This window comes from Malaclemys terrapin, chromosome 5, assembly GCF_027887155.1.
Source record: "Malaclemys terrapin pileata isolate rMalTer1 chromosome 5, rMalTer1.hap1, whole genome shotgun sequence".
In the NCBI taxonomy this organism is placed as follows: domain Eukaryota; kingdom Metazoa; phylum Chordata; order Testudines; family Emydidae; genus Malaclemys; species Malaclemys terrapin.
Genome location: NC_071509.1, coordinates 98,045,660 through 98,175,579, shown reverse-complemented (window position 1 = coordinate 98,175,579; position 129,920 = coordinate 98,045,660). Strand labels below are relative to the sequence as shown.

Genomic DNA, 129,920 nt, shown 5'->3' with positions numbered 1-129,920 from the left:
ACAAGCGCGATTTCAGCTTTACACGGTCGGCAAAAAGAGAAAAATAACAATTTTAATACTGTACCTGTAGTGCGGGTGATTCCGCCCGCCATTGAACTCAATGTAATTTTGAGTATACGCGGTTTTCGCTTTACGCGCTGACCGCGGAACGTAACCCCAGCGTAAGATGAGACAGACCTATAGCACAAAGACTGTTGATTCTATGTATTGTTTAAAGCACCTTATATTCTGCTGTAGAATTAAGACAATCAATGTTTCAGATACGTGGACAGTCCTTTTTTTAAAGTGTAATCAGCACATGGCTACAAACATACCTTTCTTTTTACAACATGTTAGAGTTACACAGACTACATTACAGAAGATGGCAGTTTAGATCTTCTGTAATCTCTCCTAATTTTACAATAATAAGTTTTTTTAATTGGATGAAAGTACAATATTTAGGATTCTGAGCATGTTTAAAGAATTAATAAAAGTTGTATTCTCATACAAGACATGAAACTTAATTTAGTAAACTAATAACACATCCATAGTTTAAAAGTAGTTATCCATTAAATACTTTGGCAGTACTATTTAAAAGTAATAGATTGGGGAAGGAAGCTACAGTTGAAGCAAGTTTTTTAGCATTGTTTTGATATAGAAGATGACTGGGAATTACAAATTTTTTTTTTCAGTTCAGTGTAATAGTATTGGATATGTGCCTTTCACCTTTCAAGCAGAGCATTTTACTTCATTAAGTTTAAATGTTGAAATTTCTACTTTACATATAAAGGACATGGAGCAAATAAAATTTTGCTTGTACAAACACACTCTTGAAAAAAAATAATCTTGCAAATGAGGACTGTAAATGGGACCAGATATGTCTATCTGTAAACTGGATAACAAGTCCAGGAAAAACTGAAACACACATTTGTAGTAATTAAATTTATTTCGAGATCCAAATGTACTGAAACTCTGCCATAGTACTTTTCTTTTAATTGAAATGTTTAAAATGGAATTTGTTACCTTGATGCAGTGTTTGATAGAAAATGTACACCTCTACCCCGATATAACGCTCTCCTCGAGAGCCAAAAAAATCTTACCACGTTATAGGTGAAACCGCGTTATATCGAACTTGCTTTGATCCCCTGGAGCGTCGACACCTCCCCCCCACCCACCCACCCAGAGCGCTGCTTTACCGCGTTATATCTGAACTCGTGTTATATCGGGTCGCGTTATATTGGGGTAGAGGTGTATAATATTGTGAGCAAGTGATAAGCTTCATCCAGTGACTAAAACATTTGTGATATTAAAATACTGAATGTTTATAATTTAGAAAATGCAAGTTTTCAAAAGCAAATACAGGTAAGATTAATTTTTAAATTAAAGATGGGAGTACGGGACTAAAATGCATACAAATAACCTGATACACATCTTGTTCTTTACTTTTGTTAACTAGGATATCTTACAAAAGAAAGTTGTTTAAAATTAGCTAATAATTGACAAAATCTAGACAGATGGCCACATTCTGAACTTGTTTGTTTCTGTACATTACTGTGTTTATGCCATGTTCCTCTTGCAGCTATAAATGGGGGAAATCTGTGGCAAGGGACAGGCTTGAGTGCCTGGAAGAGCAAAGACAAAAATTTGATGGGTGTCTTAAATTAACTGGTTTCTAGACTACAAACTATAACCTGCCAAAGTAATTATTTCTAGAGAGCTCAATACTAGGAATTACAGATCTAATGGAAAATAGACATCCCATGGCATCAGATGGTTGCACTAGTAAGATTTTACTCTCAAAAAAATATTTACTGTACCTTGTGTTAAGCAAACTTGTTTTAACATAACTTCTCTTTGTAGAGGCAGAAATACTGGGATAAGTAGTGATGGTAGTGACTCTTAACAAGAGCCAATAACTATACTCAATTCATAACAGTGAAGAACGTTGCCAAATGAATATCCGAGTGAGTGCCAAGGAGAAGTATTTGCTATTTTTCTTAGGTTAGAAACAAAGATTTATAATAAGGATGTTTGTATGCCAGTCTTTTATGTCTGAGGACTGGCTGAGGTAACCTGTTGTTTGTTTGGTATGTGCAGATAATTAAATTGGGCTTGGATGCTTAAATATGTTTAGCCTGTTTGTAGAAGTCAGGTTTTCAATTTGCATGGTTAAGTGGGGGGAGGGATAGCTCAGTGGTTTGGGCATTGGCCTGCTAAACCCAGGATTGTTAGTTCAATCCTTGAGGGGGCCATTTAGGGAACTGGGGTAAAAATCTGTCTGGGGATTGGTCCTGCTTTGAGGAAGGGGTTGGACTAAGTGACCTCCTGAGGTCCCTTCCAACCCTGATATTCAATGATTCTATGAAGCGTTAGTAACAAATTATGAATATGTAATTCTAATATAACAATTAAATGAGAACAAAAAAATACTGTATGCCTATATTGCAAGTGAAGGTGTGATGGTAGCACCGGCAGGCATACCCATGCTAGCTTCAAGCTACCTAGTATGGATAACAATAATATTGAAGAGTTAGCCTGAGCTGAAGCCCATGCTGCCATCTGTCCAAGTACATGCCCACTGGGGACCCTGGGTACATACTTAAGTTGCTAGCCCATGCTGAAATCTGTGCCCCCACATCTTCATTGTTGTTTGTGCTAGCTAGACTAAAGGTAGCATGTAGATAGGCATATCCATGCTAAAGTCCCATTTTCATTTACTGTGCAGACATACTGAGCAGCAGTGGGCAAACGTTTTGGCCCGAGGGCCACATGGGGGTTGCAAAACTGTATGGAGGGCCAGGTAGGGAAAGCTGTGCCTCCCCAAACAGCTTGACCCCCGCCCCTCCCACTTCCTGTCCCCTGACTGCCCCCTTCAAAACCCCCGACCCATCCAACCCTCCCTACTCCTTGTCCCTTGACCTTCCCCTCCTGGAACCCCCTGACCCTAAGTGCTCCCCCAGGACCCCAACCCCTGTCTCTCTGTCCCGTGACTGCCCCGCCCCCTATCCACACCCCCGCCCCCTGACAGGCCCCCCCGGGACTCCCATGCTTATCCTACACCCCCCCATTCCCGTCCCCTGACTGCCCCCCCAGAACCTCCGCCCCATCCAACCCCCCCACTCCCGTCCCCTGACTGCCCCCCAGGACCTCCTGCCCCTTATCCAACCCCCCGGCCCTCTTACTATGCCGCTCAGAGCAGCATGTCTGGCAGTCGCGCCGCTCGGCCGGAGCCAGACACACTGCTGCGCTGCCCTGCAGGAGCGCAGCCCTGCTGCCCAGAGTACTGCCCATGCGGCAGCGTGCCTGTGGGGGAGGGAGGCTAGGTACAGCTTGCCCTGAACCATAACAATTACTTTATTTTAGAAGTATGTGTGACAGACTGACAATTTCCTGCAATATCCTAAATGAAATTTATTGAACTAAGTTAAACCTTATTGAATTAATTTTACCATCTTTAGAGTTCATTGTATTAAAAATGCAACGTGTGTATGTGTTGTGGAATTGTATGTATTTTTGTAAGAAGGGTAAATAGGAGAACAGAAAGTTGACTAGGCAAATTCACTCAAATTGTAACATTCCCAGAGAAGCCACTCACTTGGAAAGGTATGCATATGCTAGTACAAACTGATTCACCAAGGATCAGTAGACAAAGGATTTTTGGATTAAAAAGCCATTTTAAACTGGCTCATGGTCTCCTGTCTGATCCAGCAGAAACCCTGCTCCATGGAGGACCCCAATCCTGAGGGTAGAGTTGGAAGGATGGAGGCTGCCAGAATGCATTTTAAGGTTGAGGTTAATTCTGGCAAGCTTATTAGCATGTGTGTGGGTTTTTATTGTTTTGTTTTTAGTATGTTTTTTTCTGTAATGCTCTTTTACCTTAAGAATAAAGTAAGCTTGTGTAGGAAGTGCTGCATGGTAACTTACAATTGTTGACAATCACTCTGTTATCAGTCTCTGAAGACAAAGCAAGCAGGTGCCCTTTGGCAATCTGTCTGTGCTGAGAAATACACAGTGAAGGCAGAAAACTGTGCAGCCTGGAAATACCCCTGTCAGAAAAGAGAGGGACATGTGACTCCACCCAAGAGAGGCAACAGCTGGGTAGCTGGAAGCCAAAAGTGGGTGTCCTTGCTGAACCACTGAGGGGAAATACAGTTGCAGTTGTCCTGAGCTGTGATAGTATGGAATACATTGTTACTATATGCAAAGTTTGCTGATTTTTTTTATTAATCTTTTCATTTTTTTGATAAACATTTCCTTACGATTAAATAGGTTGGGATCTTGCTTCCTTGGAAGCGATTTATGGAACTTTCCCTCTCTAGTGATCAAAGATTAACTGGTTATTAAAGTTATAATCCTGCAAGCTGGACTGGATGGGTGGACAGTTCATAGCCATGGGAACTATGGGTCTGGAAGGTGCTCTTGCACCCCCAGCTTTCACTGTGAAAAGTTTGCTGGTGCTGTAAGCTAATAGTATTTCATTATTCTTGAGAATCCCAGAGCTATGCTGCACACATGTGGTGTGAGCAGGAATTGTGCTTTTTTCACCTTACTTTTGAACATACATGGTTTACTGTTTCATTAGCTGGCTTTCAACACTCCCCCCCCCCCCCCCTAATAAAAAGTGTTCTAGTGTCACTGAGACAGTTATGTCTCTGTACAGTGAAATCAGAGGGGCTCCACACAGGTGCAGGGAATCCATCAGCACAGATCAAATTGTAGACTGGAGCCATCAGGTGTAAATTTATCATGGGGAATAAAGGCATCTGACTTTCATGTTTGTTTAAATTACTAATTAAATCCATTGAGAATTTAAAAAAAAAAAAAGCTGTGGGACAGCAGTTGATGTTCAGAATTACCTGCAATGCAAGCAGCTAATGCACAGTTCTATTTTTTGCAGTAAAATATCAAAAATGGAAACGTTATATTAAAAAAAAATCTGTAACATATTTTGTATTTCTTAGTCTTTTGCAATTTCCTAAAAGTTGCTGTGATAAAACAGATATAATCATTCTGTAAGATACAAGTTTTGTAGATTTTTTTTCTCTGTACAATCAAATCAAGATTTGGATATGTAACTAAAAACAGCCACTTCCATTCTTTAATAAAAGGAAAATTGTACTGTGTTTTACATTAATCTTACAGAATCAGTATTTAAACCACAGAGGAGTGGTGACTTCTTGAATTAATAAGATCTTACTGTTATTCCACTAAAATGGTTTATTGCCCTCACAGCCTATCATCATTTTGAAAGATTAGTGTATAAAGTTAAAATTGTGTTGGTCTATTAAACTACTTTGACTTAATACCATGGCATTACAATCACTTTAACGGCCTTTGTCCACCCACTAAACTCAGCACTTCTTTTGGGTTTTCTTTTTTAAAACAGATTAATTATTTACAGTTAGTACAAACTGATCGTGGCAGGGCTCTATTTTATTTTAAATTTTGCAGGTTCTGTCAGCTTGAACTGGAAAGGAGGTTTATATATTCTCTAGCTATGTAATCACATGCATAAGTGATTGTCAGAAATATGAATAAAATGCCACTATCATGTAATACTGCCATGACCCACTATAATGTATGGATTGCCACGAGCACAGAGGGGTGAAAGAAAATGCAGGCCTGTTATTTACCAGGCTGCACGTGGCAATAGACTATATTGGTAAGAGATGCAAGGAGAGTATGGGTCACTATGCAAGCTGCAGACACACACACACAACTAAAATGAATCAATTTAAAGTTTTATTGGGGATAATTACAAGGGGTAAGGGAGCAGCGTTTGATTAGCTAATAGAGTTAACGAAACTTAACACACTGACTAAAATATCTACTAATAATATTTATAAACAAAGATGCAGCAATTAGTAATAACTGATACTTACAAATACAAACCAACGCATAACGACCGGCAAATGTAGACACTCTGTTTGAAACACGTGAGCTGAGAGAGAGGCTTCGAGGTGATCAGGCTCGGTTACGGGTGTACACAGGATACACAGGATTCGTTTTTCTTTCTCCTCTCCCTGCCTGCACATGGCAGGCAGCCCATAAAGTACCAACTATGACATCATAGAAGTGTCATAGGGGACGGGGCCCAAAACCTGTTTGTGTTCGTTTGATTGGCACAAGCAAAGTTTACACCAAGTAGGGGAGCAGGTGCCTCAAAGTCTGGCTTCGCCCCCAAAAGGTGAGGAAATGCATATTGCTATAGAATGCGTGCAACACTGAATGACAAAAGAAGAGGCCAGGGACATACCGGTATGGGCAAGTTTTACAGGATGCAGACCGGAACTCATCTCAACATAATGGTGGTCTGAGATCATTGTATAATGTGCTCTGTTCTCACTTCCCACTGGTACACACCAAATTTAGAAAAATAACTTAGATTCTAAAATAAAAATGTATAATGAAATAACTTACTTTACTATATTATTTAGATTGCAGTAGTGCACATACTGTTGGTTGCTTTCATTAACAACAAGGAGTCTGGTGGCACCTTAAAGACTAACAGATTTATTTGGGCATAAGCTTTCGTGAGTAAAAACCTCACTTCTTCGGATGCATAGAGTGAAAGTTACAGATGCAGGCATTATGTACTGACACATGGAGAGCAGGGAGTTACTTCACAAGTGGAGAACCAGTGTTGACAGAGCCAATTCAATCAGGGTGGATGTAGTCCACTCCCAATAATAGATGAGGTGTCAATTCCAGGAGAGGAAAAGCTGCTTCTGTAGTGAGCCAGCCACTCCCAGTCCCTATTCAAGCCCAGATTAATGGTGTTGAATTTGCAAATGAATTTTAGTTCTGCTGTTTCTCTTTGAAGTCTGTTTCTGAAGCTTTTTTGTTCAATGATGGTGACTTTTAAATCTGTAATAGAATGACCAGGGAGATTGAAGTGTTCACTTACTGGCTTATGTATGTTACCATTCCTGATGTCCGATTTGTGTCCATTTATTCTTTTGCGGAGGGACTGTCCGGTTTGGCCAATGTACATGGCAGAGGGGCATTGCTGGCACATGATGGCATATATGACATTAGTGGATGTGCAGGTGAATGAGCCCCTGATGGTGTGGCTGATGTGGTTGGGTCCTGTGATGCTGTTTCCAGAGTAGATATGGGGACAGAGTAGGCAACGAGGTTTGTTACAGGGATAGGTTCCTGGGTTGATGTTTCTGTGGTGTGGTGTGTAGTTGCTGGTGAGTATTTGCTTCAGGTTGGGGGGTTGTCTGTAAGCGAGGACTGGGCTGCCTCCCAAGGTCTGAGAGTGAGGGATCATTTTCTAGGATAGGTTGTAGATCGTGGATAATGCGCTGGAGAGGTTTTAGCTGGGGGCTGTATGTGATGGCCAGTGGTGTTCTGTTATTGTCCTTGTTGGGCCTGTCCTGCAGTAGGTGATTTCTGGGTACCCATCTAGCTCTGTCAATCTGTTTCCTCACTTCCCCAGGTGGGTATTGTAGTTTTACGAATGCTTGATAAAGATCTTGTAGGTGTTTGTCTCTGTCTGAGGGGTTGGAGCAAATTCGGTTGTATCTTAGGGCTTGGCTGTAGACAATGGATCGTGTGATGTGTCTTGGATGGAAGCTGGAGGCATGTAGGTACGTATAGCGGTCAGTAGGTTTCCGGTATAGGGTGGTGTTTGTGACCATCAATTATTTGTATTGTAGTGTCCAGGAAGTGGATCTCTTGTGTGGACTGGTCCAGGCTGAGGTTGATGGTGGGGTGGAAATTGTTGAAGTCCAGGTGGAATTCTTCAAGGGCCTCCTTTCCGTGGGTCCATATGATGAAGATGTCATCAATATAGCGCAAGTAGAGGAGGGGCATTAGGGGACGAGAGCTGAGGAAGCGTTGTTCTAAGTCAGCCATAAAAATGTTGGCATACTGTGGGGCCATGCGAGTACCCATAGCAGTGCCACTGACTTGAAGGTATAAGTTGTCCCCAAATCTGAAGTGGTTGTGGGTGAGGACAAAGTCACAAAGCTCAGCCACCAGGCTTGCTGTGGCCTCATCAGGGATACTGTTCCTGACAGCTTGTAGTCCATCCTCATGTGGAATATTGGTGTAAAGTGCTTCTACATCCATGGTGGCCAGGATGGTGTTTTCAGGAAGAACATCAATGCATTGTAGTTTCCTCAGGAAGTCGGTGGTGTCTCGAAGATAGCTGGGAGTGCTGGTAGCATAGGGTCTGAGGAGAGAGTCCAAATAGCCAGATAATCCTGCTGTCAGAGTGCCAATGCCTGAGATGATGGGGCGTCCAGGGAAACTCCCAGCTACAGTACGGGAACAAATCTACATGGACACACCTGCAGAACCCCGACCAGGGGTATTCTATCTGCTACCCAAGATCCATAAACCCGGAAACCCTGGATGCCCCATCATCTCAGGCATTGGCACTCTGACAGCAACTACACACCACACCACAGAAAGATCAACCCAGGAACCTATCCCTGTAGCAAACCTCGTTGCCTACTCTGTCCCCATATCTACTCTGGAAACAGCATCACAGGACCCAACCACATCAGCCACACCATCAGGGGCTCATTCACCTGCACATCCACTAATGTCATATATGCCATCATGTGCCAGCAATGCCCCTCTGCCATGTACATTGGCCAAACCGGACAGTCCCTCCGCAAAAGAATAAATGGACACAAATCGGACATCAGGAATGGTAACATACATAAGCCAGTAAGTGAACACTTCAATCTCCCTGCTCATTCTATTACAGATTTAAAAGTCACCATCATTGAACAAAAAAACTTCAGAAACAGACTTCAAAGAGAAACAGCAGAACTAAAATTCATTTGCAAATTCAACACCATTAATCTGGGCTTGAATAGGGACTGGGAGTGGCTGGCTCACTACAGAAGCAGCTTTTCCTCTCCTGAAATTGACACCTCCTCATCTATTATTGGGAGTGGACTACATCCACCCTGATTGAATTGGCTCTGTCAACACTGGTTCTCCACTTGTGAAGTAACTCCCTGCTCTCCATGTGTCTGTATATAATGCCTGCATCTGTAACTTTCACTCTATGCAGCCGAAGAAGTGAGGTTTTTACTCACGAAAGCTTATGCCCAAATAAATCTGTTAGTCTTTAAGGTGCCACCAGACTCCTTGTTGTTTTTGTAGATACAGACTAACACGGCTACCCACTGATACTTGACACCTTGCTTTCATTAAGGAAGTGTAGACAGCATATAATCTAAAAAATAATACTCAATTATATTCTCTTAAGCATTTTCCTACTTCCTTTCCGGTTCTATTCAGGTTCTTATACCATGTTGTTCCTTAACAGTCTACGGCTTTACTTCCTTATCTCCACATAGCCCTTGTGGGAGGGGAGGAGGAAACTGAGCTAAAGCTAACTCCCTGCTTGACAGTTAATAGACAGGGCCTCTGCACCTCACAGTTCCCTGAAACTGTTATTCAGCTACATTTCTGAGCTACAGCACCCAGTCTACTCCAGTTTTGAGATGCTTCAGACTCCTACATCCCAGATTAGATTGTGCCGCCCCCCCCCCCATAGGTGCTGTCTGTAATTAACTTTCTCTGGTCCAATCTTGTGATTCAGTACAAGTTGCAAGAAGCTATCACTGTGGTAAGTCTGATGTTTCCTCATCAGTGATAGCAGTGATGTGTCCAGTTGAGCTGTTTCAGTAGTAAAGCCAGGTGTAGCAAGAAAAATAAGGAAATCTGATACAGAACTAGGGTTGAAAGCAAGGAAGGAGGTGGAGAAGATCAACCACGAGGAGGAGATTTGGGAGCTATTGTTGCCATGGTCCTATGTTGAAATAGAGAGAGTAGCTAGTCTACTGCCCCTTTCTTACTGTAAATTGTCTGTCCACCCATATTTCCCTACTTCAAGAAGACTTGTCATTACAATATGCCAACGAGTATGTCTGCCTTGTGGGTGGCTAGTTACTAGAGAAAATGAGTGATGAAAAATTACCAACCTAGTAACTGACTGGTAGCATTTAATGAAGAACTAAGATCTACACTTTCCTGCCAGCTTTTAAAATGTACTCTTATATATGCATTATGAAGGCAAGGAAAATAAATGGGGAATTAGGTATTCCAAGCATAAGGGGCTCAGAGTATGACAATTACTGCCTCTAAGGTACATGCAGTCCCAGTGGTGGGGGATCTGTTAGAGACTATTCCAAAGTGAGGGAAACTATTATTGATAAATCTTTGTCATCTACTCTTCCCTACTACCTTCTTGAGTTTACCTTTTAGTAATAACTTTATTATTGGGGGAAAATTTCTTAGTAAGTTTAATACCAAGGGAAAAAGAGTGGGAAAACCCTTATTAAGTAGGTATCAAGCATCATGGTAAATGGAAACATTTATATTAACTTATTTATATTACTGTAGAGCTCCCATCTGAGACTGGACCCTCTTTTGTTAGGTAACATAAGAGGCAGGTCTTTTCTTAAAAAGCTGACAGTCTAAATAGACCTGGCAAAGCCTAGAAGCAAGTATTATTATAAAGATAGGAAACTAAGGTACAAAGTAATTAAATGACAGGAAGTCTGTGGAAGAACTGGAAAATAAATCCAGATCTCTGAAATGTCAATCCAGTACCTTAACCATAATATCCATTATCTTCTAACAGCATGATGTAAGGCCAGGGCTTCTTAACCTTTATCCTTCTGAGGCCCAACTAGTATGCTATAAAAATTCCATGGCCCACCCATGCCACAGCTGTTTTTCAGTAGCTTAAAAGCCAGGTCTGATGAAGTAGTAAGCAGAGCAATTACCCAGAGCCAGCAATAGTGGAGCCCCTTATGCCTGAGGCCCCAGGCAAACCAGAGCGGGCTGAGAGCAGCCTCCCGGACTGTGTCCCCACCCTGCAGGCCTTCTGCCCAGGCCAGGTGGAGGGTTTGTGGCTCCCCACAGCTCTCTGCGTGGCCCTCTCCAACCCCGCTATGGCTGGAGGACAGGGCTTTGGAGCCACACCCTGGCCATGGTAAGAGCTGGGGAGCTGCAACACGAACCCTCCACCTGCCCTGGGCTAGGGGCTGCTGTCAGCCCCACCCTCTGGAGGTGGAGGGTCCGCAGCACAGCATCACATGCTGCCCAGGCTCCCCAGCCAGGCTCCAGCTGCCAGCCTGGGTGGGCATGACAGAGAGGCCCCGTGGCCCATCCCATTCTGGTGCCCTTGGCCAGGGCCTCACGCCCCATCAGGCCCACGAAGCTAAGCTACTCAGGCTTCAGCTTCAGCCCCGAGCAGCAGGGCTCAGGATTCGGCTTTCTGCCCTGGTCCCCAGTAGGTCTAATTCTGGCCATGCTCTCTGGTTTATTTTGGCGGCCCCCCTGAAACCTGCTTGAGAACCACTGTTCTAAGGGACAGTAAATAACTGACTACGAGTAATCTTTCTTTATTTTTTCCAGGAATAAGTCTCTCACTTTCTTAAATTCAATAGTAGTAAAAAAGTTATGTAAAGATTGTTATGAAATAAAGTTAGCTTAAGTTTGGTTAAGAGACTAATATCTGTTTTATGGTTTGGGGTTAGTATGGAAAAGGTGCTAATCAGCAAGTAAAAGAAGACCATCAGAATAATAGGTAATATGTACAGTGTGGGAAAGATGTACAGTTCAAAAAGTACTTGATAAAATGAAAAGCTAGAATAGTAAGACAAAGGAAAACTGTCTTAAAAGATACAAGCATACATAAACTTTGACTGTTCTCCTGGTAAGCAAGGAGGGGGGAGGAGGTAAGAAAGGAAGGTCTTGGAGGAAGGAAAGTGACAAGGATATCTGCTTCAAACCTGGATTTTTGCTAAAATCAGGAAGTTAGCTGAAGTGTATAAAGAGAGCCAGGAATCAAAAGGTTGTCAGACACTACCTGATCGTGTTGGAACATGCCATGATGAGAGGGTTTTCCCTAGGTCTGGCCTATTTGTAAGTATATTGATCACATGCTTATGAATACTTTGTCAACAAACTCAAACTCTAGCAAAGCAATGCAAGAAACTTCACAGTCCAAGAACCACTTGTTGAAAACATCCTGCCTAAAAAAGAGTCTGCATCAATGGGAGCAAAGAACAGCAAAGAAGCTTGGAGAAAACAGGAACTACCCCTCATCAGTGGTGAGATAAAACGGTAGGAACAATGGTTCCTGCAGGATCTGGGACTGATCCATGTATTGTAGTATATGAAAGTGCATTTTGAATTCAGAAGCCTGTAACAATTGGATCAGTTAGATCAGGGTAGCCAAACTAGGGCCCTGGAGCCCCTGCCGGGGAGCGGGGTCCAGGGTTTGCCCTGCTCCGCATATCCCCCCATCCAACTCCTACACATAGGGTCAGTCAGGGGTCATTGCACACTGTCCCCACCCCAAGCACGGCCCCCACAACTCCATTGGCCAGGAACCACAGCCAATGGGAGCTGCAGTGGCAGCACCTGGAGATGAAGCAATACACAGAGCCACCTGGCAATGAGGTATGCACTGCCTGGGGCCTACATCCCTGTCCCACTCCCAGGCCCCAACCCCCTGCCCTAGTCCTCCAAACTGTGGTCCCAGCCTGGAGCACCTTCCTGCACCCCCAACCCCCAGTCCCACCCCAGACCCCTCACCCCAACTGCCTGCCCCAGCTCAGAGCCCCTCTTACACCCTGAACTCATTTCATGCCCCACCCCAGAGCCCACTCCCCGAGCTGGAATCCTCACCCTCTCCCACACTCCAACCCCCAATTTCATTAGCATTCATGGCCTGCCATACAATTTCCATACCCAGATGTGGCTCTCAGGCCAAAAAGTTTGCCCACCCCTGAGTTAGATTAACCTTTGCAGAAATTGCAAACTTTAGTAATTAGATTTCTTAACTGGAGGCCAAGGCTAAAATATATATTTACGGGCTTCCAGCAGAACATCAATTCCAATCAACAACCTATATCAATGTACTTGGATACATTGATTAATGTGAAAGGATATTTTTAATCACTTTATCTGGTCTAAATACCAGCATTGCCTACAGCTGATGTGGAAATTGGTGTGATTTTTATATTCACTTAAAACAGTGTAAAGTGGACGGTTCTTTCAGCACTCAAACTGACATCTGTATAGTGTTATGCACTCCCGGTTCATACTATCAAACAATGGAAAATATAGTTCAAGCTGCTGAAGCTACCATCCAAGATTACAGAGAAATATGACAATTTAGTTGGTTGGAGACAAATTAAAAAATGGGAATTTCTCACTGCAATCATCTTAAGTGTCGGACAGGGATCTTAGGCATCTTTTTTTAAACCTGGGTGCAAAAGTCATACCTAACAGTCTTAACAATTGTGGAAATTTAAAAATGCTCCTGAAACTACTGTTTGTCACCACTTGGTCACTGACAGGAAAAGATACAAAAAAAAAATACTGATAGCACTAATCTTATAAAAGCAATTGAAGGAGATTTTAGAGGGACTGCATGGCTTAATAGCTTGATGGGGGTACTGTTGCAATATTACTTAAATTAGGGCATAACCTAAACTAGCACCACAGAAGGACAAAGTGAAAACTTAACAGAAAGGTACAGAATATTTCCATTATATAGCTGTTGTAGCTGATACTAAATATACAGGTCATATGATGGGGCTCAGAGATAAAATGATACAATGTAATCTTGCTTGCCTTCCTTATTTTCTACCTACCATATAACACAAGATGCAGATTTCTAATATCAAGCTGTTTGCAAAGAAGCCCGGTAACAGTCTTGCATCAAAATGGTGGAAAGCTCTGAAAGTGAAAATAGGAAAGCTGAAATCAGAATTGGATTCATTTTTAAAGCCCTGCCCTACGGCCGAGCTCACTGCGTATCAGTCCAGCATGGTTTTAGCACAGCCTTTGGATAAGTTTAGTCAAAACTTCCCGAGGAGGCGAGGTGCTGACAAAGCAAATAGGGCCCTGCTGTCGGAGCTAGGACGGCAGATGCAGGCGACCCCAGGAACTTCTATCGACTTCAGTGGGACTCAAAAGAAAAAAGCCAAAGGGCGCTCCCCTGTGAATCGCTTTGCAGACTTGGGGCTTAAATGGGGGAAGCCCAGCGTCTCGGTGCCTCTGAAGACACAACCATTAGTTTAGCTCCTCTCCTGTCAGCGCTGAGTAGGCAAAGTCTTAGTGGGTCGGTCTAACGTCGTAACAAACGGACACGTCAGTGCGCTCAGCTTAACACCACCAAGCGCCTCTCGCTGGGTTGGCGAAAGGAACCTAGTAGCGGGGGAACAGATCTGTTCCTGGAGCGAAGCGAGCCTTGTTTGCATGCCGCGGTGGGTATTCCAGGAAGTGTTTGGTGCTTTCAGGAGCGAGCGTATGGCCCTCCTTACTCCTCTGCGGAGCGCCGCTCCCATGAATCACGGGGTACGGAAGGATCAGGGCAGGCCCGTCCTCTGGCACTGCCGGGCAGGGGCTCGCCGGGCACAGACTGCACCCTACACCTACCGCAGCAACACGCCTCAGAGGAGACGGGATGGGGCTCAATCCCTCCCCTCCCGAAGATGACGCGAGACGCGGCCCGCTGTTTATCTTATCACAGCTGTAGAGCGGGCGGACCCTTGCAACCCGAACGCTATCGGGGGCCGCTACTGGCTGCTCCGCCCTAGAGCGCCGGAAGCACGCGCGGGCCGAAGACGAGGCACGCGCTGCCGGGCTCCGGCGCCGGCCGTTGTGAGGTCATAACGCACTGGAGTGGCCGGAGGCTCCGCCCTACCCTAGCGTTGGTGTTACAGAGGCTGCCTGCCGCTCTCATCCCCCTCCTCGTCCCCGCCGCTGTCTCCGCCCCCCCACAGGCGAGGCAGGGGCCGGGCAGGCCGCGGCGGCTCTGTAAGGGAACAGCCGGGCCGGGAGGAGGGAGCGGCAGAGACGCCCCCCGCCCCGCGGTTCGGTATCAGGCGGGGAGCGGAGCGTGGCAGTTGAACCATCCGCGGTGAATGAGCGACGCCAGCCGCGGGCCGGGCTGGGGGGACGGGGAAGGCTGACAGCGATCCCTTCCCACCCCGGGGGACCTGACGGGGCCGGCGGGCGGCGCCGAGCGGAGAAGACGGCTCCCCAGCGCAGTCGGTCCGTCACCACGCCTGAGCCGCGCAGCTACCGCCTCATCCCCGTTGGAGCCTGGGGGGCCGGCAGCGGCCCGGCCCCTCGGCATGTCCGCAGCCGCCCGAGTGTCCGTAGCGCCCCCGGAGCAGCAGGTTGGCGGGGGCTCGGGACAGACTCGCTCCCGGGAGTTGGTGGAGACGGGACAGGAGCTGCCGGAGCCCAGCCAGGTGCTGCCGCAGGTGGATGAAACCGGGGAGAGCAGCGGTAGCCGAGAGGCGGATCCCCCAGGGCAGGACGAGAAACGGCGGCAGGTGGTGGAGGCCCCCCTGCCTAAGGAAAACCCCTGGATCAGGAGAAAACCTATCCCCAACAGCCCGTCCCCGGCAGCAGCGGACACCCAGCTCGTCCTGCAGGACTCAGGTGTGGGGCGAGGGGAAGGGAGTCGGGCGGGGTTGGGGAGGACGAGCTGGGAGAGCCGCTCCCAGAGTCCGACGGGAAAATAGTTTCGCTGCCGCTGGCTGAATCTGTCCGGGTTGGGAACTGGTTTTTTTTAAACACACTGTCCCTTTGCTGTACAACGTAGCAGCGGTTGCCTTAAATCGCCGGCGCCTCGGCGTGTGTCAGGCCAAGGTATTTGTTTCCAAGAGTCGTCGACGCGTTCACACACACTCATTTTACATGCATGGACAGATTAGGAAAATGAGCGTGGAGAGGTGTGGTCTGTCCCCGTCCTTTTACTCTGGGCAGGGAGGGAGGTGGGCTTAAGAGAGTGGATTTGTAGTCGTATTACAGTTTGCTGGGCCGAACAACCAAATTGAGGTTTAAAACAGGATGATGTCTTTTTATTCCTGAGTTTATGCAAACCATGTGGGTGACTGCGTGAGTGAACTCAAGTGGTTTGCCCGTAATTTAATCCTGTTCTGATTGTTTGAAACCTTTAATATTTAATTTCTTCGCGCTTTAGTTTCTCTTTTGCAAATTCCCAAACTCTGGAGGCTCTTTGTTTAGAAATTTTAGTGGTTCCAAAGTCAGTGCTAAGTATTTTCAACGAAATAAGTTTGGAAGGATATTACCCATAATTCCTTGTAACCCATAAATTTCTTAATACATTTAGATTTTAAACTAGACACCCGATATTTACTCTGGTTATTAAGTATTTTTGCAGTGAATGAAAAGTTACTTAGTTAGAAAAGAGTTACTCTCAAAGTTAATCATGGTATGGAGCTGATGGTAGTAGATTCAGTACTACTGTTTACACTGAGTAAATACTTTTTGTGAATTTCAGGTAGCTCCTCCTTTACCAGCTAGGAGATAGATTATGCTACAGCTTTTAAAGTGCTAGTTGCAAGATTTGGGGATTTCTGAGATGTAGCAGTAGCAAAATAAATATTGTAATGTTTTTACTTCATTTCTCTTTTGCCTCTCAGAGTTGGTAAGACAACTCCCACCTGTTTATGCTCTCTGTATGTGTGTATATATATCTCCTCATTATATGTTCCATTCTATATGCATCCGAAGAAGTGGGCTGTAGTCCACGAAAGCTTATGCTCTAATAAATTTGTTAGTCTCTAAGGTGCCACAAGTACTCCTGTTCTTCTTTTTTTAACAAATAGTAACCCAATTGACTTTTGTAGATCATTTTTATATAATTACGTGATAAAGCACCTGATAAAATCCATGGTTCAAGTTTAAAGTTTTAAAAATTAGTTTTAAATGTAAATATTAATGAAAGCAATTGACTCGGTAGTTTTGGGGATTTCAACTGTTCATTGGTAGCACAGTGTATCGTGCAGACGGTTGCAATGCAAGTTTCCTGATAGATGTGCCTATTTCTTTAAGGTGTAGGGGCTCCCTGTCTGTAGATATAAAGTTATTTCAGTCTTAGTCACTATAGAGTATTTGATTTCTGTGTGCAGATTGCTAGCAGGGGAACTGGATTGAAATGACAAACTTGTTTACCATAAACTGCCATCTTTCAGAGGATAGGAGTTTTCAGTCAGTATCCTCTTGGGCCAGATGCAAACCACTGACATTAAACAGATCTCTATTTCAACTTGAAATTTTTGACACTGGACTGATTTCAGGTACAGCGCTTGTCCCTGAATCCCCCTGCCAATTTTTTGTTGTCTTACAACTGCAATTTAAGTTTTTTGTTTTTTTAAAATAAGTGTGTTCTCCATTTCTGCTGTGTGAAAAAAGATGAAAAAGGGGACTGTACAAACATTGTGGTCAAATACACATATAGGGAGAAGCTGTTTCTGAACCTAACAGTGGACTAATTAGCAAATATCTTTGGTATCAAAAACTGAAACCTTTGCCCAAGTTTAAACATCAAACTTGTAGGCACTCATTGAAGATTGTTGGACATAATTTCTTCTCTGCCTTTTAGTCTGTTCTTTCTTTTATGCAGATTCCCAATTTTTCCTATTTATGTACAGCTTGCAACCTTACAAATATGCGCCACACACACATACATCACCCCCCCCCCCCCCCCCCCCCGGGATATTGGTTGGCCATGAGCACCGGTGTGTACTTGTCGCGTTTCACCTGTCCCTAATGCCTATCCCTTCTGTGGTGTGAGGGAGACCCTGGTGCACGTTTATCTGGAGTGTGGTAGGTTACAGCTCCTATTCCGGCTCCTCAATCTTTTATTAAGTTTTTGGCTGCACTTTTCTCCCCCATCTTCTCATTTACGCACACCCTATCCGTGGCCACACGAAATCGCGGGGCCTCCTCGTCAGCCTCCTCCTGGCTGTGGCCATCTATAACACCAGGGAGAGAAGGTTGGCTGAGGGGGTTCTTTGCGACTGGGAGGCCTATTTCCAGTCCTCCCTCCGTTCACGCATCTGGGTGGAGTTCCTCTGGGTGGCATCCGCTGGCTCCCTTGACACCTTCAAGGAGCAGTGGGCGCTGTCTGGGGTTCTCTGCTCGGTGTCCCCTTTAGGTTCTCTCTTTTTGACCTATGACCTTCACACATGCCCTTGTTTTCTTTTTTGTTGTCCCCCGTAATCAGTTGAGTTCCTGGGCTCAGTGGATCCTCCCCAAAGGCTGGGGGAGGGTCTTTTAGCCGTGGGTGGGCTTACACCTGCCCACTTCCCCTGGAATTTTCAATAGGGGACACACACTGGAGGGAACCTGTCAGTCACTCAATTTCCTCACTGGCTTCGTCAGTAACAATACTGGTACGGCACCAAGGAAACGTCTTATTTTTATTGTGGTAGTGCTCTAGGGCCCTAGTTAGAATTGGGGTACTGTTGAGGTAGATTCTGTACAAAAACAAAAAATTTTGTTTCCATGAAGTGTTTACTTTCCCATTTAAAATAATATGCAAAAATAAAATAATTAAAGTGTAACATCACTGCCCCTCAAATTAATGTCATTCTGAGTTGCAGGTTTGGAACAGCTTTTCCAGTGTATAGCTTATTTAATATAGGGAATACTATAGTAACGTTTACTTGCAAAAGCAAATGTGAAGACTTCACAGGATGCCACTGTATATTGCTATGTGTAAATCTCACTTCATCCACCATTAATCCCCTTGTAAGATTAAAATCAGCAGTACCATACAGCAATTTAGGTCAAGAAACTAATTTCTTTTCCAGTTGCAACTACAGATGTAACTTTTATGTGGGCAGAATGTAATTAGCCAAATCAAGCTTATTTATTTTAAAATTGTCACTGATGTTAAGGATTAGGGTGAGATGCGAAACAATAACCAGAAGCAATCTGATAAAATATAAAACGGTCTCCCATCAAAGTAATAGTCTGGCCCAACCTTGTTTACCTAGTACATCTTGGCCAAAAGTTGTATAGATACAGATGGTTGAAAAGTTACCTTATCTTTGCAATGATAATTACATCAGAAAGTGAAAAGATGTTGGACCAGATTCAGTTCTGGAAATTAAATGGCATGGCATCTATTTGTGTCAGGGCTGAATTTGACCCAATGCTATTGAAATAGGAACATGTTTGGGGAGTCTAGGGAAAGGAAGTTTGTCTGCTACTACAAGAAAATAAATGCTAAGAAAGCTGAAGTTTTATTTTCAAGTAAGATATTGATCCTGTCATAACAGGTAAAAAATAATTGTAATAGCATAACATATATATCAGTTATCCGTAATTTCACATTAAACCATTCTTGTATGATGATCCCTTAGTTGTAAAAATTAATTTGTGACTCTCTCATGGCATGTTCTTAATGGGAGTTTGTTTAATGTCTTGGAGGAAAATTGACATTAAAAAAAAAAAAAGCTATTGGAATTATTCACTATAGTGATTTTTGGAAATTCAGGTATCTTAGGCCTTGATCTGCAGTTTGTTCCGTATTGCTAGATTCTTGCCCTCACCTGGAGCCACAGCAAGCTTCTGCTTGACACGAAGTTCTGTCAACACATGAATGGCGCTATAGAAAATAATCTTGAACATTTTAGTTTGTTACAATGTCAGCTATGGCAGTGACGAAAATAGCTTCTCTTGTGTTATCTAGTTTAATATAGTCATTGGTAATATAGTTATTGCAATAATTGGTTTTATGTCTGGAGATTTTGGTGATCCATAGAACATCTAAAAATCTAATGCAACCCTTATAAAATGGTTGCAGTGACTTATTGTTTTCTACCATGGAATTTATTACATAAAACTACTCCCACTTCGTGCTCATAGAAAACCACTAAAACTTTTCAATAGGATATTTCCTCTTCTGTAAATTTGGCATGAAGGAAGACATCCAGCTGATAAGTTCTGACTGTTCAAAAGTTTTGTATAACTGCCTGGGTCACCAATGATTCACTGGTTAATTGTTTGAAAATAGCTTATGAAAGCAGTAAAAACACTTCACAAAGTAACTATATTGAATATCTGTGCTTCTCAAGTGGTTTAAAAGGTTTTGGCTTTGTGCTTCATAGAGTGCTTGAAGCATAGAGTTAACTTGTATTATGGAACACTTCATTCTGTTTTATGTTGTATTGTATTTGTCTTACTGCTATGCATTTCTGAATAACTCATTTGATTGTTTCTGTAGCAGAACCAGTTCACTGTAATTACTTTTGAATAGCTATGTTCTTAATTGTTATAAAGTGGGTTTTGTGTTTCTCATGCAAGTGAGCACTTTATAAAAGTAATTTCTTAAAAACTATATTGTGCTCGAGCAATATTGAGTTTTCTGGCTGTATTTAGTAAATGAGGGTCTGTCTAGCAATCTGATTAGCTTGCACTTGTTCCACTGGTATAACTAATACAAGACACTTCTGTTGGCATGAACCCTTGAGTTCATTGGGTGTTAGAACAACTTAGCGTTAGTTTATGGTTTTTAAACTCCAGAGTTATCAGGGGACATCACCTTGACAGTTTCCCAACCTTAAAGGGATTTAAAATAGTCCCAGGATTTACCTATTCTCAGGTACAGGTTTCAGTTCTTCAACATATAGTTTTGTGTGCTGTTGTTTTTGTTGACTTCTGATTTGTGACTCTGATACAGTAGGCAGGGTGGATAAAAATTGATCTTAAAATATCAAAAATCTGATTTTTTTTTAATTTAAATAGGATTTTTTTGTTTAACTTATATACAGGTTTAGTTTTTGAATATAAACAGTTGAAAACTAAATTTGAAATTGACAAGATATGTTAAAGCCTAAACTCTCTCTAATTTATCAAAATAGTTTAAATTAAATTTAAAAAATATTAGTACGTGTTTGCTGCCAATTTTTAAAGAGAGTCCAGCCACTAAGCTGGTGGAAGTTACTGGCTAAGCACCTAGAACCTGAGTTTGTTGAAGTGCTGAACCAGCATTTGATAACAGTACCCTCTTTTTCAGGTTCAGAGACAATATTTTCTTTTCTATTTTTTTAGTGACTAGTTCATTCAAAGTTGAGAGATGAAAAAAGTAAGAAAACTTGTGTTCTTTCAGTCTCAAAATAAAAACTGAGGACACGTCTTCCCTGGTGGCAGCACTTTAACCTGGCTTGTGTAGTCACCGCATAGCACTGGGAGAGAGCTCTCCCAGCGCTATAAAAAAACCCCACCCCCACGAGGGGAGTAGCTACTAGTGCTGGGGCAATGGCTACACTGGCACTTTACAGCGCTGAAACTTGCAGCTGTTTTTTCACTCCCCTGAGTGAGAAAGTTGCAGCGCTGTAAAGTGCCAGTGTAGACAAACCCTAAGTATGAGAACCTTTCTCGTTCTAAAAACTTGAAGGACATGGTGACCAGAAACTATCAGTTCAGTTAATTAACTACATATATATGTAATAAGTTGAATGGCTTATGTGGCAGTGCAGGAAATGGTTGAGCTGCAGAGGGCTCCCTGGGCTGTTGAAGGGCTCATGACACCTGATCCTTGCAGGTGCAAGATTAAGGGAAGACTGCAATCCTCCTGACAAGGCAGAGTTCCGTCCAGGGATCTTTGCTCTGCTCCACATCTTGCCCCTTCTGGGGTTGGGTGTCACTGGCTCTGTGCAGTGTGAAGAAGTCCTCTGCAGCCTCACTGTCATGGGAGTGAGTGAGCTGGCAGATCAGAGATCCTGTGGCCAGGACTATGAGGAGGAGGACAGGACCCCCAGCTGTGGGGGAGGCCACTCTGTTGCTGAATGGCTCCTGCCTTCTCCAAATCTGAACTCCCTGTTATCCAAATACAATCTTTCTCTCTCTCTCATGCTATTCAGATAATCAGGAGTATACTGTACAGTCTTTGTTTAATTTTACTCCGTTTTAAAAACAAAACATAGTTTGATAAACTTTTTTCTTATGTATTCATCACTTTTAAGATACCGTTATTTAATAAAGTTTGACTGTTTTTGTGCACTTCAATGGAATTTGAATTCCCATCCAAATAGAGCTAGAGACAAATCACCAGTTTAAAAAAAAAAAAAAAAAAAAAAAAAGACACATAAGCTAGGTGAGGTAACAACTTTTATTGGACTAACTGCTGTGGGTGTAAGGGACAAGCTTCAAGCTTCACAGAAATCTTCAGTTCACCTGAGGAAGAGCTCTGTGTAGGCTAGCCCAAAAGCTTGTCCCTTCCACCCACAGCAGTTGGCCCAATAAAAGTTACCACCTCACCTATCTTGTCTCTCTCATATCTTGGGACCAGCATGGCTACAATACTGTAAACAGTAAACAAAAAAGAAAAAAAAAAAACTAGGAAATAAGAGACATCATTCACCATTTTATAGCATAATAAAAATAAAAAAAATTGCATGCTCTTAGTTGTCCTCAAGCTGCTTACATTGTGAAACACACTGGGTGACAGTTTTTGGATGTTGACCCTAAGGGCAGATAGTCACACTGAAGGAAATAGTAGGTAACTGAAGTAGTAGGTAACGGCAGGCAGCGATCGATCCGGGGGGGGGTCGATTTTATCGCGTCTAGTCTAGACGCGATAAATCGACTCCCAAGCGCTCTCCCATCAACTCCTGTACTCCACTGCCGCGAGAGGCACAGACTGAGTTGACAGGGGAGCAGCAGCAGTCGACTCACCGCAGTGAAGACAGCGCGGTTAGTAGGTCTAAGTACATCTACTTAGTTGTGTAATGTAGATTGATTTTTCTCCCTCCTCCCCCCACCCATGGTGAGCTGTTGTAGGCTTGTGGCAGCCCCAGGACATGCTGCAACTGTTATTTGGAAAAGATGCTGAATTAGATAACTGTTCTGCTGTTATTTCCCAGAATGGTAGGGTCTGATTTTAGCCCTTACTTTAATCTTTTTAAAATTCTATGGTCTTGTTAAAATTCTTTTGAAGCATTTTTTGTCACTTTGAAAATTTCTTTCATCTAAATGTTTATAAAAATCTAATCCACCTTGCTATAAAGATGGGTTGGATAATGAAATTTAAGATTAAAGGTGCAGAGACAATCTTCCATATAATCTACTGAAGTCATTAAGATCTACAATATTGCCTGTGGGCATTTGTCATAGAATTGTCACTTTGAGGCACATTTTTGTAAAAATGCTATTGGTGTTTGTGGCATATCTTATTTCCTACAGTAAGACAATATTTCACTTAGTTTAGAAAACATTTATTTTTATTCAAACATCAATAAAATACTGTATTAAATATAGTTGTATCAAAACTGAAATTTTCTACGTTCCTTCTGTTATCAGGGAATAAAAGTCCCCTTAACACAAATGGAGACAGGAAAAAACAAACCTATAGTAGCATCATCTTCCCCTCTCCACCCAGTTGGAATAATGTTTTTTTAAAAAAAAAAAAAGCTTCAAACAAATAACCCCTCAAAATAACTTTCTTTTCCACAAACATTGCTTATAGTCTTCTGTATGTTATTGAACAATGTAGCCAACTTTCTGGGCAAAACTTGTATGTACATGTCAGTCATGATTTTCTGATACTCATTCTTTGTGCTCTCCTCGCCTTTGCCTCTCAATTACTCCACACTAAATCTAACCGGAAGGTCTCCCGGAAAGAGTCAGTTGCACTAAAAATAACTTTTTAAAAAACAAGCAGTAATTTACTTTGCTATTATTTCAGTAAGTAAAGTACAAGTTTGAAAAGGTCATATGTTGTAGTACTTGTACCCAAGACCATACCTGCCTTTCAAGTGCACATGAAGGTGCACAGCTTGAGTAAAATCTATACAGTATTGTTGCCACTTCCTTTTAAATACTCTAAATCCAGAATGTTTGTCTAACCAACTCAGTAGGGTTCCTAGTATGGATAAATGAAATGAAGAAGATGTGCTGAAATTATATTTTTAGCACTAGTGTGCCAGGTATCCATCAGTGGTATTGTTACCAGCATATGTTAGTTCCATGATCTTTTTCAATATATCTTTGTCATGTGCAGTGGTTTCCTCTGTGTTGTCAAATGTTCCTATATTGGTAGTAGCAGCTCTTCTCTGCTGGAAGATGAACAATTTTTCCATACCCAGTAGCTTTTCTGGCATTCTAGGAGTTTGTCTCATTACTACAAAACCTGTCATTAGGTAAACACAAGAGTGAACTTGTTCCTATTCAGATTAATCTACTTGGAGTCCTGTTCAATACCAGCCTTCTTATCAGCAGGTTCTAACAGCTGTTGATTTAGCGAGCCAGCTGTTGATTTAGCAAGCCAGCTGTTACCATCCCAGTCTATATCAGCTGAAGTGGTTCTAGTTTTTGTTGGCACGATTAATAAAATTGATTAAACTTTTTAATTGGTTCAGGGTCTGAGACAATTTCTCTTGCTGTAGGGAGGGTCCTGTGTATGTGAGCAGTTGTACCCTATTAAAAATTCCCCTAAAACGCTGACACTATAAAACTTAACTTAAAAGGGATTTTGTAAAGACATGGAAAAATTAAAGGCAACATCTCTCTTGTCATTGCCTATCTTACTGGGTTCAAGCTGGGAAACAAGCCTTCATGAAATTAAAGGTATGCAAAGCCTAAAACTGGTTTTAAAATTTTGGATAGCTTTCAGGACATGTTAGAAGTCTTAAATAAAAGAACATAGGTCTGATCTGGTACGTTAATTCCTGTGTTCCATCTAGTCCAGTATCCTGTCTGCAACAGTGGCCAACACAAGCTGATTCAGAGGAAGGTATAATAAGAAAAAACCCTCAATGAAGATCTTTAGTCAGTGTTCAGCAGTAATTAAAAAAGCAAATAAGGTGTCCAGATGCACAAGGAACGGTATGAAGAATACAAGAATTGTCATTGTCTAAATCAGTGGCCTTTCTCTGAAACCCTTCTGATTCTGTAATATCCTTTTTGAGATGATCAGTACTGCACACACTGTTCCACATGAGGGCGTACCATTGACTTATTGTGTGCTACTGAAATTTATTATTCATCTGTATTTATATACACACAGTAATTTTAAAAAGTGAGGAATTTGTAAATTCTCTTCTTTCAGAATTTGTGGCTTCATGTTTGTGTTGACTGAGATCCATTTTCCAGCTAGCTGTGCTAGGAGTGTGGATCATTGGGGTAGACGTCTGCATGAATATTTTGCTGAGGCCAGAAGTAGCCTAAAAGACCTGGGTCTTTCATCAACTGTATTGCTTCTGGCTAAAGTAATGTAAAGATATCTGTTCAGATTTCAATACCAGAGTAAACCATAACTTTGGCAGTATGGAAAAAATTGTGGCTATGGAAACTAATTTGGATAGCCTGGAAATTAGCTGAATTAACTGGAATCTGTTTTAATTAACTTCTTTAATTTAGACTTTACCCAGTATTCAGGAATTTAATTGTTGGGTAATTCACTATTGTGTTCCCACTTTAACTTTGATTTTGTTCGGTGGTTTTGAGTAACAGACTGAATTGAGTACTTCCCAGTTAAGAGCACTTGCATGCTGTTTGTTTATTAAATAACACCCTCCGCCCCCCCCCCCCCCAAAGTTTAGAAAGTGGGAGAGGATATAGGATATTGAATAAGAAGTTTTTAGGTAAGCCCTTAATTTTTTTAAGAGTACAATATATATTTGCATACTTTATAATTCCATTATAAGCTTCCTCTAAACTGTCATGTACCTTGATAACACAAAATTCTTGATGTGTATTTTAAAAAAATTCCCTTTAAGAAAGGGGTTGTTTAAAGCTAGATACAGTTTATGGATAAGGCTCCATATTTGTCATGTTTCAGAGTAGCAGCCGTGTTAGTCTGTATCCACAAAAAGAAGAACAGGAGTACTTGTGGCACCTTAGAGACTAACAAATTTATTAGAGCATAAGCTTTCGTGGACTACAGCCCACTTCTTTTCGTGGACTACAGCCCACTTCTTCGGATCCGAAGAAGTGGGCTGTAGTCCACGAAAGCTTATGCTCTAATAAATTTGTTAGTCTCTAAGGTGCCACAAGTACTCCTGTTCTTCTTTTTGCATATTTGTCATGGATTTCGTGACTTTCCGTGACTTCTGGAGCAGCCCATGCGGCTGGCCCGGAAGCTGCCTGAGCAGCTTGGACAGCCCCTGGGCCAGTCGCACCGGCTGCTGTTGGGGCAGTCTCAGGCCCCTCTACCCCCAGCAGCAGGCGTTTGGGGCGGGGGGGGGTCAGGACTGGGGATTGGGGTGTGGGGTGGTGCTTACCTGGGGGGGTTCCCTGGAAGGGTGACATGAACTCCCCTCCTTAAGCTCCTAGCTCCATGTGCTGCCACGGCCCTCGCAGCTTCGATTGGCCGCAGTTCCCAGCCAATGCAAGCTGCAGAACTGGGGCTTGGGGTGGAGCAGAGGCAGTATGTGGAGCTAGGAGCTGGAGATCGCTGCTTCCCAGGAGCTGGGTAGGGAACCTGCCCCAGCTCCACTAACCCCAGTCCTCCCCTTCCCTCCTTCCCCCCCCTCCTTCCCCCGAGCACGCGCTGTGCCGTCAGGGCCACCCCCCCCCACGTTTTAGTCAGGGGTATATATTAAAAGTCATGGACTGGTCTCTGGCAATGAATTTTTGTTTACTGCCTGTTACCTGTCCATGACTCTTACTAAAAATATCCGTGACTAAAACATAGCCTTATTTATGGATAATGGCATCAAGAGAACTTGATTTGTATTCTAGCTAAGTATTGTGCCTTTAGGAGTTCATGCTTTTTGCCTTGGAAATATATCATTTTGGGAACTGAAACATGGCTGTAATTAGCAATTACCTCCTTTTGCTATAGGAAATATTAAGTTACTCTTTTTCAGAATGTACTCCACACATGCCTTTTTGAGTCAAAAATGAAAATACTCTCCGCTGGCTTTATAGGAGAGCCTGCCCTAGCACCTATCCCAAGCACATCATCAATTGCTGTAAGGAGAGCAGGAGTTCAGCTGAGATGACCTTACCCTGATCAACAACAACCTCTAGCTATTTTTTGCTTCTCTCAACTAGGCGACTATTTCTCCAATTTCATCCTCCATCGATGAGCTTAGGGTGTGTGCGCCACGTGCACAGTCATGGGGAAGTTTTTCCCCTAACAGCACCCATCAGGTTGGCTGTGGAGCCCCCTGGAAAGGCACCTCCATGGCGCTCAATATATGACTCTGCCAACATAGCACCTCCTCAGTTCCTTCTTACCACCCGTGATGGTCGCTGAAACTGCGGTTTGCTTGCGCAGGTGCTCCCCTCGTTCTTGTATGACTCCAGCTGCATAGCCTTAAAGACTCTAGGACTATGCTGAAGTTGCTAGGGGTGCATACCCCAGCCAGTCAGCAGAAACACTTCAAACGTCAGCCCTCACAGCACCCCTACCAGCCATGCCCTAGACAGGACTTAGCTAGGAAGTGTGGCAGGAATGGCAGGCGCAAGCTGTCCCAGTGCTCGTCTAACCAGGACCAGGTGCGCGCTTCCTTGGGCTCTAAGCAGGCCTTTTGAAGGTGTGCCTGGGGACACCGTACCAGCCAATGGGCCAGATCCTCATCCCTGCTTCCTGAACCGTCTATCTCACTTTTACCGTGCTTGCTCCCAAATAACATCATCTGGGTTCTTCTCACAGTAGAAGTGGGATATTCTCTGCAATTCTGCTCCTCCCCTCCCTCCCACCCCCCCATTCCCATCCCACTTCAGGGACCCTTCTCACAAGCATCTCTTCATGCAGGAGTTGCAGACGCTTCTTGCCGGAGGGGCAGTGGAGGTGGTTCCTCAGGAGCTAAGGGGCAAGGGATTCTACTCCTGTTATTTCCTAATCCCCAAAGCCAAGGGAGGTCTCATTCTAGACCTGCGAGGCCTCAACGTACTCATAAGAAAGTTGAAGTTTTGCATGGTCTCCCTGAACTCCATTATCCCTTCTCTGGATCCGGGAGACTGATATACCGCCCTCGACCTCAAGGATGCATACTTCCACATATCTATACGTCCTGCTCACAGTCGGTTCCTCAGGTTTGTGGTCAACCACAACCATTACCAATTCACTGTCCTTCCATTTGGCCTGTTGACAGCCCCCCGAGTATTCACCAAGTGTATATCGGTTGTGGTAGTCTTCCTTCATCGAAGGCAGGAGCACTCCAGGGATCAGGTGGATGCCATTGACAGGCTGGGCCTTCTCAATGAGAGCAAGTCAACCCTGGTGCCAACGCAAAGGATAGAGTTTATCAGGACAGTGATGGACTCTGGTCAGGCCAGGACGTTCCTGTTGGAGGCCAGTTTCCAAACAATGTCTGAGATCATACAAGGCCTCAGACTGTATCCCAACATCACGGCCCGGGCTGCCCGAGGCTTCAGTCATTTGGCATTGTGCGCATGCGTGGTTCAGCATGCCAGGTTGCACCTCAGACTTCTCCAGGCTTGGCTTGTGTCAGCCATTGCCTTGGGGTGCAACAGTCTGGACTTAATGGTCCCCCTTCTGGCGCAGGTCCTCCAGTCTCTCGGCTGGTGGCTCAACCTGCAGGACGTGTGCAAAGGAGTCCCCTTCCACAGGCCCCAGTCCTCCCCATACCTGGTAATGGGCGCATCAGCATTGGGGTGGGGCGCACAGCTGGGGGACCTTCAGACACAGGGCCTCTGGTCCCAGCACGAGCTCTCGCTCTACATCAGCATCAAGGAGTTGAGGGCTGTACGGCTAGCGTGCCAAACCTTCCAGGCTCACCTGCAGGGTTAGTGCGTGGGAGTCATGACAGACAACACAACTGCAATGTTTTATATAAACAAGCAAGGTGGGACCCGTTCCTCTCGCCTGTGTCAGGAATCCCTCCAGCTGTGGGAGTTCTGCATAGCCCACTCCATTCACCTGGAGGTGACATACCTCCCAGGCTCACAGAACAAGCTAGTGGACTACCTCAGCAGATCCTTCTACAACCACGAGTGGTCCATCCAGCTGGATGTCATTCACGCCATTTTCCAGAGGTGGGGAACTCCTCACTTCGGCCTGTTCGCTACTCGGAGCAACAGGAAGTGCCCAGAGTTCTGCTCCTTTCAAAACCACAGCCAGGGCTCCCTTGCGGACGCTTTTCTCCTCCCTGATCAGATCAGTTGCTGTATGCATTCCCGCCATTTCTGCTTGTGCACAAGGACCTGCTCAAAATCCGCAGGGAGATGGCGACGGTAATAATGCTGACACCAGGATGGCCCTTCCCGCATTGGTACACCATGCTCCTGGAAATTTCATTGGACGCCCTGATCAGGTTGCTGCTACTTTCAGACTTGATTAGCCAGGACCACAGTTGCCTTCGTCACCCAGACCTCCAGTCTCTTCACCTCACAGCCTGGAATCTTCATGACTTAAACCCCACGGAACTCATGTGCTCGGAGTCTGTTATGGAAGTCCTGCTTGGTAGCAGGAAGCCCTCCACTAGGGCCACCTATCTGGCTAAGTCAAAAAGGTTTGCAATCTAGTGCTCTCAGAGCTGTGCTCTGCCGTTGCAGGCCTCTAAGCAGCTATCTTTGCATTCCACCCGGGAATGGCAGGGTGCTCTGTCTTCACCAACCCCATGGTTGTTCGCTTCCTCAAAGATCTGGAGTGTCTGTACCCACAGATTTGGCAGCCGATCCCCAGGTGGGACCTCAACCTGGTTCTTTCCAAACTGATGGGGCCCCCATTTGAGCCGCTGGCAACTTGTTCACTTCTGTACTTGTCATGGAAGGTTGCCTTTCTAGTCGCCATTACTTGGCAAGGAGGGTCTCAGAACTTAAGGCCCTCATCTCTGACCCTCCCTACACGGTTTTCTTTAAGGGCAAGGTGCAGCTTAGACTTCACCCTGCTTTCATTCCAAAAGTTGTGTCCCAGTTTCACTCCAACCAGGACATTTTCCTGCCTGTTTTTTATCCTAAACTTCATGTGAGCAGCTGGGAACAAAGACTCACTCACTGGACGTTCGGGCACTTTCCTTTTACATCGAATGCACAAAGCCATTCGCCATGAATAGCTGGTCCGATTTTCGGATGGCAGACTGCATGAAAGGTCTTGCGGTTTCATCGCAGAGGATCTCATTGTGGACCACCTCCTGCATCCGCACCTGCTACGAATTGGCCAACGTGCCAGCTCTCAGCCCATTCCACAAGGGCGCAGGCCTCCTCGACGGTGCTGATCCAAGAGATCTGCAGGGCTGTGATGTGGTCCTCCATGCACACTTTTTCCAGCCTGCTAGAGACTATGTGGCATTCGGCAGACCAGTGCTCCAGTCTGTGATTCCATAACTCCAACCCCACCAGCGAGGTAAGGCTTGGGAGTCACCTAACTGGAATCTATGAGCAAGCACTTGAAGAAGAAAAAATGGTTACTGATCTTCTCGTAACTGTTGTTCTTAGAGATGTGTTGCTCATATCCATTCCAAAACCACCCGCCTTCCCCTCTGTTGGAGTAGCCGGCAAGAAGGAACTGAGGAGGCGCTGGGTCAGCAGGGTCTTATATTGAGCACCATGGAGGTGCCACTGCAGGGGGCTCCACAGGCAACCTGACGGGTGCTGCTAGGGGAAAAACTTTCTGACGATTGTGCACGTGGCGCACAGACACCTAATTGGAATGGATATGAGTAACACATCATGAAGAACAACAGTTACAAGAAGGTGAGTAACCATTTTTTTCAAGACCTGATAAGGTGGTTAACTGGATATCCAATGTTTCCACTAATGTTTTTCTTGTATTATGAGTTAAATATTCTGCGCCTTTGTCAGGAAGAATGGCTTTACCCTTCAATGAAGGCCCTTTGGAAATGGAAAAGACGATTATGCCACATTCTTGCATCTACCTGTGTGACCTCCAGTTGAGCAGATAGGAGATACCAGGTGCTGTGTAAGGGATACGAATACTACTTTTAACCCCCCAAGCCTTTCACGAGAAATCAAAGCAACAGCATAAACCTTTCTCCTGAGAGAGAAATTCCAAGTTGAACATTTTAGGTTGAAAAGTATACTCCTCAGTCTCAATCTAAGAGTTGCTAATTATCAGGCACTTATTTTGAAGTATGCCTTTTTATTATGGGACAAGTTGTCGACCATAGTAGACAAGTTCCCCAAGGAATATTAGGAAGAGCTAAAATCTCAGACCAGAAGGCCAGTTTACCGCTATAGAAGTACTCCAAACAGTGCTGGATGTATCAGATACAACAAAGATCATGGCTATGGCCATGATAAAAAGGAGGTCATCCTGTCTGTAAGTGTCTGGCATCCCACGTGATCATATAGGGCTTACCCTTTCAGAGCAACAAACCACTTAATAGTGTCACGAAGAAGGCCCTGTGCTCATTAAAAGATGCAGAAGTTGACCCTTTGTTTGCTGGAGTTGTATTTGACAGCTTCTACACAAATGAGAGCAATAGCAATTGTTATATAGACACAAGGCACAGCAACACTCTTCAGAGCCACCAAGGAAGAGAACAGTTTTATCAACCACATCCCTTGGCCTCTTCCGCAGCTGTCCTGCAGAAGAAAGAATGGTTACTTTACGCTAATGGTGGTTCTTTGAGATGTGCTGTCCACACAGATTCCACAGCTTGCTCTCTGTCCTTGCTAATTTGGAGTTTTGTCATATGGGGTTTCTTACCAGCAGCGAAACAGAGGCAGTTGAGGCACCTCTACTCTTACAATCTCAGCTATGGTAGTTACAAGGGCTTCCAGGTCAGACATGGCTCCAAAAGAGACTGCTGTTCAAAAATATGAGCTTACACACATCCAGTGCATGCACACCAAGCTGGAATTTGTGGCCAAAACATCTTGAACCTAGCTACTGTATGATAAGTAACTGTTCTTTCCCTAGCCTTGCTCTCAAAAATGGCTGAATTTTTTGGCAGAAATTTTCAAAAACAAATAAATCAGCCTGAGGCAGACGCCTAGGTTGGAAAAGTTTGGCAAAGTTATAAGCAAGTGAAAACGGTCTTATAGTGGCAAGTATTAGGCAACCGTAGTAATACGCAGTGCTACCAGCTGCACCTATATAAATAGTGCTTTAAGGGGATCAGTTTTCCAAAGGCAAAAATGTTCTGTTCATTATAATTAATTAAATGAATTGGTAGCAGCAAACATTGTAACGGAAACAGGAGTGCGAACAAAAATTGGGAGTTGATTTAAAAGCATCTACTGGATGCACAAAAAGCCACTGTATGTCAGACATGGGAAAATGGTATTTTCAAGTTTAGTTCAAAAAATAAAATGAAACAGGCTTCCTGATTAAGAGGGGAGAAATTTAGCAGCAATTTAAAAATACAGAGAACATTGAGGAGAGGGTAGTTGGCAATGAATAGGGGTTAGAAAGTAAGAACCAGGCAATTAATAAAGGAAGCTTAATATATCAACAAAATATCTGTGGTTAGTAGAGAGAGAGGCCAATATGTAGGTATTTTTAAAATGTCACAGCATTGCTTAGGCGGTCTGGGCTCTGGCTTGCCACTGCCTCAGTTTCCCCCTCTTTAGCACCTCAGTAATTCCACATAGACATTGTGTGTCTCATAATACCCTTCTTGAAGTTGAGATTATTAAGAGTTTGAAAGGAAACAAAACTCCCTCCTGAGGCTTTTCCTTCAGCCAGTTTGATTTCTACAGTAATCCCAGGCTTCTGTGGCATGTAGCCCTGGAAAACCTGATATAGTCACATGACCTGCCAGTCATGTGACATTATTCTTTTCACCTATGGGGGTGAGTTGTGTGTCACAGGTAGGGAGGCCATTCATCCAGTTTAAAGCCAGACCTAATTTTGTGGAGCACTGTCCCTGTTCGGTAGGGACTTAGCACCGGACATCGAGGAGGAGAAAAAACTGTGGGTGCAGGAGAATGCCAGTGGGAGCAGTAGTGGCACCTCTGTGTGGAGTGATGCAGGCAGTGGTAGACCCATGCTCCATGCTGTTCTGCCATTCATTCCCTGCAGCTGGGCCAGCTGCAGCCACTGCATGCCAGCCAGCCAGCTGTTAGCCTTTGTCAGGGCTAACAGCTGGTTAGACTCTGCTGCAGGGGGCTCTGCTGTAGCCTGTCAGGGAAGCCAGTGAAAAAGGATATTACAGTAATTAAAATATGAGATGAGCGACAAGACTTTTTTGCAGGGTGTACAGAATGATAAAGGTCAGATTTTTAGAAACAATAGAAAGAAAAACACAGCTTGATGTGGGGGCATGGGAGAAAGAAGAATCAAAGACTACTCACAAGTTAACAGACTGAGTTATTGACAGGGAAGATGTTTAAACAGTGAAGGAAAATGCAGGAAGGGCTTGAGAGGAAAGGAGTTAAATTTTTCATGTTAAATTTAAGATAAAGGAAGACAACCAGGAGTGGATGTCAGAGAGAGAGAGGGTGAGGCTGAAATACAAGATTTCCATTGAATGGTTGGAGACAAATCAGAAATAGAAAGGTAACTGTGAACCAAAGCCAAGGACAAGGTCCTAGTGGCTGAGAGGGAGGCTGACAAGGTGTTAGAACTGTAGATCTTCTCAACCGGGGGCCTGATATTAAAAGTAATCTCAGGTCTAGCAGGAACCCAGGTCTTTCAGTCCCTGATGCTGCACCAATAAACTCTGTGAACAAAACAGTAACAGACTGTGTGCTTAGACTCTTTGATCCAGACTCCAGAGCCTGCCACACTTGACTCTCCTAAGCAGAACATGTGGCTCCATCATCATTGTATCACTGCCTTTTGTTTATCAAAGACATTAGTAATGCTGATTTCTGGTCTGGATAAGCAGCCAACAATGAAACAGTCTTTCACTAACAGTGCACTGGGTGCTGGTCTGAAAATGGTGGGAGAGATCCCTTTCTAGCAGAACTTTTTGCTCATGATGTCAGCACTTGTATGGCACCACTGCCTCTGCAGCTAGGCAGAGCACTGGTGGAAGCTGTATTTCTGAATAACCTGTTTACTTTAATTGCATATTACTGGGGCCACTCAAAAATAGCTGCAATATTTGGCTCATGTTATGATCACCTCAATGGGCCCCACCTGTAGCTTCATTGCAGAAAAAAATAGCAAATAACAACATAACCAAGATTCAGGCATGCTAGGTTTGCTATCATCAGAGGGTCAGATTCAGGTGTAAACTTCACTGGAGACAGTATTTTGTACAAGAGTCAAAAAGAAAATTCTTCATTGTGTTCTGCTGATGCTTTTGGTATTGCTCTGTTTGGGTTCTTATACTGTACCTGCCCAATCATCATAGTACAGAAACACCTGTCAGTGTATCTGAACCATGGAGAAATCTGAGTCTTTAATTTTTCACCAGGTATCAGGATTTTATAATCTCTGTGGTCAGGATGACTGCATTGCTCATACAGAGAGGTTGTTTTCTCAAACACTGATTCATGGATCAGGTCACTGCTGTGGTAAATAAAGTCAACATTGTTTATCATCACCATGCTTCAGATAAGGGAGCAACAAAGTGTTTTTCATGAGTCTTAAGGTATTTCAGTTTTGAAGAAGGGATTCTGCACTCTCTCCTGGATTTTTACAGTGATTGGAAATGGCAGAGGCCATTGCTGCAGAAATATTTGGAAAACTCAAGGCTTTTGATTTCAGTTTGGAGAAGCTGTCATCGTATGCAGTTGATAATGCTAGTGTAAATTATGGGAAGCATAATGGCTTTTATTAAAAACTGAAAAATGCCAAAGAAGACATTATAGCAGCCACCTGCTTAGTGCACATTCTTCATAACGCAACACAATACACCGTGGGAAAGCTTGACATCAGTGTAGAACATTTAATTCTGAAGTTTATTCCCACTTTAGTATTTCTGCGATCGGAACAGAACAATTAAAGGAGATTTGTGACTGTTGAGGTGGAAGAGTGCAATTTATTCAGACACATCAGGTGACTATCTCTTTTGCCAGCAATCAGTAGATTACTGAAGTGCTGGAAATCACTAACTAGCTATTTCCAGAGTTTAGGAGAGGAGGGTCCCAAAGTAAATTGGAACTGCTTTGGGAATGAGGGGACTACCAATGAGGTTGCTGAACTATGTTTTCTCCTCCTGAGCCATACTCTGAAGCTATTTATGACTATTGAGGCTTTTGAAGCCAAGTGTTCTTTCACTGTGTGAGCTCATCAGTGGACTGAACATGAAACTGGAGAGAAGGATTATGGACAAGTTATTTGGCTATGCAGTGAATTCTGAGCTCAAGAAACTTAAGATATTGCTGGAAGGTTTAAAAAGGACTTTATGACCTTCTGTGAAAGACTGAAGAATTTTCGGAAGCTGTGCTGGTGGCATGAAAGAAGTGGACATGGATGAGCTCTGTGAAGAATTTGGTGTTTAGGTTTTTTACATTTCTTCTCCTGAGTTAAAGGATTGTCTGACTAGTGAGGGAGAGGTACTTGAAAATTTTCACCAAAACACAGGACAACTTCAAGAACTTGAAGAAAATCAGCTCTTTTATATCTCTCCCCCCACCCCCCAATACTGTGCAGGAATGCTCTCATGAAGAGGGTTTTCTCTCTGATGACCCCAGCTTGAAAAAATGAAAAGAGTAGGCTGGATGTAAAAAGCATGAAAGTGGAGCTTCAGAAATCTGTCCATTTAACAGGGAAATGCAAGAATATGTACTTTGAGTTCCTCAAGAACAAAGAACTTCTGAAGGAGGCCTATGATGGGCAAAAGTGCCAACACAAATAAAGGGTTATAGTACTCTGTGAATTAGGCACACCACTGAATCCACTTTTCGCTAGCAAGTCTAACTGTATTTACATTGTCACATTGTTCCCTATATACACGAACACTATTTTATTGAAGAAGTTCTCAGTTGTGCTGTAATTTTTATTCTGTTTTGTGTAATCGTACACAACTGAATGCAGGTTCTTGATTTGCATTAAACTAAACTAGCCAAAAATCAGAATTGGTCTTTTAGTATGATAGGAGTGAGCTGGGCATTTTAAATGTGGCAGTGTTTTTTTGATACAGGTTTTATTAGCTCTCATCTCTTGTATGTTGGGACTTGCCAGCGAGGGTGGGAACATTGTGTATTCTGTGGATCCATCGGTGGCCACTCTAGTCATGGGGGGACTGCAACCTATTTCCCCTTTAAGGGGCCAGTCAGCCTGTGACAATGTGGAACAAAATAAATCCTAACGCTGATATAGTTCATTAGTAGATGCAGATTGTTAAATTGTCAATTATGCAGGGAAGAAAATGTTAAATAGTTGATCTGTAATTAAACTGGACAACACATCCATCTCATAATCATGAAATACTTTCTATTCCATCCTTAACTGAAGATGTTAATCAGAATCTATAAAGGCTGTACATTTCAAAATCAACAAGTCAAAAAAACTTGTGCCATGAATTTTGGGTTGGCTAAGGGGCACTCTGGAATGCTAATAACTTTTAAATAATTTTTGGAAAACTGGGGAAACTTCTGAAGAAGCTAATTATGTGCCAGTATTTAAAAACATCCTGAGTAATTAAGGGTGTTTAGCCTCATAGTATTCCTAGGCAAAACAATGGAACAACTGATGATGAGACTTCATTCTGAAAAATCAGAGTACAAATATAATGGGTCTTGCCAAATGAACTGGTTATAAGTCTGCTTGATAAAGATAACTGATGTACTATATTTGGATTGCCCTAAGGCACTGATTTACTAACAAATGATATTTGTAATTAAGAAAATTAACCCTACACAAAATCAGGATGACATGTTAGTTTTTCATTTAACTGAAAGATCTCACAACCTAATTGTTAATGGGGAATCAACAATGAGAGGGGATATTTTAGTGGAGTCCCACAGGAATCAGTTTTCAGCTTAGTGTTATTCATTATTGTTGTCAATGATCTGTCGACCTAAAGAGCTTTTAAAATCGACTTCTGTATTCCTCCCCTGTGAGGGGAGTAGCACTAAAATTGACTTTGCTGGGTCGAATTTGGGGTAGTGCGGACGCAAATCGATAGTATTGGCCTCTGGGAGCTATCCCAAAGTGCTCCATTGTGACCGCTCTGGACAGCACTTTGAACTCTGATGCACTAGCCAGGTACACAGGAAAAGCCCCAGGAACTTTTGAATTTCATTTCCTGTTTGGTCAGCGTGGCGAACTCAGCAGCACAGGTGACCATGCAGTCCCCCTAGAATCATAGAGCGTAGAATGTTTCTACGCTCCACCTATCATCTCGATCCCCGAGGTTATCGCAGATTAGAAGGCAAAAAAAATGCACTCGGAAGGACATGTTTTCCGAGCTCATGCAGTCCTCCCGCACTGATAGGGCACAGCTTAATGCATGGAGGCATTCAGTGGCAGAGGCCAGGAAAGAATTAAGTGAGCGCGAAGAGTGGAGGCAGGACACGATGCTGAGGCTAATGGGGGAGCAAATGGACATGATGAAGCATCTGTTGGAGTTGCAGGAAAGCCAGCAAGAGCACAGACGCCCGCTGCATCCACTGTATAACCACCTACCCTCCTCCCTATGTTCCATAGCCTCCTCACCTAGACGCCCAAGAACGTGGGGGGCGGGAGGCTCTAGGCACCCAGCCACTCCACTCCAGAGGATGGCCCAAGCAACAGAAGGCTGTCATTCAAACAGTTTGATTTTTAGTGTGGCTACAATAAGCAATGTGGCCTTGTCCTTCCCTCCTCCCCCACCACACCCAGGCTACCTTGTCCGTTACCTTTTTTTTTTTTAAATTAATAAAGAATGCATGGTTTCAAAACAATAGTTACTTTATTTCGAAGGGGGGAGGGTGGTTGGCTTACAAGGAATTTAAAATCAACAAAGGCGGTGGGTTTGCATCAACGAGAAACACACACAACTGTCACACCGAAGCCTGGTCAGTCATGAAACTGGTTTTCAAAGCCTCTCTGATGCGCAGCGTGCCTTGCTGTGCTCTTCTAATCGCCCTGATGTCTGGCTGCTCAAAATCGGATGCCAGGTGATTTGCCTCAACCTCCCACCCTGCCATAAACGTCTCCCCCTTACTCTCTCAGATATTATGGCGCACACAGCAGTAACAGTGGGAATGTTGGTTGCGCTGAGGTCTGACCAACAGCTCCAGCGAGCTTTTAAATGTCCAAAGACACATTGTACCACCATCTGCACTTGCTCAGCCTATAGTTGAACTGCTCTTTACTACTGACCAGGCTTCCTGAACAGATCCCCCGAGCTCATCGCTGGGGAGCAGGAGAGCAGAGTTGCAGTGGAATCGGTGGATGACGACGGTTAGCAGTCCTACTGCACTGTCTGCTGTGAAGGCAAGGAGCTGCTGCTGTGTAGCAATGCCAGCTGCTGCAGGTGCTTGTGTCTCAAATGCTTGGAGGTCTGGGTAGGGCAAGATACCTCAGCCAAGGCAAAAGAGCAAGAGCCCTGGAGCTGTTACATGTGTCAACCACAGAAGTGCTATGTAGTGTTACAGTGCCGACCGGACTGGAATGTAGGGCTGTAAGACTTCTTCACCAGCAACAAAGGACAGGAATATGATGCATCTAAAATCTAAAAAGGCCCACTCATTTCCCAGAGTCACTACCCTTGATAACAGAACGTCAATGATTGCATTGGCTGCTTGGTCATAGCAGCCCCCACAGTAGACATGCCCACAACAGCAGCGGTGACGGTGAGCTGAGCGGGCTCCATGCTTGCAGTGGTATGGTGTCTACATGGGTAACCCAGGAAAAAAGGTGCAAAACCATTGTCTGCCGTTGCTTTCATGGAGGGAGGGGCGACTGATGACGTACCCCAAACCACCCGCGACAATGTTTTTGCCCCATCAGGCATTGGGAGCTGAACCCAGAATTCCAATAGGCGGCAGAGACTGCAGGAACTGTGGGTATAGCTACCACAGTGCACTGCTCCAAAAGTCGATGCTAGCCACGGTAGTGAGGATGCATTCCAACTTAATGCGCTTAGTGTGGACATACGCAATCATCTGTATAAAATCGATTTCTAAAAATTGACTTTTATAAAATCGACCTATTTCATAGTGTAGACATCCCAGAGTGGGTCAGCCACACATTATTGGTCCTCATGATGTTCTTCTGGATATTAAGGAAAATAATTCCCTTCATTACAGGCATTACTGGATGAAACTTTGACCTGTGTTATGCAGGCGATTGTATATTTTGACATATGCTGTTGACAATTATCTGATCAAAGTAAACAGCCTTAAATCAAACTAATAAGATCTCAAGCAGCATTTTTCTTTCCCTTCCTATCTGAAATTTGACACATGTATGTGTGTATGGAGAAATCGACATTTGCTGACAAAAATCTAATCCTTCCAAGCCTGGATATAAAGTAGCAGTGTTGAATGGGTTTCACTCTTGCTTTTCTCAGCTTTTTTTATTTACTTTGCTGACTGTGGCTTGGTTATGAGCAACAGTTGTTTTCTGGACAGAATGTTTTTTTGCAGTCATCAATGCTTGAAATAGGTATTTCTGTGTAAATGGGCAAACTTCTGTTTAATATGCAGTTTGTGTGTGTGTATCTTTTTCTTTCTTGTTTTCTATGTTCCAGGCAATGTTCTCTAGTAAAACTAGCATATGAGTTATTGGTGCAAAAAAGATTACTAAGGATTTATGAATTTGTAATAAGTTCTTTATCATGTGCATTTACACAATTGTAGATATGAAAGAATTCGATCTTTAAAATATTATAGCTTTTGATAAGATATGTTGTTTTGCAGATTTTGCTCATTTTTAAATCAGCCTTTTTTAGATTTAGGTCCAGACTTTTAAAGGTAACACTTAAGTGATGTAAGAGCCTAAATCTCATTTTTTTTTCCAGAAGGAGGAAATCCCATAGACTCCAAAATCCCTTTTGAAAATGAGATTTAGGCTCATAAATCAATTAGGCGTCGCAATGCTGAGTGCTGAAATGCCTAAATACCTTTAAAAATCTGGGCCTAAGATCCCAATATTTTATGATGCAGACAATTGTCAAAGATTTTATTTTCATAGTATAATTTACCTAATATTGAAATCCCTCAAATCTGTAGAAACTTGTAAATATTTATGAAAATAAATTATATAGCTCCCAGTCTAGCACAGCACTTAAACATGTGCTTAACTTTAAGCACATGAATAGTCTCAATTATTTAAAAATACACTGACTAGAGTGGAACTACTTACCTGCTTGGCTGTATTGGGCCACAGAAAAGAGCTTTAGCATTGTATTAAGGATTAGGGAGCAAAATTTTTGAATATACTCTTCCACACTTGGTTTTTCTAATATAAAAGCATCATCAAAATGTAATTTCTTACCTGGAAATGTTTTTTCCTTCTTCCCTTTAGAACTGCCAAATTCCACTAAAGTTATAAAAGCAGGGAAACCGAAGACCAGGAAACCCAGCAAGGTTTGTATTTGCCGGAAAAGCAGTTTAACCTGTGAATATCAGGTCTGATTAGATTGAGACCATATAATAGAATCTATTGATTTGAACTAACATTTTAACTGCACTGTTGATATGATAAGAAATGTAAATTGTCAATAGAGAAATATTTTTTTCTAAATATTTTATCTGTATAAGTAGCTGGTATTGTTCAAGTAAATTTTAGTCTGCTGGGAAATGTTTAAGGTTGCACCCTAAAGATGTGTTATGATCTCCCTGGCTGATGGGTTAATTCAAGTGATAGTTGAGGGGGGGGTTTCAAAAAAGGGGACAAGATCAAAAATTTAGAAAGAGCTGAAGACTGTAGCATCGGAAGCAGCAAAGAAAGATTTTTGGATTCCATCTGCCCACACTTGTGTGCCTGGTGCAGAGAAGCAGGTCTGGCTCTTGCCCTGTGTCAGGGTTGGGTGCAGCCTCACTGCCAAGTCCCTGTCTCAGAGAAGAGGTGGTGCTTTAGGGTGATCTTCCACCTCCATGCAACCAGTGGCCTTCACTCCCAACTGCCATGCTGGAGCCTCTACATTTATTTATTGACAAATAAAACTTGAATTTTAAAATATTGTATGCAGAATTTTTATTTTTGGGGGGCAGAATTTTAAAGATTTTTGGCATGGAGTTCCCTCAGGAGTAATCTTTGGAGCCTGATGATTAGTGTTGTCTTAGGTTTCTTGTGTTGTTTTCCAATTTTATAGTAAGAATAAAATGAATTTGTATATTACGTTGTGTATATGTTTCAGATTTCTGTCGTCTGATTTCTAAGAGTAGATGGCTTATCTGACTCCAAGTGTACAAAGTAATTTGAACTTTTAAACATGAAGTAGCAGTTATGTATGTAATCTAATGTTGGAGAAGAATTTCCAATGGTTTTAAAATATTTTTGACTAAAAATGTCTGAATTTTATTTAGGGTCAATTGTATTTCATTTTTATAATTAGATGATTCTGAAGCTTCAGAATAATGTCTGGTGATGTTGACCTTAGGAGCAATAACAGATTGCTTCCAGTGAAAATTTGTCAACATTCTAAACATTTCTTGTTTTTCAAAAAAGGCTATTGTTAGGGCTGTTTTAGCATCAAATGCTTTTTTTAATTGAAAGCCTAAGATTCTTAAATTTTATGAGTTCTTCTTTGAATGATTGCATGTGTCCATTGTAGATGTTGCATGGCTCATGCAACCGTGCAGAGTTTTCCCTAGCAGTATCTGAAGGGATGGCCACGCATGCACCCTGGTTTCTCTCATGCCCCTCCTTTCCTTCAGTTCCTTTTAACTGTCGGGTGGCTGGAGCATATTACTGTGCTTTGGTACAGTCCCTCATTCCTCTATGAACACACAAAGATTGTATATAGTTATAATAAATTCTTAATTAGTAGTACTCATTTTTTTGTCCATTTGGGTCTTTATTTTAATTTATTTGCTCTAGGTCAGTAGGCTTCTCCAAGCTTTGGTTGGTACTGGGGGAGGCTATGCCAAGGCCCCTGGCTTTATGCCTTGCTCCCAGTGTCAAAAGCCAATGGCTCATTAGTAACCCCCACTCTCACTGTTCCACATTAGAGACAGGTGTCTGTTCTGCTGCAGCTACAAATCAAGAACAAGGAAGTGCCTTAGATATATTTTCACAGTGGCCATTCTTCACACGGCTCAGTTGGCGCAGGGAAGCGAATCGACCGTTCCTTCACAAGTGCTCCTCCAACCTTGCTAATTGACCTTGACCAAAGGAGATCTCCTTCACCAGAGTCATCCTCCAGCAAGCCTACGCACTTGGAGCATTCTTATCTGACTACTTCAAAGTCCTTGGTGCAGGACTCCTCTATAGCAGAAGCTCAGTGGTTTGAGCATTGGCCTGCTAAACCCAGGGTTGTGAGTTCAATCCTCGAGGGGGCCATTTAAGGATCTGGGGCAAAAATCTGCCAGGGACAGTTCTTGGTCCTGCTGTGAAGTCAGGGGACTGGACTCGATGACCTTTCAAGGTCCCTTCCAGCTCTATGAGATAGGTATATCTCCATATTAAAGTAAGCCACTCCGGTACCAAAGGTTACCTATTTTGTCTCGCAGGTCCCTGGTACCATCTCACAGTGACTGTCATAGGACTGAGCTGTTGACTCTGGTACCCATACGGGGGCCATTAAGGCAGGCTACTTTATTGGTGACTACAATGGATCTGGCACTTCTGCTTACTGTGGATCAACTGTCTATCTTAATGTCAACAAAACTGAAGCTACATAGTTACAAAGGACCTGTTGTGCCTCTGTGTTTGTATCACCACTTATTCATGGTGAAGGCCATTTACTGGTACTATTGCATGCAGCGCAGACTTTTACCAGCATTGGTGTCTGTTATGGCACCCTTTCTCTGAGGACCGGTACCATCTTCCTTAGCTTCTTCTGTGATGACATCTAGGCCTACAGTACCTGCTCTACCTCTGTACTCAATACTGAAAGCCAGGAAGCCTCTGCTGCTGCTGAAGTACTGCATTCTCACCATAGATCTTAGGCCTGGTCACTTGTCTCTTTCCAGAATTGCACCAATCTGACCTTCAAAGTATTCCTACTTCTCATTGGAATCCAGAATGGGTTCCTGTGCCTCCCATTACAGACAGTCCAATTCATCCTCCAGAACTCATTCCTACTCTCATAGAAGACACTCAGCAAGAGCAGATTGAAGGATTGGGTGGCCTGGTCTTGACACAATTGGACTCTCATACCATATCCGTCTCCTCATTGGCCTTTCTCTGGCATCAAGATTGTCATCCCCACTTCCTCACAGAAGCCGGTCTCGGAGAAAGGAGAGGCTTCCCTGCCCAGTATCAATAGACCAGCGATTGTTGATACAGAATAGCCTACAGACACTATACTACAGGCAATTCCTCAACCTCCTGTGGATTTACCTTTTAATTTGGCTGTGCAGGACTTGCCTCAAGAGGGATCTAATGAGGCTCAGGTACCAGAAGCTTCTTCTCTGCTATCGATGACTTCAGAGTTTACCAAGAACTGAAAAGGACGGCTATAGCTCTTGGTGTTCAAATAGAACTGGTGGAAGAAAATTCTCTAAATTTATAGATGTATTACACCCAGCTATGGCAGTGAAGGTAGCCCTTCCTAAAAATGAGGGGATAATGCAGCCTACTAAGTCACTCACAGATCCCTTCATCTGTGGCAAATTACGGAAAATAAATACCAGATACTGTCTCATGGGTTTGACCAGTTCTGTTTTGCACCCTACACTGGGCTCACCGGTGGTAGCTGGAGTGAATGAATGGTACTGCAAAGGTTGAGCTAAGGCTACCCAAAAGGAAAAGGATGCAAAAAAGCTAGATCTTTTTAGGAGAGAGGTGTATTCAGTGGTGGGGTTATAGTTTCGCATTGCTCCTCCCCATTTGAGTAGTCCTATTGTCAACGACCTCACTCTCTTGGACCAATGTCTAAATTCCTAAACAAGTTACCTACGGACGAGTTTCAGTCCCTCTTGGTGAGAAGTCATCTGGTCCGTATGTCAGCTCTGCAGGCTTCCTTGGACACTGCTGTCCCAGCTTCAAGGATCCTAGTGATGGCAATAACGATGCACCATTTCTCATAGCTGTCGTCATCAGGGATTCCTGGAGAAATACAGTAGACAATTAAAGACTTTTCCTTTTGCTCCCAGGAGGACAAAATATTATCCTCCGTTTCAGCTGAGGCAACAGTTCTACCTCTCCAGGCAGTTTGACTAAACCAGGCACAAACACAGGCTGCGAAGAATGAGTCTTCCGCTGTCTGCCTTGGTCTCTTCATCAAGGCAGCCAAAGGCCTCAAAGCATCCTGTTTGACTTCTCCATTGAGGACAGCATACCTATTAGTGCAGATCTTACTGGCCCTTTCTCTGCCTGTGGGAACAGGTTATCCAATTTCCTAAGTGTGTGGCAGACTATCACCACAGAGAAATGGGTGCTAAACATGGTGGATTCGGGATATACCCAGTAGTTTCTTTATATCCTCCTCCCACCTCCCAGTCCCTTTTCAGGGACTCGTCTCTCAAGTCCATGCTAAGGCAAGAAGGGGAGACTCTCTGTGTTCAGGAGCTAAAGAAGAGGTGCCTCCTCAACATGGAGGCGGAGGGGTGGGGGGGCTACTATCATTATTTCCTAAAGCCAAAGGGGATCTCAGATCCATTCTAAACCTTCTGATCAAACAAGCTGTATTAGGAGACACTCATGGTGTATCAGGAACTCCTTAACTCTCAATGCATCATAGCTGCTGGGAGTTCAGAATTGCCTGGCAGACGGCCAGAGCAGACTGTTCAGCCTAGATCATGCATGAGCTCTCAACACGACAGTTCTAAGGTCAGTGATTTGAGTATGTGTGGGGATTCCTATGATGAATTTGTTCGCAACTGAGCAGAACAGAAAATGTCCTCAGTTCTGTTCCTGAGCTGGCCACAGTCCATTTCAGATGCTTTCATGGGACAAAAACCTGCTGTGTGCATACCACCCCAGCACCCCTCATTCCAAAGACATAGTGAAACTAAAGCAAGAACGAGGCAGAATGAGCTTCACGCTTCAGCCTGGCTGAGGCAACTTTAGTACTTGGATCTGCACAGATTGTCCATCAGAGAACTCTTACTTCTGCCACTAGGCAAAGACTTGATTTCCCAGCATTACATGCGCACGTTGCACCTGAATCTGCATGTGGTGAACCTCTCATCTTGGTTCCTTGGTGCTTAAAACCAGAGAAGCCGCACTGTTCAGTGACAGTCCAGAATATCCTGCTCAGGAGCAGAAAGCCATCCATGAAAGCTCCTTACCTTTGTAAATGGAAGCGCTTCTCTACCTGAGCAGCTAGCCATAATGTCTCCTACACAATCTACAATTCCAAAGATTTTGGACTGTCTTTTACATCTTAAAGAATCAGGTATAACATTCAATGCTATTAAGGTGCATTTGATTGCAAATTCAGCATTTCACCTGTATATTGCTGAAAGGATTGTTTTCGCTAATCCTAGGACAGCCATGTTCCTAAATGGACTAGATAAACTGTTTTCCACCTATTCAGGACTCAGATTCTCCTTCGGATATGAATCTAGTTCTGTCAGGTCTTGCGGATCCTCCATTCAAGCCCTTAGCCTCTTGCTCAATGTTACACCTCTTGGTGAAGATGGCCTTTTTGCTAGCCATCACCTTTGTGGGGAGAGTGGGGGAGCTACATGCCCTGGTAACAGATTCTTCATGAATATAGTCTACAGGGACAAGGTGCAGTATAGGGTTTGGCCTGTTATACAGGAAGTCAGACTAGCTGATCACAAGCTTCTCTTCTAAGAGCATAAGGACGGCCATACTGGGTCAGACCAAAGGTCCATCTAGCCCAGTATCCAGTCTTCCAACTGTGGCCAATGCCAGGGGTCCCGAAGGGAATGAACAGAACAGGTAATCATCAAGTGATCCATTTCCTGTCGCTCATTCCCAGCTTCTGGCAAACAGAAGCTAGGGACACCATCCCTGCCCATCCCGGCTAATAGCCATTGATGGACGTATCCTCCCTGAATTTATCTTTTTTGAACCCCGTTATAGTCTTGGCCTTCACAACATCCTTTGGCAAAGAGTTCCACAAGTTGACTTGCGTTGTGTGAAAAAATACTTTCTTTTGTTTGTTTTTAAACCTGCTGCCTATTAATTTCATTTGGTGACCCCAAGTTCTTCTGTTAGAAGAAGTAGTAAATAGCAAGTCCTTATTTATTTTCTCTACACCAGTCATGATTTTATAGACCTCTATCATATCCCTCCTTAGTCGTTTCTTTTCCAAGCTGAAAAGTCCCAGTTTTATTAATCTCTCCACATACAGAAGCCATTCCATACCCCTAATAATTTTTGTTGCCCTTTTCTGCACCTTTTCCAGTTCCAATGTATCTTCTTTGGGATGGGGCGACCACATCTGCATGCAATATTCAAGATGTGGGCATACCATGGATTTATATAGAGGCAATATATTTTCTGTCTTCTTATCTGTCCCTTTCTTAAGGATGCCCAACATTCTGTTAAAAGAACAGGAGTACTTGTGGCACCTTAGAGACTAACAAATTTATTAGAGCATAAGCTTTCATGGACTACAGCCCATTTCTTCGGATGCATATAGAGTGAAACATATATTGAGGAGATATAATATATACACACACACATACAGAGAGCATGAACAGGTGGGAGTTGTCTTACCAACTCTGAGAGGCCAATTAAGTAAGAGAAAAAAACCTTTGAAGTGATAGCCCAGTACAGACAGTTTGATAAGAAGTGTGAGAATACTTACAAGGGGAGATAGATTCAATGTTTGTAATGGCTCAGCCATTCCCAGTCCTTATTCAATCCTGAGTTGATTGTATCTAGTTTGCATATCAATTCCAGCTCAGCAGTCTCTCGTTGGAGTCTGTTTTTGAAGTTTTTCTGCTGTAAGATAGCCACCCGCACGTCTGTCATTGAATGGCCAGACAGGTTAAAGTGTTCTCCCACTGGTTTTTGAGTATTATGATTCCTGATGTCAAATTTGTGTCCATTAATTCTTTTGCGGAGAGACTGTCCGGTTTGGCCAATGTACATGGCAGAGGGGCATTGCTGGCACATGATGGCATATATCATCCTATACAGCAAACAGGGAAAGATTAAGAATGAACTCTCAAAACTGGATACTCTCATAAAAAACCAACCTTCCACACAAACTTCCTCATGGATAGACTTTACAAAAACTCTCTGAAACCAACGTTCTGTTAGCTTTTTTGACTGCTGCATATTGAGTGGATGTTTTCAAAGAACTATCCACAATGACTCCAAGATCTCTTTCTTGAGTGGTAACAGGTAATTTAGACCCCATCATTTTATCTGTAGAGTTGGATTATGTTTTCCCATTGTGCATTACTTTGCATTTATCAACATGTTGGCCTTGGAATCTGTGAAACCCGAAGTTTCTTTCCAAAGTAGTATCTGATTTCCACTTCATTAGTCAATACACTTACCGGTCCTTTTTCTGAATCCACGTGCTCACAAAACTAAAAGCTGAACACTTCAGGTGTGTGCCAAGCCCTACCTTTTTGTCTGGGTAGAACAAAGCCCTTTGGTTTCTTCCCAGCTCTTTGGATCCTCTGTAGAACAGCTAAGAGGTCATCCTGTTATGACACAATGGCTCTTGAGATGGATTACCAGCTGCATTGCTATGTGCTATTCTGTTAAAGGTAGAACCTCCTGAAAAGTCAGCACACTGCATGTAGGTTGCATTTCTCCTCTGCTATGTTTGTGGGAAACGCCTCCATCATCAACATTTGTACCGCAGCAGTGTGGTCCTCTGTTAACATATTTGCTAGATTGTGTTTTTATTGTGCCATCGAGGGAAGATGAAAATATGGGGAAAACAGTCCTATATTCTGTCTTCAAATGAGACACCTAGCCCCACCTCCACTGAAAATCGCTTGGGGGCATCTGCGGTGGAATGGACTTATATAATCATTCAAAAGACAAAATGGTTACTCATCTTTTTGTAGCTGTTGCTTTTTTGAGATGTGTTGCATATGTCCATTCCAAGATCCACCCTCCTTCCCCAGTGTGCTGGAGTCCTCATCTAACCTTCTGGTAGGAAGGCTCTATCCTTCATACTCTGTTCAGAACACGAGGGAAACCAGAGAGCATGCATTGCAGCCCTACAGTTGCAGCATGGGAAAACTCTCCAGCATCAGTGCGCGAGGTGTGTATTACACCTACAGTGAAGTGGACATATGCAACACAATTCAAAGACAACTAGTTATGAGGTGAGTAACCTTTTTTTAACACTTTTTCTTAGGACTGTTAACGTAGCTGTGAAGAGAACTCTGGGCAGACGGGAGATAATCAGAGATTTAAAGAGGGAAAAAGAGTTCATATATTACAATTAGCAGTCTGGTTGCTTTCATCTAAAAGATTTTTATCCAAATGAAATACACCTGTCCAGTAGCATATTGTAACTGTGACATATGGGGTTTTTAATTAGTTGCTGGGAGTGCTTTTTATGGCTATATCCATTAAATAGAACTCTGTCCATCAAAGAGTTAGGCTGAAAATTACAGTAACAGCAAGCTAAAGAAGTTTGTCATTAGGATCCCCTTTTTAACATCGTTTTATTTTAAATCTTAATTTACTGTGGTGTAGAACTTTGCATTGGAGGCAGCCACTCTGAGTAGCTGACTGGATTGCATACTGGGTTTTTTTTTGTTGGTTAAAGTAATGGTGTACCTGGTTTCCATTACAGTTCTCACATATCAAATGAGAAGTGATTTATTCTGATTACTGCTATGAAACATAGTCCATCTCTGACCATCACTGTTAAGTGTGCCAGACCTCATCCACTCATTCTGAAATGCTGTTCTGGTAAACATATATTTTGTAACTTTACAGGCTAGTGACTTCAATGATACCACAAATTGGCCAACACCAAGTGAAATAGCAAACAATGAAGTGAGTATACTATATTTATATACTTTTATATATAGTCTGAATTATATTTTTTATAAACCTACAAAGCTTGTGGACCCCTCTGTTGCAAGCTCATTATATGGTGAATCTGGTTAAGCATTTTAGGGTTTCAGCAGAAAAACTGAAAAGTATTTTGCGGTATGAGTCAAAGTTCACGGAGTACAGTTTGATTAAGGTGATACATGCCTATCCCACCGAGGTGGAACAACACCAGTTCTGCTGACTTCAGGGCCCTCCTATACATGGAAGTGTACAGGATTTATCCCATAATTTTACATCTTAATTCACCTTTAAGAAGTGTCAGCATGGATCTTCCTTTTTGAGATGTGTGTGCATGGAGAATGAATCCTTTGCAACACTGTAACCCTTTGGCCTGTGTACATGCTTCCTCATGGATCTAAATGCTTAGTGCAAGGTTCTATAATCAGCCATGGCCCTGACTCCATCCTGCTTCCTTTGTCTGCTTCAGGAGTGAACATTGAATCCCTGGATAACTTTTCTGTTACATTCAGATTCTTACTCTGCCTGTCACCATGATATTGATGTGTTGAGCTGGGCTAATAACTCTTATTTCAGTTCACTGGCAGTACAAAAGAAAAACCAACTTTGGTTCAGGTCAAACCAAATGAAAATATTGTGACAACTTTTGATGAATTGAAAAGATCTGTTTTGGGTTAAACAAAACATTTCCTTTGGCCTGAAACAAGTTTTTTTGTTTGTTTTTTGGGTGGCTGAATGGCTAGAGCACTTACCTGGGATGTGGATGACCCAGCTTCAATCCCCCAGTCTGCTTGATGTGGAGAAGGGATTTGAATTTGGGTCTTCCATATTACAGGAGAGTGCCCTAGCTGCTGGGCAAGGGGGTATTCTGGGACAGACATCTCTCAAATTCTTCTGTTGAAGCTGTTACGCTTTATAAATAATTAGTCATTGGAGCAGGCATTTGAACATCCTAGGTGAGTGCCCTAGACAGCAGGCTGTAGAATCGTGTTCTCTCTTTCCCTGGCCCAATGACTGTTCTTTGTCATTCATAATAAAATAATATATTGTTGGATTTAGATAGGCTTCATACTAGTTTTGTGACTTCAACAAGTGCTGTTTCAGTCTTTGGCTCCATTCTGCCCCATCATGATTTTCTTGATGCTGCAACCAACCAAAGGGTTTTGAGGTTCAAGTGATACAGTTCATGCTTCCTATGATGGTACAATGTCTGATATGAGCCAAAGGAACCACCTTAAGTGTCTCTTTTAGGGATATTCACAGACCAAAATCTGTTCAACCTTTGCTCTTCAATTCTGCCAGGATCCTGAGTCTACTGAAGGCATTTTGCATGGAACGGTCATCCTCTACTGTCAACGTTCTTTTTGGGCCAGATCCAGCCAAGTTCATTGGCACCAATGACTGCACTGATGACATCAACATTGAAACTTATGCAAATATTAAAGAAACTAATCTAGGATTTGGGTCTGTGATATCAGGGCATATAAGGAGTGTAAGATGAAGTAGCACCACTAATCTTGCTGTTCTCTCAAATTCAGTTCAAAACAATGGAAGTGTATAATGTATATTCTGAGAGTCTGCCACAGAATTCACTTCTTCCTACTAAATTTTGCTTCAGGATCTCAACTTCCATTTTTTTTTTAAAGAATTGTTATTAGCCCTTATGGTTGCAGGGAAAACCTGAACAGGATGTAAACCAGTGACAATCGATGCCCATGTGGTTCTGCAGAGAGCCTAAAACAACAGCTCTAAGAGGTGCCATACCACCCTTATCTATGCCACCTATATACAAGTTGGTGGATAGATTGTATCAGGCTCCTTAGTTGGATTTTGAGCATTTATATACCCATGCAACACCATGGCATTCTCAGCAGTCACTGAGGGGTCAAGGATATGAAGAGAGCCACTTTCTACACTCTTCGACAAGGAGACAAAGATGATGAACTTAACTGTGTCATAAGATGAGCTCAGCAGCAGCTTTGCACAATAAAGTTGCAAATTTGTGGGTGCTGCTGGTGAGGTAAAACTATCTGCTTTGGGATAAGCTCCTCCCTTTGTCAGAGTGCTTTCCTGGGTAGTTGAAAATAGACATAAGCCATTAGTAAGGAAGGTCAGAAAGGGGCTCATCCATGCCTTCTTTGATACTTCATATGTGAACTAAAAGTCAGGGTGTCTGAGTTTGTATAGTCTTCTGATAGGTGGAAATGTAGAGATTATTCAGTGTTAGTTCTATTTGACTTTATTGCAAGCTGCTTTGCAATTCCCATACTTTTTCAGGCATTCCTCTTGTGAGAAAATGCAACATAAAGTAACTTCCCTCCCATGACTGAGAACAATAGAAGTTCCCCAGAAATATTTGGAAAGAGTTCTTCTCTCATTCCCTAGTTTATATGGGGGAAAGAGAGACTAGGGAACTGTCCTATACTGGAGCTTAAGAAACTGAACAGGTACACAGAGGTTTAAATTCTGTATGATTTTAATCCCTTTTTAAACCAGTGTGATTGATTTGGGGCTCTGTCTAAAAGAAGTCTATTTCTGTATATCTTTCCAGCTGGTCCACTGAAAGTACTTAAGTCTCTCTCTGTGTGTAGACCAAAACAGATTCCTTCACATGCTCTACAGCATCAAGGATCTTTACCATTTACCTGGTTGTAGTTGCTGCTCCTTGAGGTATTTAGTGGTTATAACATCAACCAAGAGAGTCTGTAAGATGCCAGTCGTGATTGCTGAGGTGCCCTAAATAGTATTCCATAAAAGTAAGGTACATTCCAAATTGCTAACTTGGTGGCTTCTGACTTCCGTATGAATGTCTATCTTACAGTATTTTTCTAAGATCCTGCACATTACCAGATGAGGCTATGTTGCATAGTGCAAGATGTTAAAATTGCATTTAACTGCAGCATATGTAGGACTGTTACTTATATACAAATTTCCTACATTGCTTATGGTAATAAATTCAGGGGGAGACTATCTTTGCTAAAAGGCTGTCTAAAGGGTTAAGCTTTGCATTCAAATGTTATGTTGCGATACCTAAAGTGTATTCTAACAGATCCAGAGCAGTTGTCGCAACATTTCTGAAAAATCTTTCTGATCGTATGTTTGCAATACATAATTTTGATTGTTAGTATGATGCCCAATTAAAGAAAAGTCTTCTAATATTTATTAAAAATACTACACAATTTTCCTTCTTTGAGAGTTGTTGTTACTGAATCTCCCAGAAGTGATCTGCAGTATACAGGCAGTACTCAATGGAAAACAGTTGCTTGTAAATTCCTTAATCTGAATTTTGTAAGTAAAATATATAGACAGATATTGTCAACCACGTTCTGGTACCCTTTTTAATCTGTTTTTTTAAATTCTGATTAAATGGAATGGAAGAACAAGAGTTGGTGCCTATGGTTCTTTGTAACCTTGAACAAATATTTGGATTGATTAGGGAACATACAGCTCCACTAGTCAGAGCCTTCTGAGATATTCTCTTTAAAAATTAAAACAGATTAGGGTCCTGTAAGTGAGTCTCTCTAAAGACAGTAACTACAGTTCAAGAAGACTGGTAAGTAAACTTTCATCTCTTTAGTGCTGGTCTCTGTGTATTTCACTATGGATACAACTAAGATGAGGGAATTTTTGCAAGCAGTATCCGAGGGTCTGCACCTGCACCCCTGCTCTCAAGTTCCACATTGATGGTATAAGAGGTGGGGAGGACGAACTGCTTCTCCAATTCCTTCCTACTGCTGCATAGCCTGAGTCCGAATCCTACAGTTCGGAGCTGATCCTTTCTCATTCCCTGTAAATGTCCAAACTTATATTTTCTTAAGTTTTATTTTTTTAATAGTTCCCCAGTTAGTGTTCGAATCCCCACCCCAAGGAACCTTCACGGTATCCCAGGGTGGAACTTAGATTATGCCCAGGATGCTGGGCTTCAAAAACTTTCGCCTGGCTCCATTCCTTTTTGGGGAGCAACAACTGCCAGTGCTGTTATCAAGACTAATCCTCACCAGGGAGATCTAACAGCAGCAGCAGCAATTGGGGATTCTGGAAGAAGTCTATCTGCTGTCCTGTCCACTAGCCATGGTTTCCCCTCAATGTAATCAACAGTGCCACCAGTGGAGCCATATCCAACCTTTCCATGGTAGGAGATTCAGCTTCACCTCCACCTAAAGAGATCAACCCAGGCAGGACATTGAGAATCTCCTGGATCCAGTCTTGGCCACAGAAACAGAGGCCCCCCCCAGAAGATGGGTGGTACTAAATGCCTCAGACCACTGTGACCTACTTTTGACTCCTCATACTGGCCTTACTGGGTTCCGTGGTACATGGAATCCATGTGATCCAATGAGGAGCCTTACCACCCCCTCCTCCAAAGGGTCAACCAAAGCCTCCCTCTGAGGCCATGGAAGAAGAGGAAGATAAGCCAGATCCGTTGGTATGTCTGGTATCAATAGGATGTGTCCTCATCACCCAGCAAGGTGGTTGCTCCAGCCTCAGTCTTCCTCCAGACTATCCTAAACAATTTCAGGAGCTGTTAGTGTCATGGAAGAGCTCCAAATCTCCTTAAACAAGGTTCAGGACTCTCAGCATAAGCTTTTAAATATCCTGCACTCTCAGTAAATGAAGCCATACTAGAACCAGCAAGAGCTGTATTGCACATGCTGGCTACCTGTGCCCCTAGGCCAAAGAAGGCGGAAAAGATGTACTTTGCTCTAGCTAAGAGAGTGGAGTTCTTGTTCACCCATCCTACACAAAAGTCCTTGGTACGGTACGTGGCCAGAAGGATCCACACATCCAGCGGCCACCCCTGCAGATGAGTAGACTGTGCATCTAGACCGTAGGGGGAGGAAGATGTTTACACCTGTAGTTTAGAATCCCAAACTATCAAGTTCTTCTTGCCAGATATGATTTTCTGAATTTTTCTAAGCTCGTGGACTTTAGGGACAAGTTACATCAGGGGGACAGAGCTCAATTTCAAGCCCTTACTGAGAAGTACAGACAGATGGCTAGAACTTCACTTTAAGTTGTGCTTAGTGCGGCCAAGATTTGTGGCAACCACCATTGTGCTGTGATGGGAATTGTGGCTTTCCTCTTCAGGGTTTCCCAAGGAGGACCAAAACACTGTTGAGGACTTAATATTTAATTAGGCTAATCTTTTCAGTGAGAAAACAGACACCTCTTTGCAGTCATTGAAGGACTCCAGGGCAACCTTCTGCTCTCTGGATATATAAACATCAGCCCCAAAGAGAAAATACTATAAACACCCCTACAAACTGAGCCCCTTACCACAACCCTTCTTTCATCAGCAGTTTTATGAGCCACCTCACAAATGGCAGAAAAATGCTAAGGCCAAGATACTCTTGTGATTATTATCCAGGGTACAGTCTGGACCGATGAATAGCTGTGTCCCCTCAGTTCTCCAGCGTGGGGTGCCTTTTATACTGCTTCACTGAGAGCAGTCAGTCCTGGTCTGCTTTCTCTCAGTCTCCAGCACGTAAGTTACTCCCAGTTATAGTATGAGTGCTATAGCCAGCCACTCTTGAATTACAACACAGAATACCACCAGCAAATTCTCAGTCCCAGACTTCCCACTAGAAATGTACGTCTTGTACTGACTACCCAGCTCTCTCCTGTACAATGTAAGCTCATATAAAGTCCATCATTTTATTGTTGGAAAATAAGATGCACAAATACTATTATCCCAGATGGAGGTTCCCAAACACTCCAGTCCAAAATACACTGGGTCTAAATGAAACAAGAAAACAAATTAACTACAAAAGAATAGATTGTGACTACAAGTAAAGAGGCATAAAGTCAGAATTGGTTACAAGAAAATAAAAGTAAATTGCAGCTAATACCTAACTTAACAAGCTAAGTGAATTCAAAGCAAAAGTCTCTCACCATGTGTTTCAGCAATCTTACTGGCTGAATTCCTTTCAGTCAAGATCCCTCCCCCCATCCAAAGTGGTTTCCTTTGTTCTTCAGGTATTGTGCATGCCGTGTGTAGAGAGAAAGGGAGGAATTCTTACAGCTCTCTCTTCTTTGAGAATCATTTCCTTTTGAGGTTCAGGAAACAATGTTGCACACATTTTATCAGGGCAATAATGAGCAGCAAAGTAAGTTTTCAAATGATACCTCACAAAGCATACTCTGTACAAAACTTATCATAATCTTGCAGAAGAGGTGAACATAAGGGTACAGACTGTCGCAATGCTGCATCTTCCACTTTAAATGCAGCTACCCGGTCTCACTCCCTGATCAAGAGATATTTTTGACGAGACCATCGAGAGCTGCAAACCAATATTGATGCCATCTTCTCCCAACGCCAAGATCCACTTTGGGCAATGTTTAGAGAACTTATCCCACAATTGGTGATTGATAATAGACAAGTAGGTGCTAGATATCACCCTTCTAGCTATACCTTTTGAGTTTCTCTCCCCACCTCCAAAACTTTCTTCCTCATCCCTTTTCAAGGACTTCTCTCATGAGGGGATCCTCCAAGGAGATGAATCTCTTCTCCACTAGGGAGCAACAGAGCAGGTACCCCGTCAACATTGGGGAAATATTTCCTAGTTCCTAAGAAGAAAGGAGGCTGGAGACTCATTCTCGAGTTGCATTGACTCAACATTTTTATTTGCAAACTGAAATTCCATATGGGTACCATTACATTGATTTAGATTGAATATATGGGCTAAAGGTGTTAACCCAGCCACTGTCCAACATTTGACAGTGTTTAAATAAGGTTCAGGTTCAGAGCCCTCAGTCTGCTTAGTACTATTGCACAAACACCATTAAAAATCCTTTGAACCTTTAACAAAAGGATAAAGAAAAACAAAACATTTGCAATATAATAAGTAAGGCTTTCATTTTATCAACTTCCCTTGTTCCCTTTCCATTTGTCTGAAGACATTTTAGAAGGTAAAAACTCCTTGTTTGACAGTTATTTAGATGGTATCAAAAAGGTATCAACTGTCCTTTTGGGGAAAGGAGAAATTAGTTATGGGTTACAGCTGCTGCTGTTGCTGTTAGAGTCTGATCCTATTTTGTCCCACGTAGTGGTTGAGATTCAACCGGAGCCAATAAAGGTTGCAATGTCATCTGGGTCCCTCTCTCTGTCCCATTCTGGGCATCTTTCAGGATCGGGTTGAAGAAGGTCCAGCATCCCACAAGATGGTGGAGGTGGCAGTCAGAATGATAAAGCTGGCTCCAGTAGCCAGTACTTCTCAGTCTTTTTAAGGACCTACAGAGAGAGAGGTTGGGGAATAGTCCATGTCATCATTTTGTCTACTAGTTAAGCCTGTTTTCGTACACACCAATTTTGGTTCACAGATTTCTCATATTTACCAAGCATGATCTTTACACAGTCCTTGCGTTATATCAGTAGGCCTTTTTGTTTGAACTAATTCAGGCTTTGTCTCCCTTTCATAAATTTTGACCTCAACATTTGTAGGTTGTTGTGGTATCTTATGAACATTCATTTTTTTTACTCTTGAGTTCCCAGTTAGGTAAATTTGTAGACCCAATTATCACAACAGTACAATGGCATCAATAACACCATCCCCAGAAAAGGGGACACGGCTCACAGCTCTTGATGTGAAATAAGTGCTTTCATTTGGCAATTCACTCCACAGATGATTCCTCAGGTTGTGGTAGGCCTCCAGCACTATATATTCAGGGTATTTCCTCTTGGGTTAACCACACCTCCCAGAGCCCTCACAAAAGTGTTTTCAATAGTAGCAGCTCAGATGAGGCAACTCAGAAGCTTACACAATTTGCTTCTGATGGGCAGCTCTTGCCTGGAGGTCTCAATGCCAACCTCATTGCTGTTCCACCTTCTAGTATCCCTGGGAATCTGCATAAACATCTCGTCTACACTGACTTCAACACAGAGCATAGAACTTATAGGATCTACCTTGGATTCAATCAGGGCAAAGGCTGACCTCCCTAAGGACAGATTTCATGACATGGGCATTCAGATCTAGCTACGCAAAGCCTTTGATCATCAGTTCAGATATGCCTCACTTTTCTGCAGCAGATGGCATCATGTACTTATGTGATGCCATTTGACAGACTCCAACTCAATTGCCTACAAGCTTGGCTCTGAACAGTGTATACACCAGAGCAAGCAAGCATGATCACCTTAGTGACAGTCCCCACTGAGTTGAGGGTCTCACTGAAATGGGGAGGTACCTTGTACATGTTTGTGGGGGCTTCTCTTTCTGTCCTGCACATCTGACAAGATAATTACAGATGCCTACCCGATAGGCTGGGGTCATATAACATAAGGCACTTGGATGCCTAAGACAGCCAGAATCCACACACAACTTGTAGAACTGAGACCTGTATGAGAACCTTGCAAAGCATTCCTAGCACTCCTACAATCCCAGAATGTCCTGATAATGTCAGACAATATAACTGTGTGTGTGTGTGACACACAAGCATGGAGGGGTGAGATCCATCTCCCTTGTTTATAGAAGTGATCAACTTATGGCACTCTATTGGCAGTGTACCTCTTGAGAGCCCAAAATTCACCGGCGAACAGCCTCAGCAAGCATTTTGCCACCCATCAGAAATGTGAAGTATGTGATTCAGTGGTAAACAGGATCTTCAATCAGTGGGGAACCCTTCCTTTGGACCTGTTTTCCCCCAGGCATACAGGAATAGCAAGATATATTGCTCCAGGGGAGCTGAAAGACAGTACTCCAGAGATGATGGTCTCCTACTGCCTTAGTCAGATCACTTGAGCTATTTCTTCCTTGTCATCCCTCTATTACCTCAGTTCTTAAGATTTGACTGGACAGGGCACTCAACAGCCTCATCACCCCCAAACAGCCCAGACGGTTCTGGTTGCCAAGTCTCCTACAAATGTCATCCTGTCCACCTATCAGCATTCAAACCTTCCCAGACATCTTGACCCAAGAGAATGGCTGCATCAGGTATCCCAACCCAGATGCTCTTCTTCTCACAGCTTGGTATTTGGAGAGCATCAAGCCCAGAATGGTCCTAGTCTGAAGCTGTGGAAACAATCCTTAAAAATAGCAGAAAGGACTCCATCAGAAAATGTTTCCTAGCCAAGTGGAAATATTTCTCTATCCAGGTCCAGCAAAACCATGTATTTCCAGAGACAGCAGATATTCCTGCCATTCTGTACTATCTTCTTACTCTTAAGAGAAATGGGCCTTTCCTTTAGCTCGCTACACGTTCATCTGGCCACATATCAGCATGTCTCCTGCCAATGGACATTTATTCTGTCTTTACTCATTGAGTAACAGCTAAGTTTTTGAAGGGTCTGTTCAGAAACTTTGCACCCTTCACTGAGATCTTCTAAATCCCTTTTTGAACCACTAATCAGGTGTTGCCTGCCTTGCCTGTCAGAGGAGGTCATGTTCCTTGTTGCCATCACTGCAGCCAGAAGAGTAGGTGAATTTGGGGCTCTAATGACCGGTGCACTATACATAATAGTCCATAAGGACCAAGTCTCACTACAATTACACGTGAAATTTTGTAATTTCACATAAACCAGTCAATTCACTTACCTGTGGAGTTTTTTTGTCCCTGAAGCCCCATGCCTCAAGCAAGACTATTCCCTTGATGTTAGGTGAGTATTGGCATTTTATCCGCAGAGAATGAAACAGATCAGAAAATTACCTAGACTGTTTGTTTGTCATAGCAGACCAAGTATGAGGACAAGCTATATCCTCTCAAAGAAAATAAGTGGATTTATGATTGTATCCTTGGCACAGCTTCCTTCACCTCACAGGGTAAGGGCTCACTCTACAAGGGCACAAGAAACCTCTGTAGTATCACTTCATGAGATGCCCTGGCTTGATAGCTGCAGGGTAGCTATTTGGAGTTGCATCCACCCATTCAGTAGACCTTATTCCTTGGTCCAAGATACCTCTGTTGACACATCCTTTGGGACAGCATTTATATCCCCTCTATTCTTGCACCCTCGTCCTTTTGAGTACTGTTTCAGTCACTCACAGTGGAATACACATAAGCACCAGCACTTGAAGAAAGGGAAGTTACTTACCTTATTGTAACTGGAATTCTTCGAGATGTGTAGTCCCTAGTTGTATTCTATTACCCACCCTCCTTCCCTGCTGCTTTGGATCATGACAAGATTCATAGTAGAGAAAAAACTAGAGGTGGTCAGTCCACTTCACTCCTTATATCTTCAGAGTGGAGTATGAGTAGAGCGGAGGTGAAAGCATAGACCAACAGACACCGTTTGCAAGAATTCTGTGGTCTCAAGCATGTGGTCCACCTTCTTACCCACAGTGGAATACAGATAGGGACCACACATTTTGAATACAATAAGATAAGTAACTTCCCTTTCTTATATTTTGCTATAATTTAGATAATTTCACTTTAACAAGATATCGTTTATACATTGTTATTGAAAATACTTATAATTGTATATTCTGCAGTGTTACATATTTAGTACACCTAATTGTTGTAACTGCATTCTAAAGTTAATTTTTGTAACTTAGAAACATTTTTAAAATGAAAACTTAGAATCTGTTTAATAATAATACAGGGAGTCCTTGGACTTACGACACAGTTCATTCCTCAGAAGTGTTTTGTAAGTTGAAATGTAAGTCAAAACTGCTTTTCCCATAGGAATCAATGGTGTGTGGGGGGGATTGTTCCTGAACCAAGGTTTGATGCACTATTTTCACCACAATAACCCAGATTTTTGTACTAAATGAATTATAGATGACTAATGTAGCAACATCAATGTATTTATTTGGTAAACCGCATTCAAATAAACACACAAAATCACACATGCTTTGACTTTCCAGAACTTTTTGAAGGACACTTGGCTGGGGGCTTCTCTGAAGTCTTGGCTGCTGGTTTCCCTTAATTCTTCTCTGGAGCAGCAGGGCTGGCTGGGCAGACAGGCGGCTGCTCCGAATGTCAGCACCATACTATGCAGAATTGGGCTTGCTTTTTACAGAATTGCTTCTAAATAACTTTATGGTCGCGTTATAATGATTGAAGCTGGAAGGGGGTCCCTTGCAGTCGCTTGTCTGATTGGCTTCCATGACCAGGGTAGCTTGTTTTTGATCGGCTCCCAGCCCCGGGCTCAGCCAGTCAGAAAGCTTGAACAATGAAATCAGTGATTGGCTGAGGTTCAGCATGTGATGTGTGCCGTTCTCCCTGCCAGCTTTTGTTGTAAGGGCAAAACAAGCGTCACAGGGGTAAAATGGGCAGTCAATTGAAAAGCATTGTAAGTGGCGTCCAACGTAAGTGAGTGTCGTAAGTCTGAGGACTCCCTTATAATAATAATTTATAATTTACACAGCTCATAACTTTGGAGCTTATGCTCAAAGATGGAGAACCACTTATCTTAAGTCATGTTAATAAGTACAGAAACTTGCTTTAAATGTAATTTATGCTATCCGCATCCATAAAATCATGTTAAATATTTAGCAATATCTCTTGCAGTGCAAAACCATAAATCATCAGAATAAAAAGCCACTAAATAAAAAAGAAAAGGAGGAGAAAACTGAAAAGAGAGCAAGCAGTGAAATTGAGAACCCGCAAGCAAAGCCTGATGGTCCTGGAGAAAATGTCAGTGAAGATGAGGCTCAGTGTAACAATCAAAGGAAAAAAGGTTGGTCGAGGCACTACGCAAAATAATAACTCAGAATTGTTATAGCAGTACTAAATTTTTTTGATAATAAACCTTCTTCCAGATGATAGGAAGGTGAGTGACTTGACATGCTTTATGCTTTTCTATTTTCTCCTTTCAGTATGTGCATGAGACTGGATACGATGTGTGCAGTGTAAGGTTTTAAAACTTCCCCCCTGCCCTTCTCATTTTTGAGGTGTCATAGAAGATTAGGGTTGGAAGAGACCTCAGGAGGTCATCTAGTCCAACCCCCTGCTCAAAGCAGGACCCACACCAACTAAATCATCCCAGCCAGGGCTTTGTCAAGCCGGGCCTTAAAAACCTCTGAGGATGGAGATTCCACCAATTCCCTGGGTAACTCATTCCAGTGCTTCTCTACCCTCCTAGTGAAATAGTGTTTCCTAATACCCAACCTAGACCTCTCCCACTGCAACTTGAACCCACTGCTCCTTGATCTATCATCTGCCACCACTGAGAACAGCTGAGCTCCATCCTTTTTGGAATCCTACTTCAGGTATTGAAGACTGCTATCATATCCCCCTTCACGCTTCTCTTCTGCAGACTAAACAAGCCCAGTTCCCTCAGCCTCCCCTTGTAAGTCATGTGCCCCAGCCCCCTAATCATTTTCTTTGCCCTCCACTGGACTCTCTTCAATTTGTCCACATCCTTTCTGTAGTAGGGGACCCAAAACTGGACGCAGTACTCCTGATGTGGCTTCACTAGTGCCAAATAGAGGGGAATAATCACTTCCCTCGATCTGCTCGAAGTGCTTCTACTAATGCAGCCCAATATACATAAGATTTAAGGTGTCTTGCCCACCTCCCAACCAACTGCAGAATAGCAGATGCTATTGTTAAAGAGCTAGTGTTAGGAATCTTTTTACCCTTTCGCTATTAAGATATTTTTCTTATATGCCTCATCTTAGTGTTTGTTATACTTTAGCATACCACAGCCTAACATCCCACATTCTTCTTTGAATGATGGTCCATATGTATATTCCACACACAGGTATGTATGTGTGCCATGCATCTAAGTCTGGAAATACTTCAAAGCAGCATCTGTTGGCCCACATATGTACATTAGCTCACCTCATGCTCCCGACTGAGGGTATAAGAGGCAGCGCGGGTCAATGCTTCTCCAGTTCCTTACTGATGCATGGCCTGAGTTACAATTGTCATCCTGTTCATTGCATAACTTTATTAAAAAAAAAAATTGTAAATAGTTGTATTCTTAAGTTAGTTAAAATGTATAGTATAAAGTATTTTTCTCCCCAGTTGGGGAGCCTCTCCCCAGCTCTGGGACTATGCCCAGAGTCCTGGGATTCAAGAATTGCATCTCCTGCCATTGATCTCTCCATCAGTGACAAATATCAATGCAGCCTGTACTATCAGGGTGCGGCATATATCTCTGCGAAGTGCAGTATCTGTTGCTCTTTCCTGCCCAGGAACTTTGCCTATGGAAGCCCTGATGGAGAATGCTATGACATCCCTCTCTGATATGGGCCATCGGAACCCCTATGTACATCAGCCCCCTCAATTGATCAGCGGTGTCTCTCCAAGCATGTGCCTTGGAGTCGAGCCCTCACCATCTGAGCCCATCTTTGCTAGGCGCTCCCATGGGAGCAAGGACAAATCCCTATTGAGGACTCTAGGGTTCTACCTCCTATCATTTATTTGTCCACCCTATTTTTCCATCTCTTCCCCACCCACCGGCTTTGCACCCTGCGTTCACCCCGCCCTGGTTATGGTCCTATGAATCGTCAGGATGGACATTCGCTGATTTTGTCTACAAGTGATGGTCTGGACCCATTGTCGGTACTGCCTCATCCATGTAAAGACTGTCCAGTTGCTGCAGATGCATTGGATCTGTCAATTTTAACCATGGGAACTTCTCAGGCAGGAGGGCATACCAAGACTTGTGTAACACTAGAGGATATATTCCTTCCTTATCCATGGTCTCCATTTCTTTCTGGCCTGACCCTCCCGAGGGATGTCATTATCCAGAGGAGACAGCTACATAACTATCCTAGGAGCTGTCTCACCTCCAGCCTTCCGGCAGGAGTTCCCCGGCACTGAGAACACTGCTGCTACTGATGGAGCAATTCTTGAACTGAGATGAATCAGAGGAGATGGCCACACGGGTATCTCCATGGAGGCAGCTGAGCCCCAATAGACAGTCGAGAGGTTATATTTGCTGTTCCACCGGGGACGACGCAAGGACCACTGGTAGTGATTTCCTTGGGAGTTCCCCGTAACCGATTGATCCCTCTTTCTGGTCTTATTGGGGTTTGTGGGATCCTTATGGCAGGCATCCGGACCCCTCTCAAGTTATATCACGCCTCTTCCTCTTGCAAGCTGGTTCCGTCCATGTACCAGGAGGAAGGAGGTGGAACCTGATCCGATGGTTTCACTGGGTGCTTCTTCATTGGACAAGGTGGTCACTACTTCCTCAGATTTTGTCAGGGTGGCGACAGGGTTTTTAATACAACTTTTAACTGCCCTGGGCATTTGCGTGAATGAAGAAAAGTATGTTACCCACCAGTCAATAAACTTTTTATAGGGGCAAAATTTGGACCCAGTTTCCACGAAAGCGTTCACAAAAGGTTTCATGCAATGAGCAATTTGATGTCACACATCACCCACAGAACGTGAGCCACAGTACACAAGTGTCTTTCACTTTTAGGCCACGTCGCCACGTGCACCTGTGACTCCTTTTGCCAGACTCCACTTGCAGTGCCTGCAGGCTTGGCTCCACTTGATCTATCAACCAAGCAAGGACCACATCAACTCCAAGGTGGTAGTTCCTGCTAGAGTCGTCGCCTCCCGAACTAAGGGCTTGGCTACACTTGCAAGTTCGAGCGCTTTAAATCAGCTCCGAGCACCCTAACTCCTGAGGTGTCCACACTGGCAAGGCACATAGAGCACCTGGACTCTGTGGCTGGAGCGTCCCAGTAATCCACCTCCACGAGAAGCATAGAGCTTGCTGTGCCCTGGCTGAAATGCTGGGGTGTCAGTGTAGACGACGTGTTGCATTACTGCACTGTGATTGGCCTCCAGAAACATCCCAAAATCCCTTGAAGTGGCCACTCTCATCATTGTTTTGAACTCGGCTGCAGGCATGCGGATATCCCCTTTCAAAGCTCCGTTTCTGACAGCTGGCATGCTTATCTGCTCCGGGTCACAAAGCAAACCATTACTGTGGAATGCTCCTGCTGCAGAGGCAGGTGTGTGTGTGTGTGTGTGTGTGTGTGTGTGTGAAAGAGGTGGGGGGTGGGGGCTGATGTCGTTAGGGTTTCCCCCTTCCCCCTGCAACTGTCTGAATTTACAAGACAGCATGCTGACACACTCTCTGCTCCCAAAACAGTCTCCCCCCCCACATACAACATACTCCATCACACTCCACCCACCCACCCACGATTTGAAAAGCATGCTGCAGCCACTTGCACACTGGGATAGCTACCACAATGCACTACTCTCTGTGGCGTTGCAAGAGCTGCTAATGTGGCCACGCCACTGCGCTTGCAGCTGACAGTGTGAACACACGGCAGCGCTTTCCCTGCTGCTGTCTCCGAGGGCTAGTTTAACTCCCGGGGCTGTACATGTGCAAGTGTAGCCATAGCCTTAGTGGTCAAACCCAGAAAAGGTCATAGTGGGAGTTCCCTTTAGCAATGCCACTTCCAGACACTTCCCTTTTGGGGTGGGATGCTCAGGGCACTAGGTCCCCATGAGAGGCCAGACTACATATAAACTTATTAGAAATGGGCTTGATCCTTCTTGCATGCAAGGTCTTTCTTTCACTTATATGCTCACTCTGTATACACATAATATTGGACCTTATCACCATGGTGGTCTGTGTAAACACATAGGGAGGTCTCATCCACTCTGCTAGGAAGTTGTCAGACTTCGGAACAGGGATGTCAGGAACCGCATTGCGATACAGGCCACATATCTTATGGGTATTCACAACTCCCTGGCATATAAATTAAGCAGTAGCTTCTTGATAGGCCATTCGTGGGAGGTTCATGACGCAGTCCTAAGTGAGATTTTGCACAGCAGGTTATTTTGCTATGGGACCTCTTTGAGTTGCAAATGAACAGAACGCTCCCCCTATTGTGACTCTCAAGGTGACACTTTGCTGATGTCCTGAATGAACGGCCTCAGATTGCCTTTCCTCCCATTCCTCTGTTTCTGCAAGTCATAGGGAAGATGCATCGCAACAAAGCCAACATCATTCTCAACATTATGCGTGTGACGAAGTGGGTATTCACCCCCGAAAGCTTATGCTCCAATACATCTGTTAGTCTATACGGTGCCACAGGACTCTTTGTTGATCATTCTCCTTGTACCCCACTGATCCAGACAGCTATGGTTCACGGAATTTCTATTGATGTCTGCCCCCCCACCAATCAGGATCTGCCCGTTCCTGGATCTCCTGAACCCAGATGGGGGAAGACAAAGCATCCCAATCTGGGTTCATGCCACGTCACATCCTGGTTTTTGGATGGGTGTTGGAAATAGGATGCTCTTGTTCAGCCCCAGTTCAGGTGATCTTTAGCCAGAGTACAAAAGAGCTTACTAGAACCTATCATCAGACTAAATGGAGACACTTTTCAGCCTGGGCGCAACAACATCATTGTTCTCCAGATAGTCTAGAACTAGAATGGCTGCAGTATATCCTGTCCCTGAAGACTTCCGGGGTCTCTGGCTTTTTAAGAGTATACCTAGCAGTGATTAGTACCTTCCTTCCTCAAGTGGTCTTTACTCTCCCAGCTACAGTATGATTCATGAAAGGCCTGATCAGGATCTTCCCACCAGTGCTTAAACCTACTCCTCAATGGAATGTTAACCTTATCCTGTCCAAGCTCACTAGTCCACCTTTCGACCCCATGGCGATTTGTGCCATGTCCACCTGTCTATAGATGGCATTCTTAATCGCTGTCACCTCAGCTAGGAGGGTCAGCGAGCTCAGAGCTATCATGGTGGACCCTCCTGATATAGCATTTCACAAAGAAAAGATTTCTCTTTGACTACAGCCAAGTTCCTTCAAAGATTGAGTTCCACATCAAACAATACTTACCTTTATTTTTGCCAAAACCTCACACTTCCTCTGAAGACACGAGAGTTCTCCCTTTTGATGTCCGGCAGGCCCTGGTGTTCTAACTACAAAGATCCAAGCCTATTGGGAAATGACCCAGACTCTGTCACCATAGCAGGTATTTCATGGGCAAGCCATATCGTCCCAGAGGATTTCTAAGTGGGTCTCAGGATGTGTCTTAAAGTGCTATAAGATATCAAACATTCTTCCCCTTGGGGGTATCATAGCTCACTCCATCCCTATTAGACATTCAGTTGCAGAACATCTGCAGAGAGGCCACCTGGCGTTTGATTCACACATTTGTGACATACTGCGCTCTAGTTCATGCCTTGGCTATGAATGTGGTGGGATCAGTAGTGCTGCAAGCATCTTTGCTACCAGCTTCCTCTTACCAGCCTCTGGCCAGCAGTATTTAGACTAATCACCCATGTGTGGAATACGCATAGGGACATTCACTCGAAGTAGTGGAGGTTACTTACTGTAAATGGAGGTTCTTCAATATGTGTGGTCCCTATCTGTAGTCCACTGTCCCTCCTCCCCCCCCATCCCCTATGCTTTGGATCCTGTTGGATTTGCTTGCAGTAAGAAGAGGAACTGGAGAGGTGTCAACCCACGCTGCCTCTTAAGCCCTTGGTCGGGAGCATGAGGAGAACTACTGTACATGTGCGGGCCAACGGACACTGCTTTGAAGAAGTTCTGGACTCGGGCGCATGTCCTGCATGCATACCCACATGTGGAATATAGATAGGGACCACCCATCTCGAAGAACCTCCAGTTACACTAAGTAAACTAATTATTTAAGAGCTACTTATTCTTCCTTTAAAAATTAATTATACAATTTATTTTAAACAGCTAAATTATAGTGAAATGCCTAGCTGCCCCATAGTTAAAGTTGAGAATATATATATTTTTTTCACTCTTTTTTAAGGTAACAAGCAGAAGTGGGTACCACTTCATTTAGATGATGCAAGACCAGATAGCCAAGAAGGAACAGGCTCTCGAAATAGTTCAAGATCTCAGCCAGAAACGAGCAAATTAGTGCCATACAACAACAGACGAAACGAGTCAAGAAGTAAGTGGTTTTCAGTCCTAACTCTGGCTTTTACAGTGGTTCCCAAGTGTAACTTAAAATGTTTGTTCATTGAATGTTCATGTCAGTTAAAGTAAAACACTGATAGAAACTAAGTATGTTGTGAGACTGGATGTTAAGGCCTGTCCATGTCTTCTGTCCAGGGCCTTTTTTCTTGACCTATTATTCCAATATTGAGTGTCTCCTGAACAGACTTTAGTAACATGGTTGGTTGTGCAGAAACTTGACTTTAGTGTTAACAATGCAATAATTTATCTGAAAGAAATAAATTGTAGTTCATTACTCTGAGTAATTGAATAGCGAACGGAAAAAAATTGTTCTTTAAAACTGTTTAAGATTTTGACTCATGGTGTGTATGTGTGTGTGTGTGTGACGCTCTGTACCTCAGGGGAACACCCTACACTCACATGTTCATCTTTATAAAATGATTGTGTGGTATCCAATGCAAAGTTTGTCATGTTGGGTGTTTTTGGAAGGCTCATGATGCACTGAGGTTGTTATAGTAAGGTTATAGGTTATAATTTCATGTAATATAGTTATGAGGGTGAAAATGTATCCTCATGGCTTAAAGCAAACCCATGCAAAAACTCTCCAAGAACAGAGAGGCAGTTCTCACCTCATCAGGGCATGGATGGGACAAACCCAGCCCAGCCTTACAAGAACAATTTAGGCAGTTTAGGCAGCAATAAAATAATCTGTTACTCCCTGGAGGGACTCATCCCTTTCCTTTGGTCAGTTTGAAACTGCGATGAGGTAATGCTCACTTGACTCTGAAGTGGGGGTGCAAAGCCAAGAGGAAAGAAAGGACACGATAAAAGGGAGAGACATTTTGCTATGCTCTCTCTCTCCCACCTACATCTACAGACACCACCACCATCAAGCGACTGAAACACTGATCAAAGGGGAGAGCCTGACTGAAAAGCCAGCCTGTGGTGAGAAGCATCTAAGTTTTTAAGGACATTGAAAATGTTAAGATCAGCTTAGAATATGTTTTGCTTTTACTTCATTTGACCAAATCTGACTTGTTATGCTTTGACTTCTTATAATCACTTAAATCTACCTTTATAGTTAATAAATCTGTTTATTCTACTTGAAGCAGTGCATTTGGATTGCAGTGTGTCAGAGACTCCCCTTGGGAGAACAAGCCTGGTACATATCAATTTCTTTGTTAAATTGACAAACTTTTATATAAGCGTGCAGCGTCCAACAGATATAACTGGACACTGCAAGACAGGTTCCCAGGGTTGTGTCTGGGACCAGAGATATTGACTAGTGTCATTCGCTTGCAAGCAGCTGGGAGCAGCTTACATGCCATAGGCTGTGCATATGAACAGCCCAGGAGTGGGGATCCTCACAGCAGAGCACAATAAGGTTGGCTCCAAAAGTCAAGGATTGGAGAGGCCTAGCAGATGACTGGTCCAGATAACACCAGAAGGGAACGTCCGTGTGTATACATGCACACAATTGCAAATAATAAATCACTGCCAAGTACATTGTTAACAGAGTTAAGGTTGTTTAGCACTGACTCATGCCCTTTCAGAATGTGGAGAGTGGCCAAACTTAATCTCTCAAAACCAGAAAATAAAAAGTTAAAGTGATGTCTGTCTTACCACACCCCCACACAACCTTAAAGCTGCCCTTTTGAGAGATGAGAGGATGGTACCCTTCTTGAGCCAGTGGAGCACAGCAAAGAGAGTGAAGGTTAGTGTGTGAGGAGGTAACTCTTAAACTTTTCTTGATTAGGATATATGTTGAGTTTAGGTCCAGCTTAGCAAATGTGTGCAGGTCAGGTTTAGCTAACTCTTGACCACTTTACTGACTCCAAACAAACCACTAAAGACTTGTCAAATGTTAATACCTGTTCATCCTTATCCTAAGCCTTTCCTCGGAGCCCTCACCTTACCTTCAGTTAGCCCTGACTGAGCCTTATAGTATACTATGATGTATGCCAGAAGACCACTGGAACTCCCCTGAGCCATAGCATGGCACAGAGGATCCATGTCAGTGAGAGTGCCAGTGCAGATGTGAAATTCTGGTGAGCACTGAACATGTAAGAGAGCTAGAATGAATTGAAACAATCTTGTTTCCCCTAATCTTGTTGAAATACCTACTGCAGTGTCAGCCTCTGTAGGACACAGTGGCAGTTACTCCACCAACCTTGAAACGCAACAGATATTTTAAAATCTTAAATATATTATATTTTAGAGCTAAGAGGGCCATCTGCCTTCCTCATGGCTCTCTCCATGCTGTGGTGAGTGTGGATGGATCTGGGGAAAAAGAAAGATGGTGCAACTGTGAGGAGGAGTACATGTGCCAGCCGGATGCAGAAAGGGGGCAGAGAATGGAACTTCAGAGTCCTTGCCCCAAATCTGGGTCTAGTGTGTGTATGGAGAAGTAGCTGTGCACACCTCTCTTTAGAATAGGAGGCTCATGGAGGTGTATATAGTGGCCTATTCGTCTCAATGCAATGTTGTCAGCTAAATCTGATGGTGATGAATACAGCCTAAAACAAAAGCTCTGAAAGATGTGAACTGTTTAATTCATTGCAGTGGGTGTCTTCATCCTTACTCCCTTGGGCTCAGTGCTTTTAGGCCTGTGCTGTCTATGGAACATGCCAGTTCAGAACTTCGCACTCTGGCCTCAGCATTGTGTGCCTGGTGCTTGTACCAAGCATGCCGGTTCCAATGCCCAGCACATTCCTGGTTTGTCAAATCTAGTGCTTCTCAGCAGGAGTTCAGCCTTTGTTTTTGGCATAGACCCGATTTATCCTGGCTGGGATTCTTCCACTGGCCTCTCTGGTCTGACTGTCTAGTTTGGCAATTAGTACCTCCCATAACAGCCTATCCCACACCACCATACGTATCCCAGACACAGTATTGCCCACCATACTATCCCAGGGTTGGATAGGTATACTTATGGGGTGCCAAGCTTCCTCAAAATTGCATGCACCTCTCACATTTCCAAAAGGAACTGTATTGTGGCTGCAGACACCAAGCAAAGGCATATTGAGAGCACTAATATGCACATCATTCAGATCTCCAGAGGAGAGTCATGACCCTTGGGTTCAGGGGGCAGTCAGTGCTTGTTCCCGTGAGCCACCATTTAGATACAGGACTTTGGCACTCACAAAGAATTTCCTGCTGAAACATTAGCTTTCAGTGAAACAGACTCTAGGTAGAGTTGCTTAAGCTTTTATAGGGCAATAAACTTTAAATTTCTAAAATGATCCATAGTACTGTTAGTAACTGAGCTTGGGAGCAATCCAATTATATACATAGCTGAGAGTTGAAGCCTTATTCTTTTTCTAGCACTGCACCAATAAAAATAGAAGAATCTGAACATTTTATAAACAGCTCACTTTTGGAAGAGGAGGAATCTCTTGACCAAATGACCTAAGTTTGCACCACAAAGTCTGCTCCAGGCCCTCCTGTGGCACATCTGTCTTCAAGACACTGTTCGTATGTGACGGGTTCAGTTACAAAGATGCCCTTGGGTGGGACACTCACCTGATGTGCTGGAATCACCTCTGAGCCCATTTTCCCTGGCAGCTTGGGACTCCAGAACCCTGCCTTGTTGAGCCAGACATGCTAGTCTGCTGCAACACAGACAGGTCTGGTTCTCGCCCCCAAAGCTGCAGACTTCAACCAAAAACTGCTCAGCAGATCACCTATCTCCAGCACCCAGTTCCCAATGGGATCCAAACCCCAAATAAATCCATTTTACTCTGTCTAAAGCTTATACAGGGTAAACTCATAAATTGTCCACCCTCTATAACACTGGTATAGAGAGATGCACAGCTGTTTGCTCCTCCAGGTATTAATCACTTACTCTGAGTTAATTAATAAAAGTGATTTTATTAAGTATAAAAAGTAGGATTTAAGTGGTTTCAAGTAATAACAGACAGAACAAAGTAAGTCACCAAGCAAAATAAAGCAAAAACACGCAAGTCTAAGCCTAATACATTAAGAAACTGATACAGGTAATACGTCATCCTCAGAGATGTTCCAATAAGCTTCTTTCACAAACTAGACTCCTTCCTAGTCTGGGCCCAATCCTTTCCCATGGTACAGTCCTTGTTAGTTCCAGCTCAGGTGGTAACTAGGGGTTTTGTCATGACTGGCAGCCCCCTTTGTTTTCTTCCACCCCCTTTTTATAGCTTTGTCACAAGACAGGAATCTTTTGTCTCTCTGGGTCCCCACCCCTTCTTCTAAATGGAAAAGCACTAGGTTTAAGATGGATTCCAGTATTATGTGACGTGGTCATATGTCCTGTGAGACCTCATTCTTCATTACCCATGAGCTGGCCCACCCATGAAGGTTTGCAAGTAAACAGAGCCATTTACAGGCAATTGTCCTAGTCAGTGGGAGCCATCCAGATTCCAAACCACTATTAATGGCTCATACTTTGCATAATTACAGTAGGACCCCAGAGTTGTACTTCATATTCCTAGTTGCAGATACAAGAAGGATACATTCATACAAATAGGATGAACACGCTCAGTAGATTATAAGAGACCTTTTGCATAAAGCATATTCATTATATTCTATTCAAACTCATTAGCATATTTCCATGAAATATATGGAGTGCAGTGTCATACCGTATATATGTGAATTTTAGAGCAATTTGAATGTTACAGCTGTCCCAGAGGGAACTGATTTTATCTGCAGAACACCTTGGTCAAATGATCCCAAACTTGCACTACTAACTTTATCCCTTGTCACGATGAGGTATTGAAATTTTCAGAACAATCGGAGTATGGCTGTAGATTTGAGAACACTTAGAAATATTAGCTGTTTAGAGCGTTCATATTCCAACTAAATTAATACAACAATCTTAGAGTCCTGATGATGCAGTACAGTTTCCAAGAGAATGAGTGTGCCTGTGGACTTCAAAATATTTCAAAATATTGTTAAAGAGCAAATGTCAGCCTTAAATATGGAATGGCTAAGGCAATTCATAAGTTTGTTTTGAAATCCGTTATACTTGAAAATCACTTCCTGCTTTACTAGTCAGCTTCTATGATGTTTGACGTACGCTTTAGAGTGCAAAACTATGTACCTAATACCCGTGGAATAATTCTCTGAGGCTATTTATTCATGGTAGAACCTCTCAATTGATTATCTATACAGTACTATTTTTTTTCTCTTTAAAAGCTTGGCGCCGTGATAGAGAGAAAAAAGATGACCATGATGAAGTTTCCAGTGTGAGAAGTGAAGGTGGCAGCATTCGAGGATTCTTTAGAGGCAGAGGAAGAGGACGTGGCAGAGGAAGAGGGCGTGGCAGAGGAAACCCTCGAAGTATGAGAGTAGATGTTAAAGATGGAAAATATAACTTAATATTAAGATTTAAACATTAAGTTATACAACCCCCCTTGCCTCAAATCAAATTCTGCATATTAATCCATGGCTTGCATGTCACGTTGCAAGTAGTATATCTTGAACACTTTTTATTGAGAACAGATACTGAATGCCTGTTACACAAATAATACAATTTGTTTATATCCCTTACAATATTTTTGTATTGAATTTTTCTCTTTATCTTAAATTATTTTCCTTCCCCTTACTCCTCACTCCATTCTTTTTGAAGTGAACTATGAGTATTCGTATGGTTACCAAGAACTATATGGTGAAAGGACCAATCAGCCATTTCAACCAGAACTTAATGCTAGTATGATGTATTACTATGACGATGGAACAGGAGTACAAATGTATTCTGTGGATGAAACACTGCTCAAAGAATACATTAAACGTCAAATGTAAGTACACTGCTTAATGTATGAATACTTTTTTTAGACAAAATTCAGGCATCTACTTAAGATAAAATAATTCATTTCAAACAATGTTTGACGTCTGTCTTCAGTATACCATTTAAGTAGCTCTGGAGATCCTAGTGACCAAACATTTGAGGTTTATCCATTACTAGTAAATATCTGCTTAATTATGCTGAGTAATGGGGTGAAAAAAACCTGAATATCTGAGAAGTGGGAACTTTGAGGAAGATCTTCAACCTTCTGGCACTATAGTCTGCCTTTAATCCACATACTTTCCTTATTTATGGTACATCTCCTTCTTTATTTGGGCTTGACATTGAAGAATGGATGGATGTCTGCTTGTTTTTAGAGTACTGTTGGTCTGTTATCATGTAAGGGTACATCTACACTACAGGGGGGAGTCGATTTAAGATACGCAAATTCAGCTACGTGAATAGCGTAGCTGAATTCGACGTATCGCAGCCGACTTACCCCGCTGTGAGGACGGCGGCAAAATCGACTTCTGTGGCTTTCTCTCGGCGGCGCTTACTCCCACCTCCGCTGGTGGAGTAAGAGCGCCGATTCGGGGATCGATTGTCGCGTCCCAACGGGACGCGATAAATCGATCCCCGAGAGGTCGATTTCTACCCACCGATTCAGGCGGGTAGTGTAGACCTAGCCTAAGACTCTTTCCTAGGTATGTAGCTCAAATTTCTGAAGGGACTTCCCCCGTTTGTTCTCAATTTCATTTTAAAAAATATCTTTTCAGCTCTGTATTTTGTCAGTGTGTTTCACCTGAAAGAACCAAATAAGAATGTTTTTAAATGAGCCATATACTTGATTTTTTCAATAATCTGAAATACTTACTTTTCCATGTACGTCATTAAGGAGCGAGAAACCATTTGGAAGGCCGATTATCGCAAAGAGGCATATCATGCAAAATCCTGGAACACACTAAGTCACTACTGAAAAGGGACATTTTCCACCACAGGCTGATATTCTACACTTCTACATTTGCCAGTGGCATTTCTCTGTGATGCCTTTGTGGTGGATTATATTGCCCTTGTATTCCATGAAGCAATTTGCTTATTTTACTCTTGCTTCTTTTGTTACAGTTGATCCAAAAACAAAAAGAAGAAAAAGGCCTCTTAAAGGGCAGAAAGTATCTGACATATGGCTACCAACTTCAATCCTATATTACAGTTTTTTGTAACTCCTGCTGCCAGGACCCTCTGAGACCTGACAGTGGACAATACAGCTCCATGTCAGGATAATCGCCCTCCACTGTCCTCAGACAAGTGAGGGAGGAGCACAGACGCTCCACTGTTGGTCAGATTTTTGGGCATGCAGTGTAGAATCCAGATCTTCTAAGGTAGGACAGATTGATGTCCCCCTCTGATGCTCAGCAAAATATCAGACACATTGGTCACTTTTGATGTTGTTTGTATTTTCTTTTAGCAACAAGTATTGTATTTTCTTTTGGCAAGTGTCAGTTAAAGGCTTAAGATCGCTGGTTAACCAGCATTATTGGTCACCTGGCCTGTTCGAAATCCTAAGATTCATTGGTTGTGGAATTTGCCTTTCATGAGAGAGACTGTTGAGCAGGTTTAGAATATAACCTTTTCATTTTTTTCCCTCATTTCAAATGGTTCTGGGAATCTGTGAGGTTCCATAATCTCTTCTTTTCTCGTTGCATTTGAACAAAGGGGTAGAAAGCTACATTTCTTCCTCAACTATCTTTTAAATGTCATCTAAATGGAAATCTTTAACATTCTGCTTCTGATATTTTTCTAATTATAAATTATGAAAGCTAGAATGCCAGAGAGGGAAGTTCATGCAAATTAAACTTGTACAACAGAATGTTCAGCCTTCCAGAGAGGAGTTCTTTTTGGAGTCCAAGAAAGTAAGGATATTTTGGATAAGTAAGGTTGTATTCTTGTGTATAAATGAGTTTTAGAACTATTAATCTCTTAATATGAAAAATGTTAAATCTCCATCTGAGATTTGAGAGGATTTCTGATTACAGTAAAGAACAAAAATGTCAAGATAGAGCAATTCTGTACATGTAACAGGGACCAACTTAATTGGGGAGGAGGATTATTATATGTATGTATATTAACATTTATTTAAAAAAAATGTAACTAAATATATATTGCATCAGACTTACTTCAAACATTATGTTGATTCTTCAAAAATGCTTTAGTTCACATCAAAAAGTAGATTTCATTTAAAGTTATCACAGGAGTATATCCAAACTTGCAGCTCTGGAGGGGAGGGAAAATAAGTTCAAAAGACTTCAGAGAAAAACAGGAAGAACATGAAAATAAACATTTTCATTAATATTCTTTCAAATTCCCTCTTCCAGAATGGTGGATACCAGTAAAGTAGTTAAGAGTTTGAGTCAACTTCTTTAGTTTCCTTTATTCATTCCTGCTTTTGGAACTTGGGAGATTAGGTCGAACACCTCTTGGGTTTTACCTTTACCTTATAGATGTAAAGGTAACATATTAGTTAACAGTGTTAGTGTGTCTGTACCAGGGCTGCCCGGGGCGGGGCAAGTGGGGCAATTTGCCCCGGGCCCCGCAGGGGCCCCCACGAGAGTTTTTCAGTGCCCCTGTAGCGGGGTCCTTCACTTACTCTGGGGGCCCTAGAAAACTCTGACGGGGCCTGGGCCCCCCGGAGCTTCTTCCGCTCCGGGTCTTTGGCAGCAATTCGGCGGCGGGGGATCCCTCCACTCCAGGACCTGCTGCTGAAGTGCCCTGAAGACCCGCGGCAGGGGGTCCTTCTGCCCCGGGACCCGCCGCCGAAGTGCCGGGTCTTTGGCGGCAATTTGGCGGCGGGGGGCCCCCTGCTGCCGAAGACCCTAGGCCCCCTGAATCCTCTGGGCGGCCCTGGTCTGTACTTGTTTTGTCTTACAGCTGGAAAAAGTTAGGAATTCAGAATAGCACGTGGAATATTATTGCAGGGAATAAAGGTTGGATCCTATTCAGTTTGCATAGGGACCTCATTGATCAAAGTTTACTTTGCTTACAGCGTGCTGAAGAAGTTCCTGCTTTTCAGGTAAAAATAGCCTCTTCTGTGCTGGTTCAGATTTTAAGAGGAGGCTTACATCTCTTCCAGTTCTGAAGTTTTGTATCTGTTCTCTGCTGGAGTTAAGTCTTTCATGTAGAGTGCTAGCTCTTCAAACTTCTTTGGTACTGAAGGCTATGAAAGAATAAATTGGGTTCCTCCTTTACAGCTCAGAGTCAATGGTGACATTGCGGTCTCCTTTTTGGTACCTTCCGTCTTTAGTTCAACTTCATGAGAGGTCTTCACGTAATATGATTCTCTCCAGAAACCAAAATTCCTTTAATCTACAGTAATGCCTTACCTTTTCAGCATTCAGATCCTTTCAGCATTCTACTCTCAACTCCCTTTTTTCCCTAAAGTATCCAGTTCCTAAAGGACCACAGTCTCACACAGGATCTGTCAGAGGGGCCCCGCTTTTTGGTAGCCATTGCCAGTTTGAGCTTCCATACCTCTTCCCAGGATGTCTTCAGGTTTATATTTTCTGTAGTGGCTCCCAGTTATAATTCCTTCATGTCTTTACACCATCATTTGATTTGGTAGATCTTGACATCTTGGGATCATTTCATAAAGCAACTTAATCACCCTAGAGACTCTCCTCTTCCCTCAACCTATCCCTCCCCTGACCTGGGATACCTAGAGAGCCTATTGCACCTTTTTCCCCCTCCCATGTCTCACTCCCTTAATATCCTTTATTTTTGAAGAACTTCACTTTTGCCAAGTATCCTTTGGAGCATTCAGGCACTACGCCTCAGTGTACTGAACAAAGGAAAGTGTGTTTTTCTGCTTGCTTTCTTTCTCACCTGAGCTTGCATGAAGATATGATCTAGACTGCGTGCTTGTGCCTATGCCTTCGCTCTAGGATAGGACACCTAAACATTCTGATCTGCTGGCTACCTGAGTAGTAGAAAAAGCTGCAGATCAGGATGGAGATATTGATACAGCTATATGGAGCATCATCCATATAAATGCTGAGAGAATACCATTTCCCTCTCATCCATGTAAGAAGGAGAAAAGAAAGATCAGAAAAGGGATATTGCTTTTCTATTTTGCTTTTGTCATTCATTTATGCTAATTGGGCGAATGAAAAATGAGGCCTCGATTATACCTCGGATGAATGTACTGTACTGATCACCTTAAAGTACTGTTTCATTTGGCTTACTTAATTACCTAGGCTGTTTTTATAACTTTTAGCTCATAAGTAACAAACATACAGTGATAAATATCAATCTTTTTGATAATAAAATATACCAAGTTTTGTAATAAAGATTTTGACAAGGATGAACTTGAATTCAAAATTAAAGAGACTATACCCTACACTGGGCTCATATTTACATGTTTCTCTCTCCAGTGAGTATTATTTCAGCATAGAAAATTTGGAAAGAGACTTTTTTCTGAGGAGAAAGATGGACCAACAAGGATTCTTGCCTATTTCTTTAATTGCCAGCTTCCATCGTGTGCAAGCTCTGACTACAAATGTTAACCTAATTTTAGAGGTAAAGTGATTTAAATGCATGTGTACAAATGTTGTATAGTTTAAAATGTATTACAATGAAATCTTGAAAACTCCATTCACCTTTTTGCAAGTGGCAGGGTCTAAATATTGCTTGGTGAGCGTGGCTGGCCTAAACAATCAATTTCTTCAGAATATAGTTTGTTTTTGTTTTTTTAAAGTTGCCAGCTAATTAAGGCTACACGAAGAACCTTCCAGCTGTGAACAGTATAAACTGATGCAGTGCTGTCTGCTAGCAGATGGGACTGCTGCTGCTCATAGCTTTGCCAAGAAGTGGCAAAGTAAAACTAACAAAAGGTCTTTGCTATTGCTTTTCAGAAATCGGTAGGCAGTAGTGAAACTGTCAGTCATGTCTGTTTCACATTGCCGTTGGTAAAGCTGCATAGCAACAGGTAGACAAGTAGTTATTCACAGAGTGGGGAAAATTTCAAAAAACAGACTGGAGAAGGTGGAGAGCAATAGAAACTTTCCTCTCCCCTTCTTGCAGCAGCCAAGAGTCTGGGAGAAGGTTAGAGAACTGAAGAGCCCTTCCTTTTCATGCCTCCCCTTCAGCATCCAGGAAGCATTGTAGAGGGAGAAGACCAGAATGATGCTTCTCGCAGCAGCTGGTGGGGTTATGTGGTGAGCTTCAGATTTATCAGATACCTACTATCAAAGATGATCCAAAAGATGGAGTCCCAAGCCAGGGAAAACACCCTAGTAGAAATCACAGTATCATGAGGTAGCCTGGAAACTGCACTGCTCATTGGTGCTAAACCTTATTGGTATGTTCTCTCCTCCCCACCCATCTTCAGTCTAGTACCTCCAACCAGTTAGTCCTCCAGGTACTAGGTGTTTGTCAATCCATGCTAACAAGAATTGGGTTACACCGATAAGGATCCAATAAGTAGACCATGAATGGAAAAGTTATTTAATTCTTTGACCGCTACACATTCCCACTTTGGGATGCACCAGCAGTGCAGCTCTGATGGTGGAACGATTCATAGCCAGACCCATTGGAGCATTTTTGCACTCCTTCCTGCCCCCACTCCCTCACTGTGCGTATTCTGAGGATGAGGCTATAAAGTAGGTGGCACTCTAGCTGTCTGTTTCTTCCAGCTACATTTGCAAACAGACTGGAACCCTTCGAGATCCACCTTTTCAAGCAACTCTGTGCTATTAGCTAGTTTTAGGAGTAGTTTAATTGTTTTATTTTATTGAAATGTGTTTTGTTTTACAATTATCAGGATACTTATAGGTTCTGCACCCCAGGGTGGTTCCCATATTCTGAGGCAGATCTGAAGGGAAGGTAGCCAGGATTTAAGATGTGCCTCTTCACTATTGTCTCTTCTCCCCCACTCGTACGAGGTGTCTCATGTGCTATCGTAGGGACATTTTCCTTTCCAGTGCACAGTATGCAGGACTTCTACTTCAAGAATCCATAAGGAGTGTCAAAATCTGCTCCAAGCCCTCCTGCTGCAGGAGGTCCTATAGACCAAGTCCTCTAGTGCTGATGAATCTGGTTCCATGAGTAAAGAATGGCCTGCATTGGCCCCCATTCTTTTGGGAACTAAGAGGAAGCTTCCTAAGTTTCTGTTCAAGATACCATCCTCTGATCCAGGAAGAAGGGTGATAAAGCCCTTGGTACCAAAGGATCCTCATTCCTAATGTAGCAGAATGGTCCAGGTGTCAGTCTCAGCAGAGCCGATCTTGTTAGGAGTTCCCTTGAATCCAGTACTCCTGGTTTTGGGAAGAGTTGTGGTACATAATGCCAGCCCCTGTCAGTAGGTCCAGTCACTGTTCCAAATTGCTCTTATTCCTCTGGATTGGGTTCTATAACATCCTTAGATCCTAGACTGAAGCGTAAGGTGGCTGGTCAGCGTAAATCCCTAAAAGCATGTTATACTCTTTCTGTAACGAGTGCTATTACTCTGATTGTCTGGTCCAATGCCTCTGTGCTATCAGTAGGACAAGTTGGATCTGCAAATAGTTGTAGGAATAGAAGTCCTACACAGTAAATCCTTGTCTTCAGGGTAATCTTAGATTCCTAAACAGGAAAAGTCTTCCTTCCAAAGGAAAGATCCTTAAATATGGATCCATTATTAGACTTCAGGGGAACCCCAACCTGACAGTAATGTTCTTCCTCAGGCTGAGCTGGCTTCAACAACCTATATAACTCCATGTACTCATTTCAGAATGAGAGCTCTGTAACATAGGCTGGTGAAAAATTACCTGCCAAGTTCAGACAGCATGTCCTTAAGTTATTTCTCCCGGAAGAGGAGCTCCTGTCTCTTACATGATTGACACAGTCAACATCCTGAAAGGAGTGGCTTTCGAGCCTCCACTCCCATCAGCAACTATCAGTTGGATGCATCCACTCTGGGGTGGGAGTGCATTTCAATGACCTAATAACCCACAGTCATTGGAAGCACTTGGAAAAACAGCTACATATTAAGCAACAGAGGGTCCTGTGGCACCTTTAAGACTAACAGAAGTATTGGGAGCATAAGCTTTCATGGGTAAGAATCTCACTTCTTCAGATGCAAGTAGTGGAAATCTCCAGAGGCAGGTATAAATCAGTATGGAGATAACAAGGTTAGTTCAATCAGGGAGGGTGAGGTGCTCTGCTAGCAGTTGAGGTGTGAACACCAAGGGAGGAGAAACTGCTTCTGTAGTTGGATAGCCATTCACAGTCTTTGTTTAATCCTGATCTGATGGTGTCAAATTTGCAAATGAACTGGAGCTCAGCAGTTTCTCTTTGGAGTCTGGTCCTGATACATATTAGTGTATTGGAGTTGAAGGTAATCAGTCTAGCTCTCAGATCCTTTCTGCCTCACAAGACAAAGTACTCTGACAATTCGACAGCTATGTTCAATGTGAACAAACAGGGAGGAGCTCATTCCTCACAACTACATAAAGATGTTACAGTGCTACGGAGCTGGTGCATACCTCATATTTACGATAGCTCTTCACCTAATGGGAAAAAACAAGCTGGTGGATTGTCTCAGCAGAGACTAAGAGGGGTTAACGAATGGTCTCTAAATACATCAGTTGCAAAGAAAATCTTCACTTTTTGGCATCATCCAGAAGTAGATCTGGTCACAATGAGTCATGATGCCAGATGCCTGAGCTTCTGCTCCATTTCAAATTCATTCCTACTCAGCTGGAGATTAGGTCTTTTCCATACCTTTACCCATTTTTCTTTTAATCCAAAGAACAAAACAGAAGATAAAAACAGAGTAATTCTGGTTGCTCAGGCATGGTCAAGACAAAAGTGCTTACCAGCTCTCCTTCACCTCTTCAAGGTGTAGTATAATGTTCTCTACCAGCAACCGCAGATCTGTTTATCCTCAGCAGGATGGCTGGATTTTGCATATGGACCTGTGGTACACCTAGCAGCAGGGTCTGTAGCACACTCACTGATTTAGAGAGAGCCGGTTTGTCAGATGTACAACACATCCTGCTAAACTCCAGAAAGCAATCTACTCGTAAATGCTCTTACCCCAGGTGGAGAAGGTCTACGAAAGGTATAGTGTTAAAGGTCTATGAAGGATTTTTAAAGGTTTAGGAAGGGTATAGTGCCAGACAAGGATTCTGCGTCATCATGGGACCTTAACTTAGTCCTTATTCAATTTGAGACCATCATCTGAAACTGAGTGCTTAGTGTTTTATCTATCAATCAAAACAGCATTCATTGTAGCAGTAACATCTGCCAGAACCATAAGCGAACTACAAGCCTTGAAGGCAGAGCCACTGTTCAGTTTTCTATAGAAAAAGTGTTCCTTTATCTACATTCAAAATTTCTGCCCAAGGTGGTAACTGTATTCCATCTTAACTAGTCAATTAGTCTACAGTCTTTCCCAGACTTATTGCACATTCAAATGAATCAAAACTGCACATATCAGATACTAAATAGGCAGTAGCCTTCTATCTGAAAAAGAACTAGACTTTAGAAAGTCCTCAGATCACTTTATTTCATATAGATAATCGTAATAGGCAATCCCATCACAATGCTTATCCAAATGGGTTAGACTGCATATGAAGGAGAGTTACAAACTAGCTTCTGCTCCTCTTCCTGCAAGAGTGAGGGCACACTCCCCCAGGGCTAAGTCAGTTTCTATAGTATGGCTTAAACATATTCCCATTATTGAAATCTGCAGTTGCAACATAGTGCTCTGTACACATTTACTAAATGTTGTCCGCTTGATTTAGGATCTTGATACGTGAGGTGCATCTGGTAGGGGAGTACTCAGTCTCTGTTGAAATAGGATGCAGTTTACCATTTTCTTCAATTGACAGTACTGCTTATCAAACTATGTTAAGAGTGGGAATGTGTAGAGGTCACTGAAAGAAGAAATGAAGGTTACTCCCTAACTGGAGTTCTTCAAGATGGATTCTACACATTCACACTCCCTGCCCACCTTCCTCTCTACTTCAGAATCCTAATTAAAATCTTGGACCTAAGAAAGCAGTGGAAGGAACTGAGCTGACCAGAGTGCCATGTCCCCTTTTATACTTTTGGCCTCAGAACATTCAGGAACAATGAAGAGAAGGATTGGGGGAGATGTGAGAGCTCTTCATTGGAACTGATACAAGAAGGTTTTACTATGAGCTGTACTGCTAGTGCTTCCCAAAAGCATGAATGTGTGGAGTCCATCTTGTAGAACTGCAGTTATAGGTTAGTAACCTTCATTTTACTAGAGCAATTGCTCTAACGTATTTGCTATAATTAAGGTTGCAAAATGGTTTTCATTGATCCTCTGTTTAAAATTTCTCATAATATTCTGAAAGTTCATTTTCTGCTAAAACGTTCCATGCTTGGTTTCTTAGTTTCCTTTTGGGGGGGCAGAAGGGGAAGAATTGAGCTAATTTTGAGCCATGTTTGATTGTATATTGTTTTGTAACAACTTTTTTTTGCGGGGGTGCGGGGAACTGAGTACACTTTTAAATTGAAATTTTGCATATAAACCGTGCTCACTGAGAGGAGTACTGTCTCCGCAGTTTTCAAAACAATTGGTTTTGATTAAGTATGAGGGTTTGACATGTGCATACTGTTAAAACATTTAAGTTGTAATGTACATGCTTCACAAGAGATGCATTGAAAATGTGTGCGCAGCTAAATAGGAACTGATTGGAAACTTACTGCCAACTTATGTCTGTTTCTAATTATCTTTCTTTAGAAACAAACTTGAAATCTTTTGTACGTAACAAAGTTATTCAATTAAAATTGAAGTCATAAAATTAAATGTAAGGTATTCTAGTAAGTGTAAAATAAGAATTTAAAGTTTCAGGTACCTCACCTATCTGAGTCATCCTGCCAATTTTTGTGATTGTAGAATCACATATTTTAAATTAGATTTTTTTCTTAAGAATATGCAAAAATAGAACAGTGCAATAATTGAGAAATTTTGTTATGGTAATTTAAATATTGGCGGCAGGATAACGGAATGCAAATAGATCGTGTAATTTCATATTTTTAGCTGTTTTCTTTTAACATGGCTCAGACATGATGGCTTTACTAAAAACATTTTTAGATTACAATTTTAACTAATATACACTGATCTTATGGTCATGCTCTGGCCCTTTCTTGTGTTGTTGTTTTTTTTTTTAAATTCCCATTCTTAAACTTTCTGTTCTCTGTTGCTGTGTTAAAGAGCCACACCAACATGAGAAAAACGTGCATTTCATTCCTCAACCTCCATAGTCAAAGTAGACAAACTGGAAGAATCACCTCCTGCAAATTTCTAGTTATTTTTCATTGTAGTCATTACTGGTAATAGTAGGTATGAATTGGATCAAGTGTGATTAAGCTGGCTGTATTCTGTTAAGGTTTCAACAGCGATGTTAAACTAACAGCACTATACACATACTATTTGTGATATGAAAAGTAATACTCTTAAGATAAAGTATACAAAATGTCCTATAAAACAGTGATTCTCAAACTTATTTAATTGGGACATCCTTCTTTGTGTCTATGGTCATTTATCATCATCCCCCTCTTCTCTCTCCCCCCCCCCCCCCCCCCACCACAAGTACATATTTAACCACCCAGCTCTGAAGGCAGAGTGGAGAGCAGCAGCTGCTGGCCGGGCCATGTGAAAAGTGATTTTCATTGATATCACTTTTCACAGCAGCTTTAGCACCCCATTGCCACCATTATTTCTGCGCTGCTGCTGCCATTCCAAGGCTGACAGCCAGAGCCCCCACCGCCTCCTGGTGAGGGATTGAAAGGGAGGGGAGAAGAACCTGAGCCCTGGCTGCCTCCCAGTGAGGGATTGGGGCAGAGAGGGAGGAAATCCTGAGCCCAGGTCGTGGGGTTCCGGCTGTCCCCATTATCCCCTCCTCCCAGGTGTGCATGGCTCTTTTGCACAAGCCCCACCAACTCAGGGCTGACAGCCAGAGCTCTTAAAAAAAAAAAAAAGTAAGAAAAAAAAAAAGCACACCACTCGTGCCTCCCTTGACACATTCCTGCACCTCCTTTGGGAGGCCTGCCCCATAGTTTAAGAACAGCTGCTATAAAGCATATAGTATATTCAAAGATGCTAAGTTTTCAGTCGTAAGATTAACTCTTTATTTCCCTGATTTTATGTGTAACTTAGTGTTACATTTAACTAAATTTATTTGTATTTTCTGCACTACACCAGCATAGTTAAAGCTGAAAAAAAAACCACTCTAGTGTTGTTTCTATATATAAATTTATTTCAATTTTGTGAAGCAAAATAAAGCTATATTGGAATAAAGTGCCTTTATAACAGTGTAACTGTCTGCACAGCGGCTTTTACCAGCATAACTTTTGTCAGCAAAAAAGTCACACCCTTTAGCAACATAGTTAGGTCAGTAAACTTTTAAGTGTAGACCACGCCTCAAAGTGCTTTCTTACATGGAGGGTAGAAAATGTAAATCTTAAACATGCTTAGTCTTGTTTGATGAAAAAGAAAGAGACGGGAGTTTTTGTATCACTGAATTTCTTAAAACAATTAAAGTACTGGTGACCCAGTCCAAGCAAGTTCTGTCCAGTTGTCAGTGAGAAGAAAATGCTTATATGGAGCATACACAAATGGCGCTCTAGGCTGAGGGGAGGAATTCTAAGGATATGTCTACACTACGGGATTATTCCAATTTTACAGAAACCGGTTTTTGAAAACAGATTGTATAAAGTCAAATGTATGCGGCCACACTAAGCACATTAATTTGGCGATGTGCGTCCATGTACCGGGGCTAATGTCGATTTCTGGAGAGTTGCACTGTGGGTAGCTATCCCATAGCTATCCCATAGTTCCCCCAGTCTCCTCCGCCCATTGGAATTCTGGGTTGAGATCCCAATGCCTGATGGGGCCAAAAACATTGTCGTGGGTGGTTCTGGGTACATCCTCCCCTCCCTCCTGGAAAGCAACGGCAGACAACAGTTTCGCGCCTTTTTCCTGGGTGAACAGTGCAGACGCCATATCACGGCAAGTATGGAGCCCGCTCAGCTCAAGACAGCAGTCATGAACATTGTAAACACCTCACGCGTTATCGTGCAGTTTATGCTGAACCAGAACCTGCAAAACCAGGCGATGAGGAGGCTACGGCAGTGCGGCAACAAGTGTGATCAAGACGTGGACATGGAATTCCATCAAACCGCGGGCCCCGGCGCTTTGGAGATCATGCTGTTAATGGGGCAGGTTCATGCCGTGGAACGCTAATTCTGGGCCTGGGAAACAAGCACAGACGGGTGGGACCGCATAGTGTTGCAGGTGTGGGACGCGCAGCCAGACACCAGGGCGATTAGAAGAGCACACCAGGAAGCGCTGCACATCAGAGAAGCTTTGAAAACCAGTTTCATGACTTGCCAGGCTACAGTGTGAACGTTCTGTTTGTTTCTCCTTGATGAAAATCCACCCCCTTGATGGACTCGTTCTCTGTAAGCAACCCACTCTCCCTTTCGATCCCAGCTTGCTTTCAAAGGAAATAGTCACTATCATTTAAAAATCATGCATTCTTTATTAATTGATTATAAAAAGAGGGAGAGAACTGAGAAGGTAGCCCGGGTGGGGTTTGGGAGGAGGATAGGAGGGAAGGAAAAGGCCACTAAAAAAAGTAATGACAGCCTTTTCGTTGGGCTGTTCACTGGGGTGGATTGGAAAGGTGCATGGAGCCCCCCCCCCACCCCCACGCATTCTTACACGTCTGGGTGAGGAGGCTATGGAACATGGTGAGTGGGGAGGAAGGTTATACAGCAGCTGTAGTGGTACTCTGTGCTCCTGCTGCTGTTCCTGAAGCTCCTCCAGACGCCAGAGCACGTCCATTTGATCACGCAGCAGCCCCAGCGTTGCAGCCTGCCACCTCTCATCTCGAGCGTCCCTCCTGTCCTCACGTTCACTGGCATCTTTCCTGTACTTTGATACCGTGTCCTTCCACTCATTCAGATGAGCTCCTTCACTGTGGGTGGATTCCATGATTTCCGAGAACATTTTGTCTCGTGTCCTTTTTTCGATGCCTTATCTGAGATAGCCTTCGGGACGGAAGAGGGAGGCTTGAAAAATTTGCAGCTGCGGGAGGGAGGGAAAAAAGGGAGAGAAATATTTAAAAAGCTACATTTTACAGAACAATGCTTATACTCTTTCACGGTGGACAACACTATTCACATTACATAGCACATGTGATTTCGGTACAGGGTCGCATTTTGCATCTTAATATTGAGTGCCTGCGGCTTTGGTGTTAGAGAGCACAGACGCAGGTCCAGGCAACAGAATTCGGCTTGCATGCGGCCATGGTAAGCCATTGTCTTTCAGTTTCTGCAGCTTTCCTACAAGCAGCACCCTCCTTTCCCACATACCAAGCAAAGCCCGTTGAGTGCTGCGGTTTTCCTGTTAATGTGCAGCAGCAGAAGCCAAACTAACCCCTCCGCCCATCCAATTCTCTGGGATGATCACTTTATCCCTCCCCCCCACCGTGTGGCTGGTATCAGGGAAGATCCCTGCAGAAACCAAACTAACCCCGCCCCCATCCAATTCTCTGGGATGATCGCTTTATCCCTCCCCCTACCACGTGGCTCGTATCAGGGAAGATTCCCCCCCTCACCGCCCCTCTTGGCTAACTGCAGGGAAGGATTTCTTTTCAGCCACAGGCAAACAGCCCAGTAGGAACGGCCACCTCTGTCCCCTTAATTAAATTCCTGTATTTCAGCCAGGTTACCATGAACGATATCACTCTCCTGAGGATAACACAGCGAGATAAAGAACGGATGTTGCTTGAATGCCAGCAAACACCGGGACCATACGCTGCCAGGCTTTGTCATGCAATGATACCAGATTACTTGCTACTAGCATGACGTGGTCAAGTGTCCTACCATGGAGGAGGGAATAAGGCTGCACTGCTCAGAAACCTTCTGCAAAGGCTTTTAGAGTACCTACAGGAGAGCTTCATGGAGATGTCCCTGGAGGATTTCCACTCCATTAACAGACTTTTCCAGTAGCTGTACTGGCCACAAATGCATCCCAAGTCCTCAGGGCAAAGTAATAATTAAAAACCGCTTGCTTTTAAACCATGTTTTATATTTACAAAGGTACACTCACTGGAGGTCCCTTCCTTGGCCTCATTGACTGGGGGTTGGGAGGGTGCTTCAGTCAGGCTCTGACCCGGAGCGACCGTTTGCCTCCTTGGTTTTTTGATAGGCTTGTCTGAGCTCCTTAACTTTCACGCGGCACTGTAGTGAATCCCTATTGTGGCCTCTCTCCATCATGCCCTTGGAGATTTTTTTCAAATATTTTGGCATTTCGTCTTTTGGAACGTAGTTCTGCTAGCACTGAATCCTCTCCCCATATAGCGATCAGATCCAGTACCTCCCGTACGGTCTGTGCTGGTGCTCTTTTTTTCGATTCTCGGACTGCATGGTTACCTGTGTTGATGAGCTCTGCATGGTCTCCTGTGCTCTGCACGCTGAGCAAACAGGAAATGTAATTCAAAAGTTCACGGGGCTTTTCCTGTCTACCTGGCCAGTGCATCCGAGTTCAGATTGCTGTCCAGAGAGGTCACAATGGTGCACTGTGGGATAGCTCCCAGAGGCCAGTACCGTCAAATTGCGGCCACGCTAACCCTAATCCAAAATGGCAATACCGATTTCAGCGCTACTCCTCTCGTCGGGGAGGAGTACAGATATCTATATTAAGAGCCCTTTATATCGAAGTAAAGGGCTTCGTTGTATGGACGGGTGCAGGGTTAATTCGGTTTAACACTGCTAAATTCGAGAGAAACTCCTAGTGTAGACCAGGCCTAAGGGTCCATAAAGAAAATGAGATCCCTTCTGGGTTGAGGACATTGTTCTTCCTAGAGTTCAATGCTAACTTCTGCTATGGAGAGGACTTCTCACTACTCTGTGAAGGACTAAGACCTTGCCATGAAATTATATTTGTGTATACAACAAAAAGTATTCTTGACTTGGAAAAATCAGATGTTCTTTCAGACTTTGAAATCACACACAGTGTCTAGTCACTTCGCGCCACTGTCTCTCAGCAATCCAACATCCATGAACTATGGATTGAAGGGGAAAGAGGCAGAAGACTACTCACAAGCATTAAAAAAATGTAGGGTGAAACATACTACTTCCTTAAATAATTGTAGGTCCTGTAGGAACTGAAATAAAGTTATAAAAATTCCCATAGCAACATCTTTGTATTGCCACCTCAAATGTTTTTTTAAAATATGAATTAGGCCCTCAAATATCATAATTGGCTTAAAATGAGATTTTAAAAGTGGGGTTCTTTTATTTGCCTTCTGGGTTGAGTCTTTACAATTTAGTGGGGGTAACATTTTTAAGCTTTTCTCTGTAACCATTAATGGGTAGGAACTTACGTTCCAAAAAACAAAAACAAATCCCTCATTTGTGACCACTAGCCTAACGTTTCCAATTTTGCATGATTTTATGATGGGGGACATTGTGTACCAGATAAATCAGATTGTTGTGAATTTGTTCTGACCCCAATCCCACTGGTACCTTTTTTCCATACATGGGCAAACAACTCCTTGTTGCTAAGATTAATTTTGGTTCATGAGGATTTAAAGGTGAATCCTGTGACCATTCCTTCCCCATCTGTACCTGTTTTATTGCTTCTGACTACACTGCATTTTTATGGGCATAAAGCAAATGGATTAGTGGCAAATAAAATGAATTAATTTTTTTAAAAAGTTACTATAATCCACTTCCCTCAATAATTGTCTTGGTCACAGAATAAAGTAAAGAAAAACTGTTTGTGGTCCTGTTACAAAAACCTGCAAAACGAAAAGTTAGGAATTTTTTTACTTTGGACATGCCAGGACGTAGATAACAAACTTCTTGGGTAAATTCACCCTTGAAAAACAAATCTTTATAAAGGTTAGATGAGTTAACCTTGTTAAAATAATATTGAATGAATTTGCCAAGTAATTCAAAACTAAAGGTTTTAGTACCTAGTTGAATTTCAGAGCTCCTTTATTACTATTAGCAGTCAGAATTTTACTTTTTATGGTGTTTCACAGGTTAGCATTTCACTTTATCTGTTATTTCTTATTTTACCTTTACATCCCCCACAAGGTGCCTGGCAGCAGGATGTGCTGAGTTTTCTAGATGCCTCTCAGTCAGTGTTTCCAACTTCCCTACTGCTTGATCTTATTCCTGGCAAGTAGGTTATGGTCCTGCTTTGTCAGGTTCAGTCAATACTGGCTACTGAGGTCCCTGTATGGGCCACCAGTGTTTCCCCACAAGGGTTTGAATTTACTTAGTAATTTAAAGAGATGTCAGATCAGTCAGCTTGGTTGAATTTTATTAGTCTATTAGACTGGACAGTGAATAACAGATACATTACCACAATTTGTGAGAACCTGTTTTTGCAGCCGATGACTATTAGCTTGCACTGTTTTTGTTCTGAATTGGCTTATGAATTGACATTTTTGTAGCCCGCCTGTTTACAATTTTGTTCTCTGTATGGGAAAAGAGGAAATAACATCTTATTTTTACCCATACATTTCCAATATATTTAAACGATTACAGAAAAGAGAGAAACATATTAAATTCTAACCTAAGCATATGTTTCTTGTTGTTAATGCATCACTAAAAATAATATATCTTGCTTAACAATTCTTGTAAATTGTCAGATCTTTTCTAGTAGTTCTCAGCAAACTATTTCCCCTCCTCTTACCATGATTCCCAAAGCACTGTGGGAGTTTGACTCATAGGCAAGCTATAGGTTTCAAAGGTCAACAAAGCTGTGGCCAGTCAGCTCTCTCCATGTGACTCAGAATGCAGTTTCCCAGCTAGCAGCAATCACCGCATCCTCCCTCATGTCAAAGGAGAACTCCACCAGCAAGCTGTACAGCTACCCAAATTGTAAACCTATTAGCAAAAAGGGAAGGAGAAACCAACACTGTAGGGCACACTCAGCAGTTGGTTTCTATCCTTCCATTTCCCTTGGAGTTTAGAGGAGATTTATGCCAGTTACCCATTCAGCCTTACACTAACCAACTTCATGTGACAGACCATTCCATTATACAGACTACCTAAAATTATTCACTTTTTGACTCTGCTCCCTGTTTTTCATCAAATGCCAAAAATGAAGAAAAAAGTTACAAAACTTCTAAATCCTTGTAAGTCAAGCAATATTTTTTTGGTATTGTTTCTTGCAACTTTGTCATATCACATTAACACTGGGAAATAATTGCAATAAACTACTTTGGCAGTTGCTGAACTATTCAACTTCATTTCATTGTTTAATTGTCCAGAAAAGCAGTTTGCTTCATGTTCCGAGTGAACGCTGTCCCTTAAATAAGGAATTATAAAGAATCATCAATTTTGGTTAATTGGTGCTCTGCATCTGGGCTTCAAAAATATAACTAGCAGCTAATATTTGAAACTGTATGCCACAATAATTAAAACTATGGTACTGAAAATAAGTGGTACTGAGTTTTATACTGACTCATCCAGGTTGTCCTAATTTAAAGGTAAGTTTTCTTTAAAATAGTCACTAATTTCTGGCATGCAGGTGTTTGAGAGCCTAATGCTCGTTTGCATTGAAAATGTTCCTACTCACGTCGGACAGTAATGTAAAGATCTGTAGAGGACGACATAGTTTAAATTCCCTCCCAGATAATCATGGGATTGTGTTTAATTTCACTGAGAGTCACAAAAGATATGGTTATCAGCAGTGTTGGCGATGTGTATATTTTTTAATGGTGAAACATGTTTATCTTACAGGCCCTAAAGGATAGTACAGAAGTGGAAATAGTGGATCAGAAGATGAGAAAAAGGGTAGACCCAGAAAAATGGCCAATTCCTGGTCCACCTTCACGGAATCAGCCACAAACTGACTTCTCTCAGCTCATCAACTGCCCAGAATTTATACCAGGCAAAGCTTTTGGTTCATATACTGGTAAAGAATTTATTTCATAGAAACACAAAATGTTAGGACTGAAACTGCTGTCTAGTCCAACAAGTCTGCATTTTATTTTTCATTAATATTTGATTTCATAGTAGGAATAGCAAGTATAAAATTCAACTCTGCTAGTTGGAATGGGAATTGCAAGGCTGGCAGTTAGAAAGGCACAGTGTGCCAGAAGACAGTAAACTTGTGGTTAATGTTGCATGTTTTTCCAAGAGATGTGCATGTTTTGTAAGATTACCTTCTCTTTGGTAAATGGAAAGATGTAGAGAGTCAAGACAGAGTTTCAGATTTAAAACTGAATTTCTTTGCTTGTCATATTTTATAACATTAACTCTATTAAAACATGTATTTCCCCAAAGGAGCCAGCAGTAATATATCCCTATCCATAGGACTACATCTCTAGTGTATGACTGATCACATCAAACTGATTTCAGAATAATTCATAGATTCTAAGGCCAAAATTGGACCATTGTGATCATCTAGTCTGACCTGTATAGCACAGGATATGGAACTTCCCCAAAATAATTCCTAGAGCATATCTTTTAGAAAAACATCTAATGTTGATGTGAAAATTGTCAGGGACGGAGACTCCACCACAACCCTGAGTGTATTGTTTCAATGGTTAATTACTGTCACGGTTAAAAATTTAACTCCTTATTTCCAGTCTGAATTTGTCTACCTTGGACTTCCAGCCATTGGATTGTGTTATACTTTTCTCTGCTAGATTGAAGGAGCCCATTATTAAATATTCCCCACACACACACACCCCAATGTAGGTACTTACAGACTGTAGTCAAGTCATCCATTAACCTTCTCTCTCAAGATAAATAGATTGAGCTCATTGAGTTTGTCACTATGAGACTTGTTTTCTAATCCTTTGTTCATTCTGTGGCTCTTCTCTGAACTCTATCAATATTCTTCTTGAATTGTTGTCACAAGAACTGCACACAATATTCTAGCAGTGCTCGAACCACTGCCAAATACAGAGCACTGAATTTGTCACTAATCATGCTGTTTGTTTTATGGATAACTTCCATTCCGTCAGAGGCACTTTTAATTTATGCTGGAGTCATCAATGTAAACTGGTCTTTAAAATATAAAATAGCAAGTAATTGAGTCTTTTTTTTAATTTGTTCTGATCAGTGTCATATTTAAACCTTAATTAGAAATAGGAATTATAGCTACAATGAAAGTAAAATCTCGAATGCAACAAAAAAAAGAAAAACCTGAATACACAACTAATTTACAATTTTAGAGTCTGCACCAAGTTCTCCAAGAATGGGAAGCCCAAAGAAAAGCACTGAAACAAGTAACCTTCAAACAATGTCTAAAGGATTGTCTACAAGCTTGCCAGATCTGGACTCTGAGCCTTGGATAGAAGTGAAAAAGAGGCATCGTCCATCCCCAGTCAAACTAAAGGTACTGTTAGCTACCTTGATAAAATGTTAAAACACGTCCCCCCTAAAAAATTTGTTGTTTGCATATTTTCTGAAATATTACAGTATACCACTGCTATGTAGTGAGAGAGAGTGTTGATACCGTCACATAAGCCTAATTAACACTCTTCAGGATTCTTGCAGTCTGTATGAGCAGAATGAACTAAATTTGCTCCAGATCATAAAACTGTCCATTATATTGAACAAAGAACTGTTCATATTATAATGGATCACCTAACTTGATATTACAATATACATAATATATATGTAATAATTTATCCTAATTTGGAATCTTAAGAGTATTTAAAAGTAGAAGGAAAGACCACTCTTAATTTTGGAAAATGAACTGGCCCTTAAAATAGGGCCCATATGCAGTGGCACAGCTGGAGGGGTTTAGGTTCTGTTGAGAAATTATATGTTTTACAGTGTAAGAGAGAATTTAGTGAAAAGCTGGTGTCAGAATTCTCTGTGGACCTTAGCACTGTAATTTTTGTCTTTGTACTAAGCTTAAGAAACCCTTGCAAGTCAACAGCAATTAGACAGCTAACAGCCATTTGTGCCTTTGAAAATGCCTTTCAAAATGTTCCTCTTAAGGTTTATTGTTTTCATCCATTGAGATGATCCTGTCAGTATCCATTAAAAGAATAACCAAGTAATTTGTTTCCCAAAGAAAATGTCATATGTTACCTTTCTTCATTCAGGAATCTGTGCATACACTAGAGCACACACCAAGTCAGCAACAGCAGGCCCCACCTTCACAGGAACAAGAACAAGAAGAGCTTGATTTTTTGTTTGATGAGGAGATGGAACAAATAGAAGGTCGCAAAAATACATTTACTGATTGGTCAGACAATGATTCAGATTATGAAATTGATGACCACGATGTAAACAAAATTTTGATTGTAACACAGACACCACCTTATATGAGAAAACATCCTGGTGGAGATCGCACTGGCAACCATGTGTCTCGTGCAAAAATTACATCAGAACTTGCTAAAGCTATTAATGATGGTTTATACTATTATGAACAGGATTTATGGATGGAGCAGGGTGAAAATGATTCTACAGCCATAAAGGTAATTTTTTCTGTCATACAACTTAAACAGATGTTTGACCAAACAAGCCTAAAATTGACTATTATTGCTGCTACTTATACTATCAAAAATCTAATTGGGTGGAAGAAAATAGAAAATAATTATCATATGTATAACTATAGTATGTGTTGTAATTATTTTGTTTAATTTTAACTTCTGATTGCAATTTAATTACTTGCAAATGGCTGCATATCATCTGTCATGCTTTCTATTATAGACCCTAGGTGTAGCAGAGGTTGCTAAATTAAAGATAAATGTATCTCTTCACCCTCAAACTTAAATCTAAGCCAGTGAAGGAATAGTTTGTTTTAAACAATAGGGTGTTTTAGGCTGGTGGGGTAGTGTTTGAATGCTAAGAGTGTACAATAGATAATTCAGACTTTACATGTGCTCAAACAGCTTGAATTTAATAAAATTTTTAAATGTGTTCATAGGAAAGACAAATTGATTTCCCTGTTTTGGGGGTAGGGTAGAGTATGAGGGAATGAAACTGAAGTCATTGCACTGTAAATTTTATCTTCAATATTTTTTATCATCTATAAAGTTAGGTGGCATGAAAGAGCAAGTAAAATGCCAGATTTAATACCCACAACCTCATTTTAATCTATATTTCTATTTCCTTGCCCATCTGTGGGTCCACAAAACAGGAGTGAACCTGCAGAAGTTTAGTCCACATACTATAATATGGAATACTACTAAGGTGGCCTGTGGCCAGAGGTGAAAGTAAGCCGGTACGGTACGGCACAGTGTACTGGCAAGAGCCGGTATGTCGTGCCAGACTGGACCGGCTTCTCCAGCGGGGATTTAAAGGGCCCAGCGTTCTAGCTGCTACGGGGAGCCCCGGGCCCTTTAAATCACCGCTGGAGCTCTGGCAGCCGGGCTCAGGCGGGAATTTAAAGGGCCCGGGGCTTCCCGCAGCGGCTGGAGCCCCAGGCCCTTTCAGTCCCCACCAGAGCCCTGCCATGGCTACCGCTGCCCGAGCCCTGTCGCCCCGGGGTAGCGGTGGCAGGGCTCCCGTGGTGATTTAAATGGCCCAGAGCGCTGTGTTGGCCGGAGCCCTGGGCCCTTTAATTCGCCCCCAGCCGCCTCTGCAGCTGGTAGCTCCGGAGTGATTTAAAGGTCCTGGGGCTCCCAGCCACAGCTGGAGCCCCAGGGCCTTTAAAACTTGAAAGGCCCGCCTCTTTGCATTGAGGCCACACCTCTTCCGGTTGAGGCCACGCCTGCTCAGGACTCCGGAATACCGTTAAGTCCTTTAAATTACTTTCACCCCTGCCTGTGTCCCTAAAGGACAAACACCTCTGTCTGTAACCAATGGATTTTTAAACACACCGGTGGTTTTACACCGAGTAGCTGGCCAGTGAATGTGGCAGCAAGCTAGCTGAGCTGCTGGAACCTCAGGAACTCAGATTTCTCCACTCCTGCCCTGTCACATGTTGCTCACTAATCAGTCATTCCAAGGAACCCCTCTTTGTGAGTTAGTCCTCCCTGCTCCTTGTCAGATCCACTTCTGACTTTGGGCAGTGCTGTGAGTGGCAAGTTTACAGGCAACTGAGCTGGATTACCATCGTATTTAGGATAGTGTTTGTACTTCCATTTTTTCCACCCTTGGTGAGCACTGGATTGAGGTAAATCATGGTGGCAGGACCCTATTTCAGTATGGGACAAGGAAAGAGGACAAAAGAATGGGAGTTACTAAAGAAAAGGAGAAATAGATACAAGGATGGGAAAAGAAGAAGAAAGAATATAGGAGAAAATAAGGAATAGATAAAGATTGAAAATGCAAGGTGTCTGTAGACTGTACAGTAAACTGCAAGAGGACAGTAGAAAGAATGGAGGGGTAAATGTTTTCTCCCACCTCATTCTTTTAATTGTTGGTCAAGATTTTCAAAAGTTCTTAGTGATTATTTTTTGGGTGCATTGATTTTTGGGTTACCAATTTGAGTTACTTCAAAGAGGCCTCATTTTTCAGAAAGTATTTAGCATCTACCCTCTGAAAAAACAGACATCTTTAAGGAATTTCAAGTTGGGCATCCAAAGTTACTAGTTACTCCTGAAATTCTTTGTGTTCAATGTTGAAATGAGGAGCGAGAGAGTAAATTGGAGATGCCCACTCCTTCGTCCCCCGCCCAAACTGCCAGAATCTTCCTGTGCACACCTTACTATAGAGGAAAGATGGTTTGGCACAGGACAGAAACTGGGAAAATGAGGGTTCTGTTGCCCTTTTATAAAGTAGGGTAACTTTTTCTAGTTCCATGAATTTGGTCATTGCAAACAATACTAAGGCCTGGTCTACACTAACCCCCCAATTCGAACTAAGGTACGCAACTTCAGCTACGTGAATAACGTAGCTGAAGTCAACGTACCTTAGTTCGAACTTACCATGGTCCAGACGCGGCAGGCAGGCTCCCCCGTTGACTCCGCGTACTCCTCGTACCGAGCAGGATTACCGGAGTCGACGGGGAGCACTTCTGGGTTCGATTTATCGCGTCCAGACAAGATGCGATAAATCGAACCCAGAAGTTCGATTGCCTGCCGCCGAACCAGCGCGTAAGTATAGACAAGCCCTAAGGGGCGCACACTTTGCTTCTATAAGCCAAGCTTATTGCACATGTCCAGGGGCGGCTTCATCTTCCATTTTCTTTCACAAGCTTGCTGTGTGCAACCTCCCAAATTCAACAGAAAGGCCTGTGGTTGTGCAGGATCAATTGTGAATGAATTCTGCTTGACGTGTTGCATGCTGGTGCAACTCAATTCTGTGAACTTGTCGGTTTTTAGATTGATACACAATTGTCACTTTTGTAATTGTGAAATTTTCTCTTCAAATTCAGCAAGAGGTTGAAAACTTCAAGAAACTAAATCTCATCAGTAAAGAAGAGTTTGACAGTCTTACACCTGAGCCAAACCAGGAAGTTCTTCCATGGCCTCCAAGGTCACAACAAGGTAATAGAATTGTACTTTCTTTATTATTTTTGTTACTTGTGTTATTCTCACGACTGAGAACTTCAGTCATGGGCCAGGACCTCGTTGTACCAGGTGTGTACCAACACAGAAAACAAAGACAGTCCCTGCCCCTAAGTGCTCATAATCTAAATATAAAACAAGTGATAGCAGATGGGTACAGACAGGGAAGTACAAGGAAACAATGAGACTTTACTGGTCAGCATGATAAGCAATGGTGTCAGCACGTCAGCAGCCCAACCATTGTAAATTTTTTTGTAGTCCTCATAGCACAGTAGAGTTTTCAGGAGAGTTTTAAAGAAGGATGAGGAGTTAATTTTGTCAATGTTTAAAAGAAGTTTCTCCCAGGCGTGAGGGGCACATGAGAGAGCCCAAAGATGATTGTTGGAAAATTTAACAAGTGCACAATGGAGGCTGACAACATGGGCTGATTAGAGATGAAAGTTGACTTTTTCTATACTGAAGGACAGAGAGGGTGGGGATAGATCATGAAGGGCCTTAAAGTAAATTAAAGACCAGTAACTAGTTTGGTATGATAGAGAAGAGGGAGCCAGTGAAGGGATGCAAAGAGAGCAGGATGGATAAAAATTGGTGTTTTTTTTTATTTTGTTACTTAAATTGTAATAAGTTTTCCTTTTTAAAAGTAAACCTGTTTAAAATGAAATCTGAATTTGATACAAACTATGTTGAGACCTAAACTCCTTATAATCTCTTAAAATACTTTCTAAAAAGTCAGGCTTTATAAATGTGGCACAGGAGGTCACGTACTATATTAAGGGCTTTATTTTGTTTAATAAAAAAAATTTGTTCTGTTTTGTATTTAATTAAATTCCAGTTACCATCTTAATGCAGCTTAACACAAATTTTGAGCAAAAAGTAATCTAGTAAATAAGCAATATATCATTCACCATTTTCTAATATACTAAAAATGTGTACAATTAAAATCTGAAAATATGCTTAAATAAATGTATATGGTTATGCTATACCACTTGAGGTAGCAAAAAGATGTACCAAATCTAGTATAAAGGCTCTATTTAGTTATAAATCAACATGTTTTAATGGTTATGTACCCAGTGAGAATGCACCTTTCTTTAGAAAATAATTGAAAAAACAATGGAAAAGTTGTTTAAAATCCGATGTAAATTGAAGCTTTCCACTTGGTGATTTAAATCATTATTCAAATCAGCAATTTATATCTCCTTGATTTAAATCCATCCATCCTGCGAGAGAAAGATGACATGGTCAAAACCATTCAGAATGCTGTTGTAAAGAACATTACCAGCAGGGTAAGATGGCATTTGTAAAAGCCAGAGAAAAGGATGTTGTGTAATTGAGACATAAAATGATGAGCCTGGACGAGAGATTTAACTGTGTGGTGGATAGGAAGGGCCATATCTGAGAAATGAAAAAGAATCAGCAAGACTTAGACATAGCCTGGATGTGAGGCTCTAGAGAGAGCTCCAAGTCAAAGATGGTACCCAGGTTATACACCTCAGTCAGAGTAGAATGGTGGTGGTATCAGATATCCAGAAAGGAGGTCAGGCAGGGGGACAGCTTAGGGGGAGGAAGAGTAAGAACTCTGTTTTAGCCATGTTGAGCTTGAGCTCACAGCTAGACAGTCTCAAAAAGATGTCCGAGAGACAGGCTGAGATTTAGTTTGGACAGCAGGAAACCAGTCTTGAGTACAGATAGATCTCTGAATCATCTATGAGGTAGTTGAATTCGTTTTTGGATGAGAGAACCCAGCAATAAGGTGTAGTGGGAGAAGAGTAAGGAACCAAGGACAGAGCTCTGTAGGGCACCCAGAGAAAGCTGGAGGGGGTGTTTAAGAAATCCTGCATTAAAGAAACTTCATGTGCTTTAATTTTGGTTCTGACTATAGTCTGGGGTTTTTTGTTGGTTGGTTTGTTTTTAACCAAAGCTCTATCTAAAAGATATTTTTGTTAGCCTGTACTGTATTAGAGCATCCTATATGTTGATACAGGAAAATAAATGAATGTGCATCTGCATCAGTACACATAAGCGAGAATTTCAGTTATTTCACTACTATTGCAGACCAACAGAAAGTGTTCTATAGTGCAACATGCCATTACAATATGCAAAGCAAAAGCTGTTGTTGAAGTGAGGCATTATGGTCACTAGGATATAGATTTTAAGGAAAAAATAAATATTTTACAATCCAAAGATATTTTTCTACTTGATACAGACATCATTTACAATTTGGATTTGTCATATCACTGTATTTGGCTTTATCGTATTGCTATACAGTACATCAAAGAGTTAAACTTACCAGGCTGTTTCCTATCTTGGGTAGGAAATATTGAGGCTCGCAATAACAATTTAAAAGCAGTTTAATTTTATTAGTTGGAGGTTAAGTCCATCAATAACTATTAGCCAAGATGGTGAGGGATGCAACCCCATGCTCCAGGTGTCCCTTGCTTCTGATTGCCAGAAGCTGGGAGTGGATAATGGGAGGGATCACTCAATGATTTGCCTGTTTTGTTCATTCACTCTGAGTATTTCTGGGGGAATTCTGCACACAATACTTTAAAATTCTGCATATTTTCTTCATCAAAATAACACAATATAATCATGCCTGTTGCAATTTTGGTAATTTATTTAAACTACAATATAGAAAAAAGTCACAATAAGTAAAATAGATCCTGAATGCTAATCCAACCTCTTTGTGCCACTCTCGCACAGGAAAAAAGCCAGAAAGCACATAGATCTTCCTAGCTGAGGATTCCCTTGGTATAGAAGAGTCCTGGCTACTGTCCTATGCCAATCCCTACATAGGAAACAAGGCAGGGTGGGGGGAAGGAGTATGCTCAGCATGCTACACTCTTGCCATCCTCAGCTGAAGATGACCCACTGGAGACCCACTAGCTGACATATTTTTGAGTAACTGCCCCTGACCTTGTATTCCTTAACTAACCATAAATAACGTACTGAAGATTTTAAATCAAGCATGTGCTTGACCAAAAAGATGAGTCTTGTACCACTCTAAAGGTCTATAAAGTTAAGCTATCAGCAAAAGTGCCTCAGGATGATCTCTGCTATCCTGTGATAGTACACAGGGAGATATGACACAGGCAGGGATGCAGGTGGACTGCTGAGCTGGATGAAGAACGGGGATGGGGAGCATTGGAGGGAAATCCCCAAACTGCCTTTATCTAATAATAATGTAGCTAAGTGTGACCCTTTATTTCTAGTTATTAGTCAACTAATATATTCAGCCATATGCTCAGTATTACATCATAGGCAACTGAAGAGCAAGTAAGGGCTGGGGAATCAAACTCACAATTTATATTGGCTACTGACCATCTCCAGCAAGGTCAGTAGTAAACAGTTCATGAAGCACATTTTGATAGGAAAATTTTTCAGTCCAAAAATTTAGACCAGTTCTAATCACTAAACCACCATAAGCCCATACTGTCCTTTACAATAAGGCTCCTTTACACCATTCAGGCAATGTAAAGGAGCCTTAAAACTTTTACACCTGTTTTATGCTCCTGGGGAAATTCACTAAGAATGGGAACTATTCACTAACACAATGGAAACAACTAAGCAGTCAGACTGCTACATTTAGCTCTGCCTGAAGGGACAAGCCTGTCTTAGGCCTACTTCCAAATAACCCTTAGGGTACATCTACACTACAGCGGGGAGTCGATTTAAGATACGCAAATTCAGCTACGTGAATAGCGTAGCTGAATTCGACGTATTGCAGCCGACTTACCCCGTTGTGAGGACGGCGGCAAAATCGACTTCTGCCACTTTTTGTCGGCGGCGCTTACTACCACCTCTGCTGGTGGAGTTAGAGCGCCGATTCGGGGATCGATTGTCGCGTCCCGACGGGACGCGATAAATCAATCCCCAAGAGGTCGATTTCTACCCGCCGATTCAGGCGGGTAGTATAGACCAGACCTTAGATCTGCCTCTCCATGCTGGGTGCGCCGCAATAGCAAGCAAGAGGGACAGAGTCTCTCTTGTTCGCACGCCCCTCTGTCCCGCCCTGCCCCCCCCCCCAGCAATGATTGACATCTCTCCACACATGCACACCCATGCCCCTCTTCCCTCCACTCCTTCCCCACTGATTTGTCTCTGCCAGCTGCTCTGGGGTGCAGGGTGGGGCGAATGACTGCTCTTGTGACTCTCCCCTCAGAAGTCATTTTCCTGCAGGGAAGCAAAGAAATCTGCGGACATGAATTCTGTGCCTGTGGAGTAGCACGGAATTCCCCCAGGAGTACTCTGAGGCACCTTGCATTGACCACGGTCAGAAGGCAGGATACTAGTTAGAATGACTATTGGTTTGACCCATTGTGGCTGTTCTTAATGTAGTTTTTAGAATAATTCACTGTTTCCATAAATGAATACAGTGTTATCAAAACTTCACAATTTATTTTATGAATGTTTTATTTCCATTAAATTGCTACTGTAATTTTCAGTAACATCAGGAATTATAATATTGAAAATCATAGTAGTACGTGTTTTGACACTGATTTTGAATGTCTCAATATATACAGGCCTATGTTTCAACTTGTACTTGTCTAGTTTGAGATGTCTAAGAATTTTAGATAGAATTTATACCCATCTGCCCCAAGACACAGACCTTTTCTGATTAATTTCCTCTCTCTTTGTGTAAGACTAATGGTATGCGTATACCATAGCTGCCTCTGGATAGAATTAGATTTGGGGAAAATTTTTGTCAAAATTGCTTAGGTGACTTCAGAGCCCAAGTTCCAGTTTCAAAATTAGTTAGGTGCTGAAGAGAACCAGAAGCTCATCAAAAGTCATTGAGACTTAGGACGTGCCTAAGTCAGGTTTGAAAATAGAACTTGGGCACCAAAGTCACTGAAGCACTTTTGGCAGTTTTACCATTGTTCAGATGTGTGACCACATTGCAGTCTAGTGGCTGCATTTTATAAAGGATGCAGGGCCAGATTTTCAAAGATTTTTAGGAGCCTAAAGATGTAGATAGCATCCTAGTGGTATTTCAAAAGGACCTAAGTAAGTTAGGCACCTAACTTTCCTCTTACAGGTAAGTCTAAATCCATCTGGCAACAGAAAGAGGAACACACACACTCACTAGTTCTTATGTTACACATAGAAGGGGAAATGGAATCAGGAAAACATTGGCTCATAGGGGAAAAAAGTACAGATTATCTATCTGATTCTAAAATTATTAGACTTTTGCTTAAAATGCAACAAAAAGAAAGCAAAACTTTTTGTTAAAATGTACATAAATCCAGCATTAGTCACCATGTTCTGCATAGTTTATTTTGTGTGTGCAATATATTTTCCCCATTCTATATATCTTCATGACTGTTAGCAACATTACACTTTACTTGTAATGAGCTCAAGCCATAGAAATACTGGAACTTTAACAAGCTTTTAAGTAATGTTCTCTTTTAAACATTTATTTAACTAGTGTTTTATAGAAGGCTTGATAGAAAATTACTGACATTTTTCTGTTTTCTTAAAATATGTTCAGCTTATTTTTGTAGTACATTTTTTATTCTTCTTTTTCTCCCCTAACTTAGTCTCTTGCTAAATCCTTTTACTGTTGCTTTTCTAAAATCACCAGTCTGCCCTTTCTTACAAAAGCCTTTTCTGATCTTGAATATCTCCTGGGTTGATTTAACTCAGGGGTCTGCAATCTTTCAGAAGTGGTGTGCCGAGTCTTCATTTATTCACTCTAATTTAAGGTTTCGCGCGCCAGTAATACATTTTAAAATTTTTAGACGGTCTCTTTCTATAAGTCTATAATATATAACTAAACTATTGTTGTATGTAAAGTAAATAAGGTTTTTAAAATGTTTAAGAAGCTTCATTTAAAACTAAATTAAAATGCAGAGCCCCCCGGACCGGTGGCCAGGACCCGGGCAGTGTGAGTGCCACTGAAAATCAGCTTGCATTCCGCCTTTGGCACGTGTGCCATAGGTTGCCTACCCCTGATTTAACTGAAACATTTTGGATAAACTGTATTTTGTAGTCGGGACAGAAAGTTACAGTAATCAAGGCAAGAGATTTGCAAGATGTAGATATAACTTCTAGCAGTGAATATAGTTTAAGTAAGGCAGTTTGAGGTGAAATTTTGAATTTCTTAACTTTGTTTGTAAGTCATAATAGTTCTTCGAGTGATTGTTCATGTGTATTCCACAATAGGTGTGTGTGCTCGCCACGTGCACTGGTGCCGAAGTTTTTCCCCTAGCAGTACCCCTAGGGGAGCCCCCTAGGATCCCTGGAGTGGTGCCTCCATGATGTGGTATAAGGGGCGCTGCACGCTCCCCCCACCCTCAGTTCCTCCTTGCCACCAGTGAAGGTGCTTCGGAACTGCTCTGCTCCAGCTTTGCTGTAGCTCATCCCCAAAACTGCTTGTTCATTCAGTGTATGGTACGTTTAGTTAGTTTAGTTTATCTAGAGCACCCGGGCCAGGGCATGCCCCGTGCCCTGGGTTTTAAGTCGTGTGACACTTCTAGGCGATCTATGCCAGTGAGTGATCTGCATGCGAACTATTTACGCTGTTTGGGGGAAACCCATCTCAGTGATCGCTGCAAGATTTGCAAGTTGTTTTAAGCCTCGGACCAAGAGAGAAATGGACATTAGGCTCCGGGCTATTCTGATGGAATCGGCGCTGACCCCGGCTCTGGCGCGCTGCTCCGAGTCAGTAATGGGCACTGCGGTGTCAGTGTGCGGCGACCCTTCGGCGCCATCGACTAGTCAGCACCGCTCCCTGTCCATGGGACACGCCAAGAAGGCTAGGAAGAGCCTTCCTCCCACCGGACAGGTTCGAGACCCTGAAGGGGCTCATCGACACGGTCACAAGGTTTCTGGTGACAGACAGTGTGCCTCCAGTTTTTGAGTTGCATGTCAGCGTGCATGTATGTGGTCTTTCATGCCAGACTCAGGATGAGGCTCCTCCAGCTCTGGTTGTCCTCGGAGTTCTCCCAGGCCAGGGACAGGATGGACTAAGTCCTCACAGTGCCCAAGCCAGTGATCACCTCCCTATGGTGGTGGTCCTCCCCGAGAAAAATGCTCTAAGGGGTCCCATTCAGGGGAGGGCGCCGTCGCTGGAACTGGTGTCCAACATGTCGGACCTGGGATGTGGGGGGCCCATGTGGGGAATGTTCAGAAGCAAGGTCTGTGGTTGGCTCAGGATCTGACCCTCCACATAAACGTCAAGGAGCTCAGGGCGGTACGGCTGGTGTACATGGCCTTCTGCTCGCACCTGGAGGGCCGGATGGTCAGGGTCCTCACGCACAACGTGGCCGTGATGTTCTACATCAACAGGCAAGACGAGGCCTGATCCTCTGCCCTCTGCCACGAAGCCCTCAGGCTGTGGGACCTTTGTATAGCCCACGACATCTGCCTACAGGCCTTCCATCTGCCAGGCGACCGGAACGCATGGGCGGATTGCTTGAGCAGGGACTTCTCCTCTCAGCACGAGTGGTCTCTCCACCCAGAGGTGGTGCACAGACTTTTCCAAGTGCGGGGAACTCCCCAGGTGGACCTGTTCGCGACTCGGCAGAACCATTGCTGTCCCTGGTTCTGCTCAGGGGCTGGGATGGGGTGCTATCTCTGATGCCTTCCTCCTGGCTTGGTCAAGCCAGTTTCTCTATGCCTTTCCCCGTTCCTGCTGATCGGCAAGGTCCTGGAAAAGATAAAGACGGACAAGGCCCAGGTCCTTCTGATTGCCCTGGCATGGCTCAGGCAGTATTGGTACGGGACCCTCACAGGCCTGGCGGTCGCCCCACCATGGCCATTGCCATCCCACCCGGACCTGCTCTCCCAGGACCAGGGCCACCTCCTCCACCCCAACCTAGCGGCACTCTACCTCATGGCGTGGCTGCTTAATGGCTAGGTAGGGAGGAAAGGACGTGCTCAGAAGGGGTTCAGCGCATCCTCCTAGAAAGCAGGCGGCCCTCCACACGCTGAGCCTACTTGACAAAGTGGTCTCTGTTTTCCAGGTGGGCGGACGAGCGGGGCGTTTCCCCGGTGTCCGCCCCGATCCAGCTTATTCTCGACTACCTCCTTCATCTTAAGATGCCAGGGCCTGGCGCCCTCGTCTGTCAAGGTGCACCTGGCGGCCATATCGGCCTTCCATCCGCTGGTGCAGGGCCAAGCGGTATTCTCCCATGCTATGACAGGCTGGTTCTTTAAGGGGTTGGCTCATCTCTTCCCGTATGTTAGGCCCCCAGTCCCACAGTGGGACCTAAACCTGGTGTTGGCCCGTCTCATGGGGTCCCCATTTGAGCTGTTAGCCACATGCTCCTGGAAGGTGGCCTTCCTGGTAGGGATCATATTGGTTAGGCGGGTCTCGGAACTCAGGGCCCTGACCTCCAAGCCCCTGTACACAGTGCTTCATAAAAATAAGGTCCAGCTCTGCCCACACCCGTCTTTCCTCCCGAAGGTGGTTTCTGCCCGTCATATGGGTCAGGACATTTTTCTGCCGGTCCTCTGCACCAAGCCCCATGTGTCCAGTGAGGAACGCCGCCTCCACACACTGGTTGTGAGATGGGCTCTGGCTTTTTACCTGGAGCGTAATAAGCCGTTCAGAAAGTCCTCGCAAATGTTCATCGCCTTGGCCGAGCACATGAAAGGTCGGCCGATCTCCACTCAGCGGCTCTCCAACCGGATCACCTCATTCATCCGTACCTGTTACGACCTGGCGGGAATCGCTCCGCCACCAATTGTGAAGGCGCACTCGACTAGGACGCAGGCCTCGTCAGCTGCCTTTTTGGCCCATGTCCCCATTCAGGACATTTGTAGGGCTGTCACGTGGTCTCCAGTTCACATGTTCAACTCACATTATGCGATTGTCTCTCAGACCAGGGAGGACGGCAGGTTCGGCAGGGCCATTCTCTATCCCGAGAGTTTGTGAACTCCTTCCAATCTCCAACAGATACAGCTTGGAATCACCTATGTGGAATACACATGAGCAATCACTCGAAGAAGAAAAGACGGTTACTTTTTCCATAACTGGTGTTCTTCGAGATGTGTTGCTCATGTTTATTCCACATCCCACCCTCCTCCTCTGTCAGAGTTGTCTGGCAAGAAGGAACTGAGGGTGGGGGGAGCGTGCAGCTCCCCTTATACCGCGCCATGGGGGCGGCACTCCAGGGGTCACTAGGGCACTCCCCTACAGGTACTGCTAGGGTTAAAACTTCCGGCAGCAGTGCATGTGGCGAGCACGCACACCTATTGTGGAATAGATATGAGCAACACATCTCAAAGAACTCCAGTTACTGAAAAGGTAACTCTTTTTTCCAGTGAGTTTTGTATGTCTTGATTAACAGGAGCTTTTAAAACCCAAACTACATAAATTGAGTTAATTTAGATGGAGGTTAAGCAATATGGGCTGCATCAATAAACTCATACTTTGTCCTTTGTTAATTAATGTCGAAATTTTTAGGCAGAATACAAATGAATTTCAAAGATATTCTGTGTCTGTCCATTAAATGTCAACTGAAAATGAAATACTTCTGCATACATGTATGTTAGCAATCTAAGTCTCTTTTTCTATTTACAGATTTAACAGATGAGCTAGCTTGCAAATTGTTTGGTGTTGTAGAAGTACCTCCAACAACAATGGCTCGTTCACTGCCAACAGCAGTCCCAGAATCTCCAAGAGTTCATCCTGCCAGAACACCCAAAACACCTCGTACCCCAAGGTTACAAGATCCCAACAAAACGCCAAGATTCTATCCTGTTGTTAAAGAAACAAGATCCATTGATGTAAAGGTAAACAGAAAAACCTTGTGCATAAAGTTTCATCAAGTCACACTTTTTTATTAACATAATGCAACAGTACTGTTAGTTATCTTCACTTCTTTTTGTAATGGGGGGTGGCTTATTTTGTTTTAAACAACTTACTTTACTGATGTTTTCTCCGGTTCTGAGAAATGGCATCTTTGAGTTGGGTAAATATCATTAGAAATTCCATAATGAAAAGGCAAAATATCCAAAGACATTGAATTTCTGTTTAAGACTGGTTCTTGGGTTATGATGCTGGAGTTTTATGACTTCATATGACTTCACAGTGTGTTATACGCAACATGAAAACTTGAGCTGTAGTTTGGGGGAAATAGCAGCTTACCTGATCACTTGTGATTTTCCAGTTTTCAGAAAGTGACTGCAGTTACATCAGTGAAATACTTTGCAATGTTGCATTTGTTTTTTTAGGTTCCAAGAAAAAGAAAAACACGACATAGTACAAACCCTCCGCTAGAATGCCATGTTGGTTGGGTAATGGATTCCAGAGATCACAGGCCAAGAACATCTTCTGTGAGGTAGTAATTTTTATCATGGAATAATTTGCTGTGATTTATTCAGTGCATAGAGCCAGTGGAACAGTTATTGGTGAGAAGTATGTGAATATGCAAAACGTATTTACAAATGAAGAGGACTGGTGGACAGAAGGAATACAGCAAGAAAGGAAAAAGGGATTGGGGAAAGAAAAGTGAGAATAAAATACAAAAGAATAGCAGGGAAACGGTGAAGAGAGAATACAAGGAGACACATCAACTGTTAGCCCCAGGTGCAGCACTGCCCCCTTAATTGGGCCAAGAGGGAGCACCTGTTCGGGCACAGAGGAGCTAGACCTACTTCAGTTTTAGTCAGCTACCCTGTGACGTACCTCTCCCCGTTTTTCAGGAAAAACCTGCCTCTTTCACAGGCAGAATTTTTCCCTGAGCTGTGAGGCCACATCTGGATTGCTCTCACCCCTAACCCAAAACAAAAAAAATTCCATATAAACTCATTCATATATACCTGGATTCCCCAAGTTCTGCACAGTCCTTAATACCAGTATTACAATTTATATCTTCAAAACCAATCAGTCTATATAGACCCTCATCTTCTCCAGGGTTTCAAAGTCTCTGCATGCAGTTTCTAATTCTCCCTCAGGCTCACTGACTATCAAGATCAGGTGACCTCTTGCCTTGCAAGTGTCCTGATCTTCCACAGGCAGGTCTCTTTCTCTCAGGGCTGGTCTACACTACCACTTAAGTTGATGCAATTTATGTGCTGAGGGGTGTGAAAAAGACTTTCGCCTAAACAACGTAAGTTACATCGACCTAAGCGCTGTCCACACTGGTGGGAAACGCTCTCACATAGACATAGCCGACGGGAGAGTGCTCTCCCATCAGCATAGCGTGTCTTCACCAGACGTGCTACAGTAGCGCAGCTGCATCAGTGTAGCTGCACTGCTGCTGCACTCTAGTGTAGACTTGCCCTCACTGAACTACATGTAGCTCTCGTTCTGCGGCAGCCAGTAATTCTGATCTCCAGTCCTCATGATGGGAGCCATAAAACGGGTGTCCTATTTCCCTTTCCCCAAAGGACCACTATTTGCACCGTTGGCCTCTCACGTGTTCTGGTCTGCTGCTGATGTACTGTCTGGGTCTCCACTGTATCCCACTGAGTTCAAGGCTCTGCCTGTATGCCCATTGTACCTCCTTGAACTCACGGCTCTACCATCAGGCTTTGTTTCCTGGCCTCCTTGTCTGCCTGAAGCTTGGCTAAAGTCCTGCTTCAGCATTAAGCACTGCTGTTTCTCTGTCTCTCTGCCTACATCCTAACTGGACTAATTCCTGTTCAATTCTATCAACTAATCAATCTTCCGCTAGGAGGTACTTGTATCCTCTAGCTCTTGTTGCTATCTTTTTAGGTGACCCAGCAAGCTCTGGAGTGGTCAACGGTTTCCTCTTGGCCCACTCCGCCATCTCTACTTTAGCTTCTAGCTCGCTCCACTTCTTTTGCAATCGACCCATGGTAGGGTTGCCAGGTGTGCAGTTTTTTACCAGAACACCTAGTCAAAAAGGGACCCTGGCAGCTTCAGTTAGCACCGCTGACCAGGCCGCTAAAAGTCTGGTTGGCGGCACAGGTAGGCTCCTTACCCAGCTCCACGCAGCTCCCCGAAGTGGCGACATGTCCCTTAGGCTCCTAGGCATAGGGGCGGACATGGGGGCTCCGCAGCTCCCATTGGCCAGGAACAGCAGCCAATGGGAGCTGCAGGGGGCGGCACCTGCGGGCAGGTGCACTGTGCAGAGCCCCCTTTCCACCCTGCTGTCTAGGAACCTAAGGGACATGTCACTGCTTCTGGGAGCCGTCTGAGGTAAGCACTGCCCGGAGCCTGCACCCCAACCCTGAGCCCCCCCTTGCACCCAAACTCCCTTGCGGAGCTCACCCCCCCCCCACTTCCTCCCGCATTCCAACCCTATGCCCCAGCCCAGAGCCCCCTCCCGCACTTTGAACTCCTCAGCTCCAGCCCAGAGCCCCCTCCTGCACCCCAAACCCCTCATCCCCAGAGCCCACTCCCGCATCCCAACTGCCTGCCCCAGCCTGGTGAAAATGAGCGAGTGAGTGAGGGTGGAGGAGAGCGTGTGACGGAGGGAGGGGTGATGGAGTGAATGGGGGGTAGGGCCTTGGAAAAGGCACAGGGGCAGGGGTGTTCAGTTTTCTGTGATTAGAAAGTTGGCAACCCTAACTCTTGGTCCTCTCTGTCCTAGGCTGCTGTTCTACTTTCCCTTGCTTTTGGCATATAGATTTGTATTTAATTTTGTGCCATTGGCATCCTAGATTTCTCCCTGTGCTCTTTATCTCAAAGTTTGGTGATCCCTTTTTTTTGTTGGTGTGAGTCGGAGGACATGTCTTGGGGCCAATGCAAATGTGATGGTGGCCATTTGGTAACTATGCTATTCTAACAGCTCTGGGAGTAGTTAATGCAAGATGGCTGGCACTTCTTAATGTTAAACCTGAAAAAATGTGGTGTTTGTGCAATAACACAGTATCCCCGATAATGTCACGGCAAACCTTGTGGTTGAAATTTGTGACTCTGTCCTCACCCACAACTATTTCACATTTGGGGACAATGTATACCTTCAAGTCAGCGCACTGCTATGGGTACCCGCATGGCCCCACAGTATGCCAACATTTTAATGGCTGACACTTCCTCAGCTCTCGTTCCCTAATGCCCCTACTCTACTTGTGCTACACTGATGACCTCTTCATAATCTGGACCCATGGGAAAGAGGCCCTTCGGGAATTCCACCAGGATTTCAACAATTTCCACCCCACCATCAACCTCAGCCTGGATCAGTCCACACAAGAGATCCACTTCAAGGATACTACAGTGCAAATAAGCAATGGTCACATAAACACCACCCTATACCAGAAACCTACTGACCGCTATACTTACCTACATGCCTCCAGCTTTCATCCAGACCACATCACACGATCCATTGTCTACAGCCAAGCTCTAAGATACAACCACATTTGCTCCAATTCCTCAGACAGAGACAAACACTTACAGGATCTCTAACAAGCGTTCTTAAAACTACAGTACCCACCTGCTGAAGTGAAGAAACAGATTGACAGAGCCAGAAGGTTTACCCAGAAGTCACCTACTACAGGACAGGCCCAACAAAGAAAGTAATAGAACGTCACTAGCCGTCACCTTCAGCCGCCAACTAAAACCTCTCCAGCGCATCATCAAGGATCTACAACCTATCCTGAAGGACGATCTCTTATTCTCTCAGACCTTGGGAGACAGGCCAGTCCTCACTTACAGACAGCCCCCAACCTGAAGCAAATACTCACCAGCAACTACACACCACACAATAAAAACACTAATCTATCCCTGCAACAAACCCCATTGCAAACTCAGTCCACATATCTATTCAAGGGACACCATCATAGGAACTAACCACATCAGCCACACCATCAGGGGCCCATTCACCTGCACATCTACCAATGTGATATATGCCATCATGTGCCAGCAATGCCCCTCTGCCATGTACGTTGGCCAAACGGGACAGTCTCTACGCAAAAGAATAAATGGACACAAATCAGAAGTCAAGAATTATAACATTCAAAAAGCAATCGGAGAACACTTCAATCTCCCTGGACACTCAATAACAGACTTAAAAGTAGCAAGGGGTCTGTTTTGGGACCAGCTCTGTTCAATATCTTCATTAACTATTTAGATATTGGCATAGAAAGTACGCTTATTAAGTTTGCAGATGATACCAAACTGGGAAGGATTGCAACTGCTTTGGAGGACAGGGTCATAATTCAAAATGATCTGGACAAATTGGAGAAATGGTCTGAGGTAAACAGGATGAAGTTTAACAAAGACAAATGCAAAGTGCTCCACTTAGGAAGGAAAAATCAGTTTCACACATACAGAATAAGAAGAGACTGTCTAGGAAGGAGTACGGCAGAAAGGGATCTAGGGGTTATAGTGGACCACAAGCTAAATATGAGTCAACAGTGTGATGCTGTTGCAAAAAAAGCAAACATGATTCTGGGATGCATTAACAGGTGTGTTCTGAGCAAGACACGAGAAGTCATTCTTCCGTTCTACTCTGTGCTGGTTAGGCCTCAACTGGAGTATTGCGTCCAGTTCTGGGCCCCGCATTTCAAGAAAGATGTGGAGAAATTGGAGAGGGTCCAAAGAAGAGCAACAAGAATGATTAAAGGTCTTGAGAACATGACCTATGAAGGAAGGCTGAAAGAATTGGGTTTGTTTAGTTTGGAAAAGAGAAGACTGAGAGGGGACATGATAGCAGTTTTCAGGTATCTAAAAGGGTGTCATGAGGAGGAGGGAGAAAACTTGTTCACCTTAGCCTCTACGGATAGAACAAGAAGCAATGGGCTTAAACTGCAGCAAGGGAGGTCTAGGTTGGACATTAGGAAAAGGTTCCTAACTGTCAGGGTGGTTAAACACTGGAATAAATTGCCTAGGGAGGTTGTGGAATCTCCATCTCTGGAGATATTTAAGAGTAGGTTAGATAAATGTCTATCAGGGATGGTCTAGACAGTATTTGTTCCTGCCATGAGGGCAGGGGACTGGACTCGGTGACCTCTCGAGGTCCCTTCCAGTTCTAGAATCCTATGAATCTATGAATTTTTCAACAACAAAACTTCAAAAACAGACTCCAACGAGAAACTGCAGAACTGGAATTAATTTGCAAACTGGACACCATCAAATTAGGCCTAAATAAAGACTGGGAGTGGATGGGTCACTACAAGAACTAAAAACTAATTTCCCCATGCTAATTTCCCCCTACAGTTACCCACACCTTCTTGTCAACTGTTTGAAATGAGCCACCCTGATTACCACTACTAAAGTGATTTTTCATCCTGTTGATAATAGCCCACTTTAATTGAATTGTCTCGACTCCCCCTCCCCCTCCCCCCCAACTTGGTAAGGCAACTCCCATCTTTTCATGTACTGTTCTATATATCTTCCTACTGTATTTTCTACTCCATGCATCTGATTAAGTGGGTTTTAGCCCACAAAAGCTTATGCTCAAATAAATTTGTTAGTCTCTAAGGTGCCACAAGTACTCCTCATTGTTTTTACAAATATTTTTTGTTTCAACAGCAGTTCAAATGCTTCACCTTCAGAAGGTGCTCCAAAAGCAGGAAGTTATGGGTGTACCCCACACTCACTTCCCAAGTTCCAGCATCCTTCTCATGAACTTTTAAAGGAAAATGGCTTTACACAACAAGTGTACCACAAATATCGTCGAAGGTGCCTAGTTGGTAAGATGCCAAACACGGTCTCAGAAATTTTACCTGGCAATAATCAGATATTATTATAATGCTATTTTTCCACTTTTATTTTCTTTGCCTGCTTTTTATATAGTAAACCAAGTATTCTTAAAAAAAATGTCTATATGATTATTTGGTAACTTAGCTTGGAAAGGCATTCCAAATGATCTCTGATGGATTTTGTGAGCAAGTTTATTTTCTGTGTAACTTTTATCACGTAAGCACTTACATGTTGTAAAAGAAAGTAATTTGGGGCAATTTATATGTGGTTGGTTGGTTTTCTTTTAAATTCAATGGCAATTTAGGGGGAAAAACATTTATACATTTTACATCAGTTCTTTGCTGTATCACTGAAATTTTCATGTCAGTGGTTAAATTTTTGTAAAAAATTTGTTAGGCTTTGAGTTTGCTTATTTTTTTTAAGTGACTATTTTGAACAACTGATCTTATAAATATCAGCTTGACAAGTAATATCTAACTGATTTAGGTGAATTTAGAAACTTCATTCAAATTGACTTAACTAGAATTGTTTGAACTGTTTTTTGAGGAGAGTTTATATTTACACCATCTGAACTTTTATTGTATATTCAATTAATAAAAAATAGAATTTTTTCCAACCGTTTATATTTGAGATAGTGTATTTATTTAGTTAAAACTAGCTGTTTTGTCATTGTTTTGTATTTTTTTTTCTCCAGAGAGAAAACGGTTGGGAATTGGCCAATCCCAGGAAATGAACACACTCTTTCGTTTCTGGTCCTTTTTTCTAAGAGATCACTTTAACAAGAAAATGTACGAGGAATTCAGACAGCTTGCTCTAGATGATGCAAAAGAACACTACAGGTATTACATTTATTCTGTAAGTTTTGAATAATTTGGGTTTCTTTCTACCTTTCATTTTAAGAAATGGGGGTCCATGTGTTCAGAGTAACTTTAAAGAACTTGAATCTTTTATACTATCAATTTGACTCGTTGTAGCATTTTCAAAATTAGTCTTCAAGTTTCTCGAGTAACAAATGTAGTTTTGGCAAATTAGAAAAGTATAAACAAATAATAGTAATGCTGTTATAGATGACATTAGACATACCATGATGTCAGATCCCCAATTATTGATCATTAGACTCTATGAAACTCAAAATAAATTTTATTCAAATTTGTATATTGTGTGAATTGTAAGCCAACCTAATTATTTTAACCCCTTGATTAATTTAAAATTAGTGAAAATTTATTTTTTCTCCTCCAGGAGCACTGTCAATATAATAAAGAAAATTGGTACTGTATGGTTTTAATACCTTTGTTTCCTCCCAGTTCTGAGCTGTTTGTGTGCTGGTGTGATCACCCCAGTATAGATTAGAGTACCCTAAGGGTTTCTATAAGTTACATTGGATGCCAGTGGCACTAGAGGCTGACATGGCAACTGAGAATTAGCAGGGTAGAAGAGCCCCACTAATGTCTCTTTTTTTTCTGGTCACACATTCTTTGCCAGAATTACGGAGGACTTGCTATTCTGTCTGTGCACAACAGAAGAATTCTCTTTTGTGGGAGGGATTGCCCTGTGGCCATCAATACCTTTGACTTGACATTGCTATGATTCAAAACATATGATGTCTTAATCTCGAAAAGATCAAAAGTTTCTTTTTCATTAAATTGTCTTCATTTCATACTCTAAAAATCATGTGTAATGCCTTGCAAGCCACAAAATCATGGGTAAAAGTAAAACTGTTAAGGGATACCCCTGCATTGGTCATAGATCCGAGCATTCTGTGAGTATAGAAAGGTCTGTCCCCAAGCACATCCTCATTATGTTCTGTTGTGCTACACTTGTATCGTTTTCTATTTTTTTTAATATTCTACTTTCAGTGTACAGTAGGTTAAAGTTTAGGTAGACCAATGACATCCTAAGCCTTGGTAAACTTGGGTCTTTGTCATAGTACAAGTGGAAAGTAATCACTTTTTACATTATTCACTACAGCAGTAATCCTTTAATGGACCAACGTGCCCAAAGCCAAAAATGCCTTGGAGATCTGGGCATTCACCTCACAGCTGTGTGCTTTTGCACTCTTTCCACCCTAAGTCTGAAGTGAGAGGGATAGGAATCTCAGGGCTCTTTAAAAGAGGACGGAACAGCTAAGTCTGATCAAAAACTCTTGAGTCATCAATACCAATGTCTGATCTAAGTCATACAAATGAAATCCATTAATTTGTCTGTCGTCATCTGATGTTGAATACATCCCCTTGAATAATGAAATCTGTGTAGTCTTTTCCCTATGGTATTCTCTTCGCAGCTATCATCAGGGCTCAAGAAAAAGTAGACCCCCAGCTGGATTCCAGGAGCAAAAGGAAAGCTGGTTGATTTTCCTCTCTAAATGCATTATTTCAATCTAGACAGGATTTGGACTCCTCTGGAAAGTGTCATTTTTCCGGTGTGATGATCCCATCTAGATCATGTTTTGCTGGAGATTTCCTTTGCACTATCAGTTCCGTCTTTGTTAAAATGAACATTCGTAGTTTAGGTTGTTGGATACTCATCTGGGCCTGTTGGTGACCCAAGACCTTTGCAGACTGATGGAGGTCATATGGTGCGCACAATTTTGGGGCCTGTAAATCGCTCTCTGAATGTTGCTCCTCTGATCAAATGCAAGTTGGGACAGGTTTTCACAGGTAACATAGTGGTAATGTACTGTTAAAATCCCAGAAGAATTTTGTCTTCTGTTTTTATATCAAGAAGCAGCAAGTCTTTGGGAATGGTTTATCTCAGATAAAAATGTCTTCCTCATTGGTGCATCTGACCAGCATTTTAAAAAAGAGGGAAAAGTCATACTACCCAATAAATCACAGAATCATAGGCCACCATGAGCAGAAGTTTTGTAGCAAAGTAAATCTTTGAGAGGGTCATCCAGTGATGATGGATCTTTTTGCTATCGGATACAACACTAAAGTAATTAAACTCTGTTAGGTCCTTGACTGCTCTTAAATCTGGTGACAGATGTCTCTGATGTATGGGGAGTTAGATGTAAAGTACACCTGCCACAATTTAATGTGATTTCCAAGTTCTTCAAAAGATTTGGCAGAAGGTACATGCGGTCCTAGAATATTGTATGGAACGTTGCTAGCTCACTTTCAAAGATATTATAGGGCATTAGAATGATAGTATGGTTCCTAATCCTCACTCTCTGAATTCAGAGGATTGTGCTGGGAAATGGGAAATGCACATCCAGAGCTTATGTGAAAATTCCCAAAGCTCTATGCTCTCCAAAATCCTATTTATTGTCTGTCAGACCATGATTTTAAAAGCCAGCACTATGGAGACACACCCAGCCCTACTGTGTGCTTATGAAATAAAGATAAGTACTGTTTCCTAGCTGTCCCTGAGCCTGAATGAGATCAACTGTTGGATGAAGAACAGCTGACTGAAGCAAAACTGGACAAGTACCATAGATAATGCTGATGAGGAGAGTGAAATGTTCTGAGGAACTAGTTAATGCTTTACCAGTCAGCGAGAGGCTTTCCCATCATCAAATTGGTATGCAGCCTGAGTCTTGCTGAACTTGCTGATGCTGGTTACCCAAATAACAATAGCCAGAATGAACTGCTTCTGCCTACTGTTGTCCAGGACACTCCACCTTATCTTGATTTATGAATTGTAGGCCACAGCAACCTGTACGTGGAATTCCAGACTTCCTGTATCACACTGTATATGGGAATGAAACTGCAGATGCTGAGGAAACTGCAGTTGTTACAGAACATAGCAGCCTGCTTACTGAGCAACACAAAGCTAACAAGAACACATCCATCTGGTGTGTTGGTCACTTCACTGACTGCTCATCAGTCAGGTTTTAAGGTTCTGGCTTTAAATTACCAAGGTCTGGTGCATGTGCTCTCTTCCACCCTCTGTCCCGACATAGCTGCAAGGATGATGGAACTCTCCACACTCCATTTTTAAATGATCTAAAATGACTATAAACCCTACAAGTCCTCAAGACAAAATGCAAAACCCATCTATTTGTCCTTTTCCATAATTAAGATAATAAAAGAAGAAAAACACATCCCTTCTATTCCTGGAAATGGAGAGAGAAGAGAGAGTATGACAAAATAGACTATCAAGTTGGTTTTTTATAAAATTAAGTGTTCAGATACTTTGATATTTAGGACAGTTTAGTGAGTTATTGGTATATATACTTACAGGATGTTTTGGCTCTGCAGGGAATGCACAATTGCATGATGATAGTTTTTGTGGTATAAACAGTTTCTTGGCTCATTCTTTCCATGTAGCTTAATAGTCTATATAGTTCTTTTTTCCGTTTGTTCAAACAGCGGTCTTCATATTTTTTGCAATGCTTAGAATTGGAGAATTGGTATAATACTGAAAGTAGGATGTAGGATCTGATCACTCTAGTTGTGATTTATCCATGAAAGATTTTTTTCCCCTGCACATGATAGAGCTTCTTCCAAATCCTTTAATGTAGTATATAATACTACTTCACCTTTGTAATTGGAAAGTGTTACATCCACACTAATCCTCACAATAAGGAAGGCAGAATAAGTATTACCCATTTTACTGACTGTGAGGAATATGAGGTAGAGATGCTGCTGCTGCTTAGATTCATAGATTTTTAAGGCCAGAGGAAACCATTTGGATCATCTAGTCTGATCTCCTGCATAACACAGATCTAGAATTTCACCAAGTGACTTCTGGATCTGTTTTGTAACATCTGCTTAAGGTAGACCTTATATATAATAACTTGCTCACAGCTATAAAGAGAGTCGGAAAAAGAGGAAAACTTCTTGTTTGTTCAGACTACTAGAAAAACAGAAAAATATTCCAATAATTTCTCTGGTATAACTTCCTCAAAATTGGGATTTTGAGTTTAGATAGATTTCCCTGGATTTGGGAGAAGTGAAGATGTACAAAACAGCAGTTCATTGGTTTCAAGGAACTTGTTTAACATGCTGTCTTAATTTTTTAGACTGTAAGCAAGAAGGCAGAGACTATTTGTCTTGTACCAGTGACAAGCATATTGTTGGAGTTAAACAAACAATTACACTGTGTTTTAAGGGGGTGTGCCATGGCAGGTTTGAGTGAAAAATCTTGTTGAGAATGTCTCCAAGTAATCAAGGAATAAAGAAAATCTGAAGTCCTTGCTTAGCATCTACAGATTCCATATATTTGACATCTCCAGAAGCTCAAGGATTCAAGTGACTGACATGTTAGAAGTGGAGATTATTCCACAAAGCACGTGGTTCAAAGTGGAGGAAAATGTGTAGAGAATGAAGTCAACGAGCTCTTGGCATCTTTAAAGTATTCTGCACGTTTCCTCACTGCAAAGTTAAAAATATCAATTTATAGGAAAACCAAAGCATCAACCTGTCTTCCACTGGGCTGCACACACAATTGTGGGAGCTGAGGGACCATCTGAGACCCATTGTCAGTAGTATGTTTTTATAAGAGCCCATTCTTTTATTTGACTCCTTGAATACTTACAACACTGAAAGAAATTTAGAAGTAAGTAAAAATGTGTGGAGGGAAGGAAGGGATCAGATGGGTAGGAAAGAAAGTTTAAACCATGGTATTTAATTTTTACTCAAGTGTAAAGGGGAAGGACAGAACATTTACATCCCTTGAGGAAGTGTAATATGCACTTAAATCATTATTCTCTGTTTGCAGGTATGGATTGGAATGCTTGTTTAGATTTTACAGCTATGGTTTGGAAAAAAAATTCAGACAAGAGATCTTCAAGGATTTTCAAGAAGAAACAAAAAAAGACTATGAATCTGGTAATTCCCATTTCTTAAGGCTCTTTAAAGATGGGGGGAATTGTGAGAAATTACCTATTTACAGTTAGGTACTTAATATTCCTTTTTTGTAACTTGTAAAATTGTCAATGATCTTTTCTGCTCTTAGGTCAGCTTTATGGATTAGAAAAATTTTGGGCTTATCTGAAATACTCTCAATCCAAAACTCTACCCGTTGACCCCAAACTGCAGGAATACCTTTGTAATTTTAAGAGACTGGAGGACTTCAGAGTTGATGTAAGTTTGTAAGCTCTGCTAACAAAGCATTCACTGTACTATTGCTAAAGGAACACTATCAGGTTAATTTAGGTTTTGTAAAACCAAGATTGTTTTGGGTTTTTTTACAACATTTAAATAAAATACTTTTGTTTAGATTTGTTAATTTTTAATGTTTGCAGCATGGTACAAGAAGCCAGAATGTGAAACTAAACAAAATTGAAACTGATTAATCCATTTTCACTGTCTAGGATGAGTGAAATGCCAATGCTAAATAGAACTAATGGAAAAAAATAGATTTAGAAAATGTTCAATTTAATAAACTTAAGCTAATAAGTAAGGACATTTTTGTTTTTAATTACCTGACCATGTACCTGTAATTAGTGCTCTTAGTGCAGGTAATCTCTCAACAGCTAGTTATAAGAATGCAGCAAGTCAATAATGTCCAGTGAGCAGTTGTTACTGAATTGCACTGACAGCCATCACACTTACTATTTAGTGTCTACTGACTTCAATTGCTGTTTGTGAGTCTGTCTCCTGGTATAAAGGAAAACTCTGTGCTTTTTCATGTAATGTTAATTTTCCATAAATGGCTGGGCATTAAGACTGTGGTTGGGTAGCCAATTAATGTTCCTTTAGGTGCTGTGTGCTCCCAACTCAGTGACTTTGGGGTAGGTGATGGTGCTCAGTGCACAGGGCGGGGACCTTGTGTACCACCAGAGCATTAGCGTGAGACAGTTTCGTTTAATTCATGTTTCTCTTAACTGTTACCACATATTTTGTTTTGGGTTATTCTTTTCATGCTTGACTATTTTTTTTAATGCCAGGACGGAGTCAAATACCTATCTTAAAATTCAATTAGACTATATAATCTTTGGGGGCATGGATGTTGTCTATTAAAAAAAAAAAAAAAAAAAACTAGGACACTACTGAGTTTATAATAAAGATTTTTCATAACAATAGCACTGTTTTAGTGGGTTAGTCTTCCTACCTTTTAAACATGTCATTCTAGTTGGATCTTCTACTATGAAAGTAAAAGTAGTAATATCTATTCTTGTAGAAAAAATACTAAACTGGTTAATTTAATGTTTTCAGCCTCCTCTTAGTGAAATATCTGGGAGAAAAAGACCTTCACCTTCAATAGGTGAGGAGAGTGGTTGTCCTAGACATCAGCCTACATCCTCTTCTAAGACTCTAATTGCTGCTGAAACCACAGCTGACAATCAGTTTCAGATCCCAGTAAACTTTCACGATGGGAATACTGCGCAGGAATCAATTGACAAGTTAGGCCAGAACAGCGCTGCCACAAAATCAACAGAAGGTGACATCTGAAAAATAGACTTAAGACAAGTTAATGCTCTTGAGGCCAACTTTTACATCAATATTTTAGTTCAGAAATTTTCAGGGGGAACCGTTCTAATGCTTGATTAAAAACAAATGTATGGGAAGACAAAGGATTGCATTTTCTCTTTCACAAGAAAGTTAAAAATGTTTCCTATGGTTGGGGGTGGCTGTTTCTGAGATCATCAAAGGGTTTCTAGGAAAATGTCTATGGTTTCAGTATTGCTTTCCTTGAGCTATTGTTTACAAAAATGGCATTCCTGTACTATATGCAAAAAATATTTTGGGAATGCCTTACATTTTAGCTCATACTTCTTAAAGAAGATACAATATATTCATGTTACTTACTGAGCTTTCTTCACCTAATTTCCCCATTATGAATTATTAATTGTACGTATCAAAGCCGAGAGAATGTATATTTTTTTAAATTACAGAAAGGATCTAAGTTTGTAGGCTCCTTCTTACATATATAACTATAAAAATATTTGCTTTTTTTGTAAAAAGTAAAAGCACATTTAAGGATGTGAAACTCTAAGGAACTGTGTGTGCTTCTGGATTCTATTTAATTATTTTGCTTTCTATTTTTTATTTCAGGATCTCCCTAGTTAGTGTTTTGTTAGGTGTGGAGTTTTCTAAGTGGACATCAACTGGTTTAGTTTTAAGGAAGTGTTCAACACTTGTTTTTATATGAATGTGAGCAAAAGTAAAGTAGAAGGGGAAAGTGGGTATGTTGATTTATGTACTGTCCTAAATTCACTAAATATCTGCAGTTTTTGCAGGTTCATAAAATAGCAAATAATATTCAAATCATCCTCAGTTTCATAGAGGTTCTTTTTTTTCATTTCTCTCTATTTCATGGTTATAAAGTGTGCTACGAGAGGTATAGCAGATCGATTTTTTTAAAGATTTTATTTTAATTTCAACTCCAATATTTAGTTTTACTTTTGAGACAAATTTAAAAATTAAAGCACTCACTCTAAATTTGTTTTTCTATTTTAGAATATATGTGAATGAAGTTATAATTTAAAATTCTGCTAGGTATAAGACTAAATGAGATTTCAACAAACCGGTCAAGACATTAGTTTCATTAAATGTAAACAATTCAAATAAACATTCATTTCTAGTGTTGGAACATGAGTAAAATCACGAGTTTTATCACCCGTAATTACTTATTGTCATTTATTTTGATTTAGAAGATTTAGTATAATTGAGGAAATGACTTCTTTCTAAGGTAGGTGGGAAGATAAGAATGAGTTCATTTTTGCTATATTTGTTAACTGCCGAACAGCCTTCAGTTAACTTTATAACTAGAAGTAATGTCTAACACTGATGCCTTACTACTGGGAGGTGTCCTAAACGACTCAACATCCAAAGAATGATTTTTAAACCTGTAGTGGATTTTAGAAGTTGATGTAACTTCAAGTCCATTAAAATTTTTCAGTCATGTTACCTTGTGAATCTGACTGGAACAATTATGAACACATACGCACTTGTAAATGAGTATATAACAGTGGCCTTCCTAGTAGTTAAAGTAATTTCAATACACAATTGAGCCTTTTAGAAGTAACCTATTTTCAAAGGAAAATAGGAACTAACATAGTAGGAATTGATGCAAATGAACACTTTAAATAGCATCTTTTCAACATACTAGTCATACATCTCAGAGCTGTTTGATCCATGCCTCTTTCTATCCATGAAAATGATGCAAATGTAAATTTGGATTGAAACTGTATATACAAGTAATAGACTTTGAATATTTACTTTCACTTTTTCATTGAATGAAATGTGTGCATATTTAGCATTCAGTGTGTGTAATTTGTGCTATATCTTTGCAAATTTTATAAAAATATCAAGAAAACCCAATTGTGGTGTTTGTGATCTGTGAAATTATACATGAAAACATTGTTTAAAGCTGAGATTGTAGACTTGTATGAACTTTACTTTTATAGGTGAGTGAAGGTATTTGTTATGGAATTTAATCTTGTTGAAATTAGGAATGGCTTGATTCACCAATTCATAACCAGTTTTCTGCAATTTTAGTAGAATCATTTTCATATAATCCTGTTCTTGGTTTAAAACAGAGAGGCAGGTAAAAAATGCTAAACATGGCCCTAAGCAGAAGACAGTCATCTTCTTTGATATAGATTAGCTTATTTTTCCCTCAAAAACAAATACAACTCCTTCCTGCAACCATCTTCAACTGCAGGGCCATGTCTCTCCCCATACTTCCTTCTGAGTATCCAGTATCTTATTAAATAGCCAGCATTTACACAGTCACCAGTACTAGATAATACCCCAAATTGGAAATAATTCTTAGTTGAAATGTATTGCATATATATTGGTGGAATTCCATGATTTAAAGTTATTTTTTCCTGGGGAACTGGAGGAAACGTGTGAATGGTAAGAAAGCAATATTGCAGAAGTGGATATGACTTTTTGTGAATAGCAAGCAACACAACATGATCTTTTGATAATCCGTAATGTGTACACCTACTTTTCTTGAGGTGGAAGATGTAGCTTACTATCTTCAGCATGAGATTGACTGACTGTGTAACTTGGAGTATGGTATATTTATAAAATTCCTAAAAATGTAGGAATCCAAATAGTTAAATTGTTTAGACAAATGTGCTGTGTTTTTACAAATCCCCTTTGTAAATAATCTTACAATTTAGTATACATACCTGGGATCTGCCATCTCTTGAATGTCTGATCTTTCCAGCTCTTAGAATATTGTGAGTTGAGTGAATCATATGTAATTGATGAAAAGCTTCAAACTCTGCCTCTTCATTTGAAAGAAAAGTTTCTCAAACTAATTCAACAGTAATCTGCCTTTCAGCCTAGATGTTCTCTTTTGGCTCATGCTGCTTCTTGGGGCTCAATGCTGTAATTAAGCTAGTCCAAAATGTCTACTTAGCTCAATTTGCAGCACTTCTTTTCAAAAAAATTATTCCTGCTTGATTCTGTGCACTGCGTGGAAGCCTTTGAAGTTGTTGTAGTTCTGATGTACAAGATCAATAACTCTTAAAAATCCAGTTTACTATTCAATATTTATGCAGTGACATAAGTTTCTTTGGTGCTGTACAGAACTAATTCACAGTCACTGCCCAAAGGCCTTTCATTTATATTAGACAAGTGCAGGAAATGATATCACACATTAGGGATAAGAGAGAACACAAATAAGAAAAAGAAAACAGGAGGGGGGGCATTCATATCTGATTTTTTTTTAATTTTTTTGTGAATATGGTAACTGTAAAATAGATGTGCAAAATCAGGCAAAGGGGAGTAGGTTTTAAAGGGAGGATTTTTAAGCCCTCAGATGTATCAAGTGGAATCTTGAGTAGGAGAGGGGGCTATTTTACCTCTGTATTTGGCACTGGTGCTACCATTGCTGGAATACTGAATCTAGTTCTGATGTCCACAATTAAGAAGGATGTTGCTAAATTGGAGTGGATTCAGAGAGAAAAGCCATGAAAATGATTAAAGGATTAAAAAACATGCCTTAGTGATAGGCTCAAAGAGCTCAATCTCTTTGTCTTAACAAAGAGAAGGTTAAGAGGTGACTTGATTTCAGTTTAAGTACCTACATGAGGGGACAAATATTTAATGGGCTCTTCAGTCTAGCAAAGAAAGGTGTTAACTTGATCCAGTGTGGCTGGAAGTTGAAGCTAGATACATTCAGACTGGAAGTAAGGTGTAAATTACTAACTAGTTCATCACAATGGTCTCTTCTGTCCTAGGACTTTATGAAGAGGAAAAGGAGGTTATTCCAGTCAAAAGGCAGTTTGAAAAGAGCACCAGGATCCAAGTGGGAGGGGATAAAGGAGTATCTAAGCAAGAAGAGTCTCTATACGTCCTGAGGTGGGAAGTTACTTAAAGAGGAATGCAAGCGTAGTGTTGGAACAGCACTTTGAAAATGAGGATGAGGAATTCAAACTTTATGCAGAGAAACAATGAAGGGTTTTGAGGAAGGGGGAAAACTAGTCCTCTTTTAGCATCTAGTAAAATTGTAGATACATTTGTTTTTCCTTTTGTTGTTACTCGGCTTACTGTGACCTGCATCAGTTTCGAGGATCCCATTTCCTGCATAGAACGGAGCCACAATGGCACTTTGAACAGAATGAGTTGGATAAGCAGTTAAAATGTGGGCAGTCTATAATCAAATGATGGATGCAAGGAGTGTAGAAGGGCTATAACTAAATAGTGATTGAATTAATTCAAATGTGTACCCTGGGCCCAAATTCACAGCTGGGGAAAAGAAAACTTTATCCAAGTCATTTAGTCCAGCAGTGAATTTGACCCATCATGGAGAAACTCGTTCTAAAATGTGTTAGAAATATAAAAAGAAAACACATAAAAAATCAGCTCATTCCAGTGCCTGCATGAAGATTGTTCAGAGGCATGTAAAACATTTTGGGATGGGAAAGAGACCGTAGCATTGTTATTTGATAAACAAAGGAGACTAATGTTCTGCACAGGGTAAATCTGCAAATCTACACCCTCAAGTGTAGTCTTAAAATCTTAATTTGCCCATGTGCCTTGGGTCAGAGATTTTCAGCTGCAGTGCCTGTTTGGTCCACGCACACTCTACCTATCCTCAGGACCCATATGAAGGGCATAAAGGGCTACGACAGATGAACCATCCCCAGTTCTTTTTTCCACCATCTATGCCTGAGACAGAGCATTCAGTAGTACTCACTTGCTTTGCTAGCTGTTTTAGTTTATTTAATCTTTACTTTAATCTCTGGTAGTCCTAACAGACTTAGTTTTATTTTTAATAGGTTTAGTTTAGTTAAAGGGGGCAAAAGTTTCGGGAGGCTTTTAGCCTCCCTCCTTTCCAGGGCAACTCTCCTTTACTGAAGACCTTTTTTCCTTGGGGTATGCCTAAATTCCCAGGATTTAAGTATTGCCTCAGTTGGTAGGAGTCCATCCCAGTTAGTGACAGCCACTTGCACCATATCCACTGTTCAGAGGATACTCATGTGCTTTCTAAGTGCAAGATTTGCTTGGGATTCAAGAGTCATTACAGGACAGACAGGGACATATGGCGCAATCCCTCCAACCTGCATTAGATCCAAGCCCAGATACTCCACTGTGTATCAGTTTAAGTGACCACAACACACTATTTCTGCAGCTTGATCACCTTCCTGACTATTGTGCAAGAGAGATTTGTGGGTAATAGTATCAAATCTGCCAAAAGGCACTCCAAACCAGCTCAGGAAGGATTTGGCCACAAGAAACTTGCGGTATGGGAGAACTTGCTCCTCTCAAAAGGTACTGCTGATGCTCCAAGTCATCTCAGTATTGAAGGTTCATTCACATCTAAATCCCGTGGACACTATTGATCCTGTACTGAGGAAACCTATATCAGTGGCAACCTCCACTTCTTCAGAGAGTCCTAAAGTACCCAGATCTACCAGTCAATCTGTGCCAACACACTCTTATTCTCAGTATCACAGGCTTCTGCTGCAGAGACTCGTCGGGTTTCTGCGCAGATCTGCCCAGTACTGCAGGAATTCAGATTCTCCAAAGTTGTGCTTGTCTCGGACAATGAAAGTGAGTCTTCCTTCATGTGTGAGAGAAGATTCATGGTACCATAGCTTATTTCATCCCCAGTACCAACTGGTTCCCTGGTACCTATGCAAACTGTCAGATAATCTGCTCCTCCACCTTTGTCTATGGCTGCCCCCTTTTCTGGATTGTGGAGACAACAGCTCTTCTGATTCAAAATATTCTATCCAAGGTTCTTTTGATCATCTACCTCAGCCTGACTTTCCTGGAGCTTTCTCCTCAAGGGGCACTTCAAGACACAAGGATAGTAAAACTCACAGCTATCATCCTAGGGATTGGTTCACAACCCTTAAGCTACAAGATACATATTTTCACATCGTGATCCATCCTTCTTACAAGAGGTTTCTGTGATCTGTCATCAGTCAAAAGCACTTTCAGTGTTAAGTGCTTTCCTCCAGGCACTCTAGTGCCCCTGGTATGTTTGCAAAGGTTATGGCAGTTGTCGCCACCCTACTTCATTGCTGGGGAGTCAGTCTTCCCTTACCTCAATGATTGATTGCTTAAAGGATGCTCTTGCATTGAGGTCCAGGTTGCCATCTAGAGAGCTTCAGCCCTGTTCACCATGCTAGGACTTCAATTCAACATTGAGAAGTCCTCTCTTACCTGATCAGCAAATACAACATCCAGATCTTACCTACCGGAAGACAGATTTCTTATTCTGACACATTTGATTACTCATGTCCCATTGAGCCTTTGCAGCTCCTCAGTCACATGGTGGCATCTGTCTTCATCATGCCACATGCCCACTTGCACTTCTGCTGTTTCCAGGGTTGGCTCAGGACATTTATACCCCAACAGACAGTTTGAAAGTTGCTTTGCATTCCTCAGCATGTGCTAGTCTCTCTCACTTGGTGGAAAAATCCACAGAAGGTCTGCTGAGGAATCCTCTTCAACTATCCATTCCCTGTCATCCCATAGTTTCAGATTCCTCCTTTCTAGGATGGTGAGCTCCCCTAAGGACCATACTGGTGAGGGCAGATGGTCTGCCCACAATCTACTCTCCATATCAACTTGCTGATGCTCATGGCAATCTGATAGGCTTGCTTCTAGCTTTATTATAGGGCTATCTAACCTGTTGCCAAATATCAAGGAACTCACCCTAACCTGGGATTTGAACTTAATTGTCACCTCTCTGAAGCCTCCCTTTGAAACTCTGGCTATGTCTTCACTTTTACACGTCTCCCTGAAAACCACTTTTTTTGTGGCTATATCATCTCTGGTTGGAGAGTTGGTAAGTTAAGTACTTTGATGGCTAACCACCACCCTCTATGCTCTTTTCTTTAAAGACAAGGTATCCCTCTGCCCCCATCCTGGATTCTTATCTACCATCACATCAGACTATTCATCTTCTGGGGTTTCACCCTAAACCTCATCCGTCTAAGGAGGATGCAGTCCTTCACACCTTGGATATTTGGAGGGTTTTAGGCTTCTGTTTGGACAGGACTAGAGCTATTTGATTTTTTTTTTTTCCGTTGTGGATATGATTAAAGGTACACCTGTGTCCACAGAGTCTAAACGGGTTTCCAGTTATATTCTGTCCTGCTACAAAGTTGCTAGTGTCCTACAGCCTGCGAGCGAAAACTGTTACTAACCTTTCTGTAGCTGTTGTTCTTCAAGATGTATTGCACGTGTCAATGCCAATGTAGATGTGTGCGTTCCCTGAGCAGAGTTGGTGGAATTTTTCCCTGAGTGGCATCTTCAGGTCAGCTCCAGTGCCATCTGGTGCCACATGCTCATAGTGCTGGTATAAACAGCCTTGCCAACCCTGCGCCCACTCAGTTTCTTCTTACTGTCTGACTCCAATAAGTAGTTCAATGAAAGACTAATACTAAAACCACTTTTTTTTTAAGAGCTAAGAATTTGATACCTTTTAAGAAGTTTCGAGTGTTAATCACTTTGTACAGAGTGGACCTAATTGTTCTTACACCGGTGTTAAATCTACTGAAGTACATGGAGTTGCATTAATGCAACAGAGCACTGTCCACTGATCGTAGTGTAGGACCTATAATCCTATATTGACAAACAAAGTCTTAAGTTTTGCTTTCAGGAATTGAGCATCTTTCTGCTCTAGTGGGACCGTTATGTAGTCTTTGGGATTCAGAGATTAGTTACTACTACTAGCTTGTAAATTTTTAATGTTTCTCCTGTTGATTCACCATATATTGCAGCTTTAAAAACTGAATTAAATCTAGTTTTATTTTTATATATATATATATATATATATATATATATATATATATATATATATATATATATATATATATATATAATATTTTAAAAAAATAAGCACCAGTTTTAGTATCTGTACACATGTAGTTTTCTGCAACAGGAAAAAACTCAGTCACATGAATGTTCTTGTGTGTAGGCATCAGGTTAAATAGCAAGAGATGCAGTTGCACTGCACATGGTAAGAGTGGTAGCTGTACTGTATGCAAGAGACTAGCTGAACTGTTTTTGCCACTGTGCAGGGTTAGACAACACTGATACACCATCCATTCCCGGAGCCAAATTCACAGAAGCACTGATGCAAGAAATCACAGGTTTTTCCACATGATATGGTAATGGGCTTTACTGGAGTATGATTTCTAAAGTCTGCTACAGACTGCACTAATTAAACATTAGTTATGCAGGGTCTATATGGACCAATTAATGTGCAGTGTATAGGTGCTCTTTAGAAATCACACCCCTCTAGAGCACATTACCCCCATGACGTAGAGAAGCCTCTACTGTAGATACCTTGGCATAGGCAGACCTCTGTGTGTAACAATTGCAAGTTCTCTCCTGTTTCCATTCTCTGTGGGGTGATGGGGCTTGATTCATTAGTATGTGCAAAATGAAATGCTAGAAGTGAAACCATACAAACCATTCTATAATATCCTCTTGTATACCACCACTGTAACTTTATTTAGATGAAACTTTTTTTGGCATGACAAACTGTACAAGCATTGCCAAAGTATTTAAAAAAAAATGAAAAGAAAAACTTGAGGTACCTGTCAGAGGGATGTCTGATCCACCTAGCATTAGGTTACACACTTTGAGCCTCCCCAATCTTGTTCCTCTAGGTACAAGTTAATTAAAACTGTTTCTGGTGGTTCTCATTCATGTAAGGTAACACAACGCAACAATCTTTATAGGGTCTGAATTATAGGCCAATGTTGATTAAGGGGTTTTCCTATAATATAAATATGGATTTATTGACTAATTTAAATAGGATGTTTGTTTAATAGTGTTAATGTACTTTGACAAGTCTAGAGCTCTAGTCAAATGAAAGAGAAAAATCAAAGCCATGAAAGTTACTGTAATACAACTGGTGTTTAACAGCCCTAACTAAAACAAAATCTTCAGTTGTCTTTAGTGTGATAAACTAACAACCTTTTAAGTTTCTTGGTGTTTAGGCCTGTGATTAAGTGAGTTAAGGGAGAGTTTTTAGGAGCAGTATTCAATTTAAGGGGTTCATGAATTTGTTTTATCTGCCTTTGAGGGATGTATTCTCTCACTTGTACAGTAATAAAGTGTGATGTTGGAATTTGCTATACAATCCTTACATGCATTTTAGACAAATCAATTGTGCTATATCAACAGGCTTCTACAAATGATTTGGAGAGTAGTTAATGTTTGCATTCAAGGTGCTGGCCATAAACTCCCTTTAACACTTCTGTATTGGACACAGACAGAATCTTTGCCAGCATCTTGTTTTGTAAGTGTTCTGGTCTTGAAGAGTGCTACAGAAAGTTCTGGATTAACAGGAACTCTAATCCCCCTCATAGTAGTCCTATTGAATACTATGTGATTGATAGAATATTTTACACTAACTACTAAAATATTTAACTGAAATAAAGGGCTTATCTATTTCTTTTTTGTAACACCTCTCTCCCGTAATAGGGTCTACTACTGCCACATAACTTTAATCAGTAAAGCAAAACAAGCCTTCATAAAATTAAAAACACTTACTACAATCCAGTTAAGACTGGATAATGAAGCAGCTATGCAATTAATATGTTGAAAGAATGGATTAAACACTGAAATTTCTTAAATGGCTAGTTCAGTCATTTCAGCCAAGAGTGTTCATAGCCTATTAACTTGGTGTGTATTATACCAATGCCCTGGAATGCTTCATTTCTGTGTCAGTTTATATTCTTGAACCATAATGTATTATGTTTCATATTTATTTAAACCAAACCTTACCTGAACAAATTTCATTTAAGATTCCTCATGAATGAGGGTGTAATAGGAAAATAACAGAGCTAGATATAGTTTTATTCAGTGGCAGTACAAAGATATTTAAATGCCCTAGGTTTCCCCCCCCCCCTTATTTTACATGCATATGGCAATCCTGGGCATTCTGTTCCAATGTACTGACTAATAACTTACACACACAACCTGACAACACATTTGGTATTGTACATGCTTTATTAAAATGGTACTTGTATTTACAGTATCTGCAGAAATAATCCCTCCCAAGTCTTGCAGTCAGACACCCACCCAGAGAGACACGCACACACCCTCACTACAGCGTTGTGAAGGCTAGGCTCCTGGGAGTTGGGGGGGGGGGCGGTTTATTTAAAAGGAAGCATGAGGGAATGCATTTGGCCATCACAATGCTAATTAAGTTTATGTATATTAACATATGGCAGTAACACTGAGTAGTCCTTTTCCATTCTATATACAGAATGACAATAAGGTTTGCTAGTCAATAGAACATTTTAATTTCAGTCTTAATGGTGCCTATGAAACCACAGATTGGGGGCTTTCCCTTAAAACAATTCAAGTCTATTTAAGTGAAATAAGGCACAATTAATATTTGATTTAGGGGACAGGTAAAAGGCAGGCTTCAGCTGATAGTTTTGCCAGATCCTTTTGAGAGAGAGATCACTTATATGTCCTTCAAATCTGCAATGATGTCTCAAGAAAACTGAAGTTTTTCTGCCAGGGCTAGTACTGCCTCCATACAAAACAAATTTGGAAATTCACATTTTAACACCAGTTGCAGTGGCCCAGACTTCTAGTATTGATGTACATGAGTAAATATTTTTTAATGCGGAAGGAGAAAACGTGTGAAACAAAACTCAACCTGTCATTTTCTTAAAAAAACTTGCTTAGAGCCTGTAAGTATGGACTATGTGATCGCAAGGAGTAGGGTGTTTTTTTTTTTTTTTTTTTACACCTTTTACATCCCTGGCCTCTTCTCATAAATGAAGCCTTACAACACATTACAAATAAACTGCAACAAAAAGTTTTGCAGCACAAATAATGCCTAGTATTCAAATCATTTGTGTTATTTTCTTTGTACAAAACCTGTTGAATGTTTTTTTTGCAGCAGATGAACTGTACCCAAAGATGCAGGACATTATGATGGGGAAAATAAGAGGTTGCAGTTCTGAAGGCCCCGACTTTGGTTTTTTTACAAAGTTCAATCCTGTTTAGTGTGATCCTTGATATCCTCCTCATCTGTATATTCTGATGGTTCTTCCCCTGGTTTTAGGAGTCTACCTACGTAGTCATATTTTTCTGGAAAAGACATGTATCCATTACAGTCAAATGCAGCTACTTCCACTTAATCTCTTCACTGTAACTAATGTGCATTAGAGATCAGGTTCCTCCCCCCCCACCCACCCACCCACCCACCCCACTTTCATGCTAAGGTTCTGATTCCACATCACTGCAGTCAAAGGAATTTTAAACACTGACTGACAGCAAGATCAGACCCTGAAATATCTTTGTAGGGATTTTCCACTTGTCCATTCTTTAACCACTCTCCTCCCACAACTTAACAGTTAGTGAAAATTCTATCCTTATACCTTTGCAACCCCATTGTTTAGCCTGTTGATTTTAGTGTGGTTTGAAAATTGATTTTAATCTCCTGTGCCT

At 42.2% G+C, this 129,920-nt stretch overlaps 2 protein-coding genes across 2 annotated transcripts in view; one reads left to right on the top strand and one right to left on the bottom strand.

Moving 5' to 3' along the window:
* Positions 1-14,708: 14,708 nt before the first annotated feature.
* Positions 14,709-120,347, top strand: LARP1B (La ribonucleoprotein 1B). Its single transcript, XM_054029770.1, has 19 exons — positions 14,709-15,423; positions 40,025-40,086; positions 48,500-48,559; positions 60,020-60,188; positions 66,229-66,372; positions 71,544-71,687; positions 71,977-72,145; positions 76,557-76,701; positions 89,905-90,079; positions 91,347-91,510; positions 92,229-92,603; positions 95,450-95,561; positions 105,109-105,320; positions 105,762-105,868; positions 110,968-111,128; positions 111,833-111,977; positions 116,800-116,909; positions 117,037-117,164; positions 118,239-120,347. Exons 1-19 carry the CDS (start codon positions 15,111-15,113, stop codon positions 118,473-118,475), a joined length of 3,132 nt encoding a protein of 1,043 aa, XP_053885745.1. The 5' UTR covers positions 14,709-15,110; the 3' UTR covers positions 118,476-120,347.
* Positions 120,348-128,443: 8,096 nt separating this feature from the next.
* PGRMC2 (progesterone receptor membrane component 2) overlaps positions 128,444-129,920 on the bottom strand; it is a 24,369-nt gene continuing 22,892 nt past the window's right edge. The window contains exon 3 of the mRNA XM_054030333.1: positions 128,444-129,560. Within this exon, the coding sequence (XP_053886308.1) occupies positions 129,463-129,560 (98 nt within the window). The 3' untranslated portion in view covers positions 128,444-129,462. The remainder of the gene's footprint in view (positions 129,561-129,920) is intronic.

Coding starts and splice junctions, on each gene's coding strand:
- LARP1B (XM_054029770.1), top strand. CDS start 15,111: ATGTCCGCAGCCGCCCGAGTGTCCGTAGCGCCCCCGGAGCAGCAGGTT. Junction 71,688..71,976: donor TGGCAGAGGAAACCCTCGAA/GTATGAGAGTAG, acceptor TTCTTTTTGAAG/TGAACTATGAGTATTCGTAT. Junction 95,562..105,108: donor GCCTCCAAGGTCACAACAAG/GTAATAGAATTG, acceptor TTCTATTTACAG/ATTTAACAGATGAGCTAGCT.